General features: G+C 43.9%; 1 protein-coding gene and 1 long non-coding RNA gene across 3 annotated transcripts; one reads left to right on the top strand and one right to left on the bottom strand.

The window, feature by feature from the left end:
* The first annotated feature begins 16742 nt into the window (after window positions 1-16742).
* Window positions 16743-94755, top strand: LOC142757608 (alcohol dehydrogenase 1-like). 2 transcript variants are annotated; one of them, XM_075860633.1, is made up of 9 exons: window positions 16743-17002; window positions 23356-23421; window positions 24243-24384; window positions 28518-28605; window positions 61156-61375; window positions 79652-79912; window positions 88496-88631; window positions 92035-92173; window positions 94492-94755. In XM_075860633.1, the coding sequence occupies exons 1-9, from the start codon at window positions 16985-16987 to the stop codon at window positions 94514-94516; spliced, it is 1095 nt and encodes a 364-aa protein (XP_075716748.1). In that variant the 5' UTR covers window positions 16743-16984; the 3' UTR covers window positions 94517-94755. The 2 variants fall into 2 exon arrangements, with proteins under 2 accessions (XP_075716748.1, XP_075716747.1); XM_075860632.1 differs by having other exon boundaries at window positions 23356-23457.
* On the bottom strand, window positions 77052-77481 carry LOC142757634 (uncharacterized). The gene is made up of 2 exons (XR_012883031.1): window positions 77433-77481; window positions 77052-77097 (listed from the first exon to the last, which is right to left on the bottom strand). It is a non-coding gene; the product is annotated as an uncharacterized LOC142757634 (long non-coding RNA).
* Window positions 94756-136824: the final 42069 nt, after the last annotated feature.

Below are 136824 nucleotides of genomic sequence, written 5' to 3'. Positions count from 1 at the left end.
GTGTCTGATTCAGGTCTGTGTGTGTGGCGTTATGCATCAGTGTGCTTTGCGAGTGGCATGCGTTATTCACACACTCGCAAAGCACATCTTTTTTTTTATTATTATTTTTAACTGAATTGATGTGTACATCACGCACCGCACACGCGTGTGCGGTGCGTGGTTTTCACGCACCCATTGACTTCAATGGGCGCGTAGGTGCATGATAACGCACCAATATAGGACATGCAGTATATTTCACACAGCGGACTCTCGCTGCGTGAAAAATCACGAATGTGTGAACGGTCCCATTGAAATCAATTGGTCCGTGTGCTGTGTTTCAACGCACAGCACACGGACGTGATTCACGGTCGTGTGAAAGGGGCCTTAGGATAGGCTATCAGTATTACAGTCCCGGAAAACACATTGATGTCATACAAACTATCAATACATTGTTTTTGAAGGTTTTTTTATAATCTTCACCATTAATTTACATTTTTAGTCTATATGATTCCTTATATATGGAAAATTCTTAAAGAGGATCTGTCACCACATTATAAGTGGCCTATCTTGTACATAATATGATCGGCGCTGTAATGTAGATTACAGCAGTGTTTTTTATTTAGAAAAACGATCATTTTTGACAGTTATGACCTATTTTAGCTTTATGCTAATGAGTTTCTTAATGGACAACTGTGCGTGTTTTACTTTTTGACCAAGTGGGTGTTGTGGAGAGAAGTGTATGACGCTGACCAATCAGTGACCAATCAGCGTCATACACTTCTCCCCATTCATTTACACAGCACATAGCGATATAGCTATATCGCTATGTGCAGCCACATAAACAAACTAACGTTACTCAAGTGTCCTGACAGTGAATATACATTACCTCCAGCCAGGACGTGATGTCTATTCAGAATCCTGACACTTATGTAGCGTCTGTGTGATATTTATAGCAAGGCAAGCGTAATCTCGTGAGATTACGATATAACCTGTCATTTAAAACAAGATTACGCTTGCCTTGCTGTAAATATCACACAGATGCTACAGAAGTGTCAGGATTCTGAATAGACATCACGTCCTGGCTGGAGGTAATGTATATTCACTGTCAGGACACTGCAGTAACGTTAGTGTTTGTGTATGTGGCTGCATATAGCGATATAGCTATATCGCTATGTTCTGTGTAAATGAATGGGGAGAAGTGTATGACGCTGATTGGTCAGCGTCATACACTTCGCTCCACAACGCCCACTTGGTCAAAAAGTAAAACACGCCCAGTTGTCCATTAAGAAACTAATTAGCATAAAGCTAAAATATGTCATAACTCTGTCAAAAATGAGTGTTTTTCTATATTCTACATTACAGCGCCGATCACATCATGTACAAGATAGGCCTCTTATAATGTGGTGACAGATCCTCTTTAAATAAAATTATTAATAATAATAATAATAATGTAGTAAAGCTGTGAGAGGTAGAAATAAAATGGAGAGCACTATGCTTGACTGAAGAAAATATGTAAATGCCTTGTCCTTCACATCCTCAAATAAAACTAAGGCTACATTCACACGAGCCAATCAGATTCACGAGCGTGAAAGACATGTGTGAATCTAGTCCGTTATGCATCAGAGTGCTTTGCGAGTGGCATGCGTTATACACGCACTCGCAAAGCACATCTTTTTTTAAAATTATTTTCAATTGAATTGATTCGCAAATCACGCACCACACACGGATGTGCGGCGCGTGGTTTTCACGCACCCATTGAGTTAAATGGGCGATAGGTGCATGAAAAACATACCAATATAGGACATGCAGTGTTTTACGCAATGGACACATGCTGCGTGAAAACTCCTGCATGTGTGAACAGGCCCATTGAAATCAATGGGTCCATCTGCTGCGCGTGATTTCCCTGCGCATCAGACGGACGTTATTCGCGTTCGTCTGAATGAGCCCTAAGATTCCAGTGAAGACCTTGGATCCTTGGAAGGACCTTGTTACTGGTATAAAGGGAGTAATTGAGCGTTCATAGATAAACTTTTACGACCATTGATAAGCTATTATCACTGACATAATTTCAGATATGCAACGTGACCCCTTGTTGCCTCCTCTTATCCTAATGGACTAAAAAGACTTATCTTCTTGTGATAATCTGATTGTTCTTTATTATTGTGGCTATTGTTAGCTGTGATATTATATAATTGTATAGCCTAGTTTACTAGGATTAGCATTGGGGTGACTACATACTATATTGTTCTAACATGACGTAATCTTGTAATTTCAATAGAAATGGTTGAACTATCATCAATGTATAAATATTTTCTTGAAATACTGTGCATCAGGAGAGATTTGCATATACTAGTAAATACTGATAAGAATAAAATAATGGCATGAGAATTTTGTCAGACAGTTCCGTGACATAAATGTAATGATGCCGCCTGGCCACCAGACGGCAGTACTAGGCTTTACTTATCACACTCCCAGGACAACAGTAGAGGTGAATTGTAAATTAACCGGACAGTTGAAGGAAAGTCACTATACTGAGAGGCAACAGGAATACAAGAAACAGGGACTCACCGATTGGGAACAGAAATGGAACAAGATGATGATGTCAGACTGCTGATGGTAACAAATGGATGGTGGTTAATGATAACAGTCAGGTGATGGTAAAATGGATGATAGGTGATGAAAACAGTCATATGATTCAAACCAAACGATGGAAGATGATAACAGCTAACCGTAACTATCTTTCCCGATAACTATCCCTGAATCTGTTCCTAAGCATGGAACCTAACACCAGACCATTTATCCTCGCATTCATTAACTAACCTGCTGACACTGTTCCTAACGCAGCCTCAAGAAAACACTAGCAACCAGAGGCAATGAAAGTAAAACACAAACCGATCAAAAACTCGGGGAAACCAGCCGAGAAGAAAAGAAATAATAGAACAAGACGAAACTAACCATTTAAGTGGATTAAACACAGAAGTAAACACGGACTGAGGAAATACTTAGGCAGAGCTTGAAAGACACAACATTAGTCTAGAACACACAATCAGACTAGCACATGGCAAACACACATACTGTAGCAAGTACTAAAATTCACACCCTCAATCTGAGGCCAGGGATTCCTAATGAGAGGCAGGCCAATCAGGTTTCTTTCTCTAAATGAGCCACAGGCTCACCTCAGTGTGGTCATCTGACCTATACTGATGAATCAACTGTGCAGCAGTTTCCTCAGCAACTGAGCTAGCTACTGGTCAATAGCTTGGAGAAGATGAGCGTGCAGGAATAGACCTGTGCTGCTCGTAGCAATAAATCTCTATCTCTAAGCAAAGCGGTTCATGAGTACAACAAAGTGTGAAAGCCCCTTCAGTTACAGAGTTGGTCTGAGCTCATAGACCTTCATCCCATAATAGTCAGTGAATTAAATTAATATAACAACAGATTACACTGATATATGATTAAAGAGGTTATCCCATGAATCATTTTTTTTAATCAAAAGTCCAGAAGTGCTGTTAGAAGCTTTTTTAAAGCAATTTTCAGTATTTATAGTATAAAAATATCATTCTTATTTTCTTATTTTTTTTAAGCTTTCTTGTGTCCCTCCTTTGAGCTTCTTCTAATATGTGCTGCTAGGGGCAGACTCTAGGCAGAATTAGTCTACTCCCCCCACTGGCAGCTGACAATATAGTCCCCTCTTACTTTCCCTACAGATAGGTAATATGGGATCCAAGGTAGTGGAGCTATACAGTGTACTGTGTGACATTCACAGTATGCTCTAAGCAGGGCAGAAATCAAAAGTACTTACCGGTAATTGTTTTTTTTTTAGCCCATTACAGCACCCATGATGCGAACGCCTCCTCCGCTAGACAGGAAAACGGAACTAGTATTCGTTTAAAGGGGGGAATACACCCATCATCCCCAGTTGTTGGCAACTGGCATGACTTTTTTTGCTTTTTTTATATTATACTTTAACACACCCCTAATAATATCTACCATAAGTGCAAACGTTCGTTGGAATTGGTGGGGGCTGTCATACGCTCAAGAAAAAACAATTACCAGTAAATAATTAAAATTTGCCCTATCGCCCTATGACAGCACCCATCGAGATTAGACTACATAGTCTAGGGTGGGACTACTGCCTGCAAAACTTTCCTACCAAAGGCCAGATCCTCATTTGATGGGAGCTAAAGCCTATTGTCACGATGCGGTGTGTGGACCCACTGGGCCGTACCGCATAGCGGGATGGCAGCTGGCCAAACATGTAAGTACAGAGTTCAATTAGTTCAGCGAGGGTACCTGAGGCAATCGTGGGCAGTAGCGAGGCAGGTACGTTCAGGACCAGCTGGTGGGAAGTCGTCAGGTGAGGCGTAGCAGATCAAGCGTAGACTGTAGTACAGCACGGCAATAGCACAGCACGGCAATAGCACTAGGTAGCACGGAAACAGGATACGGGATAGAGGAGCAAGGTACACTGGGAAACTGGAAGACACTGGGAGACCATAAGCACGACAAATGAAGGGTAACAAACAACGCTCTGGCAAAGAGCAAGCGGACAGAGCCCTTTTTATAGCCCAGGGCATCCTGGGCTAGATTGCAGACTTCCTGCAAAAACACTCGAGGTCCGGAAGTGAGTGTCGGGGCCTCACAGGAGGACGACGCTGCAGCGAGGTAAGATGTCCATGGCCACGGCCGTTGAGGTTAACGACCGAACGACGGACCGTGGCCATAGACGTTACACCTATAATGCTTAAATAAAATATGCGGAGAACTTCATGTGGCCGCCTTACAAATCTGTTCAATAGAGGCACATGCTCTTTCTGCCCAAGAAGTAGCTACTGAGCGAGTAGAATGTGCACCAAACCCTGATGGTGGAGTTTTACCCAAAGATGAATATGCTAGAGAAATGGACTGCTTAATCCACCCAGCTATAGTTTTTGATGAAGCTGCCTTCCCTTTATTCTGACCCTGAAACTCGAGAAGTAGCTGGGAAGATTGTCCCCATTTACCAATAACCTAAAGGTACTCCAATAAATAACGACTAACATCTAAGTTGTGGAATTTCTCATCTTTCTCATTTTTGGGATTTGCGCAGAAGGAGGGTTGCACTACTTCTTGAGACATATGAAAGTCTGTGACAACTTTAGGAAAAAAGGAAGGGTCAGGAGAAATTATAACTCTATCTTCCAGAATGTTAGTATATGACCTATTTATGGTAAAAGCCCCAATCTCCCCCACTCATCTGGCTGAAGTGATTGCCAGTAGAAAGACCAACTTAAGGGAAATATTCTTAACAGAGATTTCTTTAATGGGCTCAAAGGGAGGCTCAGTGAGAGCCGATAAAACGGTATTGAGATCCCAATTAGGGGATTTTACTTTTAAAAAAGGTCTGAGCCTACAGGCTGCGCTCAGGAACCGTTGAACCCAAGGGCATTCGGATATCCTAGCTTCAAATAGGGCACTAAGGGCGGAAACCTGAACTCTCTATGTGCTGGGTCTAAGATTTTTATTTAAGCCTTCCTGTAAAAAAATCTAAAATTAAAGGAATATCCAGATCCTCTGTAACGTCCGTGGTTGCTGACCACGAACTCCTTCCATCCGGTCGACGCTCTTCTCCCCAGAGATGTCTGCACATGCGGCCATCCTGTTCCACAGTGACCACCAGGATGTGCTCACAAGCTCAGTTCAGACAAGGAGCCAGGTCACACACAGGTGGGAGATTAAGCTAATTACTCCCAGAGCACCCTGGGCTATAAGAAGGGCTGTGCCCCTCCCTACAATGTCTAAGCCTTGTTGTCATTATCCTAGTATGTCTATGCAAATGGTCTCCTAAGTGTTTTTTAGTTCACAGTGTTCTTGCTACCTGTAACCTGTATCCCGTGCTATCCTGGTCAAGTGCCTTGTTGAGCTGAAATCATTCTATGCTGTGTACCACGCCTGTCCTGCTACACCACGCCTAGTGCCTGCCTGCTGCCTAGTCCCAGCCGAGCTTGTCTTGCTACTGTCTAAACTACCAGAGGTACACTATACGAACTATAGTGTCACGGTTTTGTGGGTATGTGGACCCACTAGGCCACACCGCTGTAGCAGGGAGGCAGCTGGCCAAACAACAGGAACCCCAGAAATACAAAGTCCCGCACAAGGGTATATGGATAGTCCAGACAGTGGCCGCAGCTCTGGCAAGGATGGAGGTGGGTGCAGCAGGTAACGCCAGACGTGGTGGATGACAACAGGAGCCGCAGGTTGCGCAAGACGTGGTGAATCCCTCTGGACGTGGCAGATGACACAGGTGCCGCAGGTTGCGCCAGATGTGGCGAATCCCTCTGGACGTGACGGAGGACACAGGACGTGGCAAGGCAACAGCAGGTGCAGTAGACACGACTCCAACTTGTAGGCACAGGAACAAGAACGCAGCACGGGATACAGGAACAGGTAACAGGGCACGGGTAGCAACTGGAACGGGAAACACTAAGGGACCATTTGCAAGACAGACTTGGGAATAACTAACAATGCTCAGGCAAGGATCAGAAGGGCTGGGGCCTTCTTATAGACCAGGAAATCATGTGGTTGATAATGATGATTGTTTTACAGGTGCGCGCGCTGGCCCTTTAAGAGCGGGCACGAGCGTGCGCGCGCACCCTACGGGACACAGCAGGCCAGAGCGGAAGTGAGCGCTGGCGTCTCCTAGGAAGGAGATGGGGACCAGCCCTAACGGATCCATGGCTGCGGGCTTCGGGAGAAGAGTAAACCTGACGGCCCGTCGCCATGGACTCTACATATAGACTGTGACCTGTGTCCTGTTGGCTAGCTGCCATACTGTCAAGGCGGTACGGCCCAGTGGGTCCACATACCCAACGTGACAGTAGGCTTAGGCCATGGACCCCGCAGGTCAATCCAAGACCATGATGTCGTCACAGGAGATACGAGCGAATATGACAGACCTCCGGTATTGACAGGACCAACTCCTCCAGGCATTGAACATTATTGCACGTCGGCTGAAGGTGCAAGCAACCGTTACTCCTATTACACCTCCTGGCAGTACTGATCCTCCAACTACACCTCCTGGCAGTGCTGATCTCCCAATTTTCTTTGTCGCTTCCTGACCGCAATGATGGTGACGCGAGGACCTGCCGTGGATTTTTGAACCAGTGCTAGATCCACTTTAGCCTGTATGCAGGGGCATATTTGTCTGATGACGCGAGGGTCGCTTTCATTGTCTCTCTCCTCACTGGCAGTGCCCTTGCATGGGCGAATCCTATCTGGGAAAGACAAGAACCAGAGACCCGTGACTTCCAGGGGTTTCTACAGACATTTCGCATGGTGTTTGAGGAGCCTGGACGAGTCTCGTCTGCAGCCGCGTCCTTGCTGAACCTACGCAGGGAGACACCTCCGTGGGCGAGTACGCCATCCACTTTTGCACCCTGGCGGGAGAACTGTTGTGAAACAATGAGGCCCTGGTGGATACATTCTGGCAGGGACTGTCTCCTAGGATTAAGGACGAGCTTGCCGCCCGAGATCTACCATCTACCCTGGATGACCTCATCCTTCTGGCCGCCAGGATTGATATAAGGATCTGAGAACAGTTCCAAGAAGCTCGTCGGGAGGACTCCATAGTCCGGTTCCTACTTTGCAGCAACCCCTGCTGTCCTCAGATGCTGATCCTCCTAAGGAGTCTGCGAGGACGGACTAGTTTAGGCTGTCTACCCAGGAGAGACAACGCAGACGCACCTTGGGACTCTGTCTATATTGCGGCCTCGGAGGCCATCTTATTCGTCTGTGTCCCCAAAAGCCCCGGAGCCTAGGGTTGGTGGGAGAGACAACCCCGGGTAAAGAAGGACTTAGTCTAAATTGTCTATTCCCGTGACCATAGTGTCCGGCGAGAAAACGCATCGGGTCTCTGCGTATCTGGATCCGCTGCTAATTTCATTCGTAGAGACCTGGTGAATCTTCTCCAACTGCCCACAACCCCTCTGGAGAGGCCGTTGATGGTTGCATCTGTGAATGGACTACCTCTGCAAGACCCAATTGTAGCTGTGACCAAGCCATTAAGGCTCCAAGTGGGAGCCCTCCATTCCGAGCTCCTCTTGTTCTTTGTCCTGGCTAAAGCTTTCAATCCTGTGCTGCTGGGTCTGCCCTGGCTCCGACTACATGCCCCAGTCCTGAACTGAAATTCTGGAGAGGTTCTCCAGTGGGGTCCCGAGTGCCTCAACCATTGCCTGGTACAGATTAGGTCGGCTCAGCTTCCTCTGCCTCAGTCCTTGGCAGGATTGCCTGGTCATTATACTGCATTTTCGGATGTCGTCAGCAAGAAAGAGGCGGAGTCGCTGCCCCCACACCGGGCGTATGACTGTCCTATCGACCTAGTTCCTAGTGCATCCCTTCCCCGTGGTAGGGTATATCCTCTCTCCTTGCCAGAGACTCTGTCCATGTCCACCTATGTTAAGGAGAACTTGGAGAGGGGCTTCATACGGAAGTGTTCCTCCCCGGCAGGAGCCGGGTTCTTCTTCGTCAAGAAAAAGGATGGTTCCCTGCGGCATCGACTATTGGGGTCTCAACCAGATCACGGTAAAAAATAGGTTTCTGTTGCCTTTGATTTCTGAACTGTTTGATCGCATACGTGGATGTAAAGTATCTGACAGACACAGCTTCTGTGTCGACGCCCGTGGGTAATCAGTCTGCACCTGCTCCTATGTCTGTGAGACTGACTCCATCTTCCACCACTCAGGATAGCAGGCTTAGGAGTGGGAGAGCCTATCACAGCCTGGCCAGACGGAGCTAGCTCCCACCCACTGTCTATTTATACCTGCCCTTCCTGTTCCTCCTTTGCCTGTGATTCTGCTCTGCTTGTTTCCTGGCTCTGCTGCTGCTGCTGCTTGAACTACTGATCCTCTGCTTGTTATTGACCTTGGCTTTCTGACCACTCTCCTGCTCAGCGTTTTGTACCTCGTGCACTCCTGGTTTGACTCGGCTCGTTCACTACTCTCGTTGCTCACGGTGTCTCCGTGGGCAGCTGCCCCGTTTCCCTAGCTTCTGTGTACCCTTGTCTGTCGTGCACTTACTGAGCGTAGGGACCGTCGCCCAGTTGTACCCCGTCGCCTAGGACGGGTCGTTGCAAGTGGGCAGGGACTGGGTGGCGGGTAGATTGGGGCTCACCTGTCTGTCTCCCTACCCCGTCATTACAGTGGAGCTAAGATTTTTTCAAAGCTTGACCTGCGTGGGGCTTACAACCTAATCCGGATTCGCCGCGGTGATGAATGGAAGACGGAATTTAACACATTGAATATCTAGTTATGCTCTTCGGTCTGTGAAATGCTCCCACGGTCTTCCAAGAGTTTGTTAATTACATCTTCCATGACCTCCTCTATGTATGTGCTGTGGTCCATCTTGATGACATCTTGTCATCTTGATTTTTTATCCAGATCCAATGACTCATCGGAGACATGTTCATCAAGTTTTGCTAAGGTTAAGGGAGAATCGTCTGTACGCCAAGTTGGAGAAGTGCGTGTTTGAGAAATATGATCTACCCTTCCTGGGCTACAACATCTCTAATCAAGGTCCCAAATTGTTTTCTGAAAAGGTAAAAGCCGTTCTGGAACGGCCACGCCCTCAAGGCTTGAGGGCCATACAGCGCTTCCTGGGATTCACCAATTTCTACAGACAGTTCATTCCAAACTTTTCCTCACTGACATCTCCTATCTCTAACCTCACCAAGAAAGGCATGAACGCGAAGTGTGGACTCCAAAAGCAGAAGCCGCATTTAATAGCCTGAAGAGTGCCTTCACGTCAGCCTCTATCCTCCATCATCCAGATGTTTCTCGACAGTTCTCGTTGGACGCCTCCTCTGTCGGTGCTGGTGCACTCCTGTTCCAGAGAGGTTCCAAGGGCAAGTCAATGGTATGTGGCTATTATTCCAAGCTCTTCTCCTCTGCAGAACGCAACTACTCGATTGGGGATCGGGAGTTACTGGCCATCAAATTTGCTCTGGAGGAGTGGAGACATCTATTCACGGACAACAAGAACCTCACTTATCTCCAGACGGCCCAACAACTGAATCCCCATCAGACCAGGTGGTCGCTGTTCTTTGCCCTGTTCCAGTTTGAGCTACACTACCGTCCGGCCGACAAGAATGTGAGGGCCGATGCCTATTCCAGGTCGTCCGAGACAGAGGATGCTATGGAGTCTCCACAGAGTATCATTAGTCCGTCCTGCATCATCCCTGTCAACCCTCTACAAGTTAGAGACATTCCCCCGGGGAGGACTTTTGTGCATCTGACAGACGGAAGAAGAATCCTCTGCTGGGGACACAGTTCCAAACTGGCAGGGCACGCGGGTGTCCGTAAGACCCGAGACTTGATCGCTCGTCACTTCTGATGGCCCACGCTGCCCAAAGACAACACGGACTTTATCTCCTCCTGCATGGTGTGTGCAGCAAATAAAGTTTCCCACTCCAAACCGGCGGGTCTGCTCCAGCCACTGCCTGTGCCCGATGCCCCCTGGCAACATATTGCTATGAACTTTGTCACAGACCTGCCTCACTCTGCTGGTTGCATTACGGTCTGGGTGGTGGTGGACCGATTCTCCAAGATGTCTCATTTGGTTCCACTGACTGGCCTACCGTCCGCTTCCCGACTGGCTAATCTCTTCTTCCAACACATCTTCCATTTGCACCGCTTGCCTCTGCATATTGTGTCAGATCGGGGGGTTCAGTTCACCTCAAAGTTCTGGAGAGCCCTCTGCGTACTCCTCGGTGTGAAGTTGGACTTTTCCTCTGCCTACCATCCCCAATCCAATGGTCAAGTCGAGAAAATAAATCAGATTATGGAGAACTATCTACAACACTTTATCTCCAGACAGCATGATGACTGGGTTCAACTGCTTCCTTGGGCTGAGTTCTCCTACAACATCCACACTAGTGAGTCCACCGCTAAGAGTCCATTCTTCATTGTCTTTGGCCAACACCCTTGAATACCTCTCCCTGTTTCCACTATGTCCCAGGTGCCTGCAGCTGACTCTGCATTCAGGGACTTTCTACAAATCTGGCAGCAGACCCAATCTTCTATTCTGCTGGCGGCCGACCGCATGAAAAGAAAGGCAGACACAAGAAGATGAGAGCCTCACCAGTTTCTTCCAGGTACTAAGGTCTGGCTGTCCTCTAGGAATATTGGGCTGAAGGTGCCATCGTACAAGTTTGCTCCCAGGTTCCTTGGACCCTTCGAGATTTTGCAACAAATCAACCCTGTCTCCTACAAGCTTCGGCTGCCTCCTACCCTCAAGATCCCCAACTCCTTCCATGTCTCCCTGTTGAAGCCTGTGATCTTAAACCGCTATTCCAAGACTTCCACTCCTGCAGTGGCTCCCTGCGGTTCATCAGATACTTTTGAGGTTAAGGAGATCTTGGACACTAAAAAAGTAAGAGGAAGAACCTTTTATTTAGTGGATTGGAGGGGGTTTGGTCCGGAGGAGAGGTCCTGGGAGCCAGAAAAGAATCTCAATGCTCCTACCCTCATTAAGAAGTTTCTCTCTCGTTCTGGTCCCAAGAGGAGGGAGCGTAAGAGGGGGGATACTGTAACGTCCGTGGTCGCTGGCCACGAACTCCTTCCATTAGGTCGACGTCCTTCTCTCCAAAGATGTCTGCTCATGCGGCCGTCCTGTTCCACAATGACCACAAGGGTGCACTCGCGAGCTCAGTCCAGACAAGGAGCCAGGTCGCACAGAGGTGGGAGATTCAGCTGATTGCTCCCAGAGCACCCTGGACTATAAGAAGGGCTTTGCCCCTCCCTACAATGCCTGAGCCTTGTTGTCGTTATCCTAGTATGTCTATGCAAATGTTTCCTAAGTGTTTTCCAGTTCCCAGTCTTCCCCGTTCCTGCTACCTGTGACCTGTATCCTGTGCTATCCTGGTCAAGTGGCGTGTTGAGCTGAAGTTGTGCTGTGTACCACGCTTGTCCTGCTACACCCCGCCTGGCGCCTGCCTGCTGCCTATTACCAGCCGAGCTTGTCTTGCTACTGTCTGAGCTACCACAGGTACACTATACGAACTATAGACTGTGACCTGTGTCCTGTTGGCCAGCTGCTATACCGTCAAGGCGGTACGGCCCAGTGGATCCACATACCCAACGTGACACCCTCAAAGATAACGACGGGTTTGTCCACAAATTTACAGAAGGTTCTCCAGGCTCTAAGGTAAATTTCTGAGGTGACCTTTTTTTTACTGACTAGAAGAGTGTCGATAACCTGATTAGACAGGCCTTTTTTTCCCCCAGAATCTGCCTTTCAAGAGCCATGCAGTCAGGTGCAGGCTTCTTACCTCTGGGGGAAATGCTGGGCCCTGGGACAGTCAGACTCGCCGGAAGAACCCATGGGGTCGCTACTGACATTTTTCAAAGCCATTATAACCAGACCCTTCTCGGCCAAAAAGGAGCAGAATTACTTTTGCAGAATTCTCTCTGATCTTTCTCAGTGTTCTCGGAATCAACCTGAGAGGGGGAAAGGCATACAACAGGCCCTTTTTCCAAGATTAGTAGAAAGCATCCAACCCCCTTGGGAAATCCTGAGGAGATAGGGAAAATAAATTGTCCACCTTTCGAATTACTCGAGAAGCAAACAGATCCATTACCGGGACACTCCATAGATTTGTAATCTGAGTGAAAACTTTCTGATTAAGACTCCACTTACCCTGATTGATATGATGACGGCTGAGGAAATCTGCCTACTGGTTGTCTATCACCCTGAGATGAACTGCTGAAAGGGTACTGAGAGAGCATTTTGCTAACTGACATATTTTCAGAGACAGGGACAACAGGCTTGGGTTCCTGATCCCCCTTTTCTTTTTATGTATGCTACCACTGTGGAGTTGTCCGAATCAATTTTTACACGGCGATCCCTGACCACTCATAATTACTGGGATAATGCAAGAAACAATGCCATCAATTCCTTGAAATTCTGGGATTGAACCCTGGTCTCTTGATCCCACATGCCCTGTAGAAGAAGAGTCTGCGTGTGCTCCTCAACAGTGTGAGCTGGCGTCTGTCGTCAGGTTGAAGATATTCTCTATTTTCCAAGGGATTCCCTTCCATAGGTTTCCCAGATCCACCCACCAAGATAGGGATTGCAATGTCTGCTGGGACAAAACTATCTTGTGATCTAAGGACCCCTGCGTATTCGCCCATTCTGATATAATCTGATGCTGAAGGAGTCTTGAGTGGAACTGGGCCAATTCTACCACTGTGATACAGACTGTTAATAATCCCAGAACCGACATTGCTTTAAAAAGACCACCTTCTTCTGTATGACGTCCCTGACCCTCACTACCACACTCTTTGCTTTTTTCAGGATAAGGGAAGACATTTGAATTACACAGTTCAGCATTATCCCTAGAAAGATGCACTTCCGGCAGGATAGTTAGTAGCTTAGATTTTTTCTTCGTTCAACTCCCAGCTGAGCTTGAAGAGAATATCTTCTACTATTTTTATTTGCTGAAGAAGAATCTGATCTGCCTTTTGTCCAAAGGACAGGAAGCAGTACTGTGGAAGATGGGGGTATTCCCTCCTTTAAACGAATCCTAGTTCTTGTTCCCTGTCCAGCGGAGGAGGTGGTCTCTCCATGTCATAGGGCGATAGGGAAAAGTTATTTCTATTGAATGCTTCTCAGTTAACAGAGGATCACTATGCAGAGAAATAGCTATGGGGAGAGTGTCTGACTTGCATGTCTACCAGCACTCTGCTCATTAGGTGGAGGTGCACATTAATATACATTTTGAACACCAGGTGGCGCAATACTATGCAAGTAAATGTTATAACTCTTCACTGGATCGTTTTAATAGCAAGTAAATAGCAAACATTGTTTCTTTTTTATGATCTTTGCAATGAATGTGATAACTTTCTATGAGATAATGCATTTCACCTATTATTTCGGTATAACGCATTCATGAAATATTTATTGTAAATATATTTATCTCCATTTTTATTAATTTCTTTTTCTTTACATGAACCCACTTCATATGTAACAGAGGGCAATCTCCTCATTAGAGCTTACGTTTATTAGCAATTAGAGCCAAGCGTTTTGTTTCTCCTTCAGCAGTGTTGCAGACAAAATAAGTATTTATTCCACCACTGATGTCAACTTATCTCAGGGGTTCTCCATAATGAGAAAAATATGATTTTTTTAAATTTTCGTGATTTCCTTCTTTAATAGACTTAAAGAGGCTTTGTCACCAGATTTTGCAACCCCTATCTCCTATTGCAGCAGATCGGCGCTGCAATGTAGATAAGAGTAACGTTTTTTGTTTTTTTTTAAACGAGAATTTTTGGCCAAGTTATGACCATTTTTATATTTATGCAAATGAGGCTTTCTAAAGTACAACTGGGCGTGTTTAAAGTAAAAGTACAACTAGGCGTGTATTGTGTGTGTACATCTGGGCGTTTTTACTTCTTTTACTAGCTGGGCGTTGTGAATGGGAGTGTATGATGCTGACGAATCAGCATCATCCACTTCTCTTTGTTAACACCCAGCTTCTGGCAGTGCACAGACACAGCGTGTTCTCGAGAGATCACGCTGTGACGTCACTCACTTCCTGCCCCAGGTCCTGCATCGTGTCGGACGAGCGAGGACACATCGGCACCAGAGGCTACATTTGATTCTGCAGCAGCATCGGCGTTTGCAGGTAAGTCGATATAGCTACTTACCTGCAAACGCTGATGTTGCTGCAGAATCAACTGTAGCCTCTGGTACCGATGTGTCCTAGCTCGTCCGACACGATGCAGGACCTGGGGCAGGAAGTGAGTGACGTCACAGCGTGATCTCTCGAGAACACGCTGTGTCTGTGCACTGCCAGAAGCTGGGTGTTAACGAAGAGAAGTGGATGATGCTGATTCGTCAGCATCATACACTCCCATTCACAACGCCCAGCTAGTAAAAGAAGTAAAAACGCCCAGATGTACGCACATAATACACGCCTAGTTGTACTTTTACTTTAAACACGCCCAGTTGTACTTTAGAAAGCCTCATTTGCATAAATATAAAAATGGTCATAACTTGGCCAAAAATGCTCGTTTAAAAAAAAAACCAAACAAACGTTACTGTTATCTACATTGCAGCGCCGATCTGCTGCAATAGGAGATAGGGGTTGCAAAATCTGGTGACAGAGCCTCTTTAATAGGAGATCAAAGAGTGGCAGTCCTGGGGGCCATCATTAGGCTCAAGGCTGCCATGACAACCATCGGCACCCCGCGATTGCGTCGCGGTGGGTGATGGGCTGTCGGAGGAGTCCCGGCGCCTTTTTCTAAAAGATTAGATGCCATGGTTGCTATTGACTGCGGCAGTGGTTAAACAATATTGTATAATATAGAAGAAGGATTTATTTATAAAACGTAGCTTTTATTAAGCAGTAGTAAAAAGAGAATAAGTTGGCACCGCTGCAATGAATAGTCCCCAGGACGTTTGGCAGATCACTGCCTAGGTATCATACACACTGTTCCGTTATGTGTCAAGGGAGGTGCTGGCTCAGCAAGCTTTTATTAAGCTTGGTTAAAAACATGGAGCATCACACGTTTATTACAAGACATACACTGACATACACAACATATAGATGTCAATGTGGCATTGGTATAGGTTCCTGTGCTCTGTAGCCAGTGTTAGGTCATGGCACACTCTGTCATGTAGTGCAATTGTTCACTATCGTTTGTGCCCTGTCCTATCTATTATCAGGTCTGCATTCAAACCTGATAAACATACTTAGAGCCGGAATTCCCTAGTATGCCTAAATCTTTTCTGAGTGCAGCAAGCAACTCCTCCTCCTAAACGTTTCACACTTTGTCAGGTTCATCAGGGAGACGTCAGGAGTTTTTGTGATCTGACTCTGTATTTGGCAGTGGCAGCGAGCGCTTCATTTTCGCGTCTTTTTATATGTCAGTTAGACCCTCCCCATCCGGAGGCTTGGCCGTCCGATAGCCAATCAACTGGTAGGTTCACTTACATCATCCCCCTCCGTGATTCAAAGCGCTTCATTGGGCCAATTCTCTTAGTGTCATCAGTGGGGTGTTTATGCATCTTCCCTATTTGCTTGTGGTTACATCAATCATTGTGTATATTCTGAACAACTGTTCAACAGTATTGTTGTTATGAAGTAGGTGTCTTCTTTTTATAGGGCAATACTCAGAACGCCCATTTATATCACGGATAATTCAATTCCTTCACTACTTGTATATAAGTGTATTCATTGTTTAATCAAGACTAGTTTGTGACAGGCGACTATAGTTTACGGAGAGGTGATATATGGAGATATCTCTCTGCCATCATAGCTGAGTAAACTCAGACAAAGTTAGAATGAGTCTCGTAGAGTTTACAGTTCTATATCTGCTATAGGCAGAAGTGTAATATTTTGTAACAAATATATTAACTTTACCTTTAACTTTACCTTTACCTTTTTTTTTGCCAGTTTCCCAGTACATTATATGATACAATAAATTGTGTCATGAAAATGTTCCATTCATCTACAAATAAACAAGCCTTTATATGGCTATATAGACCAAAAAATGAAATTATTTATGGCTTTTGGAAAGTGGAGTGCAAAGAACAAAAGTGAAAATCCAAGAAATGGCTGCAGAGAGAAGGGGTTAAGTTAAGTGGCACAAAAAATTGTACAAAAATAATAACGAATAAAGTTTAACACCAAAAAAAAATAAAAAAATTCAAGAATAATGTAAACAATAACATAATAAACATAATTGATACGCAGTAAAAATAGATAAAAATAATAATTCTAATTAAAACACCAGAATTGCTGTTTTTTGGTCACCTCACCTCCCCAAAAAATGGAATACAAAGTGACTTAAAGAAATAATGATACATTATATTGTGCAAAGAAGGCCAAAAGCCCTGGGCTCAGCACAATACATTAGCAGCAGCTGATGGATTTAGCATCATGTGACTGAGGGTGGGTTTAGGAAGAGGAACTGTGTACAAGAGGCTGCCTGATCCTTTCTGCTGCTAACAAGGAAGGCGTATTGTAAGAATGGATACTGCAGGAAAAGTAAGAGCTATTGCGGTATTATTATTATTAGATGTAAGAGTCCAAGGAGTTACATTTCAGTGAAAATAAAACCTCAGGGAAAGGAAATTGAAAAGATTAGCATTTTCACAAAATGATTTCTGAAAGCTCAGGCTGCACTTGCTGTTAGATTTAATCGAACAGGGATTACCTGTGTGTTTCAGATTTTTAACCCCTTAAACCTAGATTCACACGGGATGGAAATGCTGCTGATTTTCCTGCAGCATTTCCGCTGCAAAATACTCACGTTTTATGTGCAGATTTTGCTGCGGATTTCCTGTCCTCTGCATTGAAAAGGCTGAAATCTCCAGAACAGAATGAGCATGCTGCGGTTTTTGTAAATACGAGGCATGCTCTGATTTCAGACAGGAAAATTTCATCCACATGGCTGGGACTGTAATAAGCAGGGTTTTGCACATGGAATTCTGCACGGAAAATCTGCAGCATTTCCGTCCCGCGTGGATCCAACCTAAGGACGTAATCCGTGGGCACACTGTGATAGTGTTGTGGGGGCGCTGTTTGGGCTTACAATGAGGGCCTCCTCCATCTGTTGAATCACTTAGGCCTCATGCACACGAACGTGTTTTTGCGTCCGCAATTAATCCGAAAATCTGCGGGTGAATTGCGGACCCATTCGTTTCTATGGACTCATGCACACGACCGTGGTTTCCACGGTCCGTGCATTGCCCAGAAACCCAGACCGCACAAACATAGGACAAGTCAATTATACGGTCCGGGTTTGCGGTCTTGGCTCATTGAAATCAATTTGTGCATTGTCCGTGATATGCGGGTGGCCCGCGGATGACACGTCATGGCCGTCCGTGCTGCAATCACGGGCCGTGCACACAGCTACGGTCTTGTGCATGAGGCCTTAGGTGTCGCGGTCAGCATTGACCATAGCATCTGAGGTGTTAAACATCCGACATCTGAGTCATTTCTGTTACCGGCCATTGCAGCAGGGTGTCAGATATGTTACAGCTGACACCCACTGTGGATGGTGCAGGACAGTGGCATAACTACCGCTGTAGCATTCATAGTGGCTGCTACGGGGCCCGCAGGATGAGGCTATGGCTGCTACAGCGGAAGTGACGCCACATTCAATCCTTCGGACTCAGATACTATTGAACACTGTAACAGAGCAGGGTGGTATCTCCCTGCTCTGCCATAACCATCCCGGATTCAGCGGGACAGTCCCGGATTTTGGGAGGTGTGCCGCTGTCCCGGGCGGCTGGGCTTATGTCCCGCTGTCAACTTTAGATACAGTTGAACCCAATTCTGAAGCAGGGATCCATCAGCTCCCTGCTTCAGAATTAGTTAAGAGTGGAGGAGCAGAGGGAGCACTGCGCTACTTTAAGCGTCGCGCTCAGGGGAAGCCTTTGACAGTATATGGACAGTGATGTCAGTGGCTACTCCTTGAGCGAAATCCCCATTGCCGACTCTGGCTGGGGGTTCCACTCCAGGAGGAGCCCCTGATGTCAATGTCCATATATGGACAGTGACCTCAGGGGATTCCTCTAGGAGCGGAATTCCCGGCAAGATCATCGGCAATGGGGATTCTGCTCAAGGAGTAGCCACTAATTCTGAAGCAGAAAACAATCAGCTCCGTGCTTCAGAATTAGTTCAGAGCAGAGAGAGCTTACCTGCTCGCCGAGGAATCCCCGGGCACAGCGCTACTTTAAGCGCTGTGCTCGCGGAAGCCCTGATGTCACTGTCCATGTATGGAAAGTGACGTAAGTGGCTATTCCTTGAGCGGAATCCCAATTGCCAATGATCTGTCTGGGGCTTCCGCTCTTAGAGGAATCCCCTGAGGTCACTGTCCATATATGGACATTGACGTCAGGGTCTCCTCCTGGAGCAGAATCCCCGGCCAGAGTCAGCAGCGGGGATTCTGCTCAAGGAGGAGCCACTGACGTCACTGTCCATATATGACAGTGACATCAGGGCTTCCCCGTGGGAGTGGAATCCCCGGCCTATGCCCTGGCTGGGGATTCCTCTCCTAGAGGGAGTCCCAATGGCGCTAGCTACATGGGGGGTGGCGTTATCTTCAAGGGGGGTGTGGCACTATTTACATAGACATTGTGGCACTATCTAGGGGCACTATCTACATGTGCACTGTTTCACTATCTATATGGGCACTGGCACTAGGGGCAGCTAAGGGGGCATTGTACTATATAAGGGCAGATGGGGGCATTATACCCTATGGGAGCAGCTATGGGGGCATTATGCTGTATTGGGGGCAGCTTTGGGGGAATTATACTGTATGGGGGCATCTGTGTGGGCATTATACTGTATGGGGCAGCTATAGGAGCATTATGCTGCATGGGGCAGCTATGGGGCATTATGCTGTATGGGGGGAATTTGTTTGGACTTTATACTGTATGGGGGCATCTGTGTGGGCGTTATACTGTATGGGGGCATCTGTGTGGGCATTATACTATATGTGGGCATCTGTGTGGGCATTATACTGTATGGCAGCATCTCTGAGGGCATTATACTGTATGGGGGCATCTATTTGGTATTATACTGTGTGGGATGCACTATGGGAGCATGATACTGTGTGGGCTGAACGGGTGTGTATGGGTGGGATAGGAGGCGTGACAAAAGAAAAAAAAATTGCCGCGCTGCGCGCGCCCCATCGGTTTTCGCTCTTTGTGATGCTCGAAAGTATAGCACTGTCTACAGGGGGGGCTGTAAAGCACTGTATGGGGAGATTGTATAGCCCTGTCTACAGGGGTGGGGGTGCATAACACTGTCTACAGGGGGGGGGGCTGTATAGCACTGTCTACAGGAGGGCTGTATAGCACTGTCTACAGGGGGGGGCAATATTAAAGTTTGCTATGGGGCCCAGTGTTTCCAAGTTATGCTCCTGGTGCAGGCACTGCTCTTAAGCCTGCAACATTCTCCTACCCTTAGAGCAGGGGTCTCAAACTCGGCCGGGTAAGTGGGCCGCATATAGAAAAAATGGGAAGTTGACGGGCCGCATTACTTTCAAATTTGATACAATACAAAATTATTGTTAATCAATTAGTTATTTGAACTACTATAACACTATATTACTATAATAATAATACTACATTACTATAATAATACCGCTAGGTTTAAAATGTGAGATATTTCTCCACGTGTTTATTTCAACAATCCAGCTTTCCAGTTTAAGTGTCGCTAAATGCAGTTCGGCGGCTCAGTTAGCACACATGTCAAGATTGGGCAGCCCCTTTTTAGATAGTACCACAGTGCCCTCGGTGGATGCTGCTGCAGTGCCCTCTGTGGATGCTGCCGCAGTGACCTCTGTGGATGCTGCCGCTTTGCCCTCTGTAGATGCTGCCACAGTGCCCTCTGTAGATGCTGCCACAGTGCCCTCTGTAGATGCTGCCACAGTGCCCTCTGTAGATGCTGCCACAGTGCCCTCTGTAGATGCTGCCACAGTGCCCTCTGTAGATGCTGCCACAGTGCCCTCTGTAGATGCTGCCACAGTGCCCTCTGCAGATGCTGCCACAGTGCCCTCCGCAGATGCTGCCACAGTGCCCTCCGCAGATGCTGCCACAGTGCCCTCCGCAGATGCTACCACAGTGATGTCAGGGGCTTCCCCAGAGCTGGAGTCCCGGAGAAGAGCCGCTTCTGGCACTCTGCCTAGTAGGCTCTTCCTGGGACTCCAGCTGTGCTCCTGACATCACTGGGACTCCTGCTCTGGGGAAGCCCCTGACATCATTGTCGACGTATGGACAGCGATGTCAGAGGCTTCCCCAGAGTCCCAGAGCAGAGCCTATACTAGCGCTCTGCCTGGGACTCCGCTCTGGGGAAGACCCTGACACACTGTCCATATATGGGCAGCGATGTCAGGGAATTCCACAGAGTCCCGGAGCAGAGCCGATACTAGCGCTCTGCCCGGGACTCCGGCTCTGGTGAAGCCCCAGACATCGTCTGTCCAAACATGGACAGCGATGTCAGGGAATTCCACAGAGTCCCGGAGCAGAGCCTGTACAAGCGCTCTGCCCGGGACTCCGCTCTGGGGAAGCCCCAGACATCGCTGTTAATATGTGGGCAGCGATGTCAGGGAATTCTACAGAGTCCCGGAGCAGAGCCGATACTAGCACTCTGCACGGGACTCCGCTCTGGGGAAGACCCAGACATCGCTGTTGATATGTGGACAGCGATGTCAGGGAATTCATCAGAGTCCCGGAGCAGAGCCTGTACTAGCGCTCTGCTCGGGACTCCGCTCTGGGGAAGACCCTGACACACTGTCCATATATGGGCAGCGATGTCAGGGAATTCCACAGAGTCCCGGAGCAGAGCCGATACTAGCACTCTGCCCGGGACTCCGCTCTGGGGAAGACCTTGACACATTGTCCATATATGGGCAGCGATGTCAGCAAATTCTACAGAGTCCCAGAGCAGAGCCGATACTAGCACTCTGCACGGGACTCCACTCTGGGGAAGACCCTGACACACTGTCCATATGTTGACAGCGATGTCAGGGAATTCCACAGAGTCCCGGAGCAGAGCCGATACTAGCGCTCTGCCCGGGACTCAGGCTCTGGGGAAGCCCCAGACATCGCTGTTGATATGTGGACAGCGATGTCAGGAATTCATCATAGTCCCGGAGCAGAGCCTGTACTAGCGCTCTGCTCGGGACTCCGCTCTGGGGAAGACCCTGACACACTGTCCATATATGGGCAGCGATGTCAGGGAATTCCACAGAGTCCCGGAGCAGAGCCGATACTAGCACTCTACCCGGGACTCAGGCTCTGGGGAAGCCCCAGACATCGCTGTTGATACTAGCGGCTCTGTGTCCCGCGGGCCGCAGATGACAGCCCCAGGGGCCGCATGCGGGCCGCGTGCTTGAGACCCCTGCCTTAGAGCATGGCATTGTGCAGTAACTAGCCCTAACTATACCATTTCTTTTTTTTCTAAATACAGAGGCTACTGCACTGTTATAAGAAGGGTATGAGAGGAGAATCCTAAAAATATGTGTATTAGAAAACGGTATAATTTCCTATTCTATAATAAATTAGGAAAATAAAAAGAGTGGACAAACCCTTTAAAGGGGTTTTTCAGTGAGAAGAAATTGATGATCTATCCTCAGGATAGGCCATCAATATCTGTGGGGGTCTGACTCTCGGCACCCCCATCGATCAGCTGTTTTGCAGGGTTCTTCAGCGCTAATACGAGCGCTGTTTCCACTTCATTCTGGTCAATGCTCGTACTGTGAATCGCCAACAGACTTGTAGCGGCAGTTCACAGTATTACAGCTTCCTCCCATTCACTTGAATGGAAAAGGTTGTAATACTTTGAACCACTGCTACAAGTCTGTCGGCGATTTACAGTACAGAGCCGGTGATGAAGGGCCTGATAAGATATTGATGGCCTATCCTGAGTTTTAACTGGAAAACATCTTTTGAAGCTTTAATATTCAGATAAACTAGACTTTCCAAGCAGCATAAATAATCGATATGGGCCCAGATTTTTTAAATTAAAAGTTAATTCCAATTTAAGCAAATACATTTTATGTTTTGTATATACAAATTGCATTACTGATCATTTTTCTTGGGTGTGCAATGAGAGCAGCAAGAAAATGTCTTCTGGTGGGCCCAGGAAACCCCATGTGGGCCGTGTAAATGAGCGCCGATCAATGAGATAGCTCGTTGATCAGCGCTGGTTTTCTCCTTTCACAAGGAGCTATGTATGGAGATGAGCGCTCGTACGCCGATCGCTCGTCCTCATACATTAGTATCATGTCGACAGCACGTCTCCCTGTTTATACAGTTAGATGTGCTGCCGACACAGATAATAGTTTAGGTTGCATAAACTATACAATCAGCCAAAGAATGAGCATTTGCTTGTTTATCGGCTGATCATTGCCCTGTTTACCCTGTTTTGGCCTTAACGCTGGAAGGGTGGAGTACGTGGTCTCAGATATGTGGATATAATTTAGCTTACAGGGTAATCCCTCCAGCATGCATTTTAGAGTGTTGTGAAGTATGTACATTAAAAAGATGGTCAATAGGATAACTACTTATAGATATGTATAGCGCTGTTGAATTGTGTATCTGAAGTCAGGAGTTTAAACCTTACCGGCTAACCTTTGTATGGAGTTTGCATGTTCTCCTTAGCTTCAAAAATGTTTCCTCCTAGGCTGGATGGAACACCTACTTCATTAGCCATAAAGCCTCATGGTCCTAAGTTTATGTAGCAAAAGAATAAATAAATACATTTTTTTAATTTCGCCTCAAGCTGTTTTAATGCATGGAGGCTGAGACATTTCTGAATGGAATGGCTCTGCAGGAAGAATTGGTTATATAAATGTAATCATCTAATATACAACTTTTTAACCGTAGGTTATAAAATGCAGGGCAGCTGTAGCGTGGAGTGTACATCAGCCACTTATCGTTGAAGAGGTGGAGGTACAACCACCAAAAGCTCATGAAGTTCGGATTAAAGTAATGTTTTTAGAGTTTTCTGCCTTAACTGATGTAATCTACAGATGTAGATCAGATCTGAATTTGTCAATGCACCAAATATGAAATTATAATTTAGCATGCTGTGACTTGACTTTTTATCACATACTGTAACTGTAGCTTTCCATAAAACTTTAGGTAAGCCGATTGCCTTTATGCCATTTTAGGTTAAATACATAGCTTGACTAACTATCAGGCACTAACATTTTTATGGCTCATGTACTCGGCCTGCTCACACACCACAAACAATGATATGGAACTAAAATAGTTGGAGACAAAATAATAAATAAAATTTGATAAATGATAACATTTGGGGGCAAGCTATTTGCTGTACTGCATGGGTCTCAAGAAGTTAGTAATCTAAATTCACTTAGACCTAACACAATTTTGGAGCTGGCATAGATTTGACTCTCAGGTGCAGAGATGGCCTAATTTATTAAGAGGCGTGCACTTCTCCAACTATGCTTAGATTTAGACTGGCGTATGAAGCAGTCTTAATAAATCTCTCTCCCCCCCCCCCCCAAAGATTTCAATGCAATATGCAAAGAGTTGCAAAAGCTAAGTAACTTGACGCTCCTGAGCCCTAATGCAAAAATCTCTAATGCCCCCCCACAACCATAATACATCTTAAATAGAACTCATCCCCTCATTGGCCTACTCAGGCTCCATGGCCCTATAGTTACACCCCTGAGTTATACAATGTACTCTAATACAAATATTAGGAGCAAATGTTTTTATTACCTAAAGATTACTTTTACCGTATACAGATAGTTAGTTCAGGAATTTGTCGGACAGATGACCACGCTTTGCAAGGAGATATGAAAAATATAAATTTTCCAGTTATTCTTGGCCATGAAGGAGCTGGAATAGTTGAAAGTGTTGGCGAACAAGTGACAGAACTAAAAGCAGGTATGGTTAAGAATTTGAAAATATGAACATGAATGTCTTTATTCATTTGAATCTATTTTAGGCATTAGCCGTGAACTCTTCTCATCTATCGTTATGTGAACTTATCCCGCAACATGAATTAGACGTTGGAACATGAGGAATTCAAGCCTTGGGAGAAGCTTTCCTCATCTCACGTGAACCAATCTGATCCTGTCCTTCTCTCTAAATAAAGACAATGGCAATGTGTAGCAGCGTAAATTTGGCATAGATCAGATCTTGACTTGTAATGAGCAGACTGAAGACCTAAATATAAGACAATACAAGGGGTTTTCTGATTTTAAGTAAATAACACTTAATAATTGCATAATGAAAAGTCAAAATTTTTCTAATATACTGTAACCATTTTAAGATTTCTGCTTGCCCTCAGTGAATGAAACCATTATTTACACCCAGAGGCTGAAAATCCGTTTAGACCTAATACTTCTCAAAGCTGATCAGGGCCAAATTACAGAGGCCTTCACCACCTTGGGTCCTCCATCTCCCAGTTCTTTCAAGCATTTTTTAAACGCTCCCAGCAGCAAAACATAGAAGCCAAAACGTCTTTCTTTTTGTCCGGAATTCCATTAGTCTGAACTGCTAACTGGAAGAAATCTCTTGGTATATCCAAACAACATTGGTTGGATCTGATGTGTATAGCCATTGTAACTTAACCACAAATTATATGACACTCTGACTAGGGAGGTGGCTCCCAACTAATTGTTTGCCTCCACCAAGCATGACCAAACCTTGTCGCAATTGTAGTAGGTCTGGGCAAAAGGCCCCGACTAATTTTTTTGCCCGGGGGGCTTTACCAATGTTGACTTGCCCTGGTAAAAATGTTGTGTTAGGCCAAGGGTCCTCACCCATTTTTGGTCAGAGGGCCACATTGTCAGATTATACCACTCACAAGGGATACAGTACAACTTGTATTCCCATCTGAGACATATCAACAGTAAATTCCATAAATGTCTGATAGGTGTGGGTTCCATATGTGACTTCTACTTATTGAAAGACTGGGGATACCTTGCTCTAGTAAGGAAAAATCAAAGAGGGCACACATAAGCACAGTTCTCTCCACTGTAGTGTATGGGATTTACTAACATACACTATGTAATGTTCACAATTGCGGACCGTCATGCTCACCTGCCCCCCGACGGCCACGGCCATGGAAAAGTGAGTGCCGGGCGGCATCTCTCTCCTGCTCCAGTACCGTCCTTCTGACAGAAATGTGAGGGCTGATGCCCTGTCTAGGTCATTTTAAACAGAGGACACTGTGGAGTCCCCTCAACGTATCATAGATCTGTCCTGCATTATTTCTGCTAACCCTCAGCAAGTTAGACACATCCCTCCGGGCAGGACGATTGCGCAGTTGGCAGACAGGAGGAGAATCCTTGGACACCGCTCCAAAGTGGCCGGACTCGCGGTGGTTCGTAAGACGCGAGATCTGATTGCTCATCATTTCTGGTGGCCCACACTGCCTAAAGATGTTGTGGACTTTGTCGCTTCCTGCACGGTGTGTGCTTCCAACAAAGTTGCTCACTCCAAGCCTGCCGGCCTGCTCCAGCCTCTGCCTGTGCCCAATGCTCCCTGGCAGCATATAGCAATGGACTTTGTCACAGACCTTCCTTCCTCAACAGGATGCAATACGGTCTGGGTGGTGGTGGACCGGTTCTCGAAGATGGCACATTTTATCCCGTTGACCGGCCTACCTTCTGCTCCAAAACTGGCAAAGCTCTTCATCCAGAACATCTTCAGTTTGCATGGCCTGCTCCTACATATTGTGTCTGATGGGTGGTTCAATTCACCTCAAAATTCTGGAGAGCCCTCTGTAAACTTCTAGACGTGAAGTTGGACTTTTCTTCAGCCTACCATCCCCAGTCCAATGGCCAAGTCGAGAGGATTAACCAAATCATGGAGAATTATCTTCGCCACTTCACCTTCACGCGGCATGATGACTGGGTACAGCTTCTTCCATGGGCCGAGTTCTCATACAACAACCACACAAGTGAGTCCACCACTTCCACACCATTCTACATTGTGTACGGCCAACATCCACGAACCCCACTTCTTGCTCCGGCTACAGCCCAGGTACCTGCATCTGACTCTGCATTTGGAGACCTTCTACAGGTCTGGCAGCCAACCCCGTCCTCTATTCTGTAGGCAGTCGATCGCATGAAACAAAAGGCAGATACTAGGAGAAGGGAGCCGCCTCAGTATTTGCCATGTACCAAAGTCTAGCTGTCCTCTAGGAATATCTGTCTAAAGGTGCCTTCCTACAAGTTTGCTCCCAGGTTCCTCAGACCCTTTGAGATACTACAACAAATAATTGTCATACAGTATAAAGAAGAGTGGGCGTAAGAGGGGGGGATACTGTAATGTCCACAGCCGTGGTCCGTCATGCTTACCTGCCCCCCGACGGCCATGGAGAAGTGAATGCCGGGCGGCATCTCCCTCCTAAGAGACGTTGGCACTCACTTTTGCATCACTGCACTGGCTCCCGTAGGGTGTATGCGCGCGCTCGCGCCCGGCCTTAAAGGTCCAGTGCACACACATGAGTAAAATCAGTAATTAGCCCATGATCACCCTGGACTATAAAAAGGGTTCTGCCCTTTTATTCATTGCCTGACCGTTGTTGTGTTTTACCCATGTTAGTCTTGCAAATGGTCCCTTAGTGTTATCCTGTTCCCAGTGTTCCCTTGTCCTACTACCTGTATCCTATATCCCGTGCTACCTTTGTTCCTGTGCCTTAGAAAGTTGGAGTCGTTTTGTGCCCATGGTCACGCCTGCTGTGTTACACCACGCCTGGTGTCTGCTGCCAAAGTCCCATCTGTGCCGAGCCTCCATTACTGTCTGAACGACTACAGGTACCCTTGTGCTTAGGACTATATCTATACATTGACTTGGTACACTGTTTGGTAAGCTGCTATCCCACTACAGTGGTACGGCCCAGTGGGTCCACATACCCACAGGTCGTGACACACTACAATGGAAAGAGCCGCATTCATGCGCAGCCACCTCTCCGTCTCATCTCTTCCTTTCTGCAGTGCCAAACAGAAAGGTGCACACAAACATAGGGGTGCTAGAGATGGCTGGGGACTGCACAGAGCAGCAACAGGGGCCGCATGTGGCCCCCGGGTTGCAGGTTGTGCACCTCTGGTCTTGACAATCGTCCTTGTGCTAAACTGCGTGACACATACAATATTACCTACACTTATATATTGTAGCAATCTACCAGCTAAGAATAGATCTTTGCAGCAGCTGATTTATTAACATTAGCTAACAGAGGATGGCCAAGACCAGTGCTTCTCAACCTATTTTTGCTGGGGCCTCACCACCCATAGTTATAGTCCATTCTAGAATTAAAAATATTGTTTAATTCACCTACAATTTGTCTCCTGAACCCAATATAGCATTAAAATAAGTCCATTAGGAGTCGGTTATGTTGCTAAACCAGAGATTGGTGCAGCCAGAGAAAGGAATGTATAGCTTATAATCACTTCTGTGAAAACTGCCTCCCCAGCTGTGCCTCATTAACAAATAGGTGGTGCCTAAAGGGGGTTTTACACAGGATGATTATCGGGCAGACGAGCGTTAATATAACGCTCGTTGCTGATAATTGCCCTGTGTAACGAGGGGAACGATCAGCAGATGAACGGGCATACGCTCGTATCGTTTTAAAAAAGTAAAAGTTTATCGTTATCGGCAGCACATCTCCCTGTGTAAAAGGGCCTTAACTGGTGATGCCCAGCAAACAGTTTGAGAAGCACTGGTCTAGACTGTTTACAATTGTATAGACCGCTCAACCTTGAGAACTACTAGGACTCTATACAGACTTCAATGTCTCGATGTAAACAAGAATATCCCATTTACTTATAGCAAACATAGAGCTTAACCATAGAATGGTGAGGAATTTAATTACTAAGTATATTAGAAAGCTGTCTAACTTTTCATTATATATTGATTAAGCTTTGTTAACCAAATATAAAAAAAAACTTTAAGAATAAATTGTTCACTAAACTGTCAATATATCAGTAAAGATTGTTAATTTAGGACATACAATTATTAAAACACTGAGATTTATGGTAGGTGATTATTATTTTTGTCTTTTTTTTAAGGGGACAAAGTAATTCCACTATGTATTCCTCAGTGTGGAAAGTGCAGTTCTTGTCTTAGTCCGAACACGAACTGCTGTCTTAAAACACAGTGAGTATTTCTTCGTAATTGAATGGCCTTCAAATCTGCTGCTGCTTTTGTGGGCAGTCATTTTTATTGGGTGTTTGTAGATCATGTGGAGGGTTTGCACAGATTATATAACATTTTTTTTTTTAATATAAGTGTGTAGTAGACCGGTCACTGGTCCCCTGCTTCTCTATCTGAGGACACCAAAGGTTAGTGTTAAGGCCGTACAGCTCAACTATATGTAGTTAAATCATAGGCTTAGCTGGGGGGGGCTAGTGGGACAGTTGCCCTGGGTGCAGAATGAGCCCCCTCCACATTTAAAAAAAATGATTGTCCATTATCTATTGGATTACTAGCCTGTATACTTACCCTCTTCGCACCTGGTGCTGCTGCATTGGGTCCGGTTAGTGGACAAGGGTCAGGGGTGAGTTGGGTAAGTATAAATTCTGGTCTGGGGTCTGAATGTGATTTTTTTTTTTTGTCTGAATAAAGTTGATGGGTCTGGGGTTTGAATATATTTAGAGGATCTGATCTGGTTTCAGATATTAATATCGGGAGTCTAAATTTTGAAGTCTGAATATATTTAAGGGTTTGGTCTGGGGTCTGAAATTAAAATAGCCCGCTCCATAAGCGAATGCGCTGTTCCTGGCTGTTTAACCACTTAATGCTCCGGTCAACCGCAGCATCTGATGCAATTAAAAAGAAGGGGACAGCCCCCCTCGACAGCTCTTCACCCCTCCCGCGACGCGATCTTGGGGTGCCGATGGTTGTCATAGCAGCCTGGGGGCCTAATGAAGGCAGGGCTTAACAGAAGCCTGTATAACAGATAATATACTGCAATATATTAGTATTGAAGTGTATTGCACCAGCGACGTGAGGTTCAAGTCCCCTAGGGGGACTAATAAAAAGTGTAAAAAAAAAGTTGTATAAAGTTTTCAATAGTGGTAACAAAATTGGTATCACCGTGTCCATAACAGTGGGAACTATTGCAATATAATGTTTTTTTAACCCGCTTGGTGAACACTGTAAAAACCTAAATTAAAAACACCCAAATTGCTTTTTTTTTATCACTTTTTTAGCTCCCTCAAAAAAATGGAAGACGTGATCAAAAAGTTGCATGTAAAATAGTACCAATAAAAACTACAGCTCACTCTACAGAAAATAAGCCCTCACACCGCTCAATCGATGGAAAAATAAAAAAGTTATGGCTTTAAGAATGTGACGACAAAAAACAATTTTTTATTTTTTAACAAATAGTTTTTTATTTATAAAAGTGGTAAAACCTAAAAAAAAATAGACATTTTGTATCGCCGTAATTGTATCAACCCATAGAATAAAGTGAACATGTAGTTTTTACCATACAATGAATGCCATAAAAACTAAACTTCCCCAAAAAATGGCGCAATCACTGTTTTTTGCCCATTTGACCCCACAAAGAATTTTTTTTCAGTTTTCCAGTACATTATATGGTACAATAAATGGTAAAATGAAAAACTACAACTTGTCCCGCAAAAAAACAAGCCCTCATATGTCGATGAAAAAATAAAAAAGTTATGGCTTTCGGAAGGTGGGGAGGAAAAAACGAAAATAAAAAAACTTAATTGGCTGTGGCAGGAAAGGGTTAAGGTCATGTAGGGATCTAAATCAATTTTGGGGCCTGGCTTGGAGACACACACACACACACACACACACACACACACTTCCAGATCCAAAATTAAGGTGCTCCATTCACCAGGTTGACCTGCAAACCCGGACTTGCAAATTTCAGCACAAGAAGAGCGGCTTTCCAACTGGCTTCGTAAAAAAAAAAAAATATATATATATATTTATTCACCCATAGTGAGAAGGCGACGTTAGAGTCATTTACAAGCAAATTGAACAAGTGATGCCTGTATACACACACAAATCTATCACATACAAAAGCTGTAAAGAATCTGGCAGACACATCTTCTGTGTCGACGCCCGTGGTTACTCACTCTGCACCTGCTACTAAGTCTTGTCGAGTGACCCCTTCTTCCACCAATCAGCCCGGGAGGTTGAGGAGTGGGAGAGCCTATCACAGCCTGGCCAGACGGAGCTAGCTCCTGCCCTCTGTCTATTTATACCTTCACTTCCTGCTCCTCCTTTGCCTGTGATTTCTTTCAGTCTGTTTCCTGGCTACGCTGCTGCTGCTTACTACTTGTCTTCTGCTTCATATTGACCCTGGCTTGACTGACTATTCTCCTGCTCTGAGTTTTGTACCTCCTCCACTCCTGGTTTGACTCGGCTCGTTCACTATTCTTGTTGCTCACGGGGTTGCCGTGGGCAACAGCCCATTTCCCTTAGCTTCTGTGTACCCTTGTCTGTTTGTCTGTCGTGCACTTAGTGAGCGTAGGGACCGTCGCCCAGTTGTACGCCGTCGCTTAGGATGGGCCGTTGCAAGTAGGCAGGAACTGAGTGGCGGGTAGATTAGGGCTCACCTGTCTGTCTCCCTACCCCGCCATTACAAAAGCATAATTCAATTACATACTTAAAGATACAATCATATATTTGATGCAAAGTGCATAATATAACCCAATCACAGTATGTATAATCCATCACGATATATATAAACTACGATCGAATAAAATATATTCACATCAGTGTACAATCTTTAAATATTCATAATTGCGTTCCAATAATTACATATGTGTCAAATATTGTAAAGTAGCAGATTCAGCATACAGGAAATAAGAGATTGGCACCCACCAAGGAGATCTAACTATCTACATGTTCGTGTGTATATGTTTATTGCTAGCGCTATTATGTCTGCGTCCCAGTCTCTCCCTGATAGGTCACATTTTGCTGATAACTAATGAACGTCTATCTAGCGCAATTGCGCACATCTCACTATAACCCGAAAACACCATCTTGCTAACTGGCAGACAGGGTAAAGGGCTTACCAAAGGACCTAATAGAACCTCCTCAAAGTAGGGAGTATGGTATATTCGTTCCCAGGCAACGTCTGTAAATAACAAACATCAAGGTCCTTATAGCAATATATCTCGCTTGGTAGGTTCTAAATGGTGTACACAACACCAGATATTAATGACAGACCAATGTCTTTATAGTATCTATCCTCCTCACGTCCCATTCCTTACCGTTCTGATAACCCGCGTACTGCAGCAGGCCACAATAGTGCATACTCTGTCCAAGGCTAATGTCAGACTCCTGTCCCCCAGTATATAACTGGATGGCATGGGTCTAGTCTCAGCCGTACTGGGACAGACATATAGAAGAGGCTGGACGCAGCCTGCAGGGCTTAGGAGGAAAGCCTCCATGACAGCACTAGGAGGGAAAGGGTTAAGGGTTGAGGGAAAGTTGAAGGGAGGGGGAGGAGGGACAAGGAGGAGTTGGTGACGTTGCTGAGCTTCCCGCTGTTTTCGGCATTGGGCCGGAAGCAGCGGGAGGAGTAACACGCACAGAGACAAGCTCCCCTGTTTCCCTGCTCTGTGCTATGTCTGAGGCTGCATTACTTGAGCGGCTGCGCGCCGCTGCTGTGCACCACGGTCCCGGTTGGCTTGAGGAGACCGTGGCTGCAATTACAAGGATCCCGGAGGCCGTATCGCCACGTCAGGCCCTGCTTACGAGGTCTGTTGCTGTGGGGGACAGGCTCCCCTCCCCCGGCCTCCTTCCTAGCATTACTATGGCGGCGGGGGGGGGGAGTCGGCAACAACCGCTCCTGCTGGGAGCAGGCAGAGAGCGTTGCCGGGGGTGATGGCGACTCAGGCCGGGTCTACCCGTCCCTCCCGGCGGTCCCGACCTCCAGAGCGCCTCAGCCCTGAGGCGGTCCCGCGGACACGGCGTCGCAGGGGGAGCCCGAACACGGACGCTGCAGGCCAGGCAGCTGGGAGGGCCGCCTCTTCCCAGGCCCTGCGTCCTGGCAGGAATCCCCAGCCGCGAGGGGGCCGGCGGTAAGCAGGGAGTCGCAGGCCGGGCTCCCTGTCACCCCTCCCCCATCGGATGGAAGATTTGGAGGACATGGTACGGCCGCCCCGCCTGGTGATGTTCCGGCCAGGGGGCAGGCTTCTTCAGGATCATCGAGACGGACGCCTAGATCTGCAGCGACGTCGAGGCAACAGGTCCGGTCGGAAGTCTGGGTCCCAGCGGTCGGGCAGCAGGTTGCCGGCCCATCGGTCAGCGCGTCCTCATCCCCGTTCCGAAGATGTCGGTGGGATGGCCAGTCGTCGTCGAGAGAAGAGCTGGAGGAAGGTGAACTGGACGTGTATCGTCGAGGTCAGGATGGTCCGGCTGACGGGAACACAGCGCCTGTGCAGCCCGGTGAGTGTATAACTCCATCATTATCGTATCCAGCGATTTTTATGTCGGGTGTCGGCGGGGGGGCTGCTAGCGTCGCATCGGTGGCCGGTAGTGGCGCGGGCGGGCGCGACGGCGCGGGTCTGGCGGACTTAGTGGGTTGCTTGCGGGAGCTGGTCGGGCGCCTTGATAGGGCGGCGGCGCCGGTAGTCACGGAAGTGTCCCCGGCGGTAGTTTGGGAAGGCCCCAGAGACGTGGGATCGTTACAGGCGCGGCCCGTGATGGCGGTTAGAGAGGCGGTCGCGGTGTCGGTACAGACCGAGGCGCAAAAAGATGGCGATCGGGTGCGTATTGATGATCAGGCTCGTGGGGAGGTGTATGTTTGTTTCGAAGGTCCGTTGGGGGCGCATTTAAAGCAGGAGGTGCGTGAGCGGATCTGGAAGAACGAATATGTTGAGATTTTTTCTCTCTTGCCGCTTGCTAAATTCAATTTGGATAAGAGCAAGCGGGACGAGAGTAAGAAGGACGAGGAGGAACGTCGGCGGTATACGCTTATCCCGCAGACGTTCGTTAATTGGTCGCAGGCGTTCGCCATATTAGCCAGTGTGATAGGAGAAAAGGCGCCGGAAAATTGTTCAGCGTTGTTTTGTTATTTTGATGCCATTGGGGAGGCTCACAGGGCGTATGGGGGTCAGGCGTGGCTGCGATACGATGAGCAATTCCGTCACCGAAAAGCGGTTCGGCCGGCGATTCGGTGGGACCAGAAGGATATTGCTCTCTGGTTACGGGTTACGGCTCCGGTTAGGCAGTCCTTTCCCGGGAGCGCCGGCCAAGGAGGCCAGTCCAGTCAGGCGGGACAAGGCGGCGGGGGAAAGGCGGGATTTTGCTGGCAATTTAAGGAAGGCCAGTGTAAGTTCGGGGCCACGTGCAAGTTCAAGCACGTGTGTTCCGAGTGTAATGGTGCATCACACGGGGCGGCAAAATGTATGCGGAAAAAGAGGTCAGGGAACCAGTCCTCCTCGGCTGGTCAAGGGGGTGTCACCGGTGAGGGTGGAAAAGATCATCAGCAATGTGGTACTGCAATGGGGAGTCCTGCTGCTCCCACCTATGCAAATTTATTTCTTGGCTGGTGGGAGGAGACAATTGTCTTTGGGGACAAATTGGCCAAATGGACTTCATCCGTTGGATTATGGATTAGATATATTGATGACGTGCTGATTCTCTGGAACTCCACAGCGGATGAGTTCCATAGTTTTGTAGCAGCCCTCAACAAAAATGATGTAGGGCTAAAATTCACATGCGAGATCAGTGAAAAAGAATTGTCTTTTCTGGATTTGAAAATTATAAAAACAGAAGAAGGTACAATTCGTACCAAGGTATATCGGAAAGAAACAGCAACCAATAGTTTCTTGCAATGGAATAGTTGTCATCCTTATCCCCTCAAACGTGGCATTCCAAAAGGCCAATTTATGAGAGTACGCAGGAATTGTAGCTCTATGGGTGATTTTGAGTGCCAGGCCCAGGAACTCAAAACAAGATTGAAGGATAGAGGTTTCCCCAAGAGTGTCATCAGGAAGGCCTATGAGGGAGCAAGGGATGCAGACAGACAATGTCTCCTGGTTCCTAAAAAACGAAAAGAAGAACAAGTTACGAGACTCATAGGCACCTATGATTCCAAACAAAATGATATTATGCAGATCCTGAAAAGGTATTGGCGTATTCTCAGTTCTGATACAGATTTGGTAGATCAGATCACACAGTGGCCTTCTGTCACGTATCGGAGAGGGAAAAATATTAGGGACAGAGTCATGCACAGTTGTTTTGACCCCATTACACCCAGGGGTACGTGGCTGGATAGACAAATACCAGGCACTTTTAGATGTGGTAGCTGCAAAGCTTGTGATTTCATTTTCAAAGGGAATAGTTTCACCAGTGTTGCAACACAGAAAAAATACAACATTCGGGATTTTGTCAATTGCAAGACAGCGGGAGTGGTTTACCTAATTACATGCCCATGCCCCCTGAATTATGTGGGCAAAACATCACGACAATTTCGACGCCGGATTAGGGAGCATGTTGGAGATATTATCCATGTTAGGGACACCCCAATATCTAAGCATGTGCATGCTAAACATCAAGGCCAGGCAGCATGTTTAAAGTTTCAAGCAATTGAACTCATTAGACCCCCTAAAAGAGGAGGTGACTGGGATAACCTTATTTTACGTAAAGAAGCCCAATGGATCCATAGACTGGCATGTATACAACCAGCGGGTTTAAACGAGCAGACTAATTATACATGTTTTATTTAATATGCAAAACCTTCCCCCTTTAGGTGGCCAACCCTTACTTTGGGTTGTCTATTTGCATAATGTACCATTTTTGAGATGGCCATATTGGCCAGCCGACATATAAAGAGATCAATTGTCAGTTTTTCTTAATGTGAGGGACTCAGTAATCTTGTCCACCTTATATGTGTTCATTTACTTTAGAGTTGCTTTATGAGGTAGTCCGCTTGCGGTGGGTAACTGTCCCGCAAGACATACTCAATAAAATATATTATCGTTTTGCGCTTACCTTCCTCGTGCATGGCAGTCCGAGCGACACGTCCTTGGCTTCTACTGCGCCTGCGCGTTCGGCATGATGCGGTCGATGATGACCCCGGGCTGTCAGCTGACGGCGGGGGGTCACATGGGCAGGTGTCACGAATCAAGGGTGTGGTGATTGGTCAGTTCATGTTCGCCGCCTAATACGAGGGGTGGAGTTTAGGTGTTTATAGTAACCCAGCGCCTGTAATGGAGTATGCCGTTGACATCGATACGTGCATCTTCCCGTGACGCACAGCAGAATATCTGCTGTTGAATACTATTATCGCTGGTGATGAGGCCAGAGTTACCAAGATACGGACCCCTGAGGATGAGTATCTGAAACGCGTAGGGTCGTTTATTGTATATGGAATGTTTGCATAGGGGACAGTAACATTGTGTTACACCCAGCGCTAGGAGATCCGATTTTTACTTGGGGATTGTACTATTGTTGTGCCCAGGATATATGCTGGTTCCAGACAAATACTGTTATAAACACTGAGATATATTTATCATAACGACTCAGTGTTTTTTGTTTAATACATTTTTTAATTCACGGTGAGGCTATTTCACAGTGGTGTATTACCCCTGTTTTTAAACGAGTTACTAATAAAAGGTATATTTTACTCAGTTGTCACTTCAGTGAACCATATAATAACTTTTTCATATTGTGGGAGCACAATTAGATTTATATCAAATTATACAGTGAATTTATATTTAGTCCATACAGTTAATTATTTCATTATATCTGGGTATGGCAGCCTTTGCACTCTCTGATTTAAACACAGAAGGGTGGATGAGTGAGGCAAAAAGTGTCTTTTCTGAATGTGAACTGGTGTATACAGTACAGGGTGCATCTCTTAAATCTACCTTTAAAAACCTTAATAGATTGCATAAGGATTACACTAGAAGCTGGTGGGAGATTCAGAGTCTGGAAAACTATTTAAAAAACAATATAGTTCCCAGAGGCCTTAGGGTCCCCATTGTTCCAGCATCAAGATTAAAAACCGCTAATATAAAAGAAAGGTGGGAACAGGAGATCACAGGGAGTTCACTTAGGCTTATGCAGATTTTAGTAGAGGAAGAGAGAGTCCAGTTTGACTTTATTAGTGCTGAGCTTAAAAAAGAGATCGAGGCGGCTAAGTCTTTGGTAGATACCCCTGGTTTTGATAAAAAAGATAAAATCCTTCAACAAACTTTAGAAAGGTTTACTAATCATTTAAAGGAACGTAAACACTTCCAATTCCAGAGAGACCTACAGGAATTTAGGGAGAAAAAAGCTTACGATTTTGTTAACACACAACAACAGCAATATCAACAGACCAATAGGGGGCCGAGGGAATCTGACCCTTCCACATCAGAGAGTGAAACAACAGACTCTGAAAGAGTGGGCCCTTTCTTTGGTGGTAGTGGTGGGAAACAAAAATTCAGGGGAGGACTTAGAGGTAGAAATAGAGGTCGTGCTAGAGCCTCTTCTAACAGTGGCAATAATTTTTTAGCCAACAATCCCCCCATTTCCCGCTATATGCTGAGGGGACAAAAGGATTAGTGAAGGGAAATAACATGGATAGGCTACAAATCGTTAACCTATCTGAACATATTTTGAGTGCATCAGAGAGTACACTATTAGAAAAGGGACTTTCCTTTGTCCCCACAGTTAAATTTGACTCATTTTCTTGGATAAAGGATCTTAATTTATTTGCTCGCAAACTTAAATGGATCAAATTCTTTAAACACCATAATAGGAAAAAATGCATGGAACTAGGGTTGGAAGAGTCTGATATGGAAGGCCTTGTGGCCTTGGAGGGGCTATTAGAGGAATCTGGTAGAGCCCCAGGTTTAGGTCCTTTTACCAATCTTAAAATGAAGAGTAGGAAGCTGCCACCTATAGGAGACTTTACCAATGTGGATTTATTTGTGGAGATGGTAGGAGAGGAGATCAATAATCTTAGTCAGGACAGTAGGGGCATAGATAACAACTTGTCTTGGTCCGAACGATTAGCTCTGACCACGTTAGAGAAAAAACAAAATATTGTTCTAAAGGCATCTGATAAAGGTGGGAACATCGTGGTCATGAGTAGGGATGATTATAAAAAAATGTGCGAGGACATTTTACTTAACCCTGACTGTTACACCATTTTAAAGGACAACCCAACAGCACTATTCAAGAAAGAGTTGCTGGGCATTCTGAGTGATGCAAAGAGCAGATCTTTGATTAGTGCGAGTGAGTTTGGGTTCATGTACCCACAATTTCCCATCATGGCGTGTTTTTATAGCCTGCCCAAAATCCACAAAGGGTATCCCCCCTTACGTGGCAGACCTATTGTTTCAGGCATTAATAATTTAACCCAAAATGTGAGTACATATGTTGATCAGGTGTTGCGCCCCTTTGTTTTGAGTCTCACATCATATGTACGTGACACTATGGATGTCTTGAAACAGATTGACGGTATTTCTTTGGAGAAAGACACACTCTTGGCTAGCCTGGATGTTGAGGCGTTGTATTCATCCATACCTCACAAATTGGGTTATAAAGCGATCGAGTACTATCTGGGATCAAGAGGCACTCAGTTTGCAGCCCATAACCAGTTTGTTTTGCAGTTACTACAGTTTGTTCTTGAAAAAAATATATTTATCTTTGAAGACAAGATCTTTCATCAGCAATGTGGTACTGCAATGGGGAGTCCTGCTGCTCCCACCTATGCAAATTTATTTCTTGGCTGGTGGGAGGTGACAATTGTCTTTGGGGACAAATTGGCCAAATGGACTTCATCCATTGGATTATGGATTAGAAATATTGATGACGTGCTGATTCTCTGGAACTCCACAGCGGATGAGTTCCATAGTTTTGTAGCAGCCCTCAACAAAAATGATGTAGGGCTAAAATTCACATGCGAGATCAGTGAAAAAGAATTGTCTTTTCTGGATTTGAAAATTATAAAAACAGAAGAAGGTACAATTCGTACCAAGGTATATCGGAAAGAAACAGCAACCAATAGTTTCTTGCAATGGAATAGTTGTCATCCTTATCCCCTCAAACGTGGCATTCCAAAAGGCCAATTTATGAGAGTACGCAGGAATTGTAGCTCTATGGGTGATTTTGAGTGCCAGGCCCAGGAACTCAAAACAAGATTGAAGGATAGAGGTTTCCCCAAGAGTGTCATCAGGAAGGCCTATGAGGGAGCAAGGGATGCAGACAGACAATGTCTCCTGGTTCCTAAAAAACGAAAAGAAGAACAAGTTACGAGACTCATAGGCACCTATGATTCCAAACAAAATGATATTATGCAGATCCTGAAAAGGTATTGGCGTATTCTCAGTTCTGATACAGATTTGGTAGATCAGATCACACAGTGGCCTTCTGTCACGTATCGGAGAGGGAAAAATATTAGGGACAGAGTCATGCACAGTTGTTTTGACCCCATTACACCCAGGGGTACGTGGCTGGATAGACAAATACCAGGCACTTTTAGATGTGGTAGCTGCAAAGCTTGTGATTTCATTTTCAAAGGGAATAGTTTCACCAGTGTTGCAACACAGAAAAAATACAACATTCGGGATTTTGTCAATTGCAAGACAGCGGGAGTGGTTTACCTAATTACATGCCCATGCCCCCTGAATTATGTGGGCAAAACATCACGACAATTTCGACGCCGGATTAGGGAGCATGTTGGAGATATTATCCATGTTAGGGACACCCCAATATCTAAGCATGTGCATGCTAAACATCAAGGCCAGGCAGCATGTTTAAAGTTTCAAGCAATTGAACTCATTAGACCCCCTAAAAGAGGAGGTGACTGGGATAACCTTATTTTACGTAAAGAAGCCCAATGGATCCATAGACTGGCATGTATACAACCAGCGGGTTTAAACGAGCAGACTAATTATACATGTTTTATTTAATATGCAAAACCTTCCCCCTTTAGGTGGCCAACCCTTACTTTGGGTTGTCTATTTGCATAATGTACCATTTTTGAGATGGCCATATTGGCCAGCCGACATATAAAGAGATCAATTGTCAGTTTTTCTTAATGTGAGGGACTCAGTAATCTTGTCCACCTTATATGTGTTCATTTACTTTAGAGTTGCTTTATGAGGTAGTCCGCTTGCGGTGGGTAACTGTCCCGCAAGACATACTCAATAAAATATATTATCGTTTTGCGCTTACCTTCCTCGTGCATGGCAGTCCGGGCGACACGTCCTTGGCTTCTACTGCGCCTGCGCGTTCGGCATGATGCGGTCGATGATGACCCCGGGCTGTCAGCTGACGGCGGGGGGTCACATGGGCAGGTGTCACGAATCAAGGGTGTGGTGATTGGTCAGTTCATGTTCGCCGCCTAATACGAGGGGTGGAGTTTAGGTGTTTATAGTAACCCAGCGCCTGTAATGGAGTATGCCGTTGACATCGATACGTGCATCTTCCCGTGACGCACAGCAGAATATCTGCTGTTGAATACTATTATCGCTGGTGATGAGGCCAGAGTTACCAAGATACGGACCCCTGAGGATGAGTATCTGAAACGCGTAGGGTCGTTTATTGTATATGGAATGTTTGCATAGGGGACAGTAACATTGTGTTACACCCAGCGCTAGGAGATCCGATTTTTACTTGGGGATTGTACTATTGTTGTGCCCAGGATATATGCTGGTTCCAGACAAATACTGTTATAAACACTGAGATATATTTATCATAACGACTCAGTGTTTTTTGTTTAATACATTTTTTAATTCACGGTGAGGCTATTTCACAGTGGTGTATTACCCCTGTTTTTAAACGAGTTACTAATAAAAGGTATATTTTACTCAGTTGTCACTTCAGTGAACCATATAATAACTTTTTCATATTGTGGGAGCACAATTAGATTTATATCAAATTATACAGTGAATTTATATTTAGTCCATACAGTTAATTATTTCATTATATCTGGGTATGGCAGCCTTTGCACTCTCTGATTTAAACACAGAAGGGTGGATGAGTGAGGCAAAAAGTGTCTTTTCTGAATGTGAACTGGTGTATACAGTACAGGGTGCATCTCTTAAATCTACCTTTAAAAACCTTAATAGATTGCATAAGGATTACACTAGAAGCTGGTGGGAGATTCAGAGTCTGGAAAACTATTTAAAAAACAATATAGTTCCCAGAGGCCTTAGGGTCCCCATTGTTCCAGCATCAAGATTAAAAACCGCTAATATAAAAGAAAGGTGGGAACAGGAGATCACAGGGAGTTCACTTAGGCTTATGCAGATTTTAGTAGAGGAAGAGAGAGTCCAGTTTGACTTTATTAGTGCTGAGCTTAAAAAAGAGATCGAGGCGGCTAAGTCTTTGGTAGATACCCCTGGTTTTGATAAAAAAGATAAAATCCTTCAACAAACTTTAGAAAGGTTTACTAATCATTTAAAGGAACGTAAACACTTCCAATTCCAGAGAGACCTACAGGAATTTAGGGAGAAAAAAGCTTACGATTTTGTTAACACACAACAACAGCAATATCAACAGACCAATAGGGGGCCGAGGGAATCTGACCCTTCCACATCAGAGAGTGAAACAACAGACTCTGAAAGAGTGGGCCCTTTCTTTGGTGGTAGTGGTGGGAAACAAAAATTCAGGGGAGGACTTAGAGGTAGAAATAGAGGTCGTGCTAGAGCCTCTTCTAACAGTGGCAATAATTTTTTAGCCAACAATCCCCCCATTTCCCGCTATATGCTGAGGGGACAAAAGGATTAGTGAAGGGAAATAACATGGATAGGCTACAAATCGTTAACCTATCTGAACATATTTTGAGTGCATCAGAGAGTACACTATTAGAAAAGGGACTTTCCTTTGTCCCCACAGTTAAATTTGACTCATTTTCTTGGATAAAGGATCTTAATTTATTTGCTCGCAAACTTAAATGGATCAAATTCTTTAAACACCATAATAGGAAAAAATGCATGGAACTAGGGTTGGAAGAGTCTGATATGGAAGGCCTTGTGGCCTTGGAGGGGCTATTAGAGGAATCTGGTAGAGCCCCAGGTTTAGGTCCTTTTACCAATCTTAAAATGAAGAGTAGGAAGCTGCCACCTATAGGAGACTTTACCAATGTGGATTTATTTGTGGAGATGGTAGGAGAGGAGATCAATAATCTTAGTCAGGACAGTAGGGGCATAGATAACAACTTGTCTTGGTCCGAACGATTAGCTCTGACCACGTTAGAGAAAAAACAAAATATTGTTCTAAAGGCATCTGATAAAGGTGGGAACATCGTGGTCATGAGTAGGGATGATTATAAAAAAATGTGCGAGGACATTTTACTTAACCCTGACTGTTACACCATTTTAAAGGACAACCCAACAGCACTATTCAAGAAAGAGTTGCTGGGCATTCTGAGTGATGCAAAGAGCAGATCTTTGATTAGTGCGAGTGAGTTTGGGTTCATGTACCCACAATTTCCCATCATGGCGTGTTTTTATAGCCTGCCCAAAATCCACAAAGGGTATCCCCCCTTACGTGGCAGACCTATTGTTTCAGGCATTAATAATTTAACCCAAAATGTGAGTACATATGTTGATCAGGTGTTGCGCCCCTTTGTTTTGAGTCTCACATCATATGTACGTGACACTATGGATGTCTTGAAACAGATTGACGGTATTTCTTTGGAGAAAGACACACTCTTGGCTAGCCTGGATGTTGAGGCGTTGTATTCATCCATACCTCACAAATTGGGTTATAAAGCGATCGAGTACTATCTGGGATCAAGAGGCACTCAGTTTGCAGCCCATAACCAGTTTGTTTTGCAGTTACTACAGTTTGTTCTTGAAAAAAATATATTTATCTTTGAAGACAAGATCTTTCATCAGCAATGTGGTACTGCAATGGGGAGTCCTGCTGCTCCCACCTATGCAAATTTATTTCTTGGCTGGTGGGAGGAGACAATTGTCTTTGGGGACAAATTGGCCAAATGGACTTCATCCGTTGGATTATGGATTAGATATATTGATGACGTGCTGATTCTCTGGAACTCCACAGCGGATGAGTTCCATAGTTTTGTAGCAGCCCTCAACAAAAATGATGTAGGGCTAAAATTCACATGCGAGATCAGTGAAAAAGAATTGTCTTTTCTGGATTTGAAAATTATAAAAACAGAAGAAGGTACAATTCGTACCAAGGTATATCGGAAAGAAACAGCAACCAATAGTTTCTTGCAATGGAATAGTTGTCATCCTTATCCCCTCAAACGTGGCATTCCAAAAGGCCAATTTATGAGAGTACGCAGGAATTGTAGCTCTATGGGTGATTTTGAGTGCCAGGCCCAGGAACTCAAAACAAGATTGAAGGATAGAGGTTTCCCCAAGAGTGTCATCAGGAAGGCCTATGAGGGAGCAAGGGATGCAGACAGACAATGTCTCCTGGTTCCTAAAAAACGAAAAGAAGAACAAGTTACGAGACTCATAGGCACCTATGATTCCAAACAAAATGATATTATGCAGATCCTGAAAAGGTATTGGCGTATTCTCAGTTCTGATACAGATTTGGTAGATCAGATCACACAGTGGCCTTCTGTCACGTATCGGAGAGGGAAAAATATTAGGGACAGAGTCATGCACAGTTGTTTTGACCCCATTACACCCAGGGGTACGTGGCTGGATAGACAAATACCAGGCACTTTTAGATGTGGTAGCTGCAAAGCTTGTGATTTCATTTTCAAAGGGAATAGTTTCACCAGTGTTGCAACACAGAAAAAATACAACATTCGGGATTTTGTCAATTGCAAGACAGCGGGAGTGGTTTACCTAATTACATGCCCATGCCCCCTGAATTATGTGGGCAAAACATCACGACAATTTCGACGCCGGATTAGGGAGCATGTTGGAGATATTATCCATGTTAGGGACACCCCAATATCTAAGCATGTGCATGCTAAACATCAAGGCCAGGCAGCATGTTTAAAGTTTCAAGCAATTGAACTCATTAGACCCCCTAAAAGAGGAGGTGACTGGGATAACCTTATTTTACGTAAAGAAGCCCAATGGATCCATAGACTGGCATGTATACAACCAGCGGGTTTAAACGAGCAGACTAATTATACATGTTTTATTTAATATGCAAAACCTTCCCCCTTTAGGTGGCCAACCCTTACTTTGGGTTGTCTATTTGCATAATGTACCATTTTTGAGATGGCCATATTGGCCAGCCGACATATAAAGAGATCAATTGTCAGTTTTTCTTAATGTGAGGGACTCAGTAATCTTGTCCACCTTATATGTGTTCATTTACTTTAGAGTTGCTTTATGAGGTAGTCCGCTTGCGGTGGGTAACTGTCCCGCAAGACATACTCAATAAAATATATTATCGTTTTGCGCTTACCTTCCTCGTGCATGGCAGTCCGGGCGACACGTCCTTGGCTTCTACTGCGCCTGCGCGTTCGGCATGATGCGGTCGATGATGACCCCGGGCTGTCAGCTGACGGCGGGGGGTCACATGGGCAGGTGTCACGAATCAAGGGTGTGGTGATTGGTCAGTTCATGTTCGCCGCCTAATACGAGGGGTGGAGTTTAGGTGTTTATAGTAACCCAGCGCCTGTAATGGAGTATGCCGTTGACATCGATACGTGCATCTTCCCGTGACGCACAGCAGAATATCTGCTGTTGAATACTATTATCGCTGGTGATGAGGCCAGAGTTACCAAGATACGGACCCCTGAGGATGAGTATCTGAAACGCGTAGGGTCGTTTATTGTATATGGAATGTTTGCATAGGGGACAGTAACATTGTGTTACACCCAGCGCTAGGAGATCCGATTTTTACTTGGGGATTGTACTATTGTTGTGCCCAGGATATATGCTGGTTCCAGACAAATACTGTTATAAACACTGAGATATATTTATCATAACGACTCAGTGTTTTTTGTTTAATACATTTTTTAATTCACGGTGAGGCTATTTCACAGTGGTGTATTACCCCTGTTTTTAAACGAGTTACTAATAAAAGGTATATTTTACTCAGTTGTCACTTCAGTGAACCATATAATAACTTTTTCATATTGTGGGAGCACAATTAGATTTATATCAAATTATACAGTGAATTTATATTTAGTCCATACAGTTAATTATTTCATTATATCTGGGTATGGCAGCCTTTGCACTCTCTGATTTAAACACAGAAGGGTGGATGAGTGAGGCAAAAAGTGTCTTTTCTGAATGTGAACTGGTGTATACAGTACAGGGTGCATCTCTTAAATCTACCTTTAAAAACCTTAATAGATTGCATAAGGATTACACTAGAAGCTGGTGGGAGATTCAGAGTCTGGAAAACTATTTAAAAAACAATATAGTTCCCAGAGGCCTTAGGGTCCCCATTGTTCCAGCATCAAGATTAAAAACCGCTAATATAAAAGAAAGGTGGGAACAGGAGATCACAGGGAGTTCACTTAGGCTTATGCAGATTTTAGTAGAGGAAGAGAGAGTCCAGTTTGACTTTATTAGTGCTGAGCTTAAAAAAGAGATCGAGGCGGCTAAGTCTTTGGTAGATACCCCTGGTTTTGATAAAAAAGATAAAATCCTTCAACAAACTTTAGAAAGGTTTACTAATCATTTAAAGGAACGTAAACACTTCCAATTCCAGAGAGACCTACAGGAATTTAGGGAGAAAAAAGCTTACGATTTTGTTAACACACAACAACAGCAATATCAACAGACCAATAGGGGGCCGAGGGAATCTGACCCTTCCACATCAGAGAGTGAAACAACAGACTCTGAAAGAGTGGGCCCTTTCTTTGGTGGTAGTGGTGGGAAACAAAAATTCAGGGGAGGACTTAGAGGTAGAAATAGAGGTCGTGCTAGAGCCTCTTCTAACAGTGGCAATAATTTTTTAGCCAACAATCCCCCCATTTCCCGCTATATGCTGAGGGGACAAAAGGATTAGTGAAGGGAAATAACATGGATAGGCTACAAATCGTTAACCTATCTGAACATATTTTGAGTGCATCAGAGAGTACACTATTAGAAAAGGGACTTTCCTTTGTCCCCACAGTTAAATTTGACTCATTTTCTTGGATAAAGGATCTTAATTTATTTGCTCGCAAACTTAAATGGATCAAATTCTTTAAACACCATAATAGGAAAAAATGCATGGAACTAGGGTTGGAAGAGTCTGATATGGAAGGCCTTGTGGCCTTGGAGGGGCTATTAGAGGAATCTGGTAGAGCCCCAGGTTTAGGTCCTTTTACCAATCTTAAAATGAAGAGTAGGAAGCTGCCACCTATAGGAGACTTTACCAATGTGGATTTATTTGTGGAGATGGTAGGAGAGGAGATCAATAATCTTAGTCAGGACAGTAGGGGCATAGATAACAACTTGTCTTGGTCCGAACGATTAGCTCTGACCACGTTAGAGAAAAAACAAAATATTGTTCTAAAGGCATCTGATAAAGGTGGGAACATCGTGGTCATGAGTAGGGATGATTATAAAAAAATGTGCGAGGACATTTTACTTAACCCTGACTGTTACACCATTTTAAAGGACAACCCAACAGCACTATTCAAGAAAGAGTTGCTGGGCATTCTGAGTGATGCAAAGAGCAGATCTTTGATTAGTGCGAGTGAGTTTGGGTTCATGTACCCACAATTTCCCATCATGGCGTGTTTTTATAGCCTGCCCAAAATCCACAAAGGGTATCCCCCCTTACGTGGCAGACCTATTGTTTCAGGCATTAATAATTTAACCCAAAATGTGAGTACATATGTTGATCAGGTGTTGCGCCCCTTTGTTTTGAGTCTCACATCATATGTACGTGACACTATGGATGTCTTGAAACAGATTGACGGTATTTCTTTGGAGAAAGACACACTCTTGGCTAGCCTGGATGTTGAGGCGTTGTATTCATCCATACCTCACAAATTGGGTTATAAAGCGATCGAGTACTATCTGGGATCAAGAGGCACTCAGTTTGCAGCCCATAACCAGTTTGTTTTGCAGTTACTACAGTTTGTTCTTGAAAAAAATATATTTATCTTTGAAGACAAGATCTTTCATCAGCAATGTGGTACTGCAATGGGGAGTCCTGCTGCTCCCACCTATGCAAATTTATTTCTTGGCTGGTGGGAGGAGACAATTGTCTTTGGGGACAAATTGGCCAAATGGACTTCATCCGTTGGATTATGGATTAGATATATTGATGACGTGCTGATTCTCTGGAACTCCACAGCGGATGAGTTCCATAGTTTTGTAGCAGCCCTCAACAAAAATGATGTAGGGCTAAAATTCACATGCGAGATCAGTGAAAAAGAATTGTCTTTTCTGGATTTGAAAATTATAAAAACAGAAGAAGGTACAATTCGTACCAAGGTATATCGGAAAGAAACAGCAACCAATAGTTTCTTGCAATGGAATAGTTGTCATCCTTATCCCCTCAAACGTGGCATTCCAAAAGGCCAATTTATGAGAGTACGCAGGAATTGTAGCTCTATGGGTGATTTTGAGTGCCAGGCCCAGGAACTCAAAACAAGATTGAAGGATAGAGGTTTCCCCAAGAGTGTCATCAGGAAGGCCTATGAGGGAGCAAGGGATGCAGACAGACAATGTCTCCTGGTTCCTAAAAAACGAAAAGAAGAACAAGTTACGAGACTCATAGGCACCTATGATTCCAAACAAAATGATATTATGCAGATCCTGAAAAGGTATTGGCGTATTCTCAGTTCTGATACAGATTTGGTAGATCAGATCACACAGTGGCCTTCTGTCACGTATCGGAGAGGGAAAAATATTAGGGACAGAGTCATGCACAGTTGTTTTGACCCCATTACACCCAGGGGTACGTGGCTGGATAGACAAATACCAGGCACTTTTAGATGTGGTAGCTGCAAAGCTTGTGATTTCATTTTCAAAGGGAATAGTTTCACCAGTGTTGCAACACAGAAAAAATACAACATTCGGGATTTTGTCAATTGCAAGACAGCGGGAGTGGTTTACCTAATTACATGCCCATGCCCCCTGAATTATGTGGGCAAAACATCACGACAATTTCGACGCCGGATTAGGGAGCATGTTGGAGATATTATCCATGTTAGGGACACCCCAATATCTAAGCATGTGCATGCTAAACATCAAGGCCAGGCAGCATGTTTAAAGTTTCAAGCAATTGAACTCATTAGACCCCCTAAAAGAGGAGGTGACTGGGATAACCTTATTTTACGTAAAGAAGCCCAATGGATCCATAGACTGGTATGTATACAACCAGCGGGTTTAAACGAGCAGACTAATTATACATGTTTTATTTAATATGCAAAACCTTCCCCCTTTAGGTGGCCAACCCTTACTTTGGGTTGTCTATTTGCATAATGTACCATTTTTGAGATGGCCATATTGGCCAGCCGACATATAAAGAGATCAATTGTCAGTTTTTCTTAATGTGAGGGACTCAGTAATCTTGTCCACCTTATATGTGTTCATTTACTTTAGAGTTGCTTTATGAGGTAGTCCGCTTGCGGTGGGTAACTGTCCCGCAAGACATACTCAATAAAATATATTATCGTTTTGCGCTTACCTTCCTCGTGCATGGCAGTCCGGGCGACACGTCCTTGGCTTCTACTGCGCCTGCGCGTTCGGCATGATGCGGTCGATGATGACCCCGGGCTGTCAGCTGACGGCGGGGGGTCACATGGGCAGGTGTCACGAATCAAGGGTGTGGTGATTGGTCAGTTCATGTTCGCCGCCTAATACGAGGGGTGGAGTTTAGGTGATTATAGTAACCCAGCGCCTGTAATGGAGTATGCCGTTGACATCGATACGTGCATCTTCCCGTGACGCACAGCAGAATATCTGCTGTTGAATACTATTATCGCTGGTGATGAGGCCAGAGTTACCAAGATACGGACCCCTGAGGATGAGTATCTGAAACGCGTAGGGTCGTTTATTGTATATGGAATGTTTGCATAGGGGACAGTAACATTGTGTTACACCCAGCGCTAGGAGATCCGATTTTTACTTGGGGATTGTACTATTGTTGTGCCCAGGATATATGCTGGTTCCAGACAAATACTGTTATAAACACTGAGATATATTTATCATAACGACTCAGTGTTTTTTGTTTAATACATTTTTTAATTCACGGTGAGGCTATTTCACAGTGGTGTATTACCCCTGTTTTTAAACGAGTTACTAATAAAAGGTATATTTTACTCAGTTGTCACTTCAGTGAACCATATAATAACTTTTTCATATTGTGGGAGCACAATTAGATTTATATCAAATTATACAGTGAATTTATATTTAGTCCATACAGTTAATTATTTCATTATATCTGGGTATGGCAGCCTTTGCACTCTCTGATTTAAACACAGAAGGGTGGATGAGTGAGGCAAAAAGTGTCTTTTCTGAATGTGAACTGGTGTATACAGTACAGGGTGCATCTCTTAAATCTACCTTTAAAAACCTTAATAGATTGCATAAGGATTACACTAGAAGCTGGTGGGAGATTCAGAGTCTGGAAAACTATTTAAAAAAACAATATAGTTCCCAGAGGCCTTAGGGACCCCATTGTTCCAGCATCAAGATTAAAAACCGCTAATATAAAAGAAAGGTGGGAACAGGAGATCACAGGGAGTTCACTTAGGCTTATGCAGATTTTAGTAGAGGAAGAGAGAGTCCAGTTTGACTTTATTAGTGCTGAGCTTAAAAAAGAGATCGAGGCGGCTAAGTCTTTGGTAGATACCCCTGGTTTTGATAAAAAAGATAAAATCCTTCAACAAACTTTAGAAAGGTTTACTAATCATTTAAAGGAACGTAAACACTTCCAATTCCAGAGAGACCTACAGGAATTTAGGGAGAAAAAAGCTTACGATTTTGTTAACACACAACAACAGCAATATCAACAGACCAATAGGGGGCCGAGGGAATCTGACCCTTCCACATCAGAGAGTGAAACAACAGACTCTGAAAGAGTGGGCCCTTTCTTTGGTGGTAGTGGTGGGAAACAAAAATTCAGGGGAGGACTTAGAGGTAGAAATAGAGGTCGTGCTAGAGCCTCTTCTAACAGTGGCAATAATTTTTTAGCCAACAATCCCCCCATTTCCCGCTATATGCTGAGGGGACAAAAGGATTAGTGAAGGGAAATAACATGGATAGGCTACAAATCGTTAACCTATCTGAACATATTTTGAGTGCATCAGAGAGTACACTATTAGAAAAGGGACTTTCCTTTGTCCCCACAGTTAAATTTGACTCATTTTCTTGGATAAAGGATCTTAATTTATTTGCTCGCAAACTTAAATGGATCAAATTCTTTAAACACCATAATAGGAAAAAATGCATGGAACTAGGGTTGGAAGAGTCTGATATGGAAGGCCTTGTGGCCTTGGAGGGGCTATTAGAGGAATCTGGTAGAGCCCCAGGTTTAGGTCCTTTTACCAATCTTAAAATGAAGAGTAGGAAGCTGCCACCTATAGGAGACTTTACCAATGTGGATTTATTTGTGGAGATGGTAGGAGAGGAGATCAATAATCTTAGTCAGGACAGTAGGGGCATAGATAACAACTTGTCTTGGTCCGAATGATTAGCTCTGACCACGTTAGAGAAAAAACAAAATATTGTTCTAAAGGCATCTGATAAAGGTGGGAACATCGTGGTCATGAGTAGGGATGATTATAAAAAAATGTGCGAGGACATTTTACTTAACCCTGACTGTTACACCATTTTAAAGGACAACCCAACAGCACTATTCAAGAAAGAGTTGCTGGGCATTCTGAGTGATGCAAAGAGCAGATCTTTGATTAGTGCGAGTGAGTTTGGGTTCATGTACCCAACATTTCCCATCATGGCGTGTTTTTATAGCCTGCCCAAAATCCACAAAGGGTATCCCCCCTTACGTGGCAGACCTATTGTTTCAGGCATTAATAATTTAACCCAAAATGTGAGTACATATGTTGATCAGGTGTTGCGCCCCTTTGTTTTGAGTCTCACATCATATGTACGTGACACTATGGATGTCTTGAAACAGATTGACGGTATTTCTTTGGAGAAAGACACACTCTTGGCTAGCCTGGATGTTGAGGCGTTGTATTCATCCATACCTCACAAATTGGGTTATAAAGCGATCGAGTACTATCTGGGATCAAGAGGCACTCAGTTTGCAGCCCATAACCAGTTTGTTTTGCAGTTACTACAGTTTGTTCTTGAAAAAAATATATTTATCTTTGAAGACAAGATCTTTCATCAGCAATGTGGTACTGCAATGGGGAGTCCTGCTGCTCCCACCTATGCAAATTTATTTCTTGGCTGGTGGGAGGAGACAATTGTCTTTGGGGACAAATTGGCCAAATGGACTTCATCCGTTGGATTATGGATTAGATATATTGATGACGTGCTGATTCTCTGGAACTCCACAGCGGATGAGTTCCATAGTTTTGTAGCAGCCCTCAACAAAAATGATGTAGGGCTAAAATTCACATGCGAGATCAGTGAAAAAGAATTGTCTTTTCTGGATTTGAAAATTATAAAAACAGAAGAAGGTACAATTCGTACCAAGGTATATCGGAAAGAAACAGCAACCAATAGTTTCTTGCAATGGAATAGTTGTCATCCTTATCCCCTCAAACGTGGCATTCCAAAAGGCCAATTTATGAGAGTACGCAGGAATTGTAGCTCTATGGGTGATTTTGAGTGCCAGGCCCAGGAACTCAAAACAAGATTGAAGGATAGAGGTTTCCCCAAGAGTGTCATCAGGAAGGCCTATGAGGGAGCAAGGGATGCAGACAGACAATGTCTCCTGGTTCCTAAAAAACGAAAAGAAGAACAAGTTACGAGACTCATAGGCACCTATGATTCCAAACAAAATGATATTATGCAGATCCTGAAAAGGTATTGGCGTATTCTCAGTTCTGATACAGATTTGGTAGATCAGATCACACAGTGGCCTTCTGTCACGTATCGGAGAGGGAAAAATATTAGGGACAGAGTCATGCACAGTTGTTTTGACCCCATTACACCCAGGGGTACGTGGCTGGATAGACAAATACCAGGCACTTTTAGATGTGGTAGCTGCAAAGCTTGTGATTTCATTTTCAAAGGGAATAGTTTCACCAGTGTTGCAACACAGAAAAAATACAACATTCGGGATTTTGTCAATTGCAAGACAGCGGGAGTGGTTTACCTAATTACATGCCCATGCCCCCTGAATTATGTGGGCAAAACATCACGACAATTTCGACGCCGGATTAGGGAGCATGTTGGAGATATTATCCATGTTAGGGACACCCCAATATCTAAGCATGTGCATGCTAAACATCAAGGCCAGGCAGCATGTTTAAAGTTTCAAGCAATTGAACTCATTAGACCCCCTAAAAGAGGAGGTGACTGGGATAACCTTATTTTACGTAAAGAAGCCCAATGGATCCATAGACTGGCATGTATACAACCAGCGGGTTTAAACGAGCAGACTAATTATACATGTTTTATTTAATATGCAAAACCTTCCCCCTTTAGGTGGCCAACCCTTACTTTGGGTTGTCTATTTGCATAATGTACCATTTTTGAGATGGCCATATTGGCCAGCCGACATATAAAGAGATCAATTGTCAGTTTTTCTTAATGTGAGGGACTCAGTAATCTTGTCCACCTTATATGTGTTCATTTACTTTAGAGTTGCTTTATGAGGTAGTCCGCTTGCGGTGGGTAACTGTCCCGCAAGACATACTCAATAAAATATATTATCGTTTTGCGCTTACCTTCCTCGTGCATGGCAGTCCGAGCGACACGTCCTTGGCTTCTACTGCGCCTGCGCGTTCGGCATGATGCGGTCGATGATGACCCCGGGCTGTCAGCTGACGGCGGGGGGTCACATGGGCAGGTGTCACGAATCAAGGGTGTGGTGATTGGTCAGTTCATGTTCGCCGCCTAATACGAGGGGTGGAGTTTAGGTGTTTATAGTAACCCAGCGCCTGTAATGGAGTATGCCGTTGACATCGATACGTGCATCTTCCCGTGACGCACAGCAGAATATCTGCTGTTGAATACTATTATCGCTGGTGATGAGGCCAGAGTTACCAAGATACGGACCCCTGAGGATGAGTATCTGAAACGCGTAGGGTCGTTTATTGTATATGGAATGTTTGCATAGGGGACAGTAACATTGTGTTACACCCAGCGCTAGGAGATCCGATTTTTACTTGGGGATTGTACTATTGTTGTGCCCAGGATATATGCTGGTTCCAGACAAATACTGTTATAAACACTGAGATATATTTATCATAACGACTCAGTGTTTTTTGTTTAATACATTTTTTAATTCACGGTGAGGCTATTTCACAGTGGTGTATTACCCCTGTTTTTAAACGAGTTACTAATAAAAGGTATATTTTACTCAGTTGTCACTTCAGTGAACCATGGAAAAGATGGCCCCTTATCTAAATGAGTATCCGGATAGGGCGGCGGCTAAGTTGCTTTACGAGGGGTTTTGTGTTGGTTTTGTTATTCCTCCGCCTCCTTATGAGGTCCCGGTTACGCGGAGGAATTTAAAATCGGCTTACTTGCATGCCGAGGTCGTGTCGAAAAAATTGTTTAAAGAAGTTTAGTTGGGTCGCATGGCGGGGCCTTTTGTTGATTCGCCAATGAAAGATTTAGTTGTGTCCCCGTTGGGTATTGTTCCTAAGCGCGAGCACGGGAAATTTCGTTTGATTCAACACTTATCGTATCCCAAGGGTTTGTCGGTGAATGACGGGATTGATCACGAGTTGTGGTCCGTAGTGTATACCTCATTCGATAAGGCGGTGGGGTTAGTGCGGGCTGCGGGTCCAGGCGCGCTGCTAGCAAAAACCGACATCGAGGCGGCGTTCAGGTTGTTGCCAGTTCATCCAGAAAGCCAACGGCTGTTGGGTTGTTTTTGGAATGGGGCTTTTTACGTGGATCGGTGCCTTCCGATGGGGTGTTCCCTTTCTTGTGCATACTTCGAGGCGTTTAGTAGCTTCGTGGAGTGGGTAACGAAGGGAGTAGCCGGGGTCGACTCGTTGATCCATTACTTAGATGATTTCTTGTGCGTTGGCCCGGGGGGTTCGCCGGTTTGCGGGAATTTGCTTTATGCGCTACAGAAGGTGGCGAGGGATTTTGGGATCCCTTTGGCGCCAGAAAAAACGGAGGGCCCGGTAGCGACGATTTGTTTTTTGGGAATTGAAATAGATTCGGTGGCAATGGAGTGTCGTCTTTCTGCGGATAAGCTGGGTGCTTTGAGGCTGGAGGTACGGCGGGCTTGTAGATTGAAGAAAATGACGCTGCGGGAGCTTCAGTCGCTGCTGGGGAAGTTGAATTTCGCCTGCCGGATTATGCCAATGGGGAGGGTGTTTGGTAGACGGTTGGCGGCGGCAACGGCGGGAGTGCGTGCGCCACATCATTTTGTGCGGCTCAAGGAGGAGCATCGAGCGGATCTGCAGGTATGGGATGACTTCTTTGGCCAGTACAATGGTCGCTCGCTATGGATGGCCCCAGCGCAGGATACGAGTGATTTGAATATTTTTACGGATGCGGCTGGGGCGGGCGGTTTTGGAGCTTACGGGGGAGGTCCGTGGTGCGCAGGTCAATGGCCGGCTAGTTGGGTGTCCAGTGGACTCACGCGGAATCTGGCCCTGCTCGAGCTGTTCCCCATCGTGGTGGCGGCGACCATTTGGGGGGACAGGCTCAGGGATAAGAAGGTTCGTTTTTACTGCGACAACATGGGGGTGGTGCTGGCTATCAATAACATCACGGCGTCCTCTCCTCCGGTAGTTCAGTTGTTGCGGCATTTAGTGTTGGTGTGTTTATCGTTGAACGCGTGGGTGGTGGCGGTGCATGTGCCGGGAGTACGGAATTGTATCGCTGATGCTCTTTCTCGCTCGCAGTGGGACCGGTTTCGGGAATTGGCACCGGGAGCGGAACGGCTCGGTTTGGCTTGTCCGGAACATCTTTGGGATCTGGTCTCGGTCCCGTAGAACAATTGGTACAAAGGTCTTTGGCGCGCACGACGTGGAGTGCTTATTCTGCTTGGTGGAGGCAGTGGGAAGAGTGGGTAAGAGAGTTGGGTGACGTCAACACGGATAGAGACAGGTTGGTGGCACTTTTGTACTGGTTAGGGGACGCCTTGGAGGCGGGGTTTTCATTGGCGAAGGTGAACCGGTTCATGTCTGCGGTGGCGTTTGGTTTTAAGTTGCGGGGCTTTCAGGATGTATCCAAGGAATTTCTGGTGTTACAGGCTTTGAAGGGGTTGCGCCGAGGTAGAGTGGAGGCGGATGGTAGAAGGCCTGTGTCGTTTGCTTTGCTTAGCTCTTTGGGTGGTTCACTGGCATCGGTCTGTCGTTCTTCGGCCGAAATGGAGTTTTTTCGGTTAGCTTTTTCTTTAGCGTTCTTTGGGGCATTTAGAATAGGTGAGTTGGTGTCGCCGAGTACCAAGAAGGCAGGTGGGCTGAGAATTGGGGAGGTGAGTCTATTCGCGGATCGGCTTGAGGTATGGTTGCGTCGGTCAAAAACTGACCAATTAGGGAAGGGGAAGCGGATAGTTTTGTTCGCCCTCCCGGGATCGGTTATGTGCCCGGTAGCGTGCATGCAGGGTTTTAAGCCACAAGCGGGGTCTCCAGAGTTGCCACTGTTATGTCATGTGGACGGGTCATTTTTGTCCAGGTTTCAGTTTGGAGCTGTATTTAAAAAATGTCTGACGGCAGTTGGTGTCGCGGCGGGCTGATATTCATCTCATTCCTTCAGGATTGGCGCAGCAATGGAAGCGGGGCGCTGGGGGTTGGATGATGAAGGGGTGCGGCGCATCGGTCGTTGGGAGTCCAACAGATTTAGGTCCTATGTCCGCCCCCATTTGTTATGAGGCTTGTTGTTAACGCTTAAGAAAATGTTTTGTATGGTGGTGTCTAATTGTCTTTTCCGTTTCAGATTCGCCTCCGTGTTTGGTGTGGTTGCTGGGTCACTCGTACGTGCACTGGGGGGCTTTGAGGGCGGACGTCCGCCCGGACGGTCGTCAGTTGCGCATTCCGCGACAGGATGCGGTTGTGCATTGGCTGGGATTTAGAGGTATGTCGTGGAGCAGGGTGTTGGCGGAATTCCAGACATATGCCCGGCTTGATAGGGTCCCGGAGGTCTTAGTGTTGCACGTGGGTGGGAATGACTTAGGAGTCCGCCCTTTTCGTGAGTTGGTGCGTGATATAAAACACGATATGTTGTGTTTGTGGGTTTCTTATCCCAGGTTGGTGATAGTGTGGTCGGACATAGTCCCAAGGAAACATTGGCGGTTGGCTAGGTCAGTGGAGAGAGTCAATAAGGCGCGTATAAAAGTTAATCGGGCGGTGTCCCGTTTTGTATCCAAAAACGGGGGCATTTGCGTGCGGCACAGGGATTTGGAGTCAGGAGTGGGGAACTTCTGGAGGAGTGATGGGGTTCATCTGACCGAGGTTGGCATTGATTTTTGGAGCTTGGCGATAGCAGAAGGAATAGAAAGGGCGGTGGTGGTGTGGCGGAACTCACAGGCTTAAGGTGGTCAAGGCCTGTTTCGCTGTGGCGGGGGGAGTCCTTGAGGCCAGTCAGTAAAAAATGGTGGGGGGGGTCGCATCGGGGGTATGCGTCCCCCAAAAAAGGTACATGGTTGAAGACTTCATCGGGTGTTATCCCTTTGAAGTGGTCTTCTGGTGGAAGGTATATCACTTGGAGGCTTCATCGGGTGTTATCCCTTTGAAGTGGACTTCTAGTGGTAGGTATATCACTTGAGGGCTTCATCGGGTGTTATCCCTTTGAAGTGGACTTCTAGTGGTTGGAGCCATCTGCAGAGGTGAGCGGTGCTTCCGAGCTGGTTTACGGCTGGAGGTAATTGGTTGGTGGTGGTTGCAGATGGCTAACTCGGGGTGTGTTTAAAAGGAATATAAAAAAATGGCTTCAAGGACTTCCTCTGCTCGGATTAATGTTAACGTTTAAATTGTTATTTATGATTCTGACCCATGTTGGGTCATGTGAATTATTAGGAGGAATTCTCTGGTGGATTCCTACTTAGTTATCCGAACGTTTCGGATTTAATTTGTTTTACAAACTGTGAAATTAATAAACGGCTGCTGTGGCCATTTCACATCCAACCTCGGTGTCACGTGTCTTTTCTAAAGGTGGGGGTGGAGGGATAGGAAGGGTTAATGGAAGGTTCACTAACACACGACTCTACTTAGGCAGGTCAAGGGATCTTCTAACCACACATCTATTTCACTTATATCAACCCTTCTATATAAAAAATACCCAATCACCATGTCCGACCATAAGGATGGTTTAATTCAGGTAAATTAACAGCATATAGTAAATGTAAATCACTTTTCTTTAGGCCGGATTCACACCAAGGAAAGAATTTATAAATAGGTATGTTTGATGTTGCTGATTCACATGGATGTTAGGCCGGTTTCACACGAGCGTGTTTAGTCCGTGATATACGGTCTGTATGTCGGCAGTATTTCCCTGACCAAACACACTGCAGGGAGAGTTATCTATGACGCTAGGTGTCACTGCCTCGCTGTGGGAAAACTGTCCCGTACTGTAATTATGTTTTCAGTACAGTTTTCCGCAGCGAGGCAGCGACTTCTAGCGTCATAGATAACTATGACGATGGGAGCCCAGCTCCCTGCAGTGTGTTCGGTCCGGGAAATACTGCCGCCATATGGTCCGTATATCACGGGCCGAACACGCTCGTGTGAATCTGGCCTAACATTCATGTGAATCAGCAACATCAAACACACGCATTTATAAATTCTTTCCTTGGTGTGTGTCTCTTCAAATTTGCGGTCATGCGATCTGTAAAATAAAAAATAAAAATGTTTGCGTATAAAGTATATAACCATAACATAACTTCTATCAATCCTTTCAACATAAGGAGGACATTACTAGAATCATAGAACAGTAATCTGAGCAGTAATCTGAGCATATTCACAAGAAAGCCTCCAATGGAAAAATCGACATTTAATTCCTGTGCATATAATGTATCTAATTTCATAATCCTTTCAGTCTCCCTCTTCTTTAAAAGTCTAATTCTGCCACCCCCACCCGTCTTTGGAGTGTGAACCTGGTCCAAACAAACCTAAGATCATTTACAGTATTGCCTTTTTTGTTTTTTAAAATGTCTGCACACCGGTAAATCTATTTTACCATTTCTAGATTTGTGATTATCAAGTCGCTATCTGAAATCAGTCGTGGTATCACCCACATAGACCATAGGGCACTGGCATAATAAGGCGTAAATCACAAAATCTGATTTACTTGTTAAATGATATTGAATCTTATATTGTTTGTTAGCGATGGGATGAGTAAAAACATTCCCCTCCCTCATCATTATACAATTATCACAGTGCATACACGGATAACAGCCTGGTTTCAACTGAGAAGCTAAATCCTGTTTTTTATCTCCAATATCTGTTTTACCAGAAATCTTAGAGATTTTTAAACCTTCTGTACGAAAAAAGTGGTGGTATAGAAAATTCTGGGATCTCCTTGTAAAACCGAAAAACAGAAGACCAATGTCTACGTATAATCGAGGACATATGAACACTGACTATTATAAGTGGAGATAAATGGTAGTCTGCTATGTTCTTTCCTATTCTTCAGCTTCCTCTCCAACAATGTGTCCCGATCTTGTGTCTGTGCCTTCATCATGTTTCCTTCACTCATTTTTTAGGATATCCCCTACTCACAAACTTTTTAGCCATCTCTTTCAGTCTATCCGGAACCATATGAGGTTCTTCCACAATCCTTTTAACTCACAGCATCTGGCTGTACGGCAAGGATCTGACCATATTTCTAGGGTGCTCACTAGTAAACTTTAACAGGTTATTACGATCTGTAGGCTTAGTAAAAATATTGGTGACTAATCTATCCCCTTCTATGTAAATCATCGATATCAAGGAATTGAATAGACTTATCGGATCGGATGAATTAAGAAAATAAAAAAATTCATGTAATGATGGAACATCCCCCACTTCCATATAAGGAAAACATTTTCTAAGTATCCCCACCACTCCAGCACACTGAAGTGGTGGGACACATAGACACATCTCCTCAATCTCGGCCATGACCATATTTGCATAAGTGTGGGCAATATTAGACCTCATAGGGGTCCCCCGCTACTGAATGTAATATTTATCCCCAAATAAAAAATAATTGCAAGTCAAGATAATTTCAACTAAGCCTACAGTTATGAGGAAAGATTAAAATAATTAAACCTATTTAGCCTTGAAAAAAAGACGACTAAGGGGGAACCATGATTAACTTATATAAATATATGAATGGCACATACAAAAAATATGGTGAAATCCTGTTCCATGTAAAACCCCCTCATAAAACAAGGGGGCACTCCCTCCGTCTGGAAAAAAAAGGTTCAATCTGCATAGGCGACAAGCCTTCTTTACTGTGAATCTATGGAATAGTCTCCCACAGGAGCTGGTCACAGCAGGGACAGTAGATGGGTTTAAAAAAGGCTTAGATCATCTCCTAGAACATAAAAGTATTAGCTCCTATGTGTATACATTTTTACTTCCCTTTTCCCATCCCTTGGTTGAACTTGATGGACATGTGTCTTTTTTTAACCGTACTAACTATGTAACTATGTACAATGAACTCTTTGCATTCATTTGTAAAATTAGTCATATCCAAAGCCCTAGAGACACAATTCAATCCACATTCATGGATAATACTAGTATACAAACAAGGGACATCAAATTATGCCAAAATGACATTATCAGGTACAGACATACCCCTAATCTTCATCTCTAACATAAGATCTGGAGCTTGTGGCAAAGTTCCTCAGAATTTTGTCTAAAAAAACAGACGATGGAATGAGGATGGGGGAGACACCATCCTCTTGTGGATCTTAGGCAAACAATACAACACAGGGCTCACTGTATCAGAGGGAAGCAGAAAATTATGTAGTTCAGAATCAATAATATCCTTAGCAAATGCATAATCTGCTAGGATTTTCAATATCATATCTTTTGGTTCACAATTTAACTTTCTATATACATCCTCGGCTCTCAATTGACCCATGACTTCAGCCACATAATCACAATGGTTCATAACGACCACAGCTCCGCCCTTGTCCACGGGCTTGATGATTATGTGGTCGTTATGAACCGGCTCCATGAGGGTCATGTGTTCATCCAAAGTCAGATTCTGAGGTCCCCTTACTGAATTGCGACACTTTTCATTAATTCAACATCTTTCTTAACTGAAGCTATAAATGCATCAATTACATGGGACTTAATAGATGGAGAACAATAACTCTTATTAGGTAAACCCCATTGTTTAAGTTTCAATTCACTAAGTAATTCCAATGTACTAATGGAGTGCCGCTCTTCTTGTGCTGTAATTATATATATATATATATTATAGTAAAACAAAAGATGTCAGCCACACAGCCAAAAATAGTAATGATGAGGGTGCAAGCCCGCCAGGGACAAGACTAAAGTCACCCAAACGTATAGTTCCAAAAATCAGGCAGCACTCCAGAGATGTAGCAAAAGAGTAAAAGCTTGAGAAAGCCTCTGCTGTTGAGCTGAAACGTTGCATCTGACTGATGGATTAATAAAGCACTTTTACTTTTTTGCTACATCTCGGGAGTGCTGCCTGATTTTTGGAACTATATGTATATATATATATATATATATATATATAATGTATATGTGTGTTACTTTATGAATGTGTCTAGAAGGAAAGCTGTCAATCGGCACGTGAGGCAGGGGAAGGTACTCATGGGTGCACTCTGAGTGTGGCCAGATTTTGGCTTCATTTTATTATAAAATATTACAACAAACCCTATTTAATTAGATCCCATCAAGCTTAGTGACCACTATCCTATGTTGTTCCCTGCATGGAAGTATGGAAGATCTCAGATATAAGGAGAGGAAAAGGGTTGGAGAGATATGATTGGGGAATATAAATTCTATATATGTTTTTTTTTAAACTCTAGCTGGAACGTAAAAGAGAACTATTAGTCAAAGAAAATCCAACACCATAGACCAACACTTTATCAAATTATCTGTTAATTGTTTGCACAAAATAATGTAGCCAATTAATGGGCGTTGATTGGAGTACGAGCAAAACTGGCAAAATTATGGCATTGTATTAATGACAATTTGTATTAATTTATCCTATTTACAGATCCGAAAGAGAATACAAGCTCACTCTTTGCAAGGACAAGAAAATAGATTTAGTTGTAGTGTCATGACAGACAATGACTTTAATATGGGCACCGCTAATTTTGCAGGAAGAAGTTTCCATCAGCTGCTCATTTCCAGTGCAGCATGGAAATGTAGTATAACATAATGCCATTCAAATAAATGGGCACCAATCTAATAAATGGACAGAAGAGTTTATCGTACAGCTGAATATGCCTTTGACTGTCATTGTAAAAAATGTATACCATAGTGTAAGGTATATAGATTTTTTTTTTTTTTTTTTTAAATGTGTTGAGTAGCCTAGCAGCCTACGTTATTCTATGCAACATTCTATCCAGATGTTAGCCAGTAAGATATACAGTGTGCTAAAATTACACACTTTGGCATATGTTTGGCCTATAGAAACCTATGTAGAAGCCACAATATACATGTATATATTTTTTGCTATTTACAATATTCTACTTACGTACAGTAGATTTCCTTCCATGACTGAATCAGAGTTTTAGCAGTCAGAATCATATACATTTGTTATTCATATTTTCACGTTGAAATTCAGATTTCTCTTTTTTTCCATTTAAATACAGCATCAGTGAAGCCCAAAATGTGATGTCTGACAAAACAACAAGGTTCTCGTGTAAGGGGAATGTTGTATATCACTTTTTATGGACTAGTACTTTTTCCGAATATACTGTAGTGCCTACTGATGCTATTGCAAAGATCGATGCCAGAGCACCACTAGACAAAGCATGTCTTTTTGGTTGTGGGTTTCCTACTGGATATGGAGCAGCCATCAATACTGCCAAGGTGAGGCATTATTATTTGCTTTTGTATATATTGTATGTATTAAATACCAAAAATGTCCATATGATCCATAATTATATTAACTTATAGGGAACTTTTTATAGAGAAAATATAGGGGTCTCCTGTAGACATTGGTAAAAAGAGGAATTACATGTTTAAATTTCCTGAAAGCAACTGTTTTCCATAGACGTCAATACAACAGTACCACTATCTGAATGAGTCAACAATACATTAGTTGCTTATGTATATAGTCGTAACAACGTTTCTGAAACAAAATTACAATATTGTATATCATTGCATGTGGTTCTATTGCAATGTTTGGAGCCTTCGTAATTCTTATTTTTACCTGAATGACTTGAAACACAGTAATGGAACCCATTATTTTATGTCTGAACCATCTGAACATTTTTAAGCACTACAAAACACATGGGAGAAATTTACTAAGCAATATGTGTGATTTCCATTGTGCTCTGGTCACAAATTGTGCCGAAAAAAGTGCATGCTGTGCAACAAATTTATTGTGTGTTTTTATACATGTTTTATGCCTATCTCAACAGTTTTGATAAGTGTGTAGAAAAGTAAGTTAGTAAATCTATTTGAGTATCTCTTCTTCTACCTCTTTTGAATCAAGCTGTAATATTATTGCTTTGTTGCTTTTGGTCCATTTACACACCATGCTGTATATATTTGCAACATCTTACAAACATCCGTCTGTAGAGAAATGTAAAAAAAAAACAACTACCAAGTTACCAAGAATTCAACTTATTAATGAAGCTTTGTAAAGAGAATATTGAAATCATTACTGAATAATTTTATGCCTCATGCACAATTCTGTTGGCCTTTGTACGGCCGTTAATGATGGATCTGTGAAACACGGACCGCACACGGATGGCTTCCATGTGCAGTCCGTTGTTTCACAAACCAAATCAATGAAAAGACCGAGATTGTTCCGTCGAAAATGGACAGGAGTAGGACCTGTCCTATTTTTTACTGAACGGGCACACGGTTCCGTTAAAAGAACTGAAGTGTGCATGGCCCCATTTAAATGAATGTGTCAGGGTGCTATTAGTTAAAAAAACGGATAGCATCCTGATGAAAAAACCTGAAGTGGGCATGAGGCTAGGGTTATTCTCATCGCAGAAAGTGATGGAATATCGCTAGGGTTTGCCATCATATTTTGATTGGTGGGGTTAAACTGGCGGACTCTGCCTGGAATAAGTAGTCACAGTGGTCTGGGCCGGATGGAGAAAAAAAGGTGTTATGGAATAAATATATGTATAATGTATCTGAGACCTGAAAGAGTGCAATGCTGAAGAGAAAACATGTATTAGAATATATTCTGGGAAAGGTAATGGAATAGATTTGCAGACATTCTGTAGATAGTAGAAATTGGGGCCCTACAAGGACTTACCAGACACAAAGGAGTCTGTTTGATGTTTGATCTTTGATCTTTGATCTTTGATCTTTGATCTTTGATCTTTGAGTTCTGTGCATACAGCCAAGATAAGATAAGGACCAGACACCAGATTAACAACTAGAGATAAGAACAATGTACATTGTGACATAAATCACAAGGGAAGAAACCACAAGAATGTAAATGATTAATGTGTGTCTGCACGTAGTCATGTGATATTTTTACTATATAAACTCTGTGTCTCTGCAAATAAAGTCAGAAGTATTTTTACCTTGAGAAACGTCTCAGTGTATCTGTTGCTTCTCCGAGCTCGCCCCCCCCACCTGATTTGAACCTGCATGGAGATCAAGGCGTAACGTGACCTCATTGCGATCACAGAAATTGGCGCCCGAACAGGGACTTGACCAGAAGGACGGCACCCCACCTAGGGGATCTCCCGGGACTAGAGTGGCGACCACCCGGACGAAGGAACGTGCAGACCACAGCTGCAGCAAGGTAAGAAGACTTAATTCTTACAAACTCTGCTCTGCACCTTCCTGTCTGGTAGGTCACCTTCCCGGTAGTACTCCTGAGGGATAGAGGGGCCACATGAGGGTGTTTTTAGTGTAAAAATCTGGTCAAGTCTATATGTAATCCTACCCTCAGGATAAAGTGCCTGATCTCCATGGCAGTATTTGTATGAATGTTGTAGAAACCCAGTTTTGTGTCACAAATGCATTTTAGAATAAGGAAATTGTTTTTGGAAAAAACTTCCGATAATCCGGCAAATTACCAGAAACATGTGTACATGCTTCAGGTGACTACGGGGATTATGATAGGCTAAATTTTAGCCCGAAAATCGAAAATTTTGTGCAATCTGATAATCCGGCAAAATACCGAAAATGTGTGTACAGCATTGAGGTACTTGCGGGGATTATCATGCACTGATTTTCAGCTCAAAATTCCAGAATTTTCTGCAATCCGATAATCCGGCATGTCAAATGAACAGCTTGATTTTACGTTTGCCTTATTATTTGGATCAGGAATATTTGTCATATTACTGTTATGGTGTGGAGGATATCTCCTTGAGTGGTGTTTAAAGTGAATAAGAAGAAAGTAAGCTAGTTATAAAAGGAATTTAATTCTCTGGCCAGAGTAGAAGAAGGTTTAAAAGGGTTTTGAGGGGATAAGTAACTGTATAAAATAGGTGAGAAAGGTAGTGTGGGACTTTCCCTAACAGCCAATAGCCATAGTGTTTGTTAGTGAAGATAAAAACTGAGAGAGAAGGGTAAGAGTCCCCTCCATCATAGCAGGGCTATGGGAAACAGTCACGGCAAACGAGAGTTTGAGGTATGGCATATGGGTGAGCAAGCACCTGTTAAAAGGGTGTAAGCTTACTAGGGGATCGTAAATCCAGAAATTCACCTATCAGGAAAACTACCCCCTACATAACTTAGGGTCTGCCTATAGGCGACCACTTATAACTAGACAATGGGGAACTGGTGTCCCTATTAAGTACGGAAATTAGAAACTGTCTAAAACAGATGAGAATGGAATTCGTCTGTCAGCTAAAATCTGTAACAAGAGTAAGTACGGAAGCTAGAAACTGTATAAAATAGATGAGAATGGAATTCATCTGTCAGTAGCTAGAATCTGTAACAAGAGTACGAGATGAGCACCCCAAAGGACAAACCGCCAAACAGGTAGTAGCAGAAAGAGAAGGTAAAAAGGCAACGCAGGGAACAAAAAAAAAAAAAAAAAAAAAATAATTAATGAAAGCATGTGGTCTAGAATCCCATGGAAGGTTAGACGCAGGAAAATGGAATGAATGTTGTGACACAAAACGTGGATGGCTGAAAGATGAAAAGTGTCAGAGGAAATTCATATATTATAAAGTAAAGTTTAAAGCAAAGGAAGCTATAGAAGTAGTAGTTGTTTTAAAGTTGCAAATGACCTTATAGTAAATTCCCATATGGTATAATTTAGAATCAACTAGTGTGATAAGAGAAGGGGGAGGTGGAGAACAGCTGCTAGTGAGATAAGAAATGTAATCTTATTCTTGAAATGAATGGACACAACATTAAATGCTGATATAGATATTTTGTATGACTTTGTGTCATATTGTATGTATTAGAAAACAGGACCAGCCGACGCCCGGTAATGGCGTTCGTACCTCATGTTGAGTGTGTCCTCATTGTTGGTGGGAAACCCCCTGCGCACTGTTTCTAATGGGAGAGGCTGCCCCCCCTGCCCCTGATGTGGCCACGCCCGGCCCATTCAAATCAGTATGAAATAATCACCTTGTTAATTTTGTCATTTGTAGTGTTTTTTCTATTTACAGAAGTTCCAGTCTAGTTCACTGATGAAACAACACGTCATCATAATATAGAGATGGTGGCCGACAGATTGTACGGTTAAACATTAACGTAGATAATTTCTATACAATGGTGTGATAAATGATTGCAGATACGCATGTTGTTTTGCCGGCATTGAAAGTGTTAAGTTGTGAGAAGTTGTGAGAAGTTGTGAGAAGCTTTGAGTGTGTGACCCCCCTCCCTCCCCTCTAAAGTGTGCTGTGTTTGGGAGGAGGAGGAGGGGGGCTGACTGGGTGCAGTCTGCAGGGCTGATGAGACAAAGGGATCTCAATATGCACTGCTGATATATATATATATCAGTAATGTCTACAAACCGAAATACATTTCTTCTCTTTTGCGCAAGCGCTGTTGGTTATAAAAGTTACGATATTTATGTGTTATGATGTGATCAGATTTCATGTGTTTTGATGTTAATTCAGATGTATTAAACTACAGATACTGTGAGACACGGGGGTTTGAAAATGTATGTGCCCCCACCGTTATACTGTTTATTGGTTTGCAGTAATTAATGTTATCAGAGATAATATTTTCTGTTTTATTGAATAACTAACTACAATTGTTTTGTTTTTGATTTCACACATGAGTTATGTCATTGTAAAGATAACATGTTTGTCAGGAAAAAGTCATTTTTGTTTCAGGCTGTTGCACATTACAAGGGGTTAAATTAGTGTTATGTTGAGATGTAGTTTTGAACTCTGCTACATCACTCTCGCAGAGTCCACAAAGGGGGGAAGGGTGAAGGAACTGATCAGGTACAATTTTAGTTTATGTGTAAGAGACCATCCCCCTCCAGCAAAGTTACACAGGAGGCGATGTGACGTCACTCACACGAGTCTTTATGGATTTAGATGAGGGAGAAGGCAAAACAAAACTTGTCTGGACATTGTTAATTTGATGTAAAGTTTTTGGGAATGTTTTATTTTTATTTGTTTTTGTATTAATCAAGTATTTGCAGAACCTGATAAAAGTGAGATTCTCAAAGTATTGTGGATTATCAGCTGAATGAGGAGGAGTTGTGTTTGGTAGCGGCTTGTGACACCAATCCATGGAGTACCTCTACGCAAGCATATACTTTGTACTGGACTGAACAAAATGGACATGACACTGCGGTTCTCACACAAAGTCATGGACCACAGCAGCGCCCGGTAGCATGTTATTCAGCTAGACTAGACCCTGTGGCCCGAGGTTCCCCATCATGTGTGAGAGCTATCATTGCTGTAAATTCAATGTTAAACAAGGCCTCAGATTTGGTCCTGGCATTTCCACCACATGATATTACTGCTATTCTAACTCAAGTACAACCTAAGCATTTGTCCACTGCAAGACATTTGAGATTAACCTGTGCTCTTCTTCTTCCTGAGCAGGTTACTTTACACCGCTGTACTACATTGAACGCAGCTACCTTACTGCCTTTGGAGCAAGGGGGAGAAGACGTAGGTAAAGTATGGTCACAATTTTTGCCTGAAACTGATGAACATGATTGTATGGCCCTTATGGCCCAGGAAACAGTGGGGTTCGCACATGTAAAAGATACCCCACTCCAAAACCCAGACCTAATACTCTTTGTGGATGGTTCAAGGTATTGTGTGGAAGGATCTTTTCTTACAGGATATGCAGTAACCACCGAAGATGTAGTCCTAGAAGCAGCCTCCTTACCAGCGTCCCGCTCAGCACAAGAAGCGGAGCTTAAGGCCCTGGCAGCAGCATGCCAACATGCAGAAGGAAAGACAGCAAATATATACACTGACTCTCGATATGCTTTTGGGATTGCACACGATTATGGCCCCATATGGAGGGCAAGACAATTTTTGACCTCTGCAGGTACACCTGTAAAGAATGCAGACTTTGTAAAATACTTGATGGAGACCCTGATGTTACCCACAGAAGTAGCAGTAATAAAGATAAAAGCTCACACTACGGCCAACACACCAGAAGCAAGGGGAAATGCCCTGGCAGACGAAGCGGCAAAGCAAGCAGCACAGAAGCTACCCGTGTTAGCAGCCGTATGTCAGATAAAAGATCCAGAGGAAACAAGACCAGCTGTAAGCCCGGAACTACTGCAAAAACTTCAAGGACAAGCAACAGAAGAAGAAAAAGACAAGTGGACGGCCCAAGGAGCAACGCTACGAAAAGATGGCCTCTGGCAGTGCCAGAATAAACTGTGCCTGCCTAAGACAATGTTCCCAATGATGGCCCAGATAACACATGGAGAGACACACCAGTCAAAAACGGCAATGATGGACTTGGTTAACAAAACCTGGTATGCTCCAGGGTTTAGTGTGATGGCCAGCAGTTTTACACAAGGATGCATGATCTGTGCAACACATAATATTGGAAGAACTGTAAAAGTACCACAGAAGCACACACCCAGACCTATATATCCGTTCCAGAGACTGCAGATAGACTATATTCAATTACCAAAAGTCGGTACCTATGAGTATGTGCTTGTTTGTATTGATCTCTTTTCAGGATGGCCAGAAGCTTTTCCAGTAACCAAAGCTACAGCCGTAGCCACAGCAAAGAAACTGATCAATGAGGTGGTGTGCAGATATGGAGTTCCAGAGGTGATCGAGAGCGACAGAGGAACTCATTTTACGGGTGAAATCATGAACTATGTGTTGTCAGCTCTAGGCATAAGTCAAGCCCTACATACACCATACCATCCACAAAGCAGTGGGAAGGTTGAGAGACTAAATGGGACTCTCAAATTGAAAATCCAAAAAGCAATGGTAGAAACCGGGAAACCATGGACCGAGTGTCTACCATTAGCCTTGTTCTCAGTAAGATACACGCCCACAAAAAGAACAGGTCTCAGCCCATATGAGATCTTATTTGGGTCGGCTCCCAGATTAGGATGTTATTTTCCACAGGTGCTCCAAATGCAGTATGGTAGACTAACAGATTATGTATAAACGCTGAACAAACAAGTGACTAAGGTGCATGCACAAGTCTTTGCTTCCATTCCAGGTCCTGATTCAGTTGACGTATAAGCTAGAACCAGGAGATTGGGTCGTTGTCAAAAGACACGTGAGGAAGAGCCTTGAGCCAAGGTTTGATGGTCCTTTTCAAGTCCTACTCGTTACAAGCACCTCAGTGAAGCTACAAGGAAAGGCAAGCTGGATTCACGCCAGTCATTGTAAAAAGGTTCTTCAGCCAGAAGAATGAAGATCTTTGCGGTTGTTGCGGCGGTTGTTGCGTGTGCTCTTATACAAAAAGGCAGAACTGCTACTCCTGTACACGTAATCAGTACAGAATCACTGGAACAGTTCAGGACAGGGTGGGCGAATGCCACAGTGGATAGAAAGCAGGGTAACTACACCTGTAAGGCCAATGCCCCGTGTTAACCTACAAATGTGACTACAACCGAAGGGACTTGGAGAAAAGGACCACATGGAGGGACTGTGTACCTTCACATAGACAAAACAGCCAACATTAGCATACAAGAAGAGACGGCTGTTGTTTTGTTGTTATGAACCAGATTTACAGTATCTATAGAAATATACAACCAGTAAAAATAGAAATGAAATGATAAATAAGATTTATGAAAGATGCAACAAGGAGAGGCTCAACTCTACGATTGTAATAAAAGAGACTGATGGGATGATATTATGTATGAATAATAGCCAAATAAGAAATAGAAGATATTTTGTATTCTTGATAACAATTTTAAGAGATAGTTTTAAGCCACATATAACAGTACAAAGTCTGGAAAGAATGGCACACACTTGTAAGAGCGCTGTAACCCAACAGCAGAAAGAGAATGTACACTTCAATATTTCCTTCCCTGAATCCCCCAGCTGTCATAGACAAAAAAGAGAATGGTATGACACGCTATTAGGAGGGGTAGGAACGGGATTAGGAGTATTGAATGGTATACAGTTAGAAACAGTTATGAACAAATTAAACTCAGTGGGAGATGACACATCTACTGCATTAAGGATAGGTGCCTCATGGTTACCTACTAGCAAAAAGGGCTAGCTATAGATGAACTGTTTCTAAATGTTTTTAATGAAAGTATGCTAACCGAATATAGAACATTACAGAATGTATCAACTTTTGTAAATTGGACAGTATGTACGCTTAAAACGATGTGGCAACAAGAACAGATGAATAATTGTAAGAATAAATTGTTTAGTAGTCATGTTAGGCAATGGACAGACATTCTGCCCATAGGAGAGAGAAATGATACGTGGTTATTGTTCCAGCCTGAGTATACTGAGTGTACACCTAGATGGTGTGCAGGAAGACTAATAGCATTCAATGTGAAAAATCCTACTCTATTATGCAAATTTATTGTTATGCCAATGGTAATGATTGATCCGGTGACATTAGGACAATATTGGATGCCGGAAATGAAAGGAACACACATAGATTCTCAAAATAAGACAAGGAATATAGATTTGTGCCAGTTAACAGAGCAAGGATATGTATGTAATGAGCAGTCAGGGATATATGAACCCTGTCTAATGCAGCACCAGGATAATGTATGCGCACTCACTATAATCCCAGAAGCTAACCTACAGGTTTATATTGAAGTAGGTCCACAGCATGTATGTTTAATAACTAACGACAAGCAGACCCTTAGCCAGTTTAATCTCATAGGACCATTTTCAGGATGTCTATACAATGTGACGCATTTGACTTGGGGGAACCAAACTATAGTGTTCCTGCCTACTTTAGAAGAAATAATGTCCACTGTATGGGTACCTGAACCTTTGCCCTATGGAAATTTTAGTTTGCCACTGGAAGAGTTAAAACAAGTGTTACAAAAGTCTAAAGACGTAAAGAAATTGATAGCAGCCCATAATGTAACTCTAAGTAAAGTGAAAGTATTGGCTACAATAGCAGCTAGGGAAGTAATAAATTTATCATCAGCAATAAAAGATGCCAGTGCCCATCACTGGTATGACATATTTACAGGATTTTCCCCCACTGCCACTAAGATACTGCATGTGTTATTCCAACCCTTGATATGTTTCATAATATTGTTTATATTGCTTACATGTTTCAATTGTTATACATTTTGCAAAATAAGGGAAGCATTCAATCAGAGGCCTATACATTATGATGAAAGAGTGTTGTGAGATTATCCCACCTACATACCTGTGTGAATCAAGTGAAGAAATGGATCGAAGCCTTGCTATCAGGAGATAGAAGTAGCATTGGAATTTAGGTGTTGGTAAAATCACAAAAGGAGGGATTGTTATGGAATAAATATATGTATAATGTATCTGAGACCTGAAAGAGTGCAATGCTGAAGAGAAAACATGTATTAGAATATATTCTGGGAAAGGTAATGGAATAGATTTGCAGACATTCTGTAGATAGTAGAAATTGGGGCCCTACAAGGACTTACCAGACACAAAGGAGTCTGTTTGATGTTTGATCTTTGATCTTTGATCTTTGATCTTTGATCTTTGATCTTTGAGTTCTGTGCATACAGCCAAGATAAGATAAGGACCAGACACCAGATTAACAACTAGAGATAAGAACAATGTACATTGTGACATAAATCACAAGGGAAGAAACCACAAGAATGTAAATGATTAATGTGTGTCTGCACGTAGTCATGTGATATTTTTACTATATAAACTCTGTGTCTCTGCAAATAAAGTCAGAAGTATTTTTACCTTGAGAAACGTCTCAGTGTATCTGTTGCTTCTCCGAGCTCGCCCCCCCCACCTGATTTGAACCTGCATGGAGATCAAGGCGTAACGTGACCTCATTGCGATCACAAAGGGAAAGTGAACGAATCAGAGAAAACATCACCTGTGAGTCAATGGATATAAATGTGTTGTAATCACTTATGGTTTGCAGAGCTCCTGTGTATAACTGGCATCTATAACTATATGATCACTATATAGTGGTAATATTGGCCTTTGTATAGTTATTTTTTATTCAGCAACACTATTGGGGTATTATTCAGTCACTATGTGGTTATGGTGTGGCGGTATTATTCAGTAACAGTATGGGGGTATTATTCAGTCACTATGTGGTTATGTTGCGGCTGTATTATTCAGTAACAGTATGGCGGTATTATTCAGTCACTATGTGGTTATAGTGTGGTGGTATTATTCAGTAACACTATTGGGGTATTATTCAGTCACTATGTGGTTATGGTGTGGGGGTATTATTCAGTAACAGTATGGGGGTAATATTCAATCACTATGTGGTTATAGTGTGGTGGTATTATTTAGTAACAGTATGGGGGTATTATTCAGTCACTATGTGGTTGTGGTGTGGTGGTATTATTCAGTAACAGTATGGGGGTATTATTCAGTCACTATGTGGTTATGGTGTGGTGGTATTATTCATTAACAGTATGGGGGTATTATTCAGTCACTATGTGGTTATGGTGTGGTGGTATTATACAGTAACAGTATGGGGGTATTATTCAGTCACTATGTGGTTATGGTGTGGCGGTATTATTCAGTAACAGTATGGGGGTATTATTCAGTCACTATGTGGTTATGTTGCGGCTGTATTATTCAGTAACAGTATGGCGGTATTATTCAGTCACTATGTGGTTATAGTGTGGTGGTATTATTCAGTAACACTATTGGGGTATTATTCAGTCACTATGTGGTTATGGTGTGGGGGTATTATTCAGTAACAGTATGGGGGTAATATTCAATCACTATGTGGTTATAGTGTGGTGGTATTATTTAGTAACAGTATGGGGGTATTATTCAGTCACTATGTGGTTGTGGTGTGGTGGTATTATTCAGTAACAGTATGGGGGTATTATTCAGTCACTATGTGGTTATGGTGTGGTGGTATTATTCATTAACAGTATGGGGGTATTATTCAGTCACTATGTGGTTATGGTGTGGTGGTATTATACAGTAACAGTATGGGGGTATTATTCAGTCACTATGTGGTTATGGTGTGGCGGTATTATTCAGTAACAGTATGGGGGTATTATTCAGTCACTATGTAGTTATGGTGTGGCTGTATTATTTAGTAACAGTATGGGGGTATTATTCAGTCACTATGTGGTTATGGTGTGGCGGTATTATTCAGTAACAGTATGGGGGTATTGTCCTGCCCCCACTTCACGCACCCCCGGGCTCTATGTGGAGCTCGACAGGCAGCTAAACACCTTCCTACTAGCCAATAAATGAGACTGGTTGAAAGTCTGTAGCTTTATTAACTGGTCATAGGATTAGGTTAAAACTGAGGAACAAACAAGAATATACATGCCATTAGATTACAGCAATACATAAGAATAAGGCACATTGAATAAATGTACTACATATACAGGTAACAGGCTGATATATATTAAGCCTATATACAAATAAACAGTAGAAATAACAGTTATAGTACAGTATGAACAGTGTATGGCAGTACAAATACAGTAAAGGACCATACATGGCTGACCATGAGGCTAGGCCGAGCTTCACAACTACACTAACTGATATATTACAGTCCCATGTAACAGAGTGAATACTGTCCTAACAGTATTCCTGTGGCTGCTGATAGCCAGTAATATAAACCATCTATCTGCTTACCGGCTATACTTGGACGAGAGGGATGGAATGAATCAAAATGGTCTTCTCTCAGAGCAGATATAGAAGAGACTGCCCTTCTTCTTCCCAGAATGCTTTTCACCTTCTCATGGGTGGGGAAAAAAAGAAATAACACAAAGGAGGAAATTACTAACACTGGCCACTAGATGGCACCTGGAGCACTAATTACTTGCATAGAAAATAACGTCACAAATCTCAGTCTATAACATTACGCCTATGAGCAGCACACTCCCCGTCTGGCGTCAATCGATGCCACCATCAGAGTCCCCAGATGAAAACAGTAAAATAAGTTCTGTTACTGGTCTGAGAAATAGTTTGGTCTCCTTCTGATTATGAACCTTGACCTCAACTTTCCGGACGTTCCCATCCTCTCCCGGGAATGTTTTAGTAACGAGATCTAGAGGCCACTCATTCCTATGTGCTTGGCAGTCTTTCATAAGCACGACATCACCAGTTCTGATGTTGGGTTTGGTGTTCTGCCATTTATTCCTTGGTTGTAGCATGGAGATGTATTGCTTTTTCCACCTATCCCAAAAGGTATTGGCAAGGCTTTGTACTTGTCTCCATTGACCTTTGTAAAGGTCTTTGGTACTGAATACTCCAGCAGGAGCATGGGCAGTGCTAGTCTTCTGAGTAAGCAGCATTACAGGATTAAAGATTACTGGATCTTCTGGATCACTTGAGACTGGAGTTAAAGGTCTGGCATTAATGATGGCTGATACTTCTGCCATGAAAGTAGTCAAGCACTCATGGGTAAGCCTTGCTGTACCCACTTACAGGAAGATGGAGTCCAGGATTCTACGTGCTATACCTATCATTCTTTCCCAAGCTCCACCCATGTGAGAAGAATGGGGTGGATTGAAAGTACAAGTGCAACCTCGCTCACTTAGGTATCTCTCGACACTCATTGTATTCAGGTTTGAAGGAATTTGTAGCTCTTTGGCTTTAACAGAAGTATCAGAAAACACACACAGTCTTTGTATTTGAACTTCTGTAGATGGCACAGGGGCATATAGACCTGCAACATGTAGACTAGATAGAGTGGTTAAAGAGTTCCTCCACTCTACCCACAGACCTCTCTTTTCAGTGGGAAGTGGATCATCCCAGTCGGAAGGATCACAAGTTAAATCTCTGAGTATTGCTTTGCCTTGTATGGTGACAGGAGCTGCAAATCCTAAAGGGTCATACAAGCTGTTTATAGCAGACAGGACTCCCCTCCGAGTAAAGGGTTTTTTCTCCCTGCTGACATGGAAGGTAAAGGTGTCAAACTTTAAGTCCCAGAGTAGCCCAAGACTATGTTGCATGGGAAGAGTGTCAGTTCCCAAATCTAAGTCCCTTAAATCATTTGAGTGGTCGTGCGAAGGAAAGTCTTCCATCAATTCTTTACTGTTGGAGGCGATTTTGTGGAGACTCAAGTTTGAACTGGCGAGCATTTCCTGAGCTCTTTTAAGAAGACTGATTGCACACTCATTTGTAGGCAGGGATTTTAAGCAGTCATCCACAGTGAAGCGTTTATAGACTTGTTCTCGGTTGTTAGGCAAGCGTTGTCTCTTGGACCTGAAAGGAAGTGGTGAAACCCAGCTATTTGATTTATCTTTGACTATTTCCTGCTCCATTATTGATAAGAACAGTCTATCCTCATGTGACATTGCCACCTGATTGTCTTCCTTTGTTCTCTGGAAGACTGTGCATCCTAAGTGATCTTGGTCCCTGTCACAGTCATGGTTGTCACAGGAGTTGCCTATGAAGGGACAGGGCAGATGGATACTGTGAGGCAGCTCTTTTATGAGGAAATTGCTTTGACATTGTTGGAAAAGAGAAGGGCGTCCATTCTCTAGTGTGCTAGTAAGCATGCTGTTAACTGAGGGTGGTTTGTGCACACTTCCTAGACAAACATCTCCTATAATCACCCATCCTAGGTCAAGTCTCTGGGCATATGGAGCATTGTCAGGACCATTGATTTGATCTCTAGCTTTGTGAAGTCGTAAAATATCTCTTCCAAGAAGCAGGATTATCTGAGCCTGTGGATCTAATTCTGGTATGAGATAACTTATATGTCTTAAATGGGGTTGGTGTTTTGCAGCATCTGGTGTAGGGATTTCAGATCTGTTATCAGGGATCTGGTTACACTCAATTATAGTTGGTAAAGGCAAGGATGTGTAACCATCTATAGACTCGACTTGGTAACCAGTAGCTCTCCTCCCCGCCGTCTCAACAGTACCGGCACAAGTCTTTAGGGAGTAGGGAGAGCTGGGTCCTTTCATTTTGAAAATTTCAAAGAAGGTAGATCTGGCTAGAGACTTGTTACTTTGGTCATCGAGAATTGCATAGACTTTAATAGCTTTGTCTTTGTGGCCTGTTGGGTAAACTCTGACTAGGCAGATTTTTGAACAGGACCTGCCACCTATAAGTCCTTTGCAGACCTCAGTACATTGAGAAGTAACTGCTGGTGTCTCTGTATCAGTGTTCATTTCCTCTCCGCCCTGCTCCTGGGCACTTACTGCATGTGTCCATGGTGGTGGCCCAGGGTGTAAAGCTGTGTTGTGATCTGTGCTGTCACATTCTGTACATTTTACACTGACCTTACAGTCCTTGGCGAAATGTGATGTCGCTAAGCAGCATTTGTAGCAGATCTTGTTTTCTCTGAGGAAGGCTTTGCGGTCCTCCATGGACTTCTCCCTGAAGGCTCTGCATTTCAGTAGGGAATGTGGCTTCCTGTGCAGGGGACACTGCTTACTGGGATCCTGGAATCTGTCCTCTTGGTGAGAGGAGCTTGAAGACCTGTAGGGATAACCTTTAAGAGAAACATCAGTTTTGTGAACTGCCACTGGTGTTTTATGCTGCTTGAAACCAGAAGGAGTGGCACAGGATAGTGTAAGATCGAAGCTAGGATCATTCCTAATTCTTGCTTGCTGTGTAATAAATTCCACAAACACACTGAAAGGAGGGAATGGTACATTGTGAATTTGCTTGTACCTAGAGCCATGTGTGACCCACTTCTCCTGCAGGTTGTAGGGAAGTTTTTGGATTATAGGGTTGACACCTCTGGCTGTGTCAAGGAATGCAAGTCCCAATAAATCTCCTTCTGCCTTGGCGACCTGTAGTTCCATTAAAAGGTCACTGAGTTCCCTAAGTTTTTGGTAGCCTTTACTAGCTATTTTAGGGAAGTCCTCAATTCTTTTGAATAATGCACTTTCTATCACCTCTGCCGAGCCATAACACTCATCAAGTCTGTCCCAGATCATCTTAAGACTTGTTTCTGGGTAGTTTGTGTTGATGGCCCTGATCCTCCTAGCATGCTCAGCAGATTCATTTCCAAGCCATTTCACTAGGAGATCTAGCTCTTCTCTGCATGACAAGTCTAAGTCTCTGATAACATTCTGGAAAGAGGATCGCCAAGCTCTATAGTTCTCAGGACTATCGCTAAACTTTACAAGTCCCTTGGTGACCAGCTCATGTCGAGCAAAGAACTTAGCAAAGTCTATTGTGGCTTGGTTAGTACTGAGACAGGTTGGCAGAGCATTGCCATGGTGAGAGTCTGGTGTGTGGTCATACCTGTTAGGAGTCTCTGCTTCAGGCTCGCCCGTGCCATACCGTTTTGGGGTGAAGAAACTTCCTGTATACTGGAATGGAGGTTGGGTTCTTTGGTGAGCAGGGAAGTTGACTTGAGCTGTGTCATTCTCTTGCTTGCAGAACTGTGGTTTGAGGTCAGCTTCCTGACGCAAGGTCTGGTGTGTTTGACTTGGCTCTCTGATGATCTCTTTTGTTTCTTGTGCAGTCTGAGGGTTACTGAAGGAGTGTTGAAGGACATATTCTGAAGTGCGCTGTAGTGCATCTTTGGGATCCTGTTCTAGGCCTAGCACATTGCTATGTCTGCTGTGCTCACTGTCAGGGTATGCGGCTGCTTCTAAGACTTCTGCTTCAGCTATGGCAGCTGCTGCTTCCTTTTCAATGGTGAGCTTTGCAAGTGTCGCTTCCAGGCGCGCCCTTTCCACGTCTAGCGAGGCTTCCAAGGATGCTTGTTGTAATTTCAGTTGCATCTCTTGCTCAGCAAAGGTGGCCCGTGTCTTTGCTGCTTCAGCCTTTGCGCGGGCGATGGCGGCTGCATTGCCAACAGATGATGCCTTGGAGGAACTGACATGTGATCTTGTCTTGAGAGAAGATGTCTGGCTTCGTGACATAGTTTGACCGTAGAGATCGCCGTGTTGCCTGTTTGCAGGTGACTGCGTAGACAGTAGCAGACCTCAGTGTAGTCTTAATCCTTTCCTTCTTGATTCCAGCAGTCGTTTTACTGTCCTGCCCCCACTTCACGCACCCCCGGGCTCTATGTGGAGCTCGACAGGCAGCTAAACACTTTCCTACTAGCCAATAAATGAGACTGGTTGAAAGTCTGTAGCTTTATTAACTGGTCGTAGGATTAGGGTAAAACTGAGGAACAAACAAGAATATATATGCCATTAGATTACAGCAATACATAAGAATAAGGCACATTGAATAAATGTACTACATATACAGGTAACAGGCTGATATATATTAAGCCTATATACAAATAAACAGTAGAGATAACAGTTATAGTACAGTATGAACAGTGTATGGCAGTACAAATACAGTAAAGGACCATACATGGCTGACCATGAGGCTAGGCCGAGCTTCACAACTACACTAACTGATATATTACAGTCCCATGTAACAGAGTGAATACTGTCCTAACAGTATTCCTGTGGCTGCTGATAGCCAGTAATATAAACCATCTATCTGCTTACCGACTATACTTGGACGAGAGGGATGGAATGAATCAAAATGGTCTTCTCTCAGAGCAGATATAGACGGACTGCCCTTCTTCTTCCCAGAATGCTTTTCACCTTCTCATGGGTGGGGAATACAAGAAATTACACAAAGGAGGAAATTACTAACACTGGCCACTAGATGGCAGCTGGAGCACTAATTACTTGCATAGAAAATAACGTCACAAATCTCAGTCTATAACATTACGCCTATGAGCAGCACAGGTATTATTCAGTCACTATGTGGTTATAGTGTGGAGCTATTATTTAGTAACAGTATGGTGGTATTATTCAGTCACTATGTGGTTATAGTGTGGAGCTATTATTTAGTAACACTATGGGGGTATTATTTAGTCACTATGTGGTTATGGTGTGGCAGTGTAATTCAGTAACAGTATGGTGGTATTATTCAGTCACTATGTGATTATGGTGCGGCGGTATTATTTAGTAACAGTATGGGGGTATTATTCAGTCACTATGTAGTTATGGTGTAGTGGTATTATTCAGTAACAGTATGGGGGTATTATTCAGTCACTATGTGGTTATGATGTGGTGGTATTATTCAGTAACAGTATGGGGGTATTATTCAGTCACTATGTGGTTATGGTGTGGCGGTATTATTCAGTAACAGTATGGGGGTATTATTCAGTCACTATGTGATTATGGTGCGGCGGTATTATTTAGTAACAGTATGGGGGTATTATTCAGTCACTATGTAGTTATGGTGTGGTGGTATTATTCAGTAACAGTATGGGGGTATTATTACGTCACTATGTGGTTATGGTGTGGCGGTATTATTCAGTAACAGTATGGGGGTATTATTCAGTCACTATGTGGTTATAGTGTGGAGCTATTATTCAGTAACAGTATGGGGGTATTATTCAGTCACTATGTGATTATGGTGCGGCGGTATTATTCAGTAACAGTATGGGGGTATTATTCAGTCACTATGTGATTATGGTGCGGCGGTATTATTTAGTAACAGTATGGGGGTATTATTCAGTCACTATGTGATTATGGTGCGGCGGTATTATTTAGTAACAGTATGGGGGTATTATTCAGTCACTATGTGGTTATGGTGTGGCGGTATTATTCAGTAACAGTATGGGGGTATTATTCAGTCACTATGTGGTTATAGTGTGGTGGTATTATTCAGTAACAGTATGGGGGTATTATTCAGTCACTATGTGGTTATAGTGTGGAGCTATTATTCAGTAACAGTATGGGGGTATTATTCAGTCACTATGTGATTATGGTGCGGCGGTATTATTCAGTAACAGTATGGCGGTATTATTCAGTCACTATGTAGTTATGGTGTAGTGGTATTATTCAGTAACAGTATGGGGGTAATATTCAGTCACTATGTGGTTATGGTGTGGCAGTATTATTTGGACCTTATATTGTGTTATTATTGGTAATATTGGTCTTATATTAGTGAGTTGTGTTCAGTAACAGTATAGGGGTAATATTTAATCTGGTATAGTGGTATGATTTAATAACTGTATATGTATATAGGTCATTTTTTTGTGCGAGAGGGAGGACAAATGCTTTGGGGGCTTGGAACACTCCTGGACGCGCTAGAAATCAGCGATGCAGTTCCCTGCACACCGCCTTCTGAATTTACATCATTATTGATACAGTAATTCAGCTTTTGGGGCCCCACTTTTAACTTTGCCCAGGGCCACAATGTGTCTAAAACAGGCCCTGGTGGTAGCAGCAGTGGTGGTGGAGTGACTGGTGAATGAGTTGAACTCCCCAAGCACAGCCCCACTTGCAGCTTTCCCACACTAAGTTAGCGGGGGAAAGCTACAAGCGGGGCTGTGATTGGTGAATCACTTCTAGCGCACTGCACAGTGCACAGGCAATGATTTTGCAATGTTTCCGTGAAAATTTTGGTTTGTCTGTGATTTTTAGCTCCGTTGTCCAGAAATGATTGAAGTGGAGGTTGGCGACCCTGAACCCCATCAATCAAAAAGGGATGGAATATCCTAGTGATATGCCATCACTTTCTGTCAAGAACACATTTATTACTTTGAATTGTGAGTGAATATGATCTGTACATAACTTCTTTCCCTCTTGTACTTTTATTTCTACATAATCAGCACATGGAGCATTAGTAGAAATAGAATAAAAAAACATCCTTTACTAGGTAGCGCATGATGTTGAATTCTAATAAACATTGTTTTGTGTTTGTGCAGGTAGAGCCCGGTTCTACTTGTGCCATATTTGGTTTAGGAGCCGTTGGGCTGTCAACCATCATAGGCTGTAAATTATCTGGAGCTTCAAGAATAATAGCCATAGACATAAACAGTAGTAAGTTTGAAAAGGCACTGGTGTTTGGCGCTACAGAATGCATCAACCCTAAGGATTACAACAAGCCAATACAGGAGGTGATAATTGACATGACAGGGCATGGAGTACATTATTCATTTGAGTGTATCGGAAGTACAGATGCCATGGTATGTATATTTAAACATTGCTGTCCTAACTTGTTAAATTATTCATGTAGAATTACAAATCTGCAAGTGACCGCAAGTAAAAAAAAAATAGTATCACATCTACCCGATTTATTATTATGTTACTTAGTATTTTATATTATATTCATATATTATATTCATATTATTTGAAATGTGCATGTGGTCACTGAAATCGGAATAATGCGGTTTTAAATGCTAAAAAAAAATGTGTGTTTGAAGGAGGCTTTACAGCACTGGAAAAACTTCACAACCCAGAACTGGGAAGTGGCAGACATCTTCACCAGCAAAATGAAGGTGGCAGAAGTGCTGGAAAAGCGGCAGCTACATATTTTTTCATCATAGAAGGGGACCGCGCTAATCTTGACAAGAGTGTGTAAATCCTGTATGGTACAGAATGGTGGGTGGGTCTTTTGCTATTCAGACACTAAAAGCCATTTATCAGGTTTTGCATTGCTTACTCTCTATGGAATCTGAAAGACACTGCAATAAATAATTATAATAGGAAACTGTGATTATACTATCACCACAGTTACCCTAGTTACTTTGAAGAATGTTCTGCTTTGAAATATTAAGTATCCCATCCCATCAAGTGATTGCACCTTCAAGTCTCCTAGTGGGACTAAAAAAAAATGTTGAATAAAGATTAATAAAATTAAAAAAACATAAAATAAAGCTATTTTTTTTCAATACAAATGTTTCTAATGTGTAAAAATAGTATATCATAAAAAAATACATATACAGTATTGCCACAATCGTAATGACCTGTACAATAAAGTTAAAATACTATATATACCGCATAGCAAATGCCATATAAAACAAATCCCATAAAGCAATGCATAAAAAAAAATTCTCTCCAAAAGTTAATCAATAAGTTGTATGTCCCACAAAATGGTTCCAAATTACAACTTCGTTAATGGAACGCGGTGGATTCAAATATATTCTTGTTCAAATGTAATAAAACCTTTTTTTCTCCAAACTCTATGAAACTTCTACCTCTCCAGTAAATGCAATTTGGTCACGTTTTTTTTTGTTTGTTATTGTTGTGGGATTAGGGTATGTGCACACGACCTATTTTCAGGCGTAATGGAGGCGTTTTACGCCTCGAATTACACCTGAAAAGACGGCTCCAATACGTCGGCAAACATTTGCTTATGGCTTGCAATGGGTCTTACGATGTTCTGTGCAGACGAGCTGTCATTTTACGCATCGCTGTCAAAAGACGGCGCGTAAAATTACGCCCGCGTCAAGAAAGTGCAGGACACTTCATGGAATGTAATTGGAGCCATTTTTCATTGACTTCAATGAAGAACAGCTCCAATTATGTCTGTAATGGACGCCGCGAAAAACGTGTGCACTTGTAAAAAGGTCTGAAACTCAGGAGCCTGAAAACAGCTCTGTAATATCAGACGTATTTTGCGTTGCCATGTGCACATACCCTTAGACCGAACTATTTGAAGACTGTGGCTTCTTGTGGAAGTGACACTATGATTTTACTCAGTTTTAACATTTAAAAAAATAGATAAATTATTATTTAAAAAAAACTATTTATATATATATATATATATATATATATATATATATATATATATATATACACACACACACACACACACACACACACACATATATATATATTTCTTTTTTTGTTTCTTTTTTTTTTTTTCTTTTTTTTTTTCGCCGTAATCGGAAAGACCTATAGCTTAACCCCTTCCCTCTTTAGCCACTTTTGACCTTCCTGACAGAGCCTCATTTTTCAAATCTGACATGTGTCACTTTATGTGGTAATAACTCCGGAATGCTTTCACCTATTCAAGCGATTCTGAGATTGTTTTCTCGTGACACATTGCACTTTACTGGCAAAATTTGCTCGATATGTTCAGTATTTAATTGTGAAAAACACCAAAATTTTGTGAAAAATTGCAAAAGTTTGCAATTTTCTCAATTTAAATGTATCTGCTTGTAAGACAGGCAGTTATAACACACAGAATTGTTGCTAATTAACATCCCCCACATGTCTACTTTAGATTGGCATCGTTTTTTGAACATCCTTTTATTTTTCTAGGACGTTACAAGGCTTAGAACTTTAGCAGCAATTTCTCACATTTTCAAGAAAATTTCAAAAGGCTATTTTTACAGGGGCCAGTTCAGTTGTGAAGTGGCTTTGAGGGCCTTATATATTAGAAACCCCCAAAAAGTGACCCCATTTTAAAAACTTCACCCCTCAAAGTATTCAAAACAGCATTTAGAAAATGTCTTAACCCTTTACACATTTCAAAGGAATTAAAGCAAAGTAGAGGTGAAATTTACAAATTTCATATTTTTTTGCAGAAATAAATTTTGAATACTATTTTTTTTATAACACAAAAGGTTTTACCAGAGAAATGCAACCCAATATTTGTTGCCCAGTTTCTGCAGTTTTAGGAAATATCCTACATGTGGCCGTAGCGTGCTACTGGACTGAAGCATAGGCTACAGAAGCAAAGGAGTACCTACTGGATTTTGGGGCCTTATTTTTGTTAGAATATATTTTAGGCACCATGTCAGGTTTGAAGGGTTCTTGCGGTGCCAAAACAGTGAAAATCCCCCAAAAGTGACCCTTCTGGGAAACTACAAACCTCAAGGAAATTATCTAGGGGTATAGTGAGCATTTTGACCGCACAGGTTTTTTACAGAAATTATTGGAAGTAGGCCGTGAAAATTAATATCTAATTTTTTTCAAAGAAAATGTAGGTTTAGCGATTTTTTTTCTCATTTCCACAAGGACTAAAGGAGAAAAAGCACCGCAAAATTTGTAAAGCAATTTCTCCCGAGTAAAACAATACCCCACATGTGGTAACAAACGGCTGTTTGGACACACGGCAGGGCTTAGAAAGGAAAGAGCGCTATTTGGCTTTTGGAGCTCAAATCTAGCAGGAATAGTATTCAGAGGCCATGTCACATTTACAAAGCCCCTGATGGGACAAAACAGTGAAATCCCCCCACAAATGACCCCATTTTGGAAACTACACCCATTGAAGAAATTATCTAGGGGTATAGTGAGTGTTTTGACCCCACAGGTTTTTTTGCATAAATTATTGGAATTAGGCCCTGAAAATGACAATCTAAATATTTTCAAAGAAAATGTAGGTTTAGCTAATTTTTTCTCATTTCCACAAGGACTGAAGGAGAAAAAGCACCGTAAAATTTGTAAAACAATTTCTCCCGAGTAAAACACTACCCCAAATGTGGTAATAAACGGCTGTTTGGAGACACGGCGTGGCTGAGAAGGGAAAGAGCGCTATTTGGCTTTTGGAGCTCAAATTTAGCAGGAATGATTTGCGGAGGCCATGTCATATTTACAAAGCCCCTGAGGTGACAAAACAGTGGAAACCCCCCACAAGTGACCCCATTTTGGAAACTACACCCATTGAGGAAATTATCTAGGGGTATAGTGAGCGTTTTGACCCCACAGGTTTTTTGCATAAATTATTGTAAGTAGGCCCTGAAAATGACAATCTAAATTTTTTCAAAGAAAATGTAGGTTTAGCAAATTTTTCTCATTTCCACAAGGACTGAAGGAGAAAAAGCACCGTAAAATTTGCAAAGCAATTTCTCCCGAGTAAAACAATACCCCACATGTGGTAATAACTGGCTGTTTGAACACACGGCGGGGCTTAGAAGGGAAAGATCACTATTTGGCTTTTGGAGATCACATTTAGCAGGAATGGTTCTCGGAGGCCGTGTCACATTTGCAAAGCCTCTGAGGGGACAAAACAATGAAAATGCCCTAAAAGTGACTCCATTTAGGAAACTACACCTCTTGAGGAATTCATCTCGGGGTGTAGTGAGCGTTTTGACCCCACAGATGTTTCATAGAATTTATTAGAATTGGGCAGTGAAAATAAAAACAATCCTTTTTCTTCAAAAAGACGTAGCTTTAGCGCAAATTTTTTTATTTTCTCAACAAATAAAGGAAAAAAAGAACCCAACATTTGTAAAGCAATTTTTCCCGAGTACGGCAATACCACACATGTGGTCATAAACTGCTTGTTTGGGCAAACGGCAGGGCTCAGAAGGGAAGGACCGCCATTTGGAGTGCAGATGTTGCTGGATTGGTTTCTGGGCGCCTCTGGGCCCAAAACAGTGGAAACCCCCCAGAAGTGACCCAATTTTGGAAACTACACCCCTCAATGCATTTACCTAGGGGTGTAGTAAGCATTTTAACCCTGCAGGTGATTGGCAGAAATTGGTGTGCACTCGATGTTGCAGAGTGAAAATTGATTTTTTTTCCGTAGATATGCCAATATGTGGTGCCCAGCTTGTGCCACCATAACAAGACAGCTCTCTAATTATTATGCTGGGTTTCCCGGTTTTAGAAACACCCTACATGTGGCCCTAATCTTTTGCCTGGACATTCGACCAGGCTCAGGAGTGAAAGCGTACCATGTCAAATTGAGGCCTAATTTGGCGATTTACAAAGTATTGCTTCACAACTGCAGAGGCTCAGATGTGAAATAATAAAAAGAAAACCCTGAGAAGTGACCCCATTATGGAAACTGCACCCCTCAAGGCATTTATTAAGGGGTGTAGTGAGCATTTTCACCCCACAGGTCTTTTCCATAAATGATTGCACTGCGGATAGTGCAAATTAAAAATTTATATTTTTCCCTAGATATGCCATTCAGTGGCAAATATGTCATGCCCAGCTTATGACGCTGGAGACACACACACCCCAAAAATTGTTAAAAGGGTTCTCCCGGGTATGACGATGCCATATATGTGGAAGGAAACTGCTGTTAGGGCACGCTGTAGGGTTCAGAGCGGAGGGAGCACCATTTGCCTTTTGGAGAGCGGATTTTGCTTGGTAGTAGATTTATTTGAGTATTGCTGATGTTTCCATTTATAATGTGGGGGTACATGTAAGCCGGGCGGAGTATATCAGGGGCATAGTCAGGTGGTATAATAATGGGGTAAAAAAACAATAAAATGATCCATAGATGTGTGTTACGCTGTGAAGCAATCCTTTCTGCACAGGCCGGTGTCGCACTGATAAATGGCGTCCTTTCTTATCCCCCTTTTCGTGCACACTCCGCACCTTTGCAGTTTGGGGAATTTTGCTGGGAAGTGTTGTCCTGGTATAATACGGGCACCGTCGCTTCCAGCAGATATGTTTGGGCCCTCCCCTTCCTGGTTCCCTAATTTTAGGTCCTTGATAAATCGCCTCTTGAAACAGAAGAAATGTTCCCCTTGGACATGCACAACTGCATATTTTTTTATTTCCTGACGTATTGGAGCCATAACTAATTTTATTTTTCATAGATGTAGTGGTATGAGGGCTGGTTTGTTGTGGGACGAGCTGTAGTTATTATTGGTACCATTTTGGGGTACATGCGACTTTATGATCAGCTTTTATCCTATTTCTTTGGGAGGCCAGGTAAACAAAAAAACGCAATTCTGGCACAGCTTTTTTATTTTTTTTTATACAGCGTTCACCATGCGTTATAAATTACGTTAACTTTATTCTGCGGGTCAGTACAATTCCGGCGATACCTAATTTATAGCACTTTTTTATGTTTTACAACTTTTTGCACAATAAAATTACTTTTGTAAAAAGAATGTCTTTTTTCTGTCGCCAAGTTGTGAGAACCATAACTTTTTAATTTTTTTGTCGACGGAGCTGTATGAGGGCTTGTTTTTTGCGGGACGAGCTATAGTTTTTATAGGTACCATTTTTGGATGTGTGCGACTTTTTGATCACTTTTTATTCTAATATTTGTAGGACAAAGTTACCAAAAAACAGAAACTCTGGTAAAGTTTTTTAAGTTTTTTTTTTTTACGCTGTTCACCGGGTGCAATAAATAATATAATATTTTGATACCTCAGGTCGTTACGGTCTCGGCGATACTAAATACGTATGGTTTATTATTATTTTTCAATAATAAAGGACTTGATAAGAGTAAAAGGGGGATTGTGTTTTATTTTATTACTTGAAACTTTTATTGTTTTCAAACTTTTATTTTTTGCACTTTTTTATACTTTTTTTACACTTTTTCTCAAGTCCCACTAGGGGACTTGAAGTTCCAACGGTCAGATTCTACGTAGGTAGTGCAATGTATTAGATCTGTCAGTCATTCACTGACAGCAAGCCGATTAGGCTTCACCTCCCGGCGGGGCCTAAATCGGCTTACGTAATGGCAGAGCAGGAGACCATTGTGTCTCCTGTTGCCATAGCAGCAGTCGCCAGTCCTGATTGCCTGTCAGGGCTGGCGATCTGCTAGTAACCGCTACGATGCAGCAATCGCTTTCGATTGCTGCATCGAAGGGGTTAATGGCAGAGATCGGAGCTAGCTCCGGTTCCTGCCGTTACTGGTGGATGTCAACTGTAACATACAGCTGACTTCCACCGCTGATGACGCCGGATCAGCTCCTGAGCCGGCGCCATCTTGCCGGCGGCTACTGAAGCTGATCAGGCTCCGCCGTCGGGCGGATCTTGACCGGCTTCGGTGCTAGGCAGACCGGGAGGCCAGTATTAGGCCTCTGGTTGCCATTGCAGCCACCGGAACCCCGGCAATTTCATTGCTGGGGTTCCGATGATCTGCAAACACCTTAAGTGTAGCGATCGCGTTTGAGCGCTGCACTTAAGTGGTTAATGGCGGGGATCGAAGCTAATTTCGGTCCCCGCCATTACAGCCGGATGTCAGCTGTCAGATACAGCTGAGATTCGGCGATTATGGCACCGACTCAGCTTCTGAGCCGGTGCCAAACATTTGTCGTAAGTATACGACATTTTGCGGGAAGCACTGGCTTTCCATGACGTATACTTACGGCAAATGTCGGGAAGGGGTTAAAGTTACCATGTTATTTATACCTCACAGTAAACAATGTAAAAAAAATATCCCAATAAACAATGGCATGATTGCTGTTTTTTCCACTCCCTCCCAATAGTGACCCTTTCCCGCCGCAGCCATTTTGTCCCTCCCCGTATTCCAAGAGCCGTAACTTTTTTATTTTTTCATTGACTTAGCCATACGAGAGCTTGATTTTTGCAGGCCAAGTTGTATTTTTTAATAACCCCATTTAATGTATCATATAAAGTAATGGAAAATTTGTGGTGTGTAGTGTAATAAAACCAGCGATTTCACCATTGTTTTCTGGGTTTTCTTTTTACGGCTTTCACCGTGCGGTACAAATGACATGTTAACTTTATACTGCGGGTCAATATGATTATGGCAAAACAAAATTTATATACTGTATTTTCCAGAGTATTACACACCCTTTTTTTCCTAAAAACTGCTGTAATCTGCTGGTGTGTCCAATAGTCCAAATGCAGGCAGCTGCCAGTGCATGAAGTGGCAGGAAACTGAGCTCCGTGATTAAAATGTCCCTGCAGTGCGGCGTTATGGAAGCAGCATGTTATGTGCTGTATGAAAAAATTATCTCTGTTATTTTCTCACTGAACAATCACATCTTACACACAGACTTCTGTCAAATCTGACTGTTCAGTGAGCAAATAACACATACATTTGTACACACAGCACTGTAAATCTGTGCAGGTACTGATCTGCAAAAACCTTCCAGCCAGGTCCCCCCTCCTTTTAACAGAGCAGCAGCAATATTCAAGCAGTGGCCTGAGCAGATTCATCACCATTAAAGCGACCCTCCAGTTTCTGGACAAAATGATAAAAGTATACAGAGTAATATTACCTAGTGCCCCTCTATCGTGGATCCACCGTTTTAGGGTCCCCTCTGTGTTGTCCTAAAATAGCCACAGCGCTTCTCAAACGGAGTCTAAGACACTCATTCTAAGCCATGAATAAGAACGGAGACACCATCCGAAACGCGTAGGCTACCTACCTTTAAACCTATCATTGCAAGATATACCACATACGCTAATGAATACCTTCTTTTAACCAAGACCTAATAAAACTTCGAAAAAGTTTCCTTTTACTTCTGTCAGCGCTGGATCCGACCATTCTTTCCCACAAAACTCTAAGACACTCCCTCTGTTTACGGATTGGACAGAACTGCTCATGTGAGCAGCTCTGGCCAATCGGAGAAAAGTGAGAAAAAGTGGGAAAACGGTGGATCAGGGGGCACAACTGGAGGGCACCAGGTAATATTACTCCATAAACCCCATCATATTTAAAGGCTATGTACACCTTTGAAATCGTATTTTTTTTTTTAATAAAAAATGGCGATCAGTGTGTTTGGTTCAACTTTCTAAATACTTTTTATTAAAAATAATGTTTACTTTTTGAGATACAGCAGCTGTATCTAGTACTGAAACCTGTATCAGATAGCGTGACTGACGGGTTCAGTGTCACCGGGTCCTGCATGTCTCTGACACGCAGGATGGAGCTGTTACCGATCACATCTAAGTTCATAACTTAGATGTGATCGATAAAAGGTGATTTTCCTATTTCAAGAGGCTTGTGAGATCCCATTTCCCAATGTTCTTTATGCATATAATTTTTTTACAGCTTTGTTCGCAGCTAGAAGAGCAGTATTCACAGTTGTGGACAGGACAGTCGGCACTTTAGGAAGATTTTTATTTTTTATGATTTTTTTTTTCTTTCTTTGAACTAGAGAGCAGCCTTGGAGTGTACTCACATGGGATATGGAACCAGTGTCATCGTAGGCGGGGCACCTCCAAACGCGCACATTACCTTTGATCCATATCTACTCTTTACAGGTCGTACATGGAAAGGAAGCATATTTGGAGGTATAAGTTTATGAATGAAACTTGCAAGGAAGCTCCATTTTAGGGCCACTTTGTTGATTATAGAGAATTGCTTAAAACTCTATACCGTAGTGAAATGTTATTTTCAGAACTGATATCAAGGGCTGGATTATAGGGAGGGCACGTTCCCTGGAGCTGTCACTACCTTGGGGACCTCCATTACCCACCTTCCCTGATGGCTGTTTGTTGATCCTGCCCAGCTGAGAAGAGGTGGAAATGGCCCTATGCATGCGTGTAGATCTTCCTTTTGAAGTCTGAGAATGAGTGGCTTCATAACTCCCATAGACTTCAGTGGAAAGGGAAATGTGTATGCATGGCCAACTTTCCTATATAGGTGGGTTCCGAGTTCCAACATTGCCATGGAGCCTCCACTCAATTTTTTGCCCAAGGGCCTTCACCAATCTTAATCCAGCCCTGCTGCTATCTTTAGAAGTGAAAGTGACCTGATAATACGACTGCAGGGTGGCATCATACATAGATATATAATTTGTTTTTTCTACTATGATCAAATATAAAATATGCATTGCATATAAAATATACCTTGTTTAATATCTGCAGTATCACTGTGTTTGATTGGCCAGCAAACTCGCCTGACCTAAACCCCATAGAGAATCTAAGGGGTATTGTCAAGAGTAAGATGAGACACCAGAACCAACAATGCAGACGAGCTGAAGGGCGCTATCAAAGCAACCTGGGCTTCCATAACCCCTCAGCAGTGGCACAGGCTGATCGCCTCCATGCCACGCCGCATTGATGCAGTAATTCCTGCAACAGGAGCCCCGACCAAGTGTTGACTGCATATACTGTACAGACTTTTTAGTAGGCCAACATTTCGGTATTAAAAATAATTTTTTCAATTGGGCTTATATAATATTTTTATTTTCTGAGGGACTAAATTTGGGGTTTTCATTAACTATTCGTCATACTCATCAACATTAAAAGAAAAAAATGCTGGAAATAGATCACTCTGTTTGTAATGTATCTATATAACAAGTTTCAGTTTTTGAATTGAATTACTGAAATAAATTAACTTTTTGATGATATTCTATTTCATTGAGAAGGACTAGTATATTGCCATTTCTGCTTTTAACAGCAGCACAGGCTTTCTTTAGTCCATGCTGCCGGCGGATCATAAATTTGCAGTAGGAGACAGAGTGTCCTGCTCATCTCCATGGCTCCCGTATGCAGAATGGCCTCCAGCGCTATAGGATTCTGCACACGGAAACCATGGAGACAAGCAGGACACTCTGTCTCCTATTGAAGAGTTATGAGCCGAACCAGAAATGGTAATACAAGTTATTTAGAGAGAGGATTATTGTGCACATTCTTGCACTATAATCGTTTTTCAGTGAAAGTGGAGGTACGCTTTAACCCCTTTAGGACACAGCCTGTTTTGGCCTTGTGGACACAGATGATTTTTTCAAATCTGATATGTGTCACTTTATGTGGTAATAACTCCGGAATGCTTTTACCTATCCTAGCGATTCTGAGATTGTTTTCTCGTGACATATTGTACTTTATGTTAGTGAAAAAATTTGGTTGATAAATTCAATATTTATTTGTGAAAAACTTCAAATTTTACCAAAAATTTGCATTTTTCTAAATTTAAATGTATTTGCTTGTAAAACAGATAGTAATACCACACAAAATAGTTACTAGTTAACATCCCCCATATGTCTACTTTATGTTTGCATCATTTTTTTTTCACGTACTTTTATTTTTCTAGGATGTTACGAGGCTTAGAACTTTAGCAGCAATTTCTCATATTTTCAAGAAAATGTCAATAGGCCATTTTTTCAGGGACCAGTTCAGTTCTGAAGTGGCTTTGAGGGCCTTATATATTAGAAAGTCCCCATAAATCACCTCATTTTGAAAACTGCACCCCTCAAGGTATTCAAAACCACATTCAGAAAGTATTTTAACCCTTTAGGCGTTTCACAGGAATTAAGGCAAAGTAGAGGTGAAATTTACAAATTTCATTTTTTTTGCCGAAATTCATTTGTAATAAAAAAAAATCTGTAACACAGAAGGTTTTACCAGGGAAATGCTACTCAATATTTATTGCCCAGATTCTGCAGATTTTAAAAATATCCAACATGTGGCCCTAGTGTCCTAATGGACTGAAACACAGGCCGCTGAAGCAAAGGAGCACCTAGTGGATTTTGGGGTCTCCTTTTTTTAGGAATATATTTTATTCACCATTTCAGGTTTGAGGAGGTCTTGTGGTACCTAAACAGTCGAAGCCCCCAAAAAGTGACCCCATTTTGGAAACTACACCCCTCAAGGCATTTCTCTAGGGGTATAGTTAGCATTTTGACCCTACAGTTTTTTTGCAGAATTTAGTGGAATTAGTCTGTGAAGATGAAAATCACCTATTTTTCTGTGGAAACATAGAATTTTTTCATTTTTACAAGGAATAAAGCCATTGTTTGGCTTCCGTTTGCCATACTAACTATCGGCAGACCCCGCGATTTCGGACCGGGGTCTGCCGATATGCTAGAAACCCCTAAAAAAAACTCAGTAACTATACGTCCTCGTGCGGATAGGGGTTAAGTCTGAGATTTTTATATCTCTAAAGTATATTGACCGCACTTACACAAGCGCATTTCGTCTGGTGAGATTAGAGATGCTTTTCCCAAAGCCTTCTTTGGAAAAGGCTTTAACCCCTTCCCAACATTTGTCGTATGGATACGTCATGGAAAGCTAGTGCATCCCACATTTTGCCGTATCCATACGACAAGTGGTGGACACCGGCTCAAAAGCTGATTTCGTGCCACCATCCCCAGATGTCGGCTGTATGCTACAGCTGACACCCTGAGGTAATGGCGGGGCCCGAAATTTGCTCTGATCCCTGCAATTAACCCCTTAAATGCAGCGGTCAAAAGTGATTGCTGCATTTAAGGGGTTTGCAGCTCATCGGCACCCCAGCTCTGTATTTTCAGATTTTTTTTTTTTTCCTAAGCCGTGTGAACATACCCTCAAAAGCAAATACATTTAAATTTAGAAAAATGCTAATTTTTCGCAAAATTGTGGTGTTTTTCACAACTAAATACTGAATGTATCGACCAAGTTTCACCCGTTACATTAAGTCCAATGTGTCATGAGAAAACAATCTCAGAATCGCTTGGATAGGTAAGAACATTCCGAAGTTATTACCACATAAAGTGAAAAATGTCAGATTTGAAAAATGAGGCTCTGTCAGGAAGGTCAGAAGTGGCCAAAGCGGGAAGGGGTTAATGATCTCATAGGGCAGAATCAGATCGTGTCCTGTGTGATCGTGTATAACCAACTTTAATGTTTTTTAATAATTTAGATGGATAAGTTATTTCAGTTTAGGGGCCAATAAAGCAATGAATAACATAAGGTTCTTACTTTGAATTTTCAGGCTGGAAAAGCAAGGACTTTGTTCCCAGATTGGTTGCTGACTACCTGTCAAATAAATTTAATTTAGATGGATTAGTGAGCCATACTTTGCCATTTGATGACATCAATGAAGGGTTTCACCTTTTGCAATCTGGACAAAGGTATAATAATAGCCACTTTAAAACTATAAACAATTTTGTCTATTTGTTACAATTCCTGATGTATTCTGTACTCTCTCTTTCTACTGTATATACAGTGTGTGTGTGTGTGTGTGTGTGTCTGTGTGTGTGTATGTATATATATATATATATACACACCGTTCAACCAGAACACTAAACCCACCTGCCTACCTCACTACCTAAGCCCCCCTTGTGCCATTAAAACAGCTCTGAACCCTTCGAGGCATGGACTGAACAAGACTTCTAAAGGTGTCCAGACGTATCTTGCACACAAAGAATCCAAATTGTATTGTGTATATATCTGGTGTTCCCGACGGGTACTTTGTACTTAATATCTAGATGGGTGAGACCCTGTTAAATATAACCTTTGATAAGGTCAATAAAAAATAATCAAATGCCAAAAAAACAACAACACACAAACCGACATTGTAGACTGTAGATAATGTCTGAATATGCTCACTACCACAACACTCCTCGTAGTTGCCAAATATACATGACAGATTTTTCTGGCGCAATATCCGTTCATCTTATGTGCGGATTTTGCTGCAGATTTCAACTTTTCTACATTGAAAAGTGTGAAATCCACTTTGAACATGCGCAACAGAATAAGCATGCTGGGGCTTTTGGAAATCCTCAGCATACTCTGATATACATGCGGAAAATTTTCTGCAGCATGTGGATCATTTGTTTAAATCTCTTTCACATGGCTGGAACTGTAAACCGCTGCAGATTTACCATACAGAACATCCATGCGGAAAATCTGCAACTTAAGTCACAAGGAGCGAAAGACATGAAGATAGTGACATGTGGAATCCAATAGGTGCAGAAAAGGGGGGAGGAGACAAGTGACAACTTACTGTCATATAGTTAGTCAGAGTCACATATCGCATCATGTGTAGACAGGCACCATAGGCGTGTTTCATACCCGTGTCAATACAGGAACCTCCAGACATTAATGTTAGAACGTGGGACCCACTAGAGAATAGTGACAGACAGGTAGAAATGCACCGTGGTGTAGTGAACATACACAAGAGTTAATCACACCAATCCCCGGTCCATATCAACTGGCCTATGGTGCCTGTCTACACGATGCGATTTGTGACTCTGACTGCCTATATGACAGTGAGTTGTCACTTGTCTCCTCCCCTCTTTTCTGCGCCTATGGGATTCCACTTGTCACTATCTAGTGACTTTTGCTTCCTGTGACTTAAGTTGGCACACCTGATATTTTATCCTACACTAGGTTGCGGTCTCCCCTTGTGATATAATAACATCACGCCTTCTAGTGTCCACTACAGAGTCTATTATCCGTCCCCGAATTAATATACTTTATCTGCATTTAACAACTTTATAAATGTAACATAGCGACACCAACAGGGTCGGGATGTACTCTGTATGCATGCGCTGACATGCGTAGGTGATTCCCCTTCGCCAGTTTTCTTTACGGCCGACTCTACCACCCACAGACCAATGGCACATGCGCGGACTTGAGTTGCACGCCGCTTTGGTCCCTGTTCTCCTTCACTGGATACCTGGAGGTGATTCTGTCATTTTCAATCATTATTATATGCACCTGTACCCACATGAGGTGCTACATATGGTACCAATCTACCACTAATGATCCATTAAGGTATTTTTAAAAATAGCTATTTTTATAATAGACATATAGAGCTCACTTGTTTATATATATATATATATAATACCACTTCAAACAATGTGTTATACTCTTATGATGCATGAGTGATATACTGTACACTATTATTATGCACTTTTCATTTCAATTGGATGCTGTTAATTGATTGACACTGTGTTATATACCCTGTTGTTACACCATGTTAGGCCCGCTGCACATGGTCATAGCCGTAATCACGGTAAATGATTACAGGCGCTGCCGGCCGCGGACGTGCTCCCATTATAAAGTATAGGAGCACAGTCCGTAAAATATAAAAATAGGACATTTACTATCTTTTGCAGATCCTTTCTACGGCCCGGAGACCTTCCCGTAAATATACGGGAAGGTGTCACTGTGGAGCAAAATTACGGTCGTGTGCATGGGGCCTTATTGCTTGAGAAAGGCTTTAGTGGGCAGAGCTGAAACATTGCACTCAGGGTAATAAAGTACCCCTAAAATCTACAGAGTGCTGCCTATTTTTTTGTAGATAGATATAGTTACATAGTTACATAGTTAGTACGGCTGAAAAAAGACACATGTCCATCAAGTTCAACCAAGGGACGGGAAAAGGGAAGGAGATAGATTGATATTACATATAATGTAGTAATTTGCTTCTATTTTTTTTCAGCATCCGCACAATCCTGATGCTTTAAACTGGACGTATTGCGTAGTGTTATCCTTTCTACACACTAGATAAAAATTGAATATTAAAGATTAAAAGCAAAAATGTTTTCAGAAATCAATAATGTTGTTTTGATCTGATGTAATAAACGTTATAAAATCTGGTTAAAATTAAAGCCTTTGTTAACTTTGAAAAGTTGAAAATGTAAAAATAAACCAACTTTGCAAATAGTCTTCATTAAAAACATGCTAACATTTTGGGGCAGCTTTACTACTGTGTCTGCTTATAAAATGTGTCGAATAATGCGCCAAACTGTGGCGCAGTTTGGTGCATTTCATTTTAGTCTAATTTATTAATACCTCACTAGACCCTTTTAATTGCACCTCACTTGACCCTAGAAAAGGAGGTGTGGCATAATGTGGGAGGGGCTTAAAATGTGCCAAACGAATACTAAGATAACCATGTTTTGTTATGAGGAAGCAAAATGAGCCAAAATTTATTATGCAGTGTGCGTCACTGTGATAATTTGGCGCATCTTCAGATCAAGTTCGATGAGGTCTAGCACTCCTTGATTTCAAACTTTTCAGTTATTAGAACCCACATTCTAAATCACACTAACGCTTGTCGAGGCAGAATTGTTTAAAACATGTAAGCTTGATTTAGGACGTTGAGTTTTAAGCGAGGAAAAACTGGACATCACCTACCTTTTTCATGTATTGACATTGCTTGCGGTCCATCAAGCAGTCCGCGCACCCTCCATATATCTGGAAGCCGATACATTAAGTGAAAGTATCCATTTTAGGAGAACTGACTACAAACTTGTTCTTTACGTTATCTTGTTTTTGTTCATCTTCAGACTGTCTGTTCTAAGTTTATGCTGTCTAAGGGTACGGCCACACGGAGCGGCCCTGACACGTTCGCAACTCGGCCAACAATCGCTCTGGTGCTACGTAGGAGCGGCTGACAAATACCTCGTTAAGAGGTATTCCGGTTACAGGCGCATGCACACTGCTGCTGCATTCATTCTCTATGGGAGCGCCGGAGATAGCCGAGTGCAGTGTTTCCGTCCTGTAAAATTACAGCCTAAGGCTTTATTCACACGAGCGTATTTCACATACGTGCTACGTGTGTTAAAACAACGGACGTCACACGGACTTATGCAATTCAATGGGGCCATTCAGACATTCAGTGTTTTTCACGCGCAGCATGCGTCCGCTGCGTGAAACTCACTGCATGTCCTATACTTGTGCGTTTTTTGCGCATCACACACCCATTGAAGTCCATGGGCGTGTGAAAATTACGGACAGCACACGGACGCACATCTATGTGCTGTGCGTGATTCATGCAACAGTTGCTAAAGAAATGAGAGAAAAAAAACACTTCCTTCAGTTTATTTTGCTGACGTAAAAAACGCATGACATACGGATGACATACGCGCATAAAAAACGCAGACACACACCGTACACAGATGTCACACGGAACTGCAACGCAAGAAAAATGCTGCATTTTTTACGCACGCAAAACGGACACGTTCGTGTGAATAAAGCCTTAGGCTGCGTTCCCACGTAGTGTAAATACTGCACAATTTCCACAATGGAATTCTGTGCGGAAATTCCACAGCATTTACAGTAGTAGCAAAGTGGAAGACATTTTTCAAATCTCAGGCACACCCTGCGGAAATAAAACGCAGAAAAGTTGTGCAAAAAGTATTCTGCAGTGCGACTTTCAATTTATGCTGTGTATAATGTGCGAAGGTGCTGCGTGTTTAGCCCATAGACTTCAATGGGGAGCCGCTACAAGTTTGTCCACAATTCACAGTGTGATCAGTAAAAGAAATAAAGAGGAAGCATCGCTCATAAGAGCGCTGCGGCCCCTTGGAAACAGCTGATCGGCGGGGGTGCCAGGAGTCGGACCCCGACCGATCACATACTGATGACCTATCCGGAGGATAGGCCATACATTTTTTGGGGTGGGACAACCCCTTTAAAGGCAGCAATACTCCTTTAAAGGAAAAAAGTTATGTTTTATATTGTTCCTTCATGTATGCAAATCTACGGTTTCATTTCCTATTTATCCCAGCTTTATTTGACGGTAGAATTAGGCTAGAGATCTTGATAATTTGGGGAGTTAGTGGTAGCCCAAGGATTAATCTCGTGGCAAGAGACTCTTGATATTGGGTTAAGTTTGCTGCGACCGGCATATTGTTTTCAGGTTAAAACACCGTATTTTAATAAAGTTTTGGCCAGTTTTAAATCCCTTGCAGGTGTCTGTGTAATTTCGAGGAAAGGGGGCCACAGCTAGGTTATTATAGTATTTTATATACATGTTCTATTAACAAGTAATACGCACCTCTTTCGTTGGTCATGACTTTTTATTCTTTTCACACACATGAATAGTTTTTCATTTACAAATGAGCAGAAAAACAATCTGACTAAAGAAGTTTAATTTTCGAATTACATCAGATCATGAAATGTAATGCAAGTTAGGTGTCTAATATGCTGTTAGGAACCAGACAGATGCTTTCTGGAACAATATAAGATTTTTTTTTTATATCTAATATTTTTATTAGTTCAAAAAGAGGGACGTTTAAAGAATATCTGTCACCTTTCTAGCACAGGCTGTAGTTACAAAATATACGGCAGGCCTGCATGACTTAGCTAGGAGGGAGGGGATGGGCACGGGGTCACAGGGAGAGGTGATTGGTTAATTTTATTAGAGAGTGTGGATTTTACCCTGGGCTTAGGTGGTAAAACCTAAGCTGACCTTTTTCCTGGTCTTTCTGAGCAGGGGAACAGCGGAGGTAGCAGCATTCACGGTGACTGTCCTGGAGGGACCTCCCCAGTTCCTAGCGGAATCGTGACGCGAGAAGAACTTGAGGACAGCGAGGTGACAGAGCCGCGTCGTGGTCCAGATGTTCCAGCTGATGGATTAACAGCGCCTGTGCAGCCTAGTGAGTGCTTATCACCTACTTTTCTTTTCTCTACTCCTCTGTCTGGGGGCTTTTTGGGGTACAAGGGTCTGGGGTAGACTCCCCCTGGATGGGTTGTGGTTTGGCACCAGGCTATGTGGGAGGAGATAGTTTGCAAGAGTTAGTGTATTCGGGACTTGGTAGGTCGTTTGTACTGGGGGGTTCAGTGTCTAGAGTTCCCTCTCCATCTCCATTAAAAGCATGGGCTTTTCCTTTGGTGGGTGAGGGGTCTTCTCCTGGGTCATCTGGGGAAACCGTGGCAGATCCAGACGGTCGAGGTGCGGTCACTGCCTTCGTACAAATGAATGCAGCGAAAGATGGGGACGGGGTACGCTTGTATGATAGGGCAAAAGGGGAGGTGCATGTTTGCTTTGAGTGCCCCTTAGGCGTACACCTTAAACAAGAAGTTAGTGAGAAGATACGGAAAGACGAATACGTTGACATTTTTTCCTCCTACCATTGGAAAAATTTAACTTAGCCAAGGCTGAGAGGGCTGAGAGTAAGAAGGAAGAGGAAGGGAAGCGCAGGTATCGGGTGATTCCACAAACATTTGTGAACTGGTTGCAGGCGTTTGAGATTCTGGCTAGTGTGATGGGTGAAAAGGCTGCCGAACATTGTTCGGCGCTTTTGTGCTAAAGGGATGCTATTGGGGAGACACACCATGTGTCATGCACATGGCGCGGGCCCTTAGGCTCACTCACCTCCTGACGCCCGCAGCCATGGAACTATGAGCGCTGGTCCCCATATCCTCCTCAGGAGATGCCAGCGCTCATTTCTGCTTCTTCTGGCCAGGTCCCGTGAAATTAGTACAAAATTAGCTCATGAGCACCCGGGACTAAAAGAGGGGCCCAGCCCCTTCCTGCCTTGCCTGAGCCTTGTTGTCATTACCCTAGTCTGTCTATGCAAATGGCCTCCTAAGTGTTCTCCAGTTCCCAGTGTTTCCCGTTCCTGCTACCTGTAACCTGTATACCGCGCTATCCTGGTCAAGTGCCATGCTGAGCTGAAGTCGTGCTGTGCTGAGTACCACACATGTCCTGCTACGCCACGCCTGGCGCCTGCCTGCTGGCTAGTCCCAGCCGAACCGGTCTTGCTGCTGTCTGAGCTACCACAGGTACACTATACGAACTATAGACTGTGACCTGTGTCCTGTTGGCCAGCTGCCATACCATCAAGGAGGTACCGCCCAGTGGGTCCACGTACCCAACGTGACAGTAGGCTCAGGCCATGGACCCCGCTGGTCAATCCAAGACCATGATGACGTCACAAGAGATGCGGGCGGATATGCTCTCAACAGGACCAACTCCTCCAGGCCTTGAACATTATTGCACGTTGGCTGGAGGTGCAAGCTGCCATTCCTCCTACTACACCTCCTGGCAGTACTGATCCTTCGACTACACCTCCTGGCAGTGCTGATCCCCGATTTTCTTTGCCACTTCTTGACAGCTATGATGGAGACGTGAGGACCTGCCGTGGATTTTTGAACCAGTGCCAGATCCACTTTAGCCTGTATGCAAGGGCATTTTCGTCTGATGGCGCAAGGGTCGCTTTCATCATCTCTCTCCTCAATGGCAGGGCCCTAGTATGGGCGAACCCTATCTGGGAGAGACAAGGACCAGAAACCCGTGACTTCCAGGGGTTCCTACGGACATTTTGCACAGTGTTTGAGGAGCCTGGACGAGTCTCGTCTGCAGCCGCCTCCTTGCTGAACCTACTCCAGGGAGATACCTCCGTGGGCAAGTACGCCATCCACTTCCGCACCCTGGCAAGAGAACTGTTGTGGAACAATAAGGCCCTGGTGGCTAAATTCTGGCAAGGACTGTCTTCTAAGATTAAGGACGAACTTGCCGCCCGAGATCTTCCGTCTACCCTGGATGACCTCATCCTTCTCGCCTCCTGGATTGATATAAGGATCCGAGAATTGCTCCAAGGGGCTCGTCGGGAGATAGGACTCCCTAGTCCGGTTCCCACTTTGCAACAACCCCTGCTGTCCTCTGATTCTGATCCTCTTAAGGAGTCTGTGAGGACGGATCAGGTTAAGCTTTCTACCCAGGAGAGACAACGCAGACGCACCTCGGGACTTTGTCTATATTGCGGCCTCGGAGGCCATTTGTGTGCCTGTGTCCCCAAAAGCCCCAGTGCCTAGGGTTAATGGGAGAGACAACCCTGGGTAAAGAAGGACTTTCATCTAAATTGTCTATTCCCGTGACCATAGGGTCCGGCGAGAAAACACATCGGGTCTCTGCGTATGTGGACTCTGGATCCGCTGCTAATTTCATTCGTAGGGATCTGGTTTATCTTCTCCAATTGCCCACTACCCCTCTGGAGAGGCCGTTGATGGTGGCATCTGTGAATGGACTACCTCTGCCAGACTCAATTATAGCTGTGACCAAACCGCTGAGGCTCCAAGTGAGAGCCCTCCACTCCGAGATCCTCTCGTTCTTTGTCCTGGCTAAAGCCGTCAATCCTGTGCTGCTGGGCCTGCCCTGGCTCTGACTACACGCCCCAGTCCAGGACTGGAATTCTGGAGAGTTCTCCAGTGGGGCTCCGAGTGTCTCAACCGTTGCATGGTAAAGATTCGTTCGGCTCAGCCTCCTCTGCATCGGCCCTTGGCAGGATTGCCTGGTCATTATTCTGCATTTTCGGATGTCTTCAGCAAGAAAGAGGTGGAGACGCTGCCCCCACACCGGGCGTATGACTGTCCTATCGACCTAGTTCCTGGTGCATCCCTTCCCCGTGGTAGGGTATATCCTCTCTCCTTGCCAGAGACTCCGTCCATGTCCGCCTATGTTAAAGAGAACTTGTAGAGGGGCTTCATACGGAAGTCTTCCTCCCCGGCAGGAGCCGGGTTCTTCTTTGTCAAGAAAAAGGATGGTTCTCTGCGTCCTTGCATCGACTACCGGGGTCTCAACCAGATTACGGTAAAAAATAGGTATCCGTTGCCATTAATCTCTGAACTTTTTGATCGTATATGTGGAGCCAAGATTTTTTCTAAATTAGACCTGCGTGGGGCTTACAACCTAATCCGGATTTGCCGGGGTGACGAATGGAAGACAGCATTTAACACCCGTGACAGACACTATGAATATCTAGTAATGCCCTTCGGCCTGTGTAATGCTCCCGCGGTCTTTCAAGAGTTTGTTAATGACATCTTCCGTGACCTCCTCTATGTTTGTGTTGTGGTCTATCTTGATGACATCTTGATTTTTTTCTCCAGATCCAATGACTCATCGGAGACATGTCTGTCAAGTTTTGTTACGGTTAAGGGAGAATCGCCTGTACGCCAAGTTGGAGAAGTGCGTATTTGAGAAGGATCCTCTACCCTTCCTGGGTTACATCATCTCAAATCAAAGTCTCAAGATGGATCCTGAAAAGGTAAAGTCCGTCCTGGAATGGCCACGCCATCAAGGCTTGAGGGCCATAAAGCGCTTCCTGGGATTCGCCAATTTCTACAGACCGTTCATTCCAAACTTCTCCTCACCGACATCTCCTATCTCTAACCTCACCAAGAAAGGCATGAACGCCAAGGTGTGGACTCCAGAAGCAGAGACCGCATTTAATAAGCTGAAGAATGCTTTCACGTTAGCCTCTATCTTTCATCACCCAAATATTTCTCGACAGTTCTCAATGGAGGTGGACGCCTCTTCTGTCGGTGCTGGTGCACTCCTGTTCCAGAGAGGTTCAAAGGGCAAGTCAATGGTATGTGGCTATTACTCTAAGCTCTTCTCTTCCGCAGAACGCAACTACTCGATTGGGGATCGGGAGTTACTGGCTATCAAATTGTCTCTGGAGGAGTGGAGACATCTATTAGAGGGTGCTGTTCTTCCCATCTTGATATTTACGGACAACAAGAACATCACTTATCTCCAGATGGCCCAACGACTGAATCCCCCCCAGGCCAGGTGGTTGCTGTTCTTTGCTCAGTTCCAGCTTGAGCTCCACTACCGTCCGGCCGACCAGAATGTGAGGGCCGATGCCTTTTCCAGGTCGTTTGAGACAGAGGACACTATGGAGTCTCCACAGAATATCATTAGCCCGTCCTGTATCATCCCTGTCAAATCTCTGCAAGTTAGAGACATTCCCCCGGGGAGGACTTCTGTGCGTCTGGCTGACAGAAGAAGAATCCTGCGCTGGGGACACAGTTCCAAATTGGCAGGTCACGCGGGTGTCCATAAGACCCGAGACCTGATTGCTCGTCAGTTCTGGTGGCCCATGCTGCCCAAAGACATCACAGACTTTGTCTCCTCCTGCACAGAGTGCGCAGCAAATAAAGTTGCCCACTCCAAACTGGCGGGCCTGCTCCAGCCGCTGCCTGTGCCCGATGCCCCCTGGCAACATATTGCTATGGACTTTGTCACGGACCTGCCTCTCTCTGCTGGTTGCAGTACAGTCTGGGTGGTCGTGGACTGTTTCTCTAAGATGGCTCATTTTGTTCCACTGACCGGCCTACCATCCGCTTCTTGACTGGCCAATCTCTTAGTCCAACACATTTTCCGTCTTCACGGCTTGCCTCTACATATTGTGTCGGATCGGGGAGTTCAGTTTACCTCAAAGTTCAGGAGAGCCCTCTGCGTACTCCTCGGTGTGAAGTAGGACTTTTCCTCTGCCTACCATCCCCAGTCCAATGGTCAAGTCAAGAGAACAAATCAAATTATGGAGAACTGTCTATGACACTTTATCTCCAGGCAGCATGATGGCAGGGTGCAACTGCTTCCTTGGGCTGAGTTCTCCTACAACAACCACAATAGTGAGTCCACCACTAAGAGTTCATTGTCTATGGCCAACACCCTCGAATACCTCTTCCTGTTTCCACTACGTCCCAGGTGCCTGCAGCTGACTCTGCATTCAGGGACTTTCTACAGATCTGGCAGCAGACCCGATCTTCTATTCTGCTGGCGGTCGACCGCATGAAAAGAAAGGCAGCGACAAGAAGACGAGAGCCTCCCCAGTTCCTTCCAGGCAGTAAGGTCTGGCTGTCCTCTAGGAATATCCGACTGAGGGTGCCATCATGCAAGTTTTCTACCAGCTTTCTTGGACCCTTCGAGGTTTTGCAACAAATCAACCCTGTACCCTACAAGCTTCGGCTGCCTCCTAACCTCAAGATCCCCAACTCCTTCCATGTCTCTCTGCTGAAGCCGGTGATCTTGAACCGCTACTCCAACACTTCCACTCCTGCAGTGGCTCCCAGCGGTTCATCTGAGACTTTTGAGGTTAAGGAGATCCTGGACACAAAGAGAGTGAGTGGAAGAACTTTTTACTTGGTGGATTGGAGTGGCTTTGGTCCTGAAGAGAGGTCCTGGGAGCCAGAAGAAAACCTCAATGCCCCTGTAGTCCTGAAGAAGTTTCTCTCTCTCTCGTTCTGGCCCCAAGAGTAGGGGGCATAAGAGGGGGGATACTGTCATGCCCATGGCCGCGGGCCATCAGGCTCACTCACCTCCTGATGCCCGCAGCCATGGAACTGTGAGTGCTGGTCCCCATCTCCTCCTCAGGAGACACCAGGGCTCACTTCCGCTTCTTCCGGCCGGGTCCCGTAGGGTGAAATTAGTACAAAATTAGCCCATGAGCACCATGGACTATAAGAGGGGCCCAGCCCCTTCCTGCCTTGCCTGAGCCTTGTTGTCGTTACCCTTGTCTGTCTATGCAAATGGCCACCTAAGTGTTTTCCAGTTCCCAGTGTTTCCCGTTCCTGCTACCTGTAACCTGTATTCCGTGCTATCCTGGTCAAGTGCCGTGCTGAGCCGAAGTCATGCTGTGCTGAGTACCACGCCTGTCCTGCTACGCCACACCTGGCGCCTGCCTGCTGCCTAGTCCCAGCCGAGTCTGTCTTGCTACTGTCTGAGCCACCACAGGTACACTATACGAACTACAGACTGTGACCTGTGTCCTGTTGGCCAGCTGCCATACCATCAAGGCGCTATGGCCCAGTGGGTCCACGTACCCAACGTGACACCATGTCTACAGTTGAGTAGCGTGGCTGCGCTATGATGAGCAATTCCGTCAGCGGAAAGCGGTTCGGCCACATATATTTTTTTGCAAAATCTCTTTTTATTGAACAGTAAAACAGTACATAAATGTAAGCATATGTCATTTTGCATGACAGAATACAGAAAAAACAGGGCATACAAACTGTGCAGCAATCAGTATGTGGGTATGTACAGACTAGATCATAAGAAATCACCGTATCCGTGATGCATAGGCAATATCATCCTGACAAAAACAAGAATACCCAAGTGAAATCTGACAAGTCATGCACGGAACATACGTCAAATATACAAAAACTTCAATAAACACAAGAAATAAAATTTTCCGGTACCTCAACACCTAAAAACAAATTCTGCATAGAGAAATATCATTTTATGATAAATATAGCACAAAATAAAAGAAAAAGTAAAAGAAGATGAAAGAAAATGTGAGGGTTTACAAACACGGCAAGAAAACTCCCACACATCAGAGACGGTAAGTATATCCCCATCCAGCGTGTACAATACTGAAAGGAGCAGCCTCCCCTAACTCCAAACTAGCCCTAATGCGACTTAATGAAGTACTTTGTCACGAGGGACTGATTTTACCCGTGTTCTGAGCCAACCATGGACCCCACACCCGTAGATATTTATCTCTAGAATGATTCAGCCAAGCTGCCAACTCCTCAAGCCTACAGATATGCTGCATTTTATCAGACCAAATTTCCACCGTAGGTGGGTTAGTTTGTCTCCATAAGGTGGGGATGAGCAATTTAGCTGCCGAAATCATCTGAGTTGGCAGGTTGTGCAGGGAAGGCGTGAAACCCGTTTGAGGCAGCCAAAGCAGCACCAATTCGGCAGACAGCTTAATGTTTGTAGTACAGATAGTATTGATAGAACAGGGGCGTAGCTGGGGGGGGGGGCAGGCGGGGCATGTGCCCCAGGTGCAACTTAGAGTGGGGTGCCAGCGCCACCTCCTCCTGCACTATAATTGTACCTGTGTCTATAGGACACAGGTACAATTAGAAGCAATGAATAGCCGGGTGGTACATTCCGTTCCCGGCTACTCAGCTTTTGTACCAGAGAAGCGCTATCACGCTTCCGTCGCTGAAAGGCGCTGAGTGACAGGCAAAGTCATCCTGCCCAGCCAACGACGCTTCGTTCAACCCCCAGGAGACCTGCGCAGAAAAGAGCAGGTCTCCATGGCTGCCGGACGGCGTGGGAGCGGGATTAAGGTGAGTATGAACAGTTTTTTTTTATTGTAACAAAAAAGTGTGTGGCTGTATCTACAGGGGGGGCTTTATCTACAGGGGAGCTTTATCTACAAGGGGGACTTTATCTACACGGGGGGCTTTATCTACAAGGGGGACTTTATCTACGGGGGGACTTTATCTATGGGGGGGCTTTATCTACACAGGTGGGCTTTATCTATGGGGGGGGTGTTTATCTACAGGGGGGGCTATATACTGGGGTGGGCTATCTATGGAGCACCATATACAGGGGTGGGCTATATCTACAGGGGCGCTGTATACAGGGGTGGGCTATATCTACAGGGGGCTATATACAGGGATGGGCGATCTATGGAGCACTATATACAGGGGTGGGCTATATCTACACGGGGGCTATATACACAGGTGGGCGATCTATGGAGCACTATATACAGGGGGGGGGGCTATATACAGGATGGGCTATCTGTGGAGCACTATATACAGGGGCAGACTATATGTGAAGCACTATATACAGGGGTGGGCTATATCTACAGGGGGGCTATATACAGGAGTGGGCTATCTGTAGAGCACTATATGGGGAGCTATTTGTGGGACACTATCTACAGGGGTGGGCTATATGGGGGCACTATCTACAGGGGGCTCTATGGCAGACACTATCTACAGGGGGCTATATGGGGGCACTATCTACAGGGGGCTCTATGGCAGACACTATCTACAGGGGGCACAGTGTGTGTGTGTGTGTGTGGGACACGGTGTATGGTGCTATTATAATTAGAGGTGCAGTGTATGCCACTATTATATTTAGGGGCGTAGTGTGTGGTATAATGATAACTTTATCTTTATTTATAGGTGTAGAAATGTTGGAAAAGTGAGAAGCTGAAGACATCTGAGCGGCAAACTGCAGAAATGGGTTGTGACCGGGAGAAGTCATCATAGAGGTCTGGACCGGATGGAGAAAAAGAACTACAATCTGAGATCGTCACTGGTGAGTCACTTAATTTAAATGTTTATTCTGCCTCTAATCAGTACTGTAGTCACTGTATGATCTGCAGTGAGATGATGGGTATGATTATGATATGATTTATTTTTTGTGAAACAGCACCTCCCAGCATATCCTTACCATTGTTCGGGGCATGCTGGGAGCTGTAGTTTTACTCCGTACACACCTATACGGCAGGGGTTGCACTAAATTGAGCTGTATTTGTGCTGGTGTTGTATATATGTATTGAGCTTGGTTCTGGAGCTTGGAGCTGTAAATATATATGTACTGAGCACTCTTCTGGTGTTGTGTAGAGAACTATATTGCTTGGAAAATGTACAAATGTTTTTATGCTCGAGTTACATAAAAAGAAATGTGGAAAAGAAATGACACGTCATTGATTGGTAGGGAGAACAAACACGGCGAGGGGGAAGGAGATGTCGGGAAAGAGGTTGGGGGGGGGGCGCCAAACTGAATCTTTGCCCCATGTGCTGGAGAACCTAGCTACGCCTCTCTATAGAACTTTCAATCCCCTTCCAAAAACTAATTATTTTGGGACAGGACCACCAGATGTGTAAGTAGGAACCCATTCCCTCATGACATCTCCAGCAAGAACTATCAGCCACCAGACCTATAGAGGAAAGGAATTCAGGAGTTCGATACCAGCGTGTGACAAGTTTGTAGGAATTTTCCTGTATACGCACACATTTGGAAAAACCGTGGGAAGACTTCAGTACACACTCTAAGTCATGTTTTGAAAAAGACCTCCCCAATTCCCTCTCTCAAGCCCACGTATAATGGGGTTTTTGTACGGCCATCCCCAATAAAAGACCTTTATACAATTTAGACAGGATCTTAGCAGGAGTAACCGGCAATAGAATGTAATTTTCTAACCATGTCGGGTCGGCCTGAGGGGACATGGAATCAGCCCTAAGGGTATGTTCACACGATGAGAGGCATTTACGTGTGAAAAGACAGACTGTTAACAGCTGCCTCGTTTCACACGTAAATGCTCCTCTTCGCATTTTGCGAGCCGTCTGAGACGCTCGTAAATCTTGAGCTGTGCTTCATTGAGTTCAATGAAGAACAGCTCAAATTACGTGGCAAAGAAGTGCCCTGCACTTCTTTGCCGAAGCAGTCAATTTACGCGTCGTCGTTTGACAGCTGTCAAACGACGACGCGTAATTAACAGGTTGTCTGCACAGTACGTCGGCAAACCCATTCAAATGAATGGGCAGATGTTTGCCGACGTATTACAGTCCTATTTTCAGGCGTAAAACGAGGCATAATACGCCTCGTTTACGTCTGAAAATAGGTCGTGTGAACCCACCTAAAAGTAGCTATAGTAGCTGTATAATCTGCCAATTGTAATGCATTTGGGCGACTCAACCCCTGTTCCTCAAACAACAACGGCAGGTCAGGCGGCCCCATCGGGTCCAACAGAACCGACAATTGTACGGAACTCAACCTCTGCCAAATATCTGCCGTTCTATCAGGTTGTCTACCAAGAAAGGAGGGCAAAACACTCAGTGGAGCAAGTGTGGAGAGGGACTTTCTAGACATATTCAGAGCTCCTGCATTTTGACACCCCCTAATCATTCCCCTAGTAATGGGGCTCAAATCCCCTCTTTTAGATTGGAATTCATTTCGTACCCAGAGCAACTGAAGCATATCCGACCACAGAAGGGCTCTTTCCATAGCAACAGATAATGTGGTATTACCCCCATCTGCTAATTGCGTCCACCTAGATAAGTGATTAGCTACGAAATACGTTTCTAAGTCAGGAAGGGAGATACCCCCCTGCTCTCTTTTCTATATGAGAGAATAGTAGGCCAATCTGAAATGCTTAAAGAATAGTTCCAAAGAAATGAAATGAACAAGGTTTTGAAGTTCCGAAAGTAACTTTTCGGGACAACTATAGGCAAAGCAAGCAGCATTTACATGATCTGCGGAAGTATATAAGTAGCCAGTACGTTTTTCCTGCCAAACCACGAGAGGAACGGCAAATGAATGGACCCTAATTGTGATCGAATTTTGGTTAAGAGGGGTTTATAATTGAGAGCAAATAACTCCCCAAGGTCAGCTGGGATCATAATCCCAAGGAATTGAATGGCCTTGGAGGCCACTTGAAAGGGGTACAACTGCGTAATTGGGAAATAATCTGAGACGGGACATTGATGTTTAGCGCTTCCGATTTTCCGAGATTAATTTTAAAATTAGAAACAAAACCAAATGTGTCAAATAGAGCCATTATATGGGGTATAGCTGTCAACGGGTTTGAAATTAGCAAAAGGAGGTAATCAGCAAAGGCCGCAATTTTATGTTCTACAGCGCCTACAGTTAATCCTTTGACGTCATCATTTTGTCTAATATGTAACAATAATGTTTCCAATGTTAGTATGAAAAGAGCCGGGGAGAGAGGGCCCTGACGAGTGCCATTTTTTATGGGAAAGGGGGCAGACAGCAGTCCATTGACTCTCATTTTGGCTGACGGTTGAGAGTATAGTGTAAATAAATTTTGTCCGTTGGTCACTTCGGTGGGAGCTGCGTGGATTTTTAAGGGCCGGCTGTGAGACAGCGTCCCGTGAGTTTTCCACGCACCAACCGCCGAGCTGATTTTCCTTTATAAATACTTTTTCCCTCGGGATAAATTGATAAGCCTGATGGGTGCCCTCTGTCCCTGGGTGATGGGGACTCGGTCCCTCCGGAAATGCTTTTCGGGTTGGACCCACTCCCTGTCGCCCAGGGACAGAGGATATTCTGCTTGACCTCTCGATAGATATATATATAACAATTAAAAAATTTATTTATTTTTTGCTGGACTCAGGTATATTCCAGTAATAAACAGGGGCGTTATGTCCTTAAAACCTATGGACAGACCTTAGATAGGATTAACGTTAGACTAGTATTATATCATTTGAAATGCATCATGGATCTCTTATAATTAATTTGAAATTATTTAATATTTTGGATTTTTGATTTATTTATTTTTATTTATTTTTATTTAATTTATTTATTATTTACATTTTCTTATAATTTTTATTTTGTTTTATTTTATTTTATTTTGTTTAATTTCGACACTGCTGATCACTAATAGGTTTGTTAGGGATAAATGAATATTTCTTATTTTAAAAAAAATGGGAATTTATATGCGATATTCTGTGTGTATGTATTTTGGCACTTTATATATGCATGTCTCCTGATAGAAATGTTGGATGAAATACTGAGGGGAATCTATAGATCTAGATAAAACATATGTATAACATGATGTTTTGGACTTGAATCATTGGATTCTATGAGTAGTTAATGTGATATTCTTATATATGGGTCCAGTTCCCTTTAAATTCGGCACTATAAAAGTGCCAGACTTTACTGAACTCATGAAATGGCTCTGAGGAAATCCCGGTCCGGGATGAAACGCGTCAGCTGAACAATTGGTTTACACTTGGCAGGTAATGACGTCAACCTTGCCTCGTCTTGTAGTCTCCAGAGTTGCCAGAAAAAATGAACGTGGATACCAGCATAACAGGATACCGACTCTCCAATGAGGAGTGTGTTCCATTGCTAAAATTTGCTTACCTGGTGTCTGAACAGAAAATCCAACGTTGATACCGGCATAGCAGGATTCCGACTCTTCATTGTAGGAGTGTGCTCCATTGCTAAAATTTGTTCACCTTTGGGTGAAATCTCGGCTGCCCCCGAGTATAGGAAGATCCAAGCTATTTAACATAAGCACTGACCGTGGATGTAGCGGATATAAGGAGATTTTCCGATGTGGGATCTGTGGTCTGCCATTGAAGAGATCGAAGGGGTGAAACACCCGATTGATATATCTCTAAAATTTGCCTTAAAGGGGTTGTCCCAAGTTGACTCAAATTTTTTTTTTTATACATTCTAAGCAGGAAATGAATTTTAAAACATTTGGTGTTAAAAAAAATTTAAAATTCATTTCCTAAGTGCCTTTTTTTACACTTGATAACTCAGCAAGTGCTGGTTATCTTTTCTAAAAAGGGGCGTGAGCGGCTCGATGTCAATCAAGCCGCTCCGCTCTGCAGTGTGCGCGCTCCCGATGTTGCTAGATACTGTAGTTCTAGCAACATCGGGAGAATGTTCGTCTCAAGCGGGCATGGTAAGCCCGATTGAGACGAACTTACCGTGAATGTACTGTACACTACACTACACTACATTCACCCCGTTTCGGCAAGCCACTTTTCCCTCCCCCACCCTGTCACTACATTTTTGTACCCGCTGCATCGGTGCTGCATCAGCACCCGGCGAACAACTAAAAATATATAAAATAAAATAATAATCACCTAAGACGTTCTAACGGCGCTCTGAACGGTCCCGTCACTTGCCATCTTCCTTCTTCTTGGCGCCGCTCGCATTCATAGTAACAATGCGTTGTGGCGCAGATGACGTAATCATATCAGGCCCACGTGATTACTTCATCTGCGCCCACCGCTCTGTTATTGTGAATGGGAGAAGAAAAGTGACGGGACCGTTCAGCTCTTCGTGGGAACGTCTTAGGTGAGTTTATTTTTGTATGTATGTTGTTATGTATGTTGTTATGTATGTTGGTATGTATGTATGTATGTATGTATGTATGTATGTGTGTATGTATGTATATGTTTTCTTGTATGTATGTTGTCATGTTTGTATGTGTATATGTGCATGTATGTGTATATGTGCATGTATGTTTGCATGTATGTATGTTTTCATGTATGTATGTTTGCATGTATGTATGTTTGCTTGTATGTATGTTTGCTTGTATGTATGTTTGCTTGTATGTATGTTTGCATATTTGTATGTGTATATGTGCATGTATGTGTATATGTGCATGTATTTTTGCTTGTATGTATGTATGTATGCTTGCTTGTATGTATGTATGTATGTATGTTTGCATGTATGTATGTTTGCTTGTATGTTTGCTTGTATGTATGTTTGCTTGTATGTATGTTTGCTTGTATGTATGTTTGCTTGTAGGTATGTATGTTTGCTTGTATGTATGTATGTATGTATGTATGTATGTTTGCATGTATGTATGTTTGCATATATGTATGTTTGCTTGTATGTATGTTTGCTTGTATGTATGTTTGCTTGTATGTATGTTTGCATGTATGTATGTTTGCATATACGTATGTTTGCTTGTATGTTTGCTTGTATGTATGTTTGCTTGTATGTATGTATGTATGTTTGCATGTTTGTATGTGTATATGTGCATGTATGTGTATATGTGCATGTATGTTTGCTTGTATGTATGTTTGCTTGTATGTATGTATGTATGTATGCTTGCTTGCTTGTATGTATGTATGTTTGCATGTATGTTTGCTTGTATGTATGTTTGCTTGTATGTATGTTTGCTTGTATGTATGTTTGTATGTGCATGTATGTGTATATGTGCATGTATGTTTTCATGTATGTATGTTTTCATGTATGTATGTTTTCATGTATGTATGTTTGCATGTATGTATGTTTTCTTGTATGTATGTTTTCTTGTATGTATGTTGTCATGTTTGTGTTTTCATGTATGTGTTTTCATGTATGTATGTTGTCATGTTTGTATGTGTATATGTGCATGTATGTTTGCATGTATGTATGTTTTCATGTATGTATGTTTGCATGTATGTATGTATGTTGTCATGTTTGTATGTGTGTATGTTTTCATGTATGTGTTTTCATGTAGGTATGTTTGCATGTATGTATGTTTGTATGTATGTTTTCATGTATGTATGTTGTCATGTTTGTATGTGTATACGTGCATGTATGTTTGCATGTATGTATGTATGTTTGTTTGTATATATGTCTGTATGGCCATGTATGATACTGTCTGCTGGCACCCTGTATCTAAGCCAACTTTGCCGCAGGCTTCTATACATGGTATAACAGTCAGTATCACACATGAAAGTGAAAGTAAGCCTACGACATGTTTTATTTCATTTTTTTTTTTATATTTTTGATTTTTTACAGGTTTGGTGTTTGGACTACGTCGGTTTCGAGGACTACTTCGATGACGGTTTTTTTTTCTACAATAAAATGGTTAATGAGGGTTGTGTTGGGGGTGCTTTATTTCAATAAAATATTTTATCTATATCTTTGTCTTTTATTTTCAAGTTTTATTACTATCACTTTAGTAATGGCCGCTGTCTGAGTGACAACATCCATTACTAAGGCGAGGCTTAGTGTTAGCCGGTGCAGAGGCTAACACTAACCACCATTATTACCCCGGTACCCACCACCACCAGGGGTGCCGGGAAGAGCTGGGTACGATCCAGTACCCGACCATCTGTTGTGATGGTCGGGTACTGGGGCGGCCGCAGGCTGGTATTATGAGGCTGGGAAGGGCCAAAAACAGTGGACCTTCCCACCCTTGTAATGCTAGGCTGCTGCTGCTGTGTTGTATCTGGCTGGTTATAAAAATGGGGGGGACCCCACGTCATTTTTTTTTATTATTTATTTATTATTTTTATTAAAAAGACATGGGGTTCCACCCAATTTATCATAACCAGCCACATACAACACAGTGTTATTAGCCTGGGAATGTACTAAACCAGTGGCCCCTCCCACCCGTGTAATGCCAGGCTGCTGCGGCCTTGTATATGGCTGGTTATTAAAAATGTGGGGGACCCAACGTCTATTGTTAAATTTTACAAAAAAACGACGTGGGGGTCACCCCATTTTTATAACCAGCCCGATACAACACAGCAGCAGCAGCCTAGCATTACAAGGGTGGGAAGGTCCACTGTTTTTGGCCCTTCCCAGCCTCATAATACCAGCCTACGGCCGCCCCAGTACCCGACCATCACAACAGATGGTCGGGTACTGGATCGTACCAAGCTCTTCCCGGCACCCCTGGTGGTGGTGGGTACCAGGGTAATAATGGGTGGTTAGTGCTAGCCTCTGCACCGGCTAACACTAAGTACCGCCTTAATAATGGACGCTGTCAATCAGCCAACTGCCATTATCTAGGCACTAATAAAGTTTGAAAAAAAAACACAAAGACAATTTTTTTTTATTGAAATAAGAAATCACCAACAAAACCCTCGTTAACCATTTTATTAAAATGTGAAAAAACGTAGATCTACGCAGTAGTCCAACGAATCGAAAGACGTAGTCCAATCGGTACATCAAAATCTGCAACAACATTAAAAAAAAGTTAGCAATGTGAACAATACCGATACTTATACTCACCTACACACACACAAACAACCACACACAAACATATACACAAACACATATAAACACACACCCATATATTACACAAACACACACATAAACACATATACACACACACATATACACACACACATATACACACACACATATACACAAACACATGTACACAAACACACCCATATATACACAAACATATATACACACACACACATATATACACAAACACACACACATATACACAAACACACACGTATACAAAAACACACACAAACATATACACACAAACCTATACACATATGCACAAACACACCCATATATACACAAACACACACACACATATACACACACACATATGCATACATATACACATATGCACAAACACACCCATATATACACAAACACACACATATACACACACATATACATATACAAAAACACACAAACATATACACACAAACATATGCACAAACACACCCACATACACAAACACACACACACATAAACACACACACAAACATATACACAAACACACATATACACACAAACATATACACAAACACATGTACACAAACAAACCCACATATACACAAACATATACATATATACACAAACACACCCATATATACACACACACACATATACACAAACACACCCATATATACACAAACACACACACATAAACACACCAAAAAAGCACACACACATATACACACAAACATATACACACAAACATATGTACACAAACACACCCATATATACACAAACACATACACAAACCCACACATATACAAAAACACACACACACACAAACATATACACAAACACACCCATATATACACACACACAAATATACACAAACACAAAAATATACACAAACATATACACACAAATACACCCATATATACACTCACACATAAACACACACACATATACACAAACACACCCATATATACACAAACACAGACACACACACACACACACTTACCTTTAGCGGAGCGCAGACTTCTCGCGACGGGTGCCTTCCACTTCATCTCCTTGCATCTCCTGCGCATGCGCCGAGATGCGCCGAGATGCGCGTTCATGAGTAAATGACATCCTCTGCTCCGGACGCAGAGGATGTCATTACGCATGCGCGGCCACCGCTAAAGGTAAATAGCGGTGGCCGGGAACCTAGGCAACGAGCAGGATACAAAGAGGGACCGACCGCAACTTCAATCAACGATATCAAGAAAACGACATCGCTGGACGACGGACAGGTAATTAGAATTCTTCTTATTTTTACATGGGGGAGCTAACTAGCACCATTTATCAACTTGGGACAACCCCTTTAAACCTACAATTGTCCCAGGAAGAGTAACACAGTGGAAAAGAGTGAACTTCGAGTCCACCTTGAGTTGCGAGATCAACATAAAGATGAGTATTCAACTCTTTATTTATATCTGCATTGCTACCACATAAGTGGAACTGTTCCTGTTGGTTCCGGACCATAATTCTAAAAGAAGGAGGAAAAAGAAAAAAACGCAAGTGTGAACTGAGATCAACGGTGTCTGAATAAAAATCTTCAGAACCGGTTCTTACAGCCAATTTCTTATATGGGTCTGATAATGGCTGGTGTATAGAATTGATACTACTTGGACATCTTATCATTATATGTTATCATGCTTAGAGGGGGATAAATTAATGGAAGTAACGTTATAAAAGTCTGTGTTGGTATCCTGGCCAGGAGACAATTTTAAATTATGTACATCTAGTTTGAAACAAATGTGTTTGTTCAAACCCTTTCCTTTTCCTATATAAATTTTCTTGGTATCATGGATAATAGAGGAAAGAGATATATTTATACATGAAAAATCTTTAAAAAAAAAATTTTTTATATGGAATTTAATAAAAATGTGTACAAAATTATTCTTATCCCAAAGAGTGCCTGGTATGTTTTGGAAAATATTTTATTTATTTTTTTCTTTTTGAATTATTGCTCTCCGAAACGGCACCGTGCTATATATGGATGGCATATTTTGGGATTTCTATTAGGTATGGTGTATAACCATTTATCCTGTTTAGCTTATAGTGTAAATATAGCCTGTATAAAGGGTTGTGGAAATTTAAATTTTTCTAGGGCAGTCCGAATGTAGTCCCATCTGACTCTATCAAAGGCCTTTTCAACATCAGTCCCCAAAAGGACAAGAGGTATACCTCTCCCCCGTGCAAAATGTATCGCATGTATTACTCTGGCAATATTATTTTTGCCCTCCCTCCGTGGGACAAAACCAACTTGCTCCTCCGCTATCAATGTCGGTAATAACTTTGCTATTCTGCTGGCCAAGAGCTTAGCCCACCACTTCACATCAGTATTCAACAATGAGATTGGTCTATAACTTGCACAATCCTCAGGGCTCTTCCCCTCTTTAGGGATTAGAGTGATATAAGCTTCCAAAGCTTGCTTCGGAAGGGAAGAAACTGAGAGAAGCGAATTACAAACTTCAAGAAATTGCGGGAGCAGAGTGTTGCAAAACTTTTTGTAATGTGTAATGGACAGACCGTCAGGTCCGGGGCACTTCCCCGACGGAATAGATTTAAGACTACTCTGTAATTCTTCCAGGGTAAAGGGAGCCAAAAGGGATGCACTCTCACCCTCTGACAGTTGAGGGAAAACAAGGTTGTCTAGGAAGGTCTGCACCGCCAAGGCCCTATCGCCAGGCGCGGGTAAAGATGTGTCTGATAACCCAAGGGAGTCTAAATCGTATAGGCTAGCGTAGAATTGCCTAAAAGCCTCCGCAACCTGTGGAGTGGTAGTAATCTTCTGACCTGATGCTGTCCTAACAGAGGACACAAAAGACTTCTCAGTTTGTGTTTTAAGCATCTTGGATATCAATTTCGAACCTCTATCCCCATGCATATAGATTTTACATTTAAGTCGCTGAAAAGATTTAGCCGCCTGAATATTAAGCATATTTTTAAGTTGATGCCTGAGTGAATCCAAATCTGTACGGATTGAGGCTGTGGTGTCTTGTTTATGTAGTTGTTCCAGTGTTGAGATTTGGTCCAATAAAGAATGCAACCTCTTAGTGCTTTCTCTCTTCAGATGTGAGCATAGTACATTAAACTCCCCCGTAATATCGGCATTATGGGATTCCCAGACCATGGGCATCCATACACCAGGAATCTTAATTAAACGAAAGTACTCCTCCATTTTCTTATCTAGTGCTGCCATATGAGCCTCATCTGACAGTACGGTATCATTAAGCCGCCACGACCAATATCTACTGGGTAATTCCTGTACATGAACCATAGCTGTAACCGGAGCATGGTCTGAAACCGTAATGTGCCCAATTGATGCCGACTGCAGATTCGGTAGATGTGAAGTGGACATAAAAATGTAATCCAATCTACGATACACTTTACGCCGATGCGAATAAAAAGTATAGTCCCTATCCTGGGGGTGAGATAACCGCCATGCATCAGTCAACTGACAATTGTACAAAAATTGTACAGCATTAATTTAAGTTTATGCATAGATTGATGAGAGGACCCATGTGTGGCTGAGGTAGAGTCAAGATCAGATTCCAACACTACATTTAAGTCCCCCCCAACCACCAACATCCCCTCCCCAAACCTTTTAAATGTACGTAAAACCTTCAACAACCAGGATATTTGTTTGTCGTTTGGAGCATACAAACTAGCGACGGTCATTTTTGTATTACAAAGGGAACCCTTTAGAAAAACATATCTACCGTTCGGGTCAAGTTTCGAGGTCTCCACTCTAAAGGGAGGTCCTTATGGATACCAATAGATACTCCTCTAGATGCAGATGTATGAGTACTATGAAACCATTGACTATATGTGGACCGAGGTAAATTGGGCACGTGGTTGTGTATAAAATGGGTCTCCTAAAGCATCAACACCCCTGGCGTCTCCTGTCTCAGCAGGGAGAAGACCTGGGATCTCTTTTGAGGAGTACTAAACCCATTCACATTTAGTGTAAAAAAAGTGGGTGGAGCCAATTACAGTATAGACATTGCCAGCTTCTAATCGAGGTGTAAGTGATAGTACTGGACACATAAAAAACACACAAGTAAATATATACAGATATGAAATGAGAGAATGAAGAAAGGCCGCAGCATACCTTGTAAGGTGTAATAGTAAGAATATGCCTCTTATCCCACAGAGGACGCTTCACATACAAGTGTGCAGCAGCCCACGGGTGAGATAAGGAAACCAGCCTCATGAGACCGGTATAGAGATCACTGACTTCTGCATAATCTGAATAACATAAGCAAAATAAAATAAGGAGGGTAGAGAGAAATAAAGGCCCAGGGAGTACCTTTCACAGAACCAATATGCATTGAATAATGGCCACGGTGGTGGGCACATATCAACGTAATCTTCCATGTCTTGGAGCACCATACACTGCATTGTGGAAAGTACCTGAAATCCCACTTCTGGGATATCAGCGACAAATGGCAAGCTCAGCAAGCACACGCTATCACTGTAAAGGATCTGCCAGACGCAACTTATGTGTCGACGCCCATAGGTAATCAGTCTGCACCTGCTTCTATGTCTGTGAGACTGACTCCATCTTCCACCACCCAGGATGGCAGGCTTAGGAGTGGGAGAGCCTATCACAGCCTGGCCAGATGGAGCTAGCTCCCGCCCTCTGTCTATTTATACCTGCCTTTCCTGTTCCTCCTTTGCTTGTGATTCTTCTCTGTTGGTTTCCTGGCCCTGCTGCAGCTTCTTGAACTACTGATCCTCTGCTTGTGATTGACCTTGGCTTTACTGACCATTCTTTTGCTCTGCGTTTTTGTACCTCGCTCATCTCCTGGTTTGACTCGGCTCGTTCACCTCGCTTGTTGCTCATGGTGTTCCCGTGGGCAACTTCCCCATTTCCCTGGCTTCTTTGTACCCTTGTCTGTTTGTCTGTCGTGCACCTATTGAGTGTAGGGACCGTCGCCCAGTTGTACCCCGTCGCCTAGGGCGGGTCGTTGCAAGTAGGCAGGGACTGAGTGGCGGGTAGATTAGGGCTCACTTGTCTGTTTCCCTACCCTGACATTACATAATCACAAGCCCATATACCTAGTCTACCCTGGTCCCTGACACTACTATGCACCCCCTTGAGACCCTGGCTCAGAAAATGCAGGGCCTCTCCCTACAGGTCCAGGCCCTGGCTCAGAGGGACAACCAGCCTGATGCTACCCTGGTAGTGCCCCTCACCTCACCTCTTGAACCCCACCTCAAGTTGCCTGACCAGTTCTCAGCGGACCGGAAGACTTTTTTCTCCTTTCGGGAGAGTTGTAGGCTCTATTTTCGCTTAAAGCCCCACTCCTCTGGTTCTGAGAGCCAGCGGGTAGGTATAATTATGTCCCGGCTCCAGGACGGGCCCCAAGAATGGGCCTTCTCCTTGGCTCCTGACGCCCCTGAACTTTCCTCCGTTGATCTTTTCTTTTCTGCTCTCGGGCTCATTTATGACGAGACTGACAAGACTGCCTTTGCCGAGAGTCAGCTGGTGACCTTACGTCAGGGTAAGAGACCTGTTGAGGAGTATTGTTCTGACTTTAGGAAGTGGTGCGTAGCTTCTCGGTGGAATGACCCTGCCTTAAGGTGCCAGTTTAGATTAGGTCTGTCGAACGCCCTGAAAGACCTGCTAGTTAGCTATCCCTCTTCTGACTCCCTAGACCAGGTTATAGCTTTAGCGGTACGACTTGACCGACGTCTCAGGGAACGACGACTTGAACGTGTTTGTGTTTTCTCCTCTGACTCCCCCATGATGCCTCCCGAGGTTCCGTTGCTTCGTTCTTCCACGGAAGACTCGGAGGTCTCCGTGTCCCCCCAACAACGTAGAGAGTTCCGCAGGAAGAATGGTCTCTGCTTCTACTGTGGGGATGACAAGCATCAAGTGAACAACTGGTCCTAGGCGTAAGAATAAGCAGCCGGAAGAACTTCCGCGCCTAAGTGACCATCGGGGAGGTCACTTGGGCGCTCAGGTATTTCCCGTAAATATGAAACGTAATAAAATCTTGCTTCCCTTTCAGGTCTCTTTTGGTGGTAGGTCTGCTACCGGCAGTGCCTTCGTGGATTCAGGGTCTTCTGCTAATATTATGTCTGTGGAATTTGCTATGTCTCTAGCTATGCCATTGATTTTCCTAAACCTGTCCCGGTAGTGGGTATCGACTCCACTCCTCTTGCTAATGGTTATTTTACACAGCATACCCCTGTTTTTGAACTCCTTGTGGGCTCCATGCATTTGGAGCAGTGCTCTGTACTGGTGATGCAGGGATTATCGTCCGATTTGGTTTTAGGCCTTCCCTGGTTGCAGTTGCATAATCTCACGTTTGACTGGAATACTGGGGATCTTACCAAATGGGGTAATGAATGCATGACGTCATGTTTTCCTGTTAATTCTATTTCTCTCCCTGAGGAGGTGAACACTCTACCTGAGTTTGTTCAGGACTTCGCTGATGTTTTCTCTAAAGAGGCCTCCGAAGTGTTACCATCTCATAGAGAATACGATTGCGCAATTGATTTGGTACCAGGAGCTAAGCTCCCTAAGGGTAGGATATTTAATCTCTCTTGTCCCGAACGTGAAGCCATGAGAGAGTATATCCAGGAATGCCTGGCCAAGGGTTACATTCGCCCCTCTACTTCTCCGGTAGGTGCTGGCTTCTTCTTCGTAGGGAAGAAGGATGGTGGTCTTAGGCCATGCATTGACTACCGAAACTTGAATAAGGTCACTGTAAGGAACCAGTATCCCCTTCCTTTGATTCCTGATATTTCAATCAGGTTCAGGGGGCCCAATGGTTCTCTAAGTTTGATCTACGGGGGGCTTATAACCTTATCCGCATCAAAGAGGGGGATGAGTGGAAGACTGCGTTTAACACGCCCGAAGGTCATTTCGAATACCTCGTCATGCCCTTTGGGTTGCGTAATGCTCCCGCGGTCTTCCAGAATTTCATAAATGAGGTTTTAAGAGACTATCTGGGGGTATTTCTTGTAGTGTACCTTGATGACATACTTGTGTTTTCCAAGGACTGGTCCTCCCACATTGAGCATGTCAGGAAGGTGATCCAGGCCCTTCGGGAAAACAAACTGTTTGCTAAGACCAAAAATGTGTGTTTGGGGTGCAGGAGATACCATTTTTGGGTCAAATCCTCACTCCTCATGAATTCAGCATGGACCCCGCCAAGGTCCAGGCTGTTGCGGAATGGGTCCAACCTGCCTCCCTGAAGGCGTTACAGTGTTTCCTGGGGTTCGCTAATTATTACAGGAGATTTATTGCTAACTTCTCGGTCATCGCTAATCTTCTTATGGATCTCACTCGCAAAGGTGCTGATCTCCTCCACTGGCCTCTTGAGGCTGTCCAGGCTTTTGAGGTCCTTAAGAAGTGCTTTATCTCGGCCCCAGTGCTGGTTCAGCCCAACCAAATGGAGCCATTTATCATGGAGGTTGACACATCCGAGGTGGGAGTGGGGGCTGTCTTGTCCCAGGGTACCAGGTCCTTCACCCATCTCCGTCCCTGTGCCTACTTCTCCAGGAAGTTTTCGCCCACTGAGAGTAACTATGATATTGGCAACCGCAAACTCTTAGCCATTAAATGGGCATTTGAAGAGTGGCGCCACTTACTGGAGGGGGCTAGGCACCAGGTAACGGTCCTTACCGACCACAAGAATCTGGTTTTCCTAGAATCTGCCCGGAGGCTAAACCCGAGATAAGCTCGATGGGCGTTATTTTTTACCAGATTCAACTTTTTGGTCACCTATAGGGCTGGGTCTAAAAATATTAAAGCTTCATGACCAGCCCTCCTTCGGAGGAAGATCCTGCTTGTGTTTTGCCTCCGGGTATAATCATTTCCTCTATTGATTCTGATTTAGTCTCTGAAATTGCGGCTGATCAAGGTTCAGCTCCCGGGAACCTTCCTGAGAACAAGCTGTTTGTTCCCCTGCAATTCCGGCTAAGGGTACTTAGGGAAAATCATGACTCTGCACTATCTGGCTATCCAGGCATCCTGGGTACCAAGCACCTCATTGCCAGAAACTATTGGTGGCCTGGGTTGCTCAAAGACGTTAAGGTCTACGTCGCCGCTTGTGAAGTTTGTGCTAGGTCCAAGACTCCCAGGTCCCGACCAGCGGGCTTACTATGTTCTTTGCCCGTTCCCCAGAGACCTTGGACCCATATCTCCATGGATTTCATCACCGATTTGCCTCCATCTCAAGGCAAGTCGGTGGTGTGGGTTGTAGTAGACCGCTTCAGTAAGATGTGCCACTTTGTGCCCCTTAAGAAACTACTCAATGCTAAGACGTTAGCTACCTTGTTTGTCAAACACATCCTGTGTCTCCATGGGGTTCCTGTCAATATTGTTTCTGACAGAGGGGTACAATTTGTTTAATTGTTTTGGAGAGCCTTCTGTAATAAGTTGGAGATTGATCTGTCCTTCTCCTCTGCCTTCCATCCTGAAACTAATGGCCAAACTGAGAGGACTAATCAGTCTCTAGAACAGTATTTAAGGTGTTTTATCTCTGACTGTCAATATGATTGGGTCTCATTCATTCCCCTCGCCGAATTTTCCCTTAATAACCGGGTCAGTAACTCGTCAGGGGTCTCCCCCTTTTTCTGTAATTTTGGGTTTAATCCACGGTTCTCCTCCGTTTCACCTGGTAGTTCCAACAATCCCGAGGTAGAGGTCATTCATCGGGAACTGTGCACAGTCTGGGCCCAGGTTCAGAAGAACCTAGAGGCGTCCCAGAGCATACAAAAGACTCAGGCAGATAGAAGACGTTCTGTTATCCCCTTGTTTGTGGTCGGGGATCTGGTGTGGCTATCGTCAAAAAATTTGCGCCTTAAAGTCCCGTCCAAGAAGTTTGCTCCCTGGTTTATAGGGCCATACAAGGTCATTGAAGTCCTTAACCCTGTCTCCTTCCGACTGGAGTTGCCCCCGTCTTTTCGAGTACACGACGTGTTTCATGCCTCCCTCCTTAAACGCTGCTCCCCGTCCTTGGCTCCCTCGAGGAAACCTCCGGTCCCTGTTCTCACCCCTGAGGGGGTAGAATTCAAGGTGGCCAAGATTGTGGACAGCAGGATGGTCCAAGGCTCCCTCCAGTACCTGGTCCATTGGAGGGGATACGGGCCTGAGGAGAGGATTTGGGTACCCACCCGGTATGTTCACGCTGGGGTATTGCTCAGGAGGTTCCACCTTCGTTTCCCCAATAAACCAGGTCCACCTAGAAAGGGTCCGGTGGCCCCTCATAAAAGGGGGGGTACTGTAAAGGATCTGCCAGACACAACTTCTGTGTTGACGCCCATAGGTAATCAGTCTGCACCTGCTTCTATGTATGTGAGATTGACTCCATCTTCCACCACCCAGGATGGCAGGCTTAGGAGTGGGAGAGCCTATCACAGCCTGGCCAGACGGAGCTAGCTCCCGCCCTCTGTCTATTTATACCTGCTTTTCCTGTTCCTCCTTTGCTTGTGATTCTTCTCTGGTTTCCTGGCCCTGCTGCAGCTTCTTGAACTACTGATCCTCTGCTTGTGATTGACCTTGGCTTTACTGACCATTCTTTTGCTCTGCGTTTTTGTACCTCGCTCATCTCCTGGTTTGACTCGGCTCGTTCACCTCGCTTGTTGCTCACGGTGTTCCCATGGGCAACTTCCCCATTTCCCTGGCTTCTTTGTACCCTTGTCTGTTTGTCTGTCATGCACCTATTGAGTGTAGGGACCGTCGCCCAGTTGTACCCCGTCGCCTAGGGCGGGTCGTTGCAAGTGGGAAGGGACTGAGTGGCGGGTAGATTAGGGCTCACTTGTCTGTTTCCCTACCCCGACATTACAATCACCACCTAAAGGGAAAAACAATGAAGGAGTCCCAGTCCAGGGAGCACAGAAAAAACTCTTTAAGCATCCGACTGGTGATCCGCTCTTTTCCTGCTACGTGGAGCTTTGAATTTCTGGGGTCTTTGCCAAACATGCGGATCAGAAATCCCTTGCGAAAGAATGTCCTTTTGTATCGGCATCCAGTCCGGCAAATCAATTTTCTCAATACCCAGTTTAGACCAGGCCTTAGAAAGATCCTCCGGTGTTCTGATGGTTATCTGCCGGCCCTCTTTCAAAATGGCCAAGCCAAACAGGAACAACCAATGAAGGGGTATCTTCTGCACTCGCAGGGCTTCAGTCATAGGTTTCAACATTCGTCGTTTGGCCAAAGTGCTGGCTGCCAGATCCTGGAAGGCCATAATCCTGCTATCTGCAAATTTCAGGTCTGGAGCCCCTCTCGCGGCTGTTAAGATGGGAGCCGTATCTAGATAATTAAGCAGGCCGCATATGACATCTCTAGGGGTTCATCCCGTGACGGTTTTGGTCGCAATGGTCGATGAGCACGCTCAATTATAACCTGCGCCGCCTTTTCAGGGCCCAAGAGTGAGACAAAGATATTCCTTACAGTGGGTAAGATCTCCTCTGCAGTGATATTCTCTGAGATGCCCATCAGCCTGATATTTTTCCGCCTACTGCGGTTCTCTTCAAGTTGGAGGTATGTATGATTCATATGTGTGAATTGCGAGGCCGCAACGCTTTGTAGTGCATCAGCCTGCTGAATAATGGCGGTCTGAGTGTCCTCTAATAACGCCACCCTCTGACCCACGTGTTGAATATCCGTTTTAATGGAGGATAATTCCTTCAGGACCGGAGTCATTGCACTGGCCAAGGCCTTTTTCAGGAATGCTCTGGTGATAGGGAGAGGGTCGGACCCACCTATGGCATCAGAATGCGTACAGGAACTATCCTCATCTGAGTTGTCTCCCCGGCTCTCCCCTGGCGGGTTCAGCGGTTACAGCGCCATCTTGCTTTTCCCAGTCGGGGAAGCATGCTTCTTTTGGAGAAATTTCTCCATCTCCGACTGAGATTTTCCGGCCTTCGGCATCCCCCGGGAATCCCACGACTTGTCCCTGTTTGTACGGACCATCATGTGTGAAAATCAGCCCTCCAGCTATAGAAATCAGCGTCTCTGTGAGGAGCTCTGGGATCAAGCGACCATCACACAGCAAGGCAAGCTCCACCCCCCGGTTCGGCCACATATTTGTTGGGATCATAAGAACATTGCCTTATGGTTGAGAGTTACCGCTCCGGTCATATCTGGTCAGTCCTTTCCTGGGAGCGTGGGAACAGCGGGTCAATCCAGTACCACCTCAAAGCTCTGACTCTGTTGGCAGTTTAATGAGGGGCAATGTAAATTCAGAGTGGCATGTAAGTTTAAATACGTCTGCTCCCATTGCAGTGGTCCGTGGGAAGGGAAAGCGCCAGGATGGTGGGGGGGTCATCCTCTGGTCAAGGGAAGACTTGGTGAAGCTGGAAAAGATGGTTTGGTTTCTAAATAATTACTGGGATAAAGTTGGGGCTGCGTTGTTATTTGATGGGTTCAGGGTGGGTTTTCACATCCCGCCCTCTGCGCACGGTCCCATTTAATAACAAAAATGTTAAATCGGCTTGCCAATATGCAGGGGTAGTCTCTGAGAAGATGGCAAAATATGTTTCTTTAGGGCGGGTGGCTGGCCCTATTGTTTCCATTCCTATCGCGGCTTTGGTCGTTTCTTCTTTGGGTGTGGTGTCCAAGAATGAAGCGAACAAGTTCAGGTTGCTTCACCACCTCTCCTACCCTAAGGGGGTGTATGTTAATGATGGGATAGACCCTGACCTTGGTTTGTTGGTGTATACATCATTTGACGGCGCGCTTAAATGGGTACGGTCTTATAGAAAAGGGGCTTTGATGGCAAAAACCGATATCGAGGCAGCTTTTCACTTGTTGCCTATTCACCCAGACATCCAAAGATTGTTGGCTGGTTTTTAGCAGGGTGGTTTTTATGTTGACAGGTGTCTACCCATGGGGTGTTCCATCTCTTGCGCATATTTCGAGGCTTTCAGTTCCTTTCTGGAATGAGAAGTCAAGGAAGTCGCTGGGGTTTAATCCATAAATCATTATTTAGATGATGTTTTCTTGTGTGTTGGCCCAGGCGGTTCTCCATTGTGTGCGGCCCTGCTGCATACTGTGCAGAGAGTGGCTCACGATTTCTGGGTTCCCCTCGCTACTAACAAGATGGAGGGTTCGGCTACTTCCATGGTTTTCTTGGGAATCACCATTGATTCCTTGGCCATGGAATATAGGCTCCCAGAGGACAAATTATTTGACCTGCGCCGGGAGGTTGACAGAGCAGGAAAGTTTATGAAAATTTATCTTCGGGACCTTCAGTCCTTGTTGGGGAAGATCAACATTGCATGCCGCATTATACCAATGGGCAGGGTTTCTGTTGTCAACTGGCGGCAGCAAATGCTGGCGTGAGGAAGGCTCACCATTTTGTGCGCATTACGGTGGATCATTCGGCAGATCTCGGGGTGTGGGACATTTTAAAATGTGCAATGGCCATTCGTTATGGATGACCTCGGCGGTTGTGAGCATGGATTTTGATCTGTTCACTGATGCTGCAGGTTCTGGGGGTTATGGGGCGTTTTTGCAATGGTCAGTGGTGTGCGGGATCTTGGCCTGATCGTTGGGTGGAACTGGGATTGACACGGAATTTGGCCCTTCTCGAGCGGTTTCCTATCATGGTTGGAGTGACCATTTGGGGAGACAGGCTCAGGGACAAGAAGGTGAAGTTTCACTGCGAAAAATTAGTGGGGTGATGGCCGTCAATAATAACTCTGCTTCCTCTCCCCCGGTTATTCGTCTGCTACGTCACTTGGTCTTAGTATGTCTGTCATTAAATGTTTGGTTAGTTGCTGTTCACGTGCCTGGTGTGTCTAATACTGTTGCGGATTCTCTCTCTCATTCACAGTGGGCCGTTTCCGGCAGCTGGTGCCAGGCGCTGACGTGGAGGGTTTGGTTTTACCCATTCATCTATGGGATCTGGTGTACAAGCGGCAGGAGACCTGATACGGCGTTCCGTGGCAGCCGGTACTTTGGCAGCATACTCTGCTTATTGGTGACAGTGGGAGGATTGTGTAAGGTTGTTAGGAGATGTTGAATAGGATGAGGACAGTTTTGTGGCTTTATTGTTTCTCTTGGGGCACGGAGCTGAAACGGGTTGATCAGTAGCACGTCTTAATAGTTTTGCGTCCACCCTCTCCTTTGGCTTCAAGTTTCAAGGAAGTAGGGGTGTCACACAGGATTTCCTCATGGGACAGGCCTTGAAGGGTTTTCTCAAGAGTTGGGAGTGTCAAGATCGCATCGTCCTATTTCTTTTGATTTACTTCTGAGTTTGGGTGGGTTAGTGGAATCGGTTGTTGTTCGCCTTACTAGACTTGGCTTTTTTGTTTGGCTTTCTCACTCACGTTTTTTGGTGCACTTAGGTTGGGTGAATTAGTGTCTCCCAGCATTACACGTCTGGGAGGTTGGTTGTTAGATGATGTTGATCTTTAAGAAGATCGGTTGGAATTTCGCCTGCATTGTTCGAAAACTGATCAATTAGGTAGAGGGAAGAGGGTAGTGCTTTTTGCAGTGCCGGGGATGTTGGTCTGTCCTGTTAGTTGTCTTCGGTAATTTGATATTGGGGTCCGAGGTCCGGGCGTTCCTCTATTGCGACATGCGAATGGCTCTGTCCTTTTTCTATATCAGTTTAGTGCGGTTTTCAAGCGGTGTTTGGAATGCTATTAGTGCAGCGGATTTCTCTTCCCACTCATTCCGCATCAGCGCGATTACTAATGTGTTGTAGTCGGGGTTGAATGAGGCTGGGGAGAGACATATAGGCCGGAGGGAATCACTGCAGTTCCACTCGTATGTGCGTCTTCATCTTGTCTAATTTGCGTGTCTTTTCCCTTTTCCTGTATATGGGCCGTTTTTCTCAGTACTGGGGGCATTTGTTTTTTTTGTACTTGAATGTTTTTCTTAACCCCTTCCCGCTCCTTGACGTACTATTACGTCATGGCAGCTGTATCGTTCGCGCTCCATGACGTAATAGTACGTCACGGGAGTAACGGCCGTTTCGGCCGTCCTCCCGACACATACTGGAGATGTGACAGCTGCTGTCTTGTTCAGCAGCTGTCACAGCTCCTACAGCGGGGACCGATCGCTGTGTCCCCGCTGATTAACCCCTTAAAAGCCGCGTTCTATAGAGATCGCGGCTTTTTAGGGGTTAAGCTGGCATCGCCGGCCTGCTACGCGATAGCGGCCGGCGATGGTGACTATGGCAACCGGACACCAAACAATGGCGTCCGGCTATGCCATAGACGGAAGCCTAGTGGGTCCTGACAACGTCAGGACCCACTATGCTTGCTGTCAGTGAGTAGCTGACAGTTCTAATACACTGCACTACGCATGTAGTGCAGTGTATTAGAATAGCGATCAGGGCCTCCTGCCCTCATGTCCCCTAGTGGGACAAAGTAATAAAGTTAAAAAAAAGTTAAAAAAAGATGTGTAAAAATAAGAAAATAAAAGACGTTCTAAATGCTGTTGTGAATACTTTGAGGGGTCTAGTTTCTAAAATGGGGTATTTCATAGGGGTTTCTAATATATGGGCCCCTCAAAGCAACTTCAGAACTGAACTGGAACCTAAAAAAATAAATAAATGAGGCAATACTTCGCTTCTTACATTATACTGATAATGAGCCGTGCCCACCCCGAGATGACCCCAGTTTTGACCGTTTGTATAAACGGAGACCCCTATTAGACCGTTCCAGTGCCCGGTTTTCCCCAGCATACACCCCGAGAAGTGTATTTCTATTGATGAGTCCCTGGTACATTTTAAAGGGAGGGTTCAATTCCGCGAGTACCTGCCGGGTAAGAGGGCAAGGTATGGCGTGAAGATGTATAAGCTGCGAGAGTGCATCAGGGTATACCTACAGGTTTAGGATATATGAAGGAAAGGCCACCCCCAAACCAGACTGCATCCTGGACTACAATAGGTACATGGGAGGGATGGACTTGTAAGATCAAGTCCTGAAGCCCTACAGCGCCATGCGGTGTGGTATAAGAAGCTGGCCATGCACATCATACAGATGGCTTTGTACAATGCGTACCTGCTAAGTCGATGTGCAGGCCAGACGGGAACTTTCCTGGAATTTCAAGAGGTGATTATCAATAACCTAATCTTTAGGGACCAAGAAGGGGGGGCACCCAGTACTTCTGATAGCGGGGCCACACGCATCGTACCAGGGCGGCAACACTTTCCAGGGGAAGTTCCCCAAACTGGCAAGAAGGGAAAAAGTCAAAAGAGGTGCAAAGTCTGCTATAAGAGGGCGATAAGGGATGACACAATATATCAATGTGACACGTGTCCCGAATAACCAGAGCTCTGTATGAAAGAGTGTTTTAAAATTTATCATACATCCCTTGGTTTATAATTTACCCCAATTTTACTTACCCTCATGCACTCCGCACAGCTTATCCCCCCTCGTCTTTCCCCTCTGAGCCCTGCTGTGTGCCCAGGCAGCTGATAACAGCCACATGTAGGGTATTGCCATACCCGGGAGAACCCACATTACAGTTTATGGGGTGTATGTCTCTGGTCAAAATGCTCACTACACCTCTAGATGAATGCCTTAAGGGTGTAGTTTTTAAAACGGGGTCACTTCTTGCGGGTTTCAACTGTACTGGTACCTCAGGTGCTGCTGCATACATGACTTGGCACTAGAAAATCCCCAGTAGGCCAAATGGTGGTCCTTTCCTTCTGAGCCCCCCCATGGGCCCAAACGGCAGTTTATCACAACAAATGGGGTATTGCGGCCCTCAGAACAAATTGCGCAACAGAATGGGGTATTTTGTTTCTTGTGAAAATAAGAAATTTTCAGCCAAAACTACATATTATTTGAAAAAAATAATTTTGTTTTCATTCCCAGCCCAATTCAAATTAGTTCTGTGAAAAAACTAAGGGGTCAAAATAGTCACAACACCCATAAATGAATTCCTTGAGGGGTGTAGTTTCCAAAATGGGGTCATTTGTGATTGGTTTCTATTGCTTTGATAGCTCTGGGGCTCTGCAAATGCGACATGGCACCCGAAAACCAATCCAGCAAAATCTGGACTCCAAAGAACACACAGCGCTCCTTTCCTTCTGAGCCCTCCCATGGGCCCAAACGCCAGTTTATCACCACAAATGGGGTATTGCCGCACTCAGGACAAATTGGGCAACAAAATGGAGTATTTTATTTCTTGTGAAAATAAGAATTTTTGAGCTAAAATGACATATTATTGGAAAAAATATATTTTTTTTAAATTCCCAGCCCAATTCAAATAAGTTCTGTGAAGAAACTATGGGGTCTAAATGGTCACATTACCCATAAATGAATTCCTTGAGGGGTGTAGTTTCCAAAATGGGGTCACTTCTGGTGGGTTTCCATTGCTTTGATACCTCTGGGGCTCTGCAAATGCGACATGGCAGCCGAAAACCAATCCAGCAAAATCTGGACTCCAAAGAACACACAGCGCTCCTTCCCTTCTGAGGCCTCCCATGGGCCCAAACGGCAGTTTATTGCCACAAATGGGGTATTGATGCACTCAGGAGAAATTGGGCAACAAAATTGAGCATTTTGTTCCCTGTGAAAATAAGAAATTTTGATAAAAAATTACATCTTATTGGAAAAAATGTCATTTTTTTAATGTCACAGCCCAATTGAAATAGGTGCTGTGAAAAAACTGTGTGCTCAAAATGCTAACAACAACCATGAATGAATTCCTTGAGGGGTGTAGTTTCCAAAATGGGGTCACTTTTGGTGGGTTTCCATTGCTTTGATACCCCTGAGGCTCTGCAAATGCGACATGGCACCCGAAAACCAATCCAGCAAAATCTGGACTCCAACAAACATATAGCGCTCCTTTCCTTCTAAGCCCTCCCATGGGCCCAAACGGCAGTTTATCACCACAAATGGGGTATTGCCACACTAAGGACAAATTGGGCAACCAAATGGGGTATTTTGTTCCCTGTGAAAATAAGAAATTTTGATCACAAATGACATTTTATTGGAAAAAATGTCATTTTTTTCATTTCACAGCCCAATTCAAATACGTGCTGTGAAAAAACTGTGCGGTCAAAATGGTAACAACAACCATAAATGAATTCCTTGAGGGGTGTAGTTTCCAAAATGGGGTCACTATTGGGGGATTCCTACTGTTTTGGCACCTCAACACCTCTTCAAACCTGGCATGCTGCCTAAAATATATTCTAATAAAAAAGAGGACTCAAAATGCAATAGGTGCTTCTTTGCTTCTAGGGCTTGTGTTTTAGTCCACGAGCGCAGTAGGGCCACATGTGGGACATTTCTAAAAACTGCAGAATCTGGACAATACATATTTAGTAGTATTTCTCTGGTAAAACCTTCTGTGTTACAGAAAAAAAAATGAATAAAATTGAAATTCCGCAAGAAAAAAGAAATTTGCAAAGTTCACCTCCACTTTGCTTTAATTCCTGTGAAATGCCTGAAGGGTTAAAAAACTTTCTAAATGCTGTTTTGAATACTTTGAGGGGTCTAGTTTTTAAAATGGGGTGTTTTATCAGGGTTTTCTAATACATAGGCCGCTCAAAGCCACTTCAGAACTGAACAGGTACCTTAAATAAAAGGCATTTGACATTTTCTTAAAAATATGAGAAATTACTGTTTATGTTCTAAGCCTTGTAACGTCCAAGAAAAATAAAAGAATGTTCAAAAAACGATGCCAATCTAAAGTAGACATATGGGAAATGTGAACTAGTGACTAGTGTGGGTGGTATAACCGTCTGTTTTACAAGCAGATGCATTTAAATTCTGGAAAATTCAATTTTTTCAAAATTTTCTCTAAATTTTGCAATTTTTCACCAATAAACACTGAATATATCGACCAAATTTTACCACGAACATGAAGCCCAATGTGTCACGAGAAAACAATCTCAGAATCGCTTGGGTAGGTTTAAGCATTCCCACGTTATTACCACATAAAGTGAAATATGTCAGATTTGAAAAATGGGCTCTGAGCCTTAAGGCCAAAACAAGGCTGCGTCCTTAAGGGGTTAAAGAAACACTCTTAGTATTTATTCTCTTTTTTTGCTAAGGCTGCCTGTCATCTTAACTTAAGTACTTTAATGTTCACCATCAAGAGCGTCGGGAACGCTTCCACCGGGGATTCCACTACTGGAGGAGCCATGACAGCAGCGTCAGCACACGGCGGCCGGGTGGGCCACCCACGAATGTAGTGGGACCTGGCACTGGACCGGGTTCGCCCGGTGCTGACGCCTGCCCTATGGCTGCACTGAAAGGGTTACTTGCAATTATATGCAGAATGCATTTCATGATTGCAAGTAACATCTGGTAAGCTATATACTTCGTGTCGGCTCATTCATCTGGTGGGAACGAAGCTGGACGGAGAGCGCTGGTCCAGATGGGAAGAGTGGCCATAGGGTCCAGGCAGGCATGGGAGCTGAAGGGGAGTGGCCTCTCACCAATGCTACAATGTAGTTCACATCGGCCTGACGTTCCATTAAACTGCCTTCCGGTATGGCCACTAGTTATAGAAGATTTTGGTGAGTCTCATTGCGGTCACGTGGTGCTGGACATACGACAATACAGGAGAATTTCACAATGAAAGAGGACAAAAGTAAACATGATAGATAAAAGGGTGAATTTGTGAATTTAGTGTCAAGCATCGATTATAGCAAACTATATGTGCAACTGCGAATCTCCAGCAGTTTTTACTGCTTTTCCGCTGCGTAAATGCAGTACTAAACTCAACTTCCGTGTTTTAGTGCATAATTTATGCTCTGCATTCTAGTCTATAGGCCAAAAAACCCAGCATCTTCAGACGGAATACGCAGCATAAATTAACATGCTGTGGAATTGAGAGTTGCACCACAGAGCACTTTCCGCACAACTATTCTCCATTTTTTTTGCAAAATCTTATTAACTTTGCTACTGTAAATCCTTTGGAATATCCGCACAGAATTCTGTTGCAGAAATTCTGCAGCGTTTACGCTATGTGGGAACCCAGGCTTAAAGGTATATTCCCGGAATCGTCGATTATCTCCTATACACAGGATAGGTGACAAATTTTGATTCTGTTACAACCCCTTTAAATTTAGACAGCTTACAATTAGATTAGATGCGCTAAGTTTATCGCAGTAGGTCATGCTAGATAATAATTGTGGTGCATCTTTAGACTCTTCTGACTAACTTTTAACACCTCAAACACATAAAACACGCTGTCCCTGAAGCGGTCATCTGTGGCCCGCTGATAACGAGAGAGCAGGCCGAAGGAGGAGCGCCGCACCCCCCCCCCTGTAGATAGTGCCATACCACACACCCCACCCTGTGGACAGCACTACACTCACCTCTCTATAGATAGCTTCATTGGGGCACCCTCTAGGAGTGGAATCCCCAACCAGAGCGTTCTGGTCGAGGATCCCGCTGATATACGAGGCCTCTGACGTAACTGCCCATATATGGACAGGAAGGTCAGTGGCTCCTCCTGGACCGGAATGCCCGGCCAGCCCGTTGCTGATGCACTGGTCGGGGATTCCGCTCATAGAGGAGAACTCTCAAGTAACTGTCCATATATGGACAGTGACGTCAGGGGCTCCTCCAGGAGAGGAATCCATGGCCAAAGTGCCGGCAACACTTTGGCTGGGGATTCCACTCTTAGTGGGAGCCCCAATGGAGCCAGTTATAGAGGGATATGTGTGGTACTATCTACAAAGGGGTGTGTGTGGCACTATCTACAAAGGGGTGTGTGGCACTATCTACACAGGGGTGTGTGGCATTATCTACAGAGGGCACTTGGGAATTATCTACAGAGTGCATTGGGGAATTATCTACAGAGCGCACTGTGGCATTATCTAGGGGGTGTGGCACTCTCTACAGAGGGCACTGTGGCATTGTCTATGGGGGTGTGTGACATTACCTACAGAGGGCACTGTGGCATTATCTCTAGAGGGCACTGCGGCATTATCTGGGGGGGGGGGGTGCGGCAGTATCTCCAGAGGGCACTGTGGCACTATCTAAAAAGGGGCTGCCCAATCTTGAAATTCTTGTGTCTGCCAAACTCTGCAAACTGAGCAGCGAGACTTCATTTATCGACACTTAAGCTGGCAAACTGGATTGTTAAAATAAGAATGTGGAGTAAACTCGCAAATTTCCGGTAAGTTTAAATCTAGCAGTATTATTATAGTAATGTAGTATTGTTAAAGTAATGTGGTATTATTATAGTAATGTAATATTGTTATAGTAGGTCAAATAACAAATTGATTAACAATAATTTAGTATTTTTTCAAATTTGAAAGTAATGCGGCACGTCAACTTTAAATTTTTTCTATGTACGTCCCATTTACCCGGCCGAGTTTAAGACTCCTGCTTTAGACCATCCTGAGCCATGCCCCCTTGTTAAGTAAGCAGAAAAAAGTGTCTAAAACACTTTATAAATGTGGTGCACGGCATGTGTGCCAGTATTCTGGCTCAATTTGAAAGTAAATCTGCCCCATTGGTTATATAAAATACATTGCTACCTTTATACTTTGATGGGAATTAATTAAAACTGGCGTTTCAGATGCCAGTCTTAATCGAAATAGTACTGGATTAAGATAACTTAACTTAATAAATTAGGCATATCTCTGGTCATCTGTGCACCAGAAAGTCAAATCTACTCCAGCTAGTGGTGTGGGATGATTGTGCGATGCCTCCTGTTCGTCGACGTTCCAGTTATCGCCACTTGTCGCAAACTGAGAGGGACAGAATCCTTGAACTGAGAGACCTTGGTTTATCCCTCCGGCTGATCGCCAAGTGCCTAGGCCAAGATTTCAGCACTGTTCAACTACGTGTCCCACAGGTTGGGAAAATAACAACGAATGGGAATGACAGTAAGAGGTGCGTGGGGGCGAAACTCTGCATGGACGGATAGTCTGATTATAAGAATGGCGTGTAGTGATCCTTTCTGTACTGCAAGTGAAATTGGATGTCACATCCCAAGCCTAGGGCGGCAACCAGTGTCGATACAGACCATCAGAAGGCGTTTGCACGACATTGGGCTACAATCCAGACGTCCAGCTACAGGTCTTCCATTGACCATTTCCCACCGCTCCCAACAGCTATCATGGTGCACAGCAAGACGGCAATGAAGGCTGGAATGGAGGTCTATCCTCTTCAGTGATGAGTCCCGCTTTTGTCTCGGACGCATTGATAGCCGGAGATTTGTCTGGAGACCACATGGGCAACACCATGCAGAGGCTTTCACAAGGGAACGTCACACCGGTCCTGCTCCCGTGATTATGGTTTACGGTGGCATAATGTATGTTAGCCAGACCCCTCTAGTCTTCATTTCAGGTACACTAACAGCTCGGCGTTACATTGATTTGGTTGTAGAACCAGTGGTACGACCATTTCTCCAAAGTGTCCCAGAATCCGTTTTTCAACAGGACAACATGTTGTTTGTGCTACTGTGAGCAGCCTGCTTGGCCTAAACGTGCTACCATGGCCTGCAGTGTCTCCAAACTTGTCTCCCATTGAGCACATCTGGAACGTCATTGGTTGGTAATTGCGAAGGGAGCTGCCATCAGCCAATCTTGATGATTTGCGTGCTCAAGGGCATTCAGCGTGGCATAACATTACTCAGACAACCATTAATAAAGCTCATTGATTGCATGCCAAGGCGTGTAAGTGCGTGTATTTCTGCGCGTGGCACTCATACTCGATACTGAACAAATCAAGATGTCTGGAATATTTTTTTCTTCATGTTTTTATGTCTATCGATCCTGTGATTTCCACAATTCAAAAGCTTTTCCTTCTTAGTGTTGCAGTTTCAATGTTGAGGAGTGCATATACAGTGAAGGAAATAAGTATTTGATCCCTTGCTGATTTTGTAAGTTTGCCCACTGTCAAAGACATGAACAGTCTAGAATTTTTAGGCTAGGTTAATTTTACCAGTGAGAGATAGATTATATAAAAAAAAAACTGAAAATCACATTGTCAAAATTATATATATTTATTTGCATTGTGCACAGAGAAATAAGTATTTGATCCCTTTGGCAAACAAGACTTAATACTTGGTGGCAAAACCCTTGTTGGCAAGCACAGCAGTCAGACGTTTTTTGTAGTTGATGATGAGGTTTGCACACATGTTAGATGGAATTTTGGCCCACTCCTCTTTGCAGATCATCTGTAAATCATTAAGATTTCGAGGCTGTCGCTTGGCAACTCGGATCTTCAGCTCCCTCCATAAGTTTTCGATGGGATTAAGGTCTGGAGACTGGCTAGGCCACTCCATGACCTTAATGCGCTTCTTTTTGAGCCACTCCTTTGTTGCCTTGGCTGTATGTTTCGGGTCATTGTCATGCTGGAAGACCCAGCCACGAGCCATTTTTAATGTCCTGGTGGAGGGAAGGAGGTTGTCACTCAGGATTTGACAGTACATGGCTCCATCCATTCTCCCATTGATGCGGTGAAGTAGTCCTGTTCCCTTAGTAGAGAAACACCCACAAAACATAATGTTTCCACCTCCATGCTTGACAGTGGGGACGGTGTTCTTTGGGTCATAGGCAGCATTTCTCTTCCTCCAAACACGGCGAGTTGAGTTAATGCCAAAGAGCTAAATTTTAGTCTCATCTGACCACAGCACCTTCTCCCAATCTCTCTCAGAATCATCCAGATGTTCATTTGCAAGCTTCAGATGGGCCTGTACATGTGCCTTCTTGAGCAGGGGGACCTTGCGGGCACTGCAGGATTTTAATCCATTACGGCGTAATGTGTTACCAATGGTTTTCCTGGTGACTGTGGACCCAGCTGCCTTTAGATCATTAACAAGTTCCCCCCGTGTAGTTTTCGGCTGAGCTCTCACCTTCCTCAGGATCAAGGATACCCCACGAGGTGAGATTTTTCATGGAGCCCCAGATCGATGTCGATTGACAGTCATTTTGTATGTCTTCCATTTTCTTACTATTGCACCAACAGTTGTCTCCTTCTCACCCAGCATCTTACTTATGGTTTTGTAGCCCATTCCAGCCTTGTGCAGGTCTATGATCTTGTCCCTGACATCCTTAGAAAGCTCTTTTGTCTTGCCCATGTTGTAGAGGTTAGAGTCAGACTCATTAATTGAGTCTGTGGACAGGAGTCTTTTATACAGGTGACCATTTAAGACAGCTGTCTTTAATGCAGGCACCAAGTTGATTTGGAGCGTGTAACTGGTCTGGAGGAGGCTGAACTCTTAATGGTTGGTAGGGGATCAAATACTTATTTCTCTGTGCACAATGCAAATAAATATATATAATTTTGACTATGTGATCTTCTGTTTTTTTTTTAATATAATCTATCTCTTTCTGGTAAAATTAACCTAGCCTAAAAATTCTAGACTGTTCATGTCTTTGACAGTGGGCAAACGTACAAAATCAGCAAGGGATCAAATACTTATTTCCTTCACTGTATATATATATATATATCTATCAGTGGCGTAGCTATAGGGGTCGCAGCGTTCGCAATTGCGACCGGGCCCTGAAGCCACATCAATAAAAAGTTACCATAGTAACTCGGGCCGCGGTCCCCTGTTACTATAGTGACTGACAGTACTTACCTTCCTGGTTCTGGAGCACAGCAGAATAGAATCAGGACAGAACTTCCGCTGCGGCTGAAGAGGAGGGTAAGATTAATATCCCTGTCTGCTGAAGTTGATTGGCGGGGTCCGACTCCCGGGAACACACCAATCAGCTGTTTTGAAGGGGCCGCAGCACTCGTACTGTGAGCGAGTAAGGGAAATGAAGGGGAAGCAGTTCTCGTACGAGTGCTGCGGCCCCTTCAAAACAGCTGATTGGCGGGTCCCGGGAGGCGGACCCGACACATCAGCTATTGATGGCCTATCCTGAGGATAGGCCATCAATGTTTAGGGACTGGATAAACTCTTTAAGCCTACGATTTAGCAGTCTTAGAGCGCCCATGGGACGGGATCACAGATTGTGTGATGCTGTCTGCTGGGCCCTGTATCTAAGCCAATCACATGGTAGGCTTAGATACAGGGCACCAGCACACAGTAATCTTATACTGTATAAGATTACTGTCTGCTGGACCCTGTATCTAAGCCTACCTTGTGGTAGGCTTAGATACAGGGTCCCACAGACGGTA

Source organism: Rhinoderma darwinii, chromosome 1, assembly GCF_050947455.1.
Source record: "Rhinoderma darwinii isolate aRhiDar2 chromosome 1, aRhiDar2.hap1, whole genome shotgun sequence".
NCBI lineage: Eukaryota > Metazoa > Chordata > Amphibia > Anura > Rhinodermatidae > Rhinoderma > Rhinoderma darwinii.
This window is presented reverse-complemented; position numbering and strand designations above follow the sequence as displayed.

Excerpts from the sequence above, each read along its gene's own strand:
- LOC142757608 (XM_075860632.1), top strand. Across the intron at positions 28,606-61,155 it reads AACTGCTGTCTTAAAACACA|CATCAGTGAAGCCCAAAATG; the intron begins GTGAGTATTTCT and ends ATTTAAATACAG. Across the intron at positions 92,174-94,491 it reads CTTTTGCAATCTGGACAAAG|CATCCGCACAATCCTGATGC; the intron begins GTATAATAATAG and ends ATTTTTTTTCAG.